General features: G+C 42.3%; 5 protein-coding genes across 5 annotated transcripts; 1 reads left to right on the top strand and 4 right to left on the bottom strand.

Moving 5' to 3' along the window:
• Positions 1–39,478: 39,478 nt before the first annotated feature.
• LOC141238556 (nuclear factor 7, brain-like) lies at positions 39,479–42,331 on the bottom strand. The gene has a single exon (XM_073668456.1). It carries the CDS (start codon positions 42,121–42,123, stop codon positions 40,534–40,536), a length of 1,590 nt encoding a protein of 529 aa, XP_073524557.1. The 5' UTR covers positions 42,124–42,331; the 3' UTR covers positions 39,479–40,533.
• A 13,329-nt stretch (positions 42,332–55,660) lies between these two features.
• LOC141238548 (uncharacterized) lies at positions 55,661–57,982 on the bottom strand. The gene is made up of 5 exons (XM_073668445.1): positions 57,563–57,982; positions 57,020–57,121; positions 56,660–56,764; positions 56,363–56,416; positions 55,661–55,812 (listed from the first exon to the last, which is right to left on the bottom strand). Exons 1-5 carry the CDS (start codon positions 57,861–57,863, stop codon positions 55,661–55,663), a joined length of 714 nt encoding a protein of 237 aa, XP_073524546.1. The 5' UTR covers positions 57,864–57,982.
• A 3,449-nt stretch (positions 57,983–61,431) lies between these two features.
• On the bottom strand, positions 61,432–78,957 carry LOC141238554 (transmembrane protein 220-like). Its single transcript, XM_073668453.1, has 6 exons — positions 78,755–78,957; positions 78,360–78,389; positions 73,743–73,803; positions 73,539–73,653; positions 73,400–73,459; positions 61,432–61,874 (listed from the first exon to the last, which is right to left on the bottom strand). Exons 1-6 carry the CDS (start codon positions 78,851–78,853, stop codon positions 61,742–61,744), a joined length of 498 nt encoding a protein of 165 aa, XP_073524554.1. The 5' UTR covers positions 78,854–78,957; the 3' UTR covers positions 61,432–61,741.
• Positions 78,958–79,330: 373 nt separating this feature from the next.
• LOC141238553 (manganese-dependent ADP-ribose/CDP-alcohol diphosphatase-like) lies at positions 79,331–86,713 on the top strand. Its single transcript, XM_073668452.1, has 4 exons — positions 79,331–79,452; positions 84,003–84,599; positions 85,499–85,615; positions 85,789–86,713. Exons 1-4 carry the CDS (start codon positions 79,446–79,448, stop codon positions 86,082–86,084), a joined length of 1,017 nt encoding a protein of 338 aa, XP_073524553.1. The 5' UTR covers positions 79,331–79,445; the 3' UTR covers positions 86,085–86,713.
• Positions 86,714–88,988: 2,275 nt separating this feature from the next.
• Positions 88,989–91,704, bottom strand: LOC141238557 (uncharacterized). The gene has a single exon (XM_073668457.1). It carries the CDS (start codon positions 91,702–91,704, stop codon positions 89,050–89,052), a length of 2,655 nt encoding a protein of 884 aa, XP_073524558.1. The 3' UTR covers positions 88,989–89,049.
• Positions 91,705–144,179: the final 52,475 nt, after the last annotated feature.

The raw sequence follows: 144,179 nt of genomic DNA, 5'->3' as shown, positions 1-144,179 counted from the left end.
ACCTCAGATACCAGGATCACCAAACACATCCCAGGATTATAATACACTGCGGGGAGTACACCATGTCACTTTCCACCCCAGATACCAGGATCACCAAACACATCCCAGGATTATATTGCACTGCGGGGAGTGCACCATGTCACTTTCCACCTCAGATACCAGGATCACCAAACACATCCCAGGATTATAATACACTGCGGGTAGTACACCATGTCACTTTCCACCTCAGATACCAGGATCACCAAACACATCCCAGAATTATATTGCACTGCGGGGAGTACACCATGTCACTTTCCACCCCAGATACCAGGATCACCAAACACATCCCAGGATTATATTGCACTGCGGGGAGTGCGACATGTCACTTTCCACCTTAGATACCAGGATCACCAAACACATCCCAGGATTATATTGCACTGCGGGGAGTGCACCATGTCACTTTCCACCTCAGATACCAGGATCACCAAACACATTTCAGGATTATATTGCACTGCGGGGAGCGCGCTATGTCACTTTCCACCTCAGATACCAGGATCACCAAACACATCCCTGGATTATATTTCACTGCGGGGAGTGCACCATGTCACTTTCCACCTCAGATACCATGATCACCAAACACATCCCAGGATTATATTGCACTGCGGGGAGTGCACCATGTCACTTTCCATCTCAGATACCTGGATCACCAAACACATCCCAGGATTATATTGCACTGCGGGGAGTGCACCATGTCACTTTCCACCTCAGATATCACGATCACCAAACACATCCCTGGATTATATTGCGCTGCGGGGAGTACACCATGTCACTTTCCACCTCAGATACCAGGATCGCCAAACACATCCCAGGATTATATTGCACTGCGGGGAGTGAACCATGTCACTTTCCACCTCAGATACCAGGATCACCAAACACATCCCAGAATTATATTGCACTGCGGGGAGTGCACCACGTCACTTTCCACCTCAGATACCAGGATCACCAAGACATTTCATGATTATATTGCACTGCGGGGAGTGCACCATGTCACTTTCCACCTCAGATACCAGGATCACCAAAACATTTCAGGATTATATCGAACTGCGGGGAGTACACCATGTCACTTTCCACCTCAGACACCTGGATCACCAAACACATCCCAGGATTATATTGAGCTGCGGGGAGTGCGCCATGTCACTTTCTACCTCAGATACCAGGATCACCAAACACATCCCAGAAATATATTGAGCTGCGGGGAGTGCACCATGTCACTTTCCACCTCAGATACCAGGATCACCAAACACATTCCAGGATTATATTGCACTGCGGGGAGTGCACCATGTCACTTTCCATCTCAGATACCAGGATCACCAAACACATCCCAGGATTATATTGCACTGCGGGGAGTACGCCATGTCACTGTCCACCTCAGATACCAGGATCACCAAAACATTTCAGGATTATATTGCTGTGCAGGGAGTGCGCCATGTCACTTTCCACCTCAGATACCAGGATCACCAAACACATCCCAGGATTATATTGCACTGCGGGGAGTGCGCCATGTCACTTTCCTCCTCAGACACCAGGATCACCAAACACATCCCAGGACTATATTGCACTGCGGGGAGTACGCCATGTCACTTTCCACCTCAGATACCAGGATCACGAAACACATCCCAGGATTATAATACACTGCGGGGAGTACACCATGTCACTTTCCACCTCAGAAACCAGGATCACGAAACACATCCCAGGATTATAATACACTGCGGGGAGTACACCATGTCACTTTCCACCTCAGATACCAGGATCACCAAACACATCCCAGGATTATAATACACTGCGGGGAGTACACCATGTCACTTTCCACCTCAGATACCAGGATCACCAAACACATCCCAGGATTATATTGCACTGCGGGGAGTACACCATGTCACTTTCCACCTCAGATACCAGGATCACCAAACACATCCCAGGATTATATTGCACTGCGGGGAGTGCACCATGTCACTTTCCACCTCAGATACCAGGATCACCAAACACATCCCAGGATTATATTGCACTGCGGGGAGTGCACCATGTCACTTTCCACCTCAGATACCTGGATCACCAAACACATCCCAGGATTATATTGCACTGCGAGGAGTGTGCCATGCCACTTTCCACCTCAGATACCAGGATCACAAAACACAACCCAGGATTATATTGCACTGCGGGGAGTGCACCATGTCACTTTCCACCTCAGATACCAGGATCACCAAACACATCCCTGGATTATATTGCGCTGTGGGGAGTGCGCCATGTCACTTTCCACCTCAGATACCAGGATCACCAAACACATCCCAGGATTATATTGCACTGCGGGGAGTGCACCATTTCACTTTCCACCTCAGATACCAGGACCACCAAACACATCCCAGGATTATATTGCACTGCGGGGAGTGCACCATGTCACTTTCCACCTCAGATACCAGGACCACCAAATACATCCCAGGATTATATTGCACTGCGAGGAGTGCACCATATCACTTTCCACCTCAGATACCAGGATCACCAAACACATCCCAGGACTATATTGCACTGCGGGGAGTGCACCATGTCATTTTCCACCTCAGATACCAGGACCACCAAACACATCCCAGGATTATATTGCACTGCGAGGAGTGCACCATGTCACTTTCCAACTCAGATACCAGGATCACCAAACACATCCCTGGATTATATTGCACTGCGGGGAGTACGCCATGTCACTTTCCACCTCAGATACCAGGATCACCAAACACATCCCAGGATTATATTGCACTGTGGGGAGTACGCCATGTCACTTTCCACCTCAGATACCAGGATCACCAAACACATCCCAGGATTATATTGCACTGCGGGGAGTGAACCATGTCACTTTCCACCACAGATACCAGGATCACCAAACACATCCCAGGATTATATTGCACTGCGGGGAGTACGCCATGTCGCTTTCCACCTCAGATACCAGGATCACCAAACACATCCCTGGATTATATTGCACTGCGGGTAGTGCACCATGTCACTTTCCACCTCAGATACCAGGATCACCAAACACATCCCAGGATTATATTGCACTGCGGGGAGTGCGCCATGTCACTTTCCACCTCAGATACCAGGATCACCAAACACATCCCAGGATTATAATACACCGCGGGGAGTACACCATGTCACTTTCCACCTCAGATACCAGGATCACCAAACACATCCCAGGATTATATTGCACTGCTGGGAGTGCACCATGTCACTTTCCACCTCAGATATCAGGATCACCAAACACATTTCAGGATTATATTGCACTGCGGGGAGTGCGCTATGTCACTTTCCACCTCAGATACCAGGATCACCAAACACATCCCAGGATTATATTTCACTGCAGGGAGTGCACCATGTCACGTTCCACCTCAGATACCAGGATCACCAAACAAATCCCAGGATTATAATACACTGCGGGGAGTACACCATGTCACTTTCCACCTCAGATACCAGGATCACCAAACACATACCAGGATTATATTGCACTGCGGGGAGTGCACCATGTCACTTTCCACCTCAGATACCAGGATCACCAAACACATCCCTGGATTATATTGCACTGCGGGGAGTGCGCCATGTCACTTTCCACCTCAGATACCAGGATCACCAAACACATCCCAGGATTATAATACACTGCGGGGAGTACACCATGTCACTTTCCACCCCAGATACCAGGATCACCAAACACATCCCAGGATTATATTGCACTGCGGGGAGTGCACCATGTCACTTTCCACCTCAGATACCAGGATCACCAAACACATCCCAGGATTATAATACACTGCGGGGAGTACACCATGTCACTTTCCACCCCAGATACCAGGATCACCAAACACATCCCAGGATTATATTGCACTGCGGGGAGTGCACCATGTCACTTTCCACCTCAGATACCAGGATCACCAAACACATCCCTGGATTATATTGCACTGCGGGGAGTACACCATGTCACTTTCCACCTCAGAAACCAGGATCACGAAACACATCCCAGGATTATAATACACTGCGGGGAGTACACCATGTCACTTTCCACCTCAGATACCAGGATCACCAAACACATCCCAGGATTATAATACACTGCGGGGAGTACACCATGTCACTTTCCACCTCAGATACCAGAATCACCAAACACATACCAGGATTATATTGCACTGCGGGGAGTGCACCATGTCACTTTCCACCTCAGATACTAGGATCACCAAACACATCCCTGGATTATATTGCACTGCGGGGAGTGCGCCATGTCACTTTCCACCTCAGATACCAGGATCACCAAACACATCCCAGGATTATAATACACTGCGGGGAGTACACCATGTCACTTTCCACCCCAGATACCAGGATCACCAAACACATCCCAGGATTATATTGCACTGCGGGGAGTGCACCATGTCACTTTCCACCTCAGATACCAGGATCACCAAACACATCCCAGGATTATAATACACTGCGGGTAGTACACCATGTCACTTTCCACCTCAGATACCAGGATCACCAAACACATCCCAGAATTATATTGCACTGCGGGGAGTACACCATGTCACTTTCCACCCCAGATACCAGGATCACCAAACACATCCCAGGATTATATTGCACTGCGGGGAGTGCGACATGTCACTTTCCACCTTAGATACCAGGATCACCAAACACATCCCAGGATTATATTGCACTGCGGGGAGTGCACCATGTCACTTTCCACCTCAGATACCAGGATCACCAAACACATTTCAGGATTATATTGCACTGCGGGGAGCGCGCTATGTCACTTTCCACCTCAGATACCAGGATCACCAAACACATCCCTGGATTATATTTCACTGCGGGGAGTGCACCATGTCACTTTCCACCTCAGATACCATGATCACCAAACACATCCCAGGATTATATTGCACTGCGGGGAGTGCACCATGTCACTTTCCATCTCAGATACCTGGATCACCAAACACATCCCAGGATTATATTGCACTGCGGGGAGTGCACCATGTCACTTTCCACCTCAGATACCACGATCACCAAACACATCCCTGGATTATATTGCGCTGCGGGGAGTACACCATGTCACTTTCCACCTCAGATACCAGGATCGCCAAACACATCCCAGGATTATATTGCACTGCGGGGAGTGAACCATGTCACTTTCCACCTCAGATACCAGGATCACCAAACACATCCCAGAATTATATTGCACTGCGGGGAGTGCACCACGTCACTTTCCACCTCAGATACCAGGATCACCAAGACATTTCATGATTATATTGCACTGCGGGGAGTGCACCATGTCACTTTCCACCTCAGATACCAGGATCACCAAACACATCCCAGAAATATATTGAGCTGCGGGGAGTGCACCATGTCACTTTCCACCTCAGATACCAGGATCACCAAACACATTCCAGGATTATATTGCACTGCGGGGAGTGCACCATGTCACTTTCCATCTCAGATACCAGGATCACCAAACACATCCCAGGATTATATTGCACTGCGGGGAGTACGCCATGTCACTGTCCACCTCAGATACCAGGATCACCAAAACATTTCAGGATTATATTGCTGTGCAGGGAGTGCGCCATGTCACTTTCCACCTCAGATACCAGGATCACCAAACACATCCCAGGATTATATTGCACTGCGGGGAGTGCGCCATGTCACTTTCCTCCTCAGACACCAGGATCACCAAACACATCCCAGGACTATATTGCACTGCGGGGAGTACGCCATGTCACTTTCCACCTCAGATACCAGGATCACGAAACACATCCCAGGATTATAATACACTGCGGGGAGTACACCATGTCACTTTCCACCTCAGAAACCAGGATCACGAAACACATCCCAGGATTATAATACACTGCGGGGAGTACACCATGTCACTTTCCACCTCAGATACCAGGATCACCAAACACATCCCAGGATTATAATACACTGCGGGGAGTACACCATGTCACTTTCCACCTCAGATACCAGGATCACCAAACACATCCCAGGATTATATTGCACTGCGGGGAGTACACCATGTCACTTTCCACCTCAGATACCAGGATCACCAAACACATCCCAGGATTATATTGCACTGCGGGGAGTGCACCATGTCACTTTCCACCTCAGATACCAGGATCACCAAACACATCCCAGGATTATATTGCACTGCGGGGAGTGCACCATGTCACTTTCCACCTCAGATACCAGGATCACCAAACACATCCCAGGATTATATTGCACTGCGGGGAGTGCACCATTTCACTTTCCACCTCAGATACCAGGACCACCAAACACATCCCAGGATTATATTGCACTGCGGGGAGTGCACCATGTCACTTTCCACCTCAGATACCAGGACCACCAAATACATCCCAGGATTATATTGCACTGCGAGGAGTGCACCATATCACTTTCCACATCAGATACCAGGATCACCAAACACATCCCAGGACTATATTGCACTGCGGGGAGTGCACCATGTCATTTTCCACCTCAGATACCAGGACCACCAAACACATCCCAGGATTATATTGCACTGCGAGGAGTGCACCATGTCACTTTCCAACTCAGATACCAGGATCACCAAACACATCCCTGGATTATATTGCACTGCGGGGAGTACGCCATGTCACTTTCCACCTCAGATACCAGGATCACCAAACACATCCCAGGATTATATTGCACTGTGGGGAGTACGCCATGTCACTTTCCACCTCAGATACCAGGATCACCAAACACATCCCAGGATTATATTGCACTGCGGGGAGTGAACCATGTCACTTTCCACCACAGATACCAGGATCACCAAACACATCCCAGGATTATATTGCACTGCGGGGAGTACGCCATGTCGCTTTCCACCTCAGATACCAGGATCACCAAACAAATCCCTGGATTATATTGCACTGCGGGTAGTGCACCATGTCACTTTCCACCTCAGATACCAGGATCACCAAACACATCCCAGGATTATATTGCACTGCGGGGAGTGCGCCATGTCACTTTCCACCTCAGATACCAGGATCACCAAACACATCCCAGGATTATAATACACCGCGGGGAGTACACCATGTCACTTTCCACCTCAGATACCAGGATCACCAAACACATCCCAGGATTATATTGCACTGCTGGGAGTGCACCATGTCACTTTCCACCTCAGATATCAGGATCACCAAACACATTTCAGGATTATATTGCACTGCGGGGAGTGCGCTATGTAACTTTCCACCTCAGATACCAGGATCACCAAACACATCCCAGGATTATATTTCACTGCAGGGAGTGCACCATGTCACTTTCCACCTCAGATACCAGGATCACCAAACAAATCCCAGGATTATAATACACTGCGGGGAGTACACCATGTCACTTTCCACCTCAGATACCAGGATCACCAAACACATACCAGGATTATATTGCACTATGGGGAGTGCACCATGTCACTTTCCACCTCAGATACCAGGATCACAAAACACATCCCAGGATTATATTGCACTGCGGGGAGTGCGCCATGTCACTTTCCACCTCAGATACCAGGATCACCAAACACATCCCAGGATTATATTGCACTGCGGGGAGTACACCATGTCACTTTCCACCTCAGATACCAGGATCACCAAACACATCCCAGGATTATATTGCACTGCGGGGAGTACACCATGTCACTTTCCACCTCAGATACCAGGATCACCAAACACATCCCAGGATTATATTGCACTGCGGGGAGTACGCCATGTCACTTTCCACCTCAGATACCAGGATCACCAAACACATCCCAGGATTATATTGCACTGCGGGGAGTGCACCATGTCACTTTCCACCACAGATACCAGGATCACCAAACACATCCCTGGATTATATTGCACTGCGGGGAGTGCACCATGTCACTTTCCACCTCAGATACCAGGATCACCAAACACATCCCAGGATTATATTGCACTGAGGGGAGTGCGCCATGTCACTTTCCACCTCAGATACCAGGATCACCAAACACATCCCAGGATTATAATACACTGCGGGGAGTACACCATGTCACTTTCCACCTCAGATACCAGGATCACCAAACACATCCCAGGATTATATTGCACTGCGGGGAGTGCGCCATGTCACTTTCCACCTCAGATACCAGGATCACCAAACACCTCCCAGGATTATATTGCACTGCGGGGAGTGCACCATGTCACTTTCCAACTCAGATACCAGGATCACCAAACACATCCCAGGATTATATTGCACTGCGGGGAGTACGCCATGTCACTTTCCACGTCAGATACCAGGATCACCAAACACATCCCAGGATTATATTGCACTGCGGGGAGTACACCATGTCACTTTCCACCTCAGATACCAGGATCACCAAACACCTACCAGGATTATATTGCACTGCGGGGAGTACGCCATGTCACTTTCCACCTCAGATACCAGAATCACCAAACACATACCAGGATTATATTGCACTGCGGGGAGTGCACCATGTCACTTTCCACCTCAGATACCAGGATCACCAAACACATCCCTGGATTATATTGCACTGCGGGGAGTACGCCATGTCACTTTCCACCTCAGATACCAGGATCACCAAACACATCCCAGGATTATAATGCACTGCGGGGAGTACACCATGTCACTTTCCACCCCAGATACCAGGATCACCAAACACATCCCAGGATTATATTGCACTGCGGGGAGTGCACCATGTCACTTTCCACCTCAGATACCAGGATCACCAAACACATCCCAGGATTATAATACACTGCGGGGAGTACACCATGTCACTTTCCACCTCAGATACCAGGATCACCAAACACATCCCAGAATTATATTGCACTGCGGGGAGTACACCATGTCACTTTCCACCCCAGATACCAGGATCACCAAACACATCCCAGGATTATATTGCACTGCGGGGAGTGCGACATGTCACTTTCCACCTCAGATACCAGGATCACCAAACACATCCCAGGATTATATTGCACTGCGGGGAGTGCACCATGTCACTTTCCACCTCAGATACCAGGATCACCAAGCACATTTCAGGATTATATTGCACTGCGGGGAGTGCGCTATGTCACTTTCCACCTCAGATACCAGGATCACCAAACACATCCCTGGATTATATTTCACTGTGGGGAGTGCACCATGTCACTTTCCACCTCAGATACCAGGACCACCAAACACATCCCAGGATTATATTTCACTGCAGGGAGTGCACCATGTCACTTTCCACCTCAGATACCAGGATCACCAAACACATCCCTGGATTATATTGCACTGCGGGGAGTACACCATGTCACTTTCCACCTCAGATACCAGGATCACCAAACACATACCAGGGTTATATTTCACTGCAGGGAGTGCACCATGTCACTTTCCACCTCAGATACCAGGATCACCAAACAAATCCCAGGATTATAATACACTGCGGGTAGTACACCATTTCACTTTCCACCTCAGATACCAGGATCACCAAACACATACCAGGATTATATTGCACTATGGGGAGTGCACCATGTCACTTTCCACCTCAGATACCAGGATCACAAAACACATCCCAGGATTATATTGCACTGCGGGGAGTGCGCCATGTCACTTTCCACCTCAGATACCAGGATCACCAAACACATCCCAGGACTATATTGCACTGCGGGGAGTACACCATGTCACTTTCCACCTCAGATACCAGGATCACCAAACACATCCCAGGATTATATTGCACTGCGGGAATACACCATGTCACTTTCCACCTCAGATACCAGGATCACAAAACACATCCCAGGATTATATTGCACTGCGGGGAGTACGCCATGTCACTTTCCACCTCAGATACCAGGATCACCAAACACATCCCAGGATTATATTGCACTGCGGGGAGTGCACCATGTCACTTTCCACCTCAGATACCAGGATCACCAAACACATCCCAGGATTATATTGCACTGCGGGGAGTGCGCCATGTCACTTTCCACCTCAGATACCAGGATCACCAAACACATCCCAGGATTATAATACACTGCGGGGAGTACACCATGTCACTTTCCACCTCAGATACCAGGATCACCAAACACATCCCAGGATTATATTGCACTGCTGGGAGTGCACCATGTCACTTTCCACCTCAGATACCAGGATCACCAAACACATTTCAGGATTATATTGCACTGCGGGGAGTGCGCCATGTCACTTTCCACCTCAGATACCAGGATCACCAAACACATTTCAGGATTATATTGCACTGCGGGGAGTGCACCATGTCACTTTCCACCTCAGATACCAGGATCACCAAACACATCCCAGGATTATATTGCACTGCGGGGAGTACGCCATATCACTTTCCACCTCAGATACCAGGATCACCAAACACATCCCAGGATTATATTGCACTGCGGGGAGTACACCATGTCACTTTCCACCTCAGATACCAGGATCACCAAAAACCTCCCAGGATTATATTGCACTGCGGGGAGTACGCCGTGTCACTTTCCACCTCAGATACCAGGATCACCAAACACATCCCAGGATTATAATACACTGCGGGGAGTACACCATGTCACTTTCCACCTCAGATACCAGGATCACCAAACACATCCCAGGATTATAATACACTGCGGTGAGTATGCCATGTCACTTTCCACCTCAGATACCAGAATCACCAAACACATACCAGGATTATATTTCACTGCGGGGAGTGCACCATGTCACTTTCCACCTCAGATACCAGGATCACCAAACACATCCCTGGATTATATTGCACTGCGGGGAGTACACCATGTCACTTTCCACCTCAGAAACCAGGATCACGAAACACATCCCAGGATTATAATACACTGCGGGGAGTACACCATGTCACTTTCCACCTCAGATACCAGGATCACCAAACACATCCCAGGATTATAATACACTGCGGGGAGTACACCATGTCACTTTCCACCTCAGATACCAGGATCACCAAACACATACCAGGATTATATTTCACTGCGGGGAGTGCGCCATGTCACTTTCCACCTCAGATACCAGGATCACCAAACACATCCCTGGATTATATTGCACTGCGGGGAGTACACCATGTCACTTTCCACCTCAGAAACCAGGATCACGAAACACATCCCAGGATTATAATACACTGCGGGGAGTACACCATGTCACTTTCCACCTCAGATACCAGGATCACCAAACACATCCCAGGATTATAATACACTGCGGGGAGTACACCATGTCACTTTCCACCTCAGATACCAGAATCACCAAACACATACCAGGATTATGTTGCACTGCGGGGAGTGCACCATGTCACTTTCCACCTCAGATACCAGGATCACCAAACACATCCCTGGATTATATTGCACTGCGGGGAGTGCGCCATGTCACTTTCCACCTCAGATACCAGGATCACCAAACACATCCCAGGATTATAATACACTGCGGGGAGTACACCATGTCACTTTCCACCCCAGATACCAGGATCACCAAACACATCCCAGGATTATATTGCACTGCGGGGAGTGCACCATGTCACTTTCCACCTCAGATACCAGGATCACCAAACACATCCCAGGATTATAATACACTGCGGGGAGTACACCATGTCACTTTCCACCTCAGATACCAGGATCACCAAACACATCCCAGAATTATATTGCACTGCGGGGAGTACACCATGTCACTTTCCACCCCAGATACCAGGATCACCAAACACATCCCAGGATTATATTGCACTGCGGGGAGTGCGACATGTCACTTTCCACCTCAGATACCAGGATCACCAAACACATCCCAGGATTATATTGCACTGCGGGGAGTGCACCATGTCACTTTCCACCTCAGATACCAGGATCACCAAACACATCCCAGGATTATAATACACTGCGGGGAGTACACCATGTCACTTTCCACCTCAGATACCAGGATCACCAAACACATCCCAGAATTATATTGCACTGCGGGGAGTACACCATGTCACTTTCCACCTCAGACACCTGGATCACCAAACACATCCCAGGATTATATTGCACTGCGGGGAGTGCGACATGTCACTTTCCACCTCAGATACCAGGATCACCAAACACATCCCAGGATTATATTGCACTGCGGGGAGTGCACCATGTCACTTTCCACCTCAGATACCAGGATCACCAAGCACATTTCAGGATTATATTGCACTGCGGGGAGTGCGCTATGTCACTTTCCACCTCAGATACCAGGATCACCAAACACATCCCTGGATTATATTTCACTGTGGGGAGTGCACCATGTCACTTTCCACCTCAGATACCAGGATCACCAAACACATCCCAGGATTATAATACACTGCGGGGAGTGCACCATGTCACTTTCCACCTCAGATACCAGGATCACCAAACACATTTCAGGATTATATTGCACTGCGGGGAGCGCGCTATGTCACTTTCCACCTCAGATACCAGGATCACCAAACACATCCCTGGATTATATTTCACTGCGGGGAGTGCACCATGTCACTTTCCACCTCAGATACCATGATCACCAAACACATCGCAGGATTATATTGCACTGCGGGGAGTGCACCATGTCACTTTCCATCTCAGATACCTGGATCACCAAACACATCCCAGGATTATATTACACTGCGGGGAGTGCACCATGTCACTTTCCACCTCAGATACCAGGATCACCAAACACATCCCTGGATTATATTGCGCTGCGGGGAGTGCGCCATGTCACTTTCCACCTCAGATACCAGGATCGCCAAACACATCCCAGGATTATATTGCACTGCGGGGAGTGCACCATGTCACTTTCCACCTCAGATACCAGGATCACCAAACACATCCCAGAATTATATTGCACTGCGGGGAGTGCACCACGTCACTTTCCACCTCAGATACCAGGATCACCAAGACATTTCATGATTATATTGCACTGCGGGGAGTGCACCATGTCACTTTCCACCTCAGATACCAGGATCACCAAAACATTTCAGGATTATATTGAACTGCGGGGAGTACACCATGTCACTTTCCACCTCAGACACCTGGATCACCAAACACATCCCAGGATTATATTGAGCTGCGGGGAGTGCGCCATGTCACTTTCTACCTCAGATACCAGGATCACCAAACACATCCCAGAAATATATTGAGCTGCGGGGAGTGCACCATGTCACTTTCCACCTCAGATACCAGGATCACCAAACACATTCCAGGATTATATTGCACTGCGGGGAGTGCACCATGTCACTTTCCATCTCATACCAGGATCACCAAACACATCCCAGGATTATATTGCACTGCGGGGAGTACGCCATGTCACTGTCCACCTCAGATACCAGGATCACCAAAACATTTCAGGATTATATTGCTGTGCAGGGAGTGCGCCATGTCACTTTCCACCTCAGATACCAGGATCACCAAACACATCCCAGGATTATATTGCACTGCGGGGAGTGCGCCATGTCACTTTCCTCCTCAGACACCAGGATCACGAAACACATCCCAGGACTATATTGCACTGCGGGGAGTACGCCGTGTCACTTTCGACCTCAGATACCAGGATCACCAAACACATCCCAGGATTATAATACACTGCGGGGAGTACACCATGTCACTTTCCACCTCAGATACCAGGATCACCAAACACATCCCAGGATTATATTGCACTGCGGGGAGTACACCATGTCACTTTCCACCTCAGATACCAGGATCACCAAACACATCCCAGGATTATATTGCACTGCGGGGAGTGCACCATGTCACTTTCCACCTCAGATACCAGGATCACCAAACACATCCCAGGATTATATTGCACTGCGGGGAGTGCACCATGTCACTTTCCACCTCAGATACCAGGATCACCAAACACATCCCAGGATTATGTTGCACTGCGAGGAGTGTGCCATGTCACTTTCCACCTCAGATACCAGGATCACAAAACACAACCCAGGATTATATTGCACTGCGGGGAGTGCACCATGTCACTTTCCACCTCAGATACCAGGATCACCAAACACATCCCTGGATTATATTGCGCTGTGGGGAGTGCGCCATGTCACTTTCCACCTCAGATACCAGGATCACCAAACACATCCCAGGATTATATTGCACTGCGGGGAGTGCACCATGTCACTTTCCACCTCAGATACCAGGACCACCAAACACATCCCAGGATTATATTGCACTGCGGGGAGTGCACCATGTCACTTTCCACCTCAGATACCAGGACCACCAAATACATCCCAGGATTATATTGCACTGCGAGGAGTGCACCATATCACTTTCCACCTCAGATACCAGGATCACCAAACACATCCCAGGACTATATTGCACTGCGGGGAGTGCACCATGTCATTTTCCACCTCAGATACCAGGACCACCAAACACATCCCAGGATTATATTGCCCTGCGAGGAGTGCACCATGTCACTTTCCAACTCAGATACCAGGATCACCAAACACATCCCTGGATTATATTGCACTGCGGGGAGTACGCCATGTCACTTTCCACCTCAGATACCAGGATCACCAAACACATCCCAGGATTATATTGCACTGTGGGGAGTACGCCATGTCACTTTCCACCTCAGATACCAGGATCACCAAACACATCCCAGGATTATATTGCACTGCGGGGAGTGAACCATGTCACTTTCCACCACAGATACCAGGATCACCAAACACATCCCAGGATTATATTGCACTGCGGGGAGTACGCCATGTCGCTTTCCACCTCAGATACCAGGATCACCAAACACATCCCTGGATTATATTGCACTGCGGAGAGTGCACCATGTCACTTTCCACCTCAGATACCAGGATCACCAAACACATCCCAGGATTATATTGCACTGCGGGGAGTGCGCCATGTCACTTTCCACCTCAGATACCAGGATCACCAAACACATCCCAGGATCATAATACACTGCGGGGAGTACACCATGTCACTTTCCACCTCAGATACCAGGATCACCAAACACATCCCAGGATTATATTGCACTGCTGGGAGTGCACCATGTCACTTTCCACCTCAGATATCAGGATCACCAAACACATTTCAGGATTATATTGCACTGCGGGGAGTGCGCTATGTCACTTTCCACCTCAGATACCAGGATCACCAAACACATCCCAGGATTATATTTCACTGCAGGGAGTGCACCATGTCACTTTCCACCTCAGATACCAGGACCACCAAACAAATCCCAGGATTATAATACACTGCGGGGAGTACACCATGTCACTTTCCACCTCAGATACAAGGATCACCAAACACATACCAGGATTATATTGCACTATGGGGAGTGCACCATGTCACTTTCCACCTCAGATACCAGGATCACAAAACACATCCCAGGATTATATTGCACTGCGGGGAGTGCGCCATGTCACTTTCCACCTCAGATACCAGGATCACCAAACACATCCCAGGATTATATTGCACTGCGGGGAGTACACCATGTCACTTTCCACCTCAGATACCAGGATCACCAAACACATCCCAGGATTATATTGCACTGCGGGGAGTACACCATGTCACTTTCCACCTCAGATACCAGGATCACCAAACACATCCCAGGATTATATTGCACTGCGGGGAGTACGCCATGTCACTTTCCACCTCAGATACCAGGATCACCAAACACATCCCAGGATTATATTGCACTGCGGGGAGTGCACCATGTCACTTTCCACCACAGATACCAGGATCACCAAACACATCCCAGGATTATATTGCACTGCGGGGAGTACGCCATGTCGCTTTCCACCTCAGATACCAGGATCACCAAACACATCCCTGGATTATATTGCACTGCGGGGAGTGCACCATGTCACTTTCCACCTCAGATACCAGGATCACCAAACACATCCCAGGATTATATTGCACTGCGGGGAGTGCGCCATGTCACTTTCCACCTCAGATACCAGGATCACCAAACACATCCCAGGATTATAATACACTGCGGGGAGTACACCATGTCACTTTCCACCTCAGATACCAGGATCACCAAACACCTCCCAAGATTATATTGCACTGCTGGGAGTGCACCATGTCACTTTCCACCTCAGATACCAGGATCACCAAACACATTTCAGGATTATATTGCACTGCGGGGAGTACGCCATGTCACTTTCCACGTCAGATACCAGGATCACCAAACACATCCCAGGATTATATTGCACTGCGGGGAGTACACCATGTCACTTTCCACCTCAGATACCAGGATCACCAAACACCTACCAGGATTATATTGCACTGCGGGGAGTACGCCGTGTCACTTTCCACCTCAGATACCAGGATCACCAAACACATCCCAGGATTATAATACACTGCGGGGAGTACACCATGTCACTTTCCACCTCAGATACCAGGATCACCAAACACATCCCAGGATTATAATACACTGCGGGGAGTACACCATGTCACTTTCCACCTCAGATTCCAGGATCACCAAACACATCCCAGGATTATATTTCACTGCGGGGAGTGTGCCATGTGACTTTCCACCTCAGATACCAGGATCACCAAACACATCCCTGGATTATATTGCACTGCGGGGAGTACACCATGTCACTTTCCACCTCAGATACCAGGATCACGAAACACATCCCAGGATTATAATACACTGCGGGGAGTACACCATGTCACTTTCCACCTCAGATACCAGGATCACCAAACACATCCCAGGATTATAATACACTGCGGGGAGTACACCATGTCACTTTCCACCTCAGATTCCAGGATCACCAAAAACATCCCAGGATTATAATACACTGCGGGGAGTACACCATGTCACTTTCCACCTCAGATTCCAGGATCAGCAAACACATCCCAGGATTATATTACACTGCGGGTAGTGCGCCATGTCACTTTCCACCTCAGATACCAGGACCACCAAACACATCCCAGTATTATATTGCACTGCGGGGAGTGCACCATGTCACTTTCCACCTCAGATACCAGGATCACCAAACACATCCCAGGATTATATTGCACTGCGGGGAGTGCACCATGTCACTTTCCACCTCATACCAGGATCACCAAACACATCCCTGGATTATATTTCACTGCGGTGAGTGCGCCATGTCACTTTCCACCTCAGATACCAGGATCACCAAACACATCCCTGGATTATATTGCACTGCGGGGAGTACACCATGTCACTTTCCACCTCAGATACCAGGATCACGAAACACATCCCAGGATTATAATACACTGCGGGGAGTACAACATGTCACTTTCCACCTCAGGTACCAGGATCACCAAACACATCCCAGGATTATAATACACTGCGGGGAGTACACCATGTCACTTTCCACCTCAGATACCAGGATCACCAAACACATCCCAGGATTATAATACACTGCGGGGAGTACGCCATGTCACTTTCCACCTCAGATACCAGGACCACCAAACACATCCCAGGATTATATTACACTGCGGGGAGTGCGCCATGTCACTTTCCACCTCAGATACCAGGATCACCAAACACATCCCAGGATTATATTGCACTGCGGGGAGTGCACCATGTCACTTTCCACCTCATACCAGGATCACCAAACACATCCCTGGATTATATTTCACTGCGGGGAGTGCGCCATGTCACTTTCCACCTCAGATACCAGGATCACAAAACACATCCCTGGATTATATTGCACTGCGGGGAGTACGCCATGTCACTTTCCACCCCAGATACCAGGATCACCAAACACATCCCAGGATTATATTGCACTGCGGGGAGTACGCCATGTCACTTTCCACCTCAGATACCAGGATCACCAAACACATCCCAGGATTATATTGCACTGCGGGGAGTACGCCATGTCACTTTCCACCTCAGATACCAGGACCACCAAACACATCCCAGGATTATATTGCACTGCGGGGAGTACGCCATGTCACTTTCCACCTCAGATACCAGGATCACCAAACACATCCCAGGATTATATTGCACTGCGGGGAGTGAACCATGTCACTGTCCACCCCAGATACCAGGATCACCAAACACATCCCAGGATTATATTGCACTGCGGGGAGTACGCCATGTCACTTTCCACCTCAGATACCAGGATCACCAAGCACATCCCAGGATTATATTGCACTGCGGGGAGTGCGCCATGTCACTTTCCACCCCAGATACCAGGATCACCAAACACATCCCAGGATTATATTACACTGCGGGGAGTGCACCATGTCACTTTCCACCTCAGATACCAGGATCACCAAACACATCCCAAGATTATATTGCACTGCGGGGAGTGTACCATGTCACTTTCCACCTCAGATAACAGGATCACCAAACACATCCCAGGATTATATTGCACTGCGGGGAGTGCACCATGTCACTTTCCACCTCAGATACCAGGACCACCAAACACATCCCAGGATTATATTGCACTGTGGGGAGTGCGCCATGTCACTTTCCACCTCAGATACCAGGACCACCAAACACATCCCAGGATTATATTGCACTGCGGTGAGTGCACCATGTCACTTTCCACCTCAGACACCTGGATCACCAAACACATCCCAGGATTAAATTTCACTGCGGGGAGTGCGACATGTCACTTTCCACCTCAGATACCAGGATCACCAAACACATCCCAGGATTATATCGCACTGCGGGGAGTACGCCATGTCACTTTCCACCTCAGATACCAGGACCACCAAACACATCCCAGGATTATATTGCACTGCGGGGAGTACGCCATGTCACTTTCCACCCCAGATACCAGGATCACCAAACACATCCCAGGATTATATTGCACTGCGGGGAGTACACCATGTCACTTTCCACCTCAGATACCAGGATCACCAAACACATCCCAGGATTATATTGCACTGCGGGGAGTACGCCATGTCACTTTCCACCTCAGATACAAGGATCACCAAACACATCCCAGGATTATATTGCACTGCGGGGAGTACACCATGTCACTTTCCACCTCAGATACCAGGATCACCAAACACATCCCAGGATTATGTCGCACTGCGGGGAGTACGCCATGTCACTTTCCACCTCAGATACCAGGACCACCAAACACATCCCAGGATTATATTGCACTGCGGGGAGTACGCCATGTCACTTTCCACCCCAGATACCAGGATCACCAAACACATCCCAGGATTATATTGCACTGCGGGGAGTACGCCATGTCACTTTCCACCTCATACCAGGATCACCAAACACATCCCAGGATTATATTGCACTGCGGGGAGTACGCCATGTCACTTTCCACCTCAGATTCCAGGATCACCAAACACATCCCAGGATTATATTGCACTGCGGGGAGTACACCATGTCACTTTCCACCTCAGATACCAGGACCACCAAACACATCCCAGGATTATATTGCACTGCGGGTAGTACGCCATGTCACTTTCCACCCCAGATACCAGGATCACCAAACACATCCCAGGATTATATTGCACTGCGGGGAGTGCACCATGTCACTTTCCACCTCAGATACCAGGATCACAAAACACATCCCAGGATTATAATACACTGCGGGGAGTACACCATGTCACTTTCCACCTCAGATACCAGGATCATCAAACACATCCCAGGATTATATTGCACTGCGGGGAGTGCACCATGTCACTTTCCACCTCATACCAGGATCACCAAACACATCCCTGGATTATATTTCACTGCGGGGAGTACACCATGTCACTTTCCACCTCAGATACCAGGATCACGAAACACATCCCAGGATTATAATACACTGCGGGGAGTACACCATGTCACTTTCCACCTCAGATACCAGGATCACCAAACACATCCCAGGATTATAATACACTGCGGCGAGTACACCATGTCACTTTCCACCTCAGATACCAGGATCACCAAACACATCCCAGGATTATAATACACTGCGGGGAGTACGCCATGTCACTTTGCACCTCATATTCCAGGATCACCAAACACATCCCTGGATTATATTGCACTGCGGGGAGTACGCCATGTCACTTTCCACCCCAGATACCAGGATCACCAAACACATCCCAGGATTATATTGCACTGCGGGGAGTACGCCATGTCACTTTCCACCTCAGATACCAGGATCACCAAACACATCCCAGGATTATATTGCACTGCGGGGAGTACGCCATGTCACTTTCCACCTCAGATACTAGGACCACCAAACACATCCCAGGATTATATTGCACTGCGGGGAGTACGCCATGTCACTTTCCACCTCAGATACCAGGATCACCAAACACATCCCAGGATTATATTGCACTGCGGGGAGTGCACCATGTCACTGTCCACCCCAGATACCAGGATCACCAAACACATCCCAGGATTATATTGCACTGCGGCGAGTACGCCATGTCACTTTCCACCTCAGATACCAGGATCACCAAGCACATCCCAGGATTATATTGCACTGCGGGGAGTGCGCCATGTCACTTTCCACCCCAGATACCACGATCACCAAACACATCCCAGGATTATATTACACTGCGGGGAGTGCACCATGTCACTTTCCACCTCAGATACCAGGATCACCAAACACATCCCAGGATTATATTACACTGCGGGGAGTGCACCATGTCACTTTCCACCTCAGATACCAGGACCACCAAACACATCCCAGGATTATATTGCACTGTGGGGAGTGCGCCATGTCACTTTCCACCTCAGATACCAGGACCACCAAACACATCCCAGGATTATATTGCACTGCGGTGAGTGCACCATGTCACTTTCCACCTCAGATACCTGGATCACCAAACACATCCCTGGATTATATTGCACTGCGGGGAGTGCACCATGTCACTTTCCACCTCAGATACCAGGATCACCAAACACATCCCAGGATTATATCTCACTGCGGGGAGTGCGACATGTCACTTTCCACCTCAGATACCAGGATCACCAAACACATCCCAGGATTATATCGCACTGCGGGGAGTACGCCATGTCACTTTCCACCTCAGATACCAGGACCACCAAACACATCCCAGGATTATATTGCACTGCGGGGAGTATGCCATGTCACTTTCCACCTCAGATACCAGGATCACCAAACACATCCCAGGATTATATTGCACTGCGGGGAGTACGCCATGTCACTTTCCACCTCAGATACAAGGATCACCAAACACATCCCAGGATTATATTGCACTGCGGGGAGTACACCATGTCACTTTCCACCTCAGATACAAGGATCACCAAACACATCCCAGGATTATATTGCACTGCGGGGAGTACACCATGTCACTTTCCACCTCAGATACCAGGATCACCAAACACATCCCAGGATTATATCGCACTGCGGGGAGTACGCCATGTCACTTTCCACCTCAGATACCAGGACCACCAAACACATCCCAGGATTATATTGCACTGCGGGGAGTACGCCATGTCACTTTCCACCCCAGATACCAGGATCACCAAACACATCCCAGGATTATATCTCACTGCGGGGAGTGCGACATGTCACTTTCCACCTCAGATACCAGGATCACCAAACACATCCCAGGATTATATCGCACTGCGGGGAGTACGCCATGTCACTTTCCACCTCAGATACCAGGACCACCAAACACATCCCAGGATTATATTGCACTGCGGGGAGTATGCCATGTCACTTTCCACCTCAGATACCAGGATCACCAAACACATCCCAGGATTATATTGCACTGCGGGGAGTACGCCATGTCACTTTCCACCTCAGATACCAGGATCACCAAACACATCCCAGGATTATATTGCACTGCGGGGAGTACGCCATGTCACTTTCCACCTCAGATACAAGGATCACCAAACACATCCCAGGATTATATTGCACTGAGGGGAGTACACCATGTCACTTTCCACCTCAGATACCAGGATCACCAAACACATCCCAGGATTATATCGCACTGCGGGGAGTACGCCATGTCACTTTCCACCTCAGATACCAGGACCACCAAACACATCCCAGGATTATATTGCACTGCGGGGAGTACGCCATGTCACTTTCCACCCCAGATACCAGGATCACCAAACACATCCCAGGATTATATTGCACTGCGGGGAGTACGCCATGTCACTTTCCACCTCAGATACCAGGATCACCAAACACATCCCAGGATTATATTGCACTGCGGGGAGTACGCCATGTCACTTTGCACCTCAGATTCCAGGATCACCAAACACATCCCAGGATTATATTGCACTGCGGGGAGTACACCATGTCACTTTCCACCTCAGATACCAGGACCACCAAACACATCCCAGGATTATATTGCACTGCGGGGAGTACGCCATGTCACTTTCCACCCCAGATACCAGGATCACCAAACACATCCCAGGATTATATTGCACTGCGGGGAGTACGCCATGTCACTTTCCACCCCAGATACCAGGATCACCAAACACATCCCAGTATTATATTGCACTGCGGGGAGTACGCCATGTCACTTTCCACCTCAGATACCAGGATCACCAAACACATCCCAGGATTATATTGCACTGCGGGGAGTACGCCATGTCACTTTCCACCTCAGATACCAGGATCACCAAACACATCCCAGGATTATATTGCACTGCGGGGAGTGCGTCATGTCACTTTCCACCCCAGATACCAGGATCACCAAACACATCCCAGGATTATATTACACTGCGGGGAGTGCGCCATGTCACTTTCCACCTCAGATACCAGGATCACCAAACACATCCCAGGATTATATTGCACTGCGGGGAGTACACCATGTCACTTTCCACCTCAGATACCAGGATCACCAAACACATTCCAGGATTATATTGCACTGCGGGGAGTACGCCATGTCACTTTCTACCTCAGATACCAGGATCACCAAACACATCCCAGGATTATATTGCACTGCGGGGAGTGCGCCATGTCACTTTCCTCCTCAGATACCAGGATCACCAAACACATCCCAGGATTATATTGTACTGCGGGGAGTACACCATGTCACTTTCCACCTCAGATACCAGGATCACCAAACACATTCCAGGATTATATTGCACTGCGGGGAGTACGCCATGTCACTTTCTACCTCAGATACCAGGATCACCAAACACATCCCAGGATTATATTGCACTGCGGGGAGTGCGCCATGTCACTTTCCTCCTCAGATACCAGGATCACCAAACACATCCCAGGATTATATTGTACTGCGGGGAGTACACCATGTCACTTTCCACCTCAGATACCAGGATCACCAAACACATTCCAGGATTATATTGCACTGCGGGGAGTACGCCATGTCACTTTCTACCTCAGATACCAGGATCACCAAACACATCCCAGGATTATATTGCACTGCGGGGAGTGCACCATGTCACTTTCCACCTCAGATACCAGGATCACCAAACACATCCCTGGATTATATTGCACTACGGGGAGTACGCCATGTCGCTTTCCACCTCAGATACCAGGATCACCAAACACATCCCTGGATTATATTGCACTGCGGGGAGTGCACCATGTCACTTTCCACCTCAGATACCAGGATCACCAAACACATCCCAGGATTATATTGCACTGCGGGAAGTGCGCCATGTCACTTTCCACCTCAGATACCAGGATCACCAAACACATCCCAGGATTATAATACACTGCGGGGAGTACACCATGTCACTTTCCACCTCAGATACCAGGATCACCAAACACATCCCAGGATTATATTGCACTGCGGGGAGTGCACCATGTCACTTTCCACCTCAGATACCAGGATCACCAAACACATTTCAGGATTATATTGCACTGCGGGGAGTGCGCCATGTCACTTTCCACCTCAGATACCAGGATCACCAAACACCTCCCAGGATTATATTGCACTGCGGGGAGTACGCCATGTCACTTTCCACCTCAGATACCAGGATCACCAAACACATCCCAGGATTATATTGCACTGCGGGGAGTACACCATGTCACTTACCACCTCAGATACCAGGATCACCAAACACCTCCCAGGATTATATTGCACTGCGGGGAGTACGCCGTGTCACTTTCCACCTCAGATACCAGGATCACCAAACACATCTCAGGATTATAATACACTGCGGGGAGTACACCATGTCACTTTCCACCTCAGATACCAGGATCACCAAACACATCCCAGGATTATAATACACTGCGGGGAGTACACCATGTCACATTCCACCTCAGATTCCAGGATCACCAAACACATCCCAGGATTATATTTCACTGCAGGGAGTGCGCCATGTCACTTTCCACCTCAGATACCAGGATCACCAAACACATCCCTGGATTATATTGCACTGCGGGGAGTACACCATGTCACTTTCCACCTCAGATACCAGGATCACGAAACACATCCCAGGATTATAATACACTGCGGGGAGTACACCATGTCACTTTCCACCTCAGATACCAGGATCACCAAACACATCCCAGGATTATAATACACTGCGGGGAGAACACCATGTCACTTTCCACCTCAGATTCCAGGATCACCAAACACATCCCAGGATTATAATACACTGCGGGGAGTACACCATGTCACTTTCCACCTCAGATTCCAGGATCACCAAACACATCCCAGGATTATATTACACTGCGGGGAGTACGCCATGTCACTTTCCACCTCAGATACCAGGACCACCAAACACATCCCAGGATTATATTGCACTGCGGGGAGTGCACCATGTCACTTTCCACCTCAGATACCAGGATCACCAAACACATCCCAGGATTATATTGCACTGCGGGGAGTGCGCCATGTCACTTTCCACCTCAGATACCAGGATCACCAAACACATCCCTGGATTATATTGCACTGCGGGGAGTACACCATGTCACTTTCCACCTCAGATACGAGGATCACGAAACACATCCCAGGATTATAATTCACTGCGGGCAGTACACCATGTCACTTTCCACCTCAGATACCAGGATCACCAAACACATCCCAGGATTATATTGCACTGCGGGGAGTGCACCATGTCACTTTCCACCCCAGATACCAGGATCACCAAACACATCCCAGTATTATATTGCACTGCGGGGAGTACGCCATGTCACTTTCCACCTCAGATACCAGGATCACCAAACACATCCCAGGATTATATTGCACTGCGGGGAGTGCGCCATGTCACTTTCCACCCCAGATACCAGGATCACCAAACACATCCCAGGATTATATTACACTGCGGGGAGTGCACCATGTCACTTTCCACCTCAGATACCAGGATCACCAAACACATCCCAGGATTATATTGCACTGCGGGGAGTGCACCATGTCACTTTCCACCTCAGATACCAGGATCACCAAACACATCCCAGGATTATATTGCACTGCGGGGAGTGCACCATGTCACTTTCCACCTCAGATACCAGGATCACCAAACACATCCCAGGATTATATTGCACTGCGGGGAGTGCGCTATGTCACTTTCCACCTCAGATACCAGGATCACCAAACACATCCCAGGATTATATTGCACTGCGGGGAGTGCACCATGTCACTTTCCACCCCAGCTACCAGGATCACCAAACACATCCCAGGATTATATTGCACTGCGGGGAGTGCACCATGTCACTTTCCACCTCAGATACCAGGACCACCAAACACATCCCAGGATTATATTACACTGCGGGGAGTGCACCATGTCACTTTCCACCTCAGATACCAGGATCACCAAACACATCCCAGGATTATATCGCACTGCGGGGAGTACGCCATGTCACTTTCCACCTCAGATACCAAGACCACCAAACACATCCAGGGATTATATTGCACTGCGGGGAGTACGCCATGTCACTTTCCACCCCAGATACCAGGATCACCAAACACATCCCAGGATTATATTGCACTGCGGGGAGTGCGTCATGTCACTTTCCACCCCAGATACCAGGATCACCAAACACATCCCAGGATTATATTACACTGCGGGGAGTGCGCCATGTCACTTTCCACCTCAGATACCAGGATCACCAAACACATCCCAGGATTATATTGCACTGCGGGGAGTGCACCATGTCACTTTCCACCTCAGATACCAGGATCACCAAACACATCCCAGGATTATATTGCACTGCGGGGAGTGCGCCATGTCACTTTCTACCTCAGATACAGGATCACCAAACACATTCCAGGATTATATTGCACTGCGGGGAGTGCACCATGTCACTTTCTACCTCAGATACCAGGATCACCAAACACATCCCAGGATTATATTGCACTGCGGGGAGTGCGCCATGTCACTTTCCTCCTCAGATACCAGGATCACCAAACACATCCCAGGATTATATTGCACTACGGGGAGTACGCCATGTCGCTTTCCACCTCAGATACCAGGATCACCAAACACATCCCTGGATTATATTGCACTGCGGGGAGTGCACCATGTCACTTTCCACCTCAGATACCAGGATCACCAAACACATCCCAGGATTATATTGCACTGCGGGAAGTGCGCCATGTCACTTTCCACCTCAGATACCAGGATCACCAAACACATCCCAGGATTATAATACACTGCGGGGAGTACACCATGTCACTTTCCACCTCAGATACCAGGATCACCAAACACATCCCAGGATTATATTGCACTGCGGGGAGTGCACCATGTCACTTTCCACCTCAGATACCAGGATCACCAAACACATTTCAGGATTATATTGCACTGCGGGGAGTGCGCCATGTCACTTTCCACCTCAGATACCAGGATCACCAAACACCTCCCAGGATTATATTGCACTGCGGGGAGTACACCATGTCACTTACCACCTCAGATACCAGGATCACCAAACACCTCCCAGGATTATATTGCACTGCGGGGAGTACGCCGTGTCACTTTCCACCTCAGATACCAGGATCACCAAACACATCCCAGGATTATAATACACTGTGGGGAGTACACCATGTCACTTTCCACCTCAGATACCAGGATCACCAAACACATCCCAGGATTATAATACACTGCGGGGAGTACACCATGTCACATTCCACCTCAGATTCCAGGATCACCAAACACATCCCAGGATTATATTTCACTGCAGGGAGTGCGCCATGTCACTTTCCACCTCAGATACCAGGATCACCAAACACATCCCTGGATTATATTGCACTGCGGGGAGTACACCATGTCACTTTCCACCTCAGATACCAGGATCACGAAACACATCCCAGGATTATAATACACTGCGGGGAGTACACCATGTCACTTTCCACCTCAGATACCAGGATCACCAAACACATCCCAGGATTATAATACACTGCGGGGAGTACACCATGTCACTTTCCACCTCAGATTCCAGGATCACCAAACACATCCCAGGATTATAATACACTGCGGGGAGTACACCATGTCACTTTCCACCTCAGATTCCAGGATCACCAAACACATCCCAGGATTATATTACACTGCGGGGAGTACGCCATGTCACTTTCCACCTGAGATACCAGGACCACCAAACACATCCCAGGATTATATTGCACTGCGGGGAGTGCACCATGTCACTTTCCACCTCAGATACCAGGATCACCAAACACATCCCAGGATTATATTGCACTGCGGGGAGTGCGCCATGTCACTTTCCACCTCAGATACCAGGATCACCAAACACATCCCTGGATTATATTGCACTGCGGGGAGTACACCATGTCACTTTCCACCTCAGATACCAGGATCACGAAACACATCCCAGGATTATAATTCACTGCGGGGAGTACACCATGTCACTTTCCACCTTAGATACCAGGATCACCAAACACATCCCAGGATTATATTGCACTGCGGGGAGTGCACCATGTCACTTTCCACCCCAGATACCAGGATCACCAAACACATCCCAGGATTATATTGCACTGCGGAGAGTACGCCATGTCACTTTCCACCTCAGATACCAGGATCACCAAACACATCCCAGGATTATATTGCACTGCGGGGAGTGCGCCATGTCACTTTCCACCCCAGATACCAGGATCACCAAACACATCCCAGGATTATATTGCACTGCGGGGAGTACACCATGTCACTTTCCACCCCAGATACCAGGATCACCAAACACATCCCAGGATTATATTGCACTGCGGGGAGTGCACCATGTCACTTTCCACCTCAGATACCAGGACCACCAAACACATCCCAGGATTATATTACACTGCGGGGAGTGCACCATGTCACTTTCCACCTCAGATACCAGGATCACCAAACACATCCCAGGATTATATTACACTGCGGGGAGTGCACCATGTCACTTTCCACCTCAGATACCAGGACCACCAAACACATCCCAGGATTATATTGCACTGTGGGGAGTGCGCCATGTCACTTTCCACCTCAGATACCAGGACCACCAAACACATCCCAGGATTATATTGCACTGCGGTGAGTGCACCATGTCACTTTCCACCTCAGACACCTGGATCACCAAACACATCCCAGGATTATATTTCACTGCGGGGAGTGCGACATGTCACTTTCCACCTCAGATACCAGGATCACCAAACACATCCCAGGATTATATTGCACTGCGGGGAGTACGCCATGTCACTTTCCACCTCAGATACCAGGATCACCAAACACATCCCAGGATTATATTGCACTGCGGGGAGTACGCCATGTCACTTTCCACCTCAGATACCAGGATCACCAAACACATCCCAGGATTATATTGTACTGCGGGGAGTGCACCATGTCACTTTCCACCCCAGATACCAGGATCACCAAACACATCCCAGGATTATATTGCACTGCGGGGAGTACGCCATGTCACTTTCCACCTCAGATACCAGGATCACCAAACACATCCCAGGATTATATTACACTGCGGGGAGTACGCCATGTCACTTTCCACCTTACATACCAGGATCACCAAACACATCCCAGGATTATATTGCAGTGCGGGGAGTACGCTATGTCACTTTCCACCTCAGATACCAGGATCACCAAACACATCCCAGGATTATATTGCACTGCGGGGAGTACGCCATGTCACTTTCCACCTCAGATACCAGGATCACCAAACACATCCCAGGATTATATTACACTGCGGGGAGTACGCCATGTCACTTTCCACCTTAGATACCAGGATCACCAAACACATCCCAGGATTATATTGCACTGCGGGGAGTACGCCATGTCACTTTCCACCTCAGATACCAGGATCACCAAACACATCCCAGGATTATATTACACTACGGGGAGTACACCATGTCACTTTCCACCTCAGATACCAGGATCACCAAACACATCCCAGGATTATATTGCACTGTGGGGAGTGCACCATGTCACTTTCCACCTCAGATACCAGGATCACCAAACACATCCCAGGATTATATTGCACTGCGGGGAGTGCGCCATGTCACTTTCCACCCCAGATACCAGGATCACCAAACACATCCCAGGATTATATTACACTGCGGGGATTGCACCATGTCACTTTCCACCTCAGATACCAGGATCACCAAACACATCCCAGGATTATATTGTACTGCGGGGAGTACGCCATGTCACTTTCCACCTCAGATACCAGGATCACCAAACACATCCCAGGATTATATTGCACTGCGGGGAGTGCACCATGTCACTTTCCACCTCAGATACCAGGATCACCAAACACATCCCAGGATTATATTGCACTGCGGGGAGTACACCATGTCACTTTCCACCCCAGATACCAGGATCACCAAACACATCCCAGGATTATATTGCACTGCGGGGAGTACGCCATGTCACTTTCCACCTCAGATACCAGGATCACCAAACACATCCCAGGATTATATTACACTGCGGGGAGTACGCCATGTCACTTTCCACCTCATATACCAGGATCACCAAACACATCCCAGGATTATATTACACTACGGGGAGTACACCATGTCACTTTCCACCTCATATACCAGGATCACCAAACACATCCCAGGATTATATTGCACTGTGGGGAGTGCACCATGTCACTTTCCACCTCAGATACCAGGATCACCAGAATCAGCGCCATCAGCCGTCTTCGGTTTACACATCTCAGTATCACTTTGTCACCAACAAGTCTCTACCCTGTGATTCTAAACTTTATCCCCCTCTCTTCTTTTACAAACGCCCAGAAGGGGAGGAGACATCTGATATATATGAGCAGATCCTGCCCACATTTACAGCAGTCATAAAGCGACCATTGTGACTTGGGAGAATTTGTTATTTGTTTTCTCATCTGATTCTTGGGACATAACAATTTCTTCTCTTTTGTTACTGCGTTTTCTTTGCTCTTTCTTTTGCCCGTTCCCTAGCATCTCGGCAGGGAGAAGGTTCTTGTGCTGGATTCTCATGGTTGGACATTGGTGCTATCAGTAATAATGTTTCTTCATACTGTTCTGTATTCTTGTCGTTCGATATTGATTTCTCTTTAGGCCTCATTTTACTCACTTGGTTTATACCCCAGAAGCTTTTGCCGTCATGAACGCAAGTGAAGGGCCATAATGTGAGGACAGCCTGGCCTTCCTTGGATTGTGTTGAGGATGGAAATATCACAAATCTCTGTATTTTTAATGTTTATTATGCTTATGTAATTAAAACTCCTTTTTATGGGGTATATGGGCTGTTATGTCTTCAGTCAATGTAGACCGTAACCAAGGGGGATTACTGGGCAAGTAGCACTGACAGGGAGGGTGAGGACACCTGGGACTGGGATGCCAAACTACTGGACACCTGGAACTTGGATACCAAACTAGTGGACACCTGGGAGGCCAAACTACTGGACACCTGGGACTGGGACACCAAACAACTGGACACCTGTAACTGGGACACCAAACAACTGGACACCTGGGACACCAAACTACTGGACACCAGGAACTGGGACACCAAACTAGTGGACACCTGGGAGGCCAAACTACTGGACACCTGGAACTTGGACACCAAACTAGTGGACATGTGGGACGCCAAACTACTGGACACCTGGGACTGGGACACTAAACAACTGGACACCTGGAACTGGGACACCAAACAACTGGACACCTGGGACGCCAAACTACTGGACACCTGGAACTGGGACACCAAACTAGTGGACACCTGGGACAGGGACGCCAAACTACTGGACACCTGGGATTTGGACACCAAAATACTGGACACGTGGGGCTCTGGCATCAAACACTGAACACTAAGAACTTGAACATCAAACCACCTAACACAAAGAACTATGGCATCAGACAAGCGTCAGTAGATACCTCAGTGAATAGAGAAGGTAAGCACTGGACACCAATGACTAAAGTTACTTGAACTATGGACTCAGACACTGGACGTGGCATAAAAATTGGGCCCCATGAATTGGATTGATCAAAACCTTAACACCAGGGACTAAGGAAGCAACCAACTTGGCACCTGATCTCCACAGTATGGGCCAGTAAACCACTACAAGATATCAAGGTTTCAGGCTGCTGACCATCCACCTGCAAAACTGCATTGTCAGTGTCTGCCAGGAGCACGGAACATGAAAAAGCCAAGGTAGAGACTTCTTCAGATAGGACAATACTTATTGTCCCTCAGTATCTCATCGAATGCAGATTCTAGAACATGTGGGATACAGAGAATTGGTTTTGTTTGTGTAATTATTTGTGTGGCGCCCTGCTGCGCATTAGTGCCACAGATCACAGAGGGGTGCATGGACGGACTTCTCCACAAGAGGCCCTCATAGCATTCACACACCTCCACCTTCCACCTCAGACCAGCAGAGGGAGCCAGTTAGGGATATATAAAGGGAAGGTGGAGCTAGACAGCTCAGTCTGGAGTCTACAGTTTGTGAGAAGGTCAGGCTGTGAGAAGGTCAGTCTGTTGAGAGGAGCTCCTGCAGAAGCTAGCCTGCAGTGGAGCTCAGTCAGTTCAGTCCAGACTCAGAGAGCTCGAGTTAGTGAGCCTAGGACGTGCCGACGCCAAAAGAGCGGTGAAGAGTAGCGAGGCCGACTGTCTGTGTGAAGCCTAGTGAGGGCCCTGAGCATGGCCGAAGGCGAGTGGAGTAAGTAAGCAACAAAAAGGGGGCAGAGGAGCTTAACCAGCTCACCCCAGAGCATATACCGGACACCGGGTCCGCGTCTGCAGGGATCCCTTACAACCAGCAGAAACAACCGGAACCCCTGGCGAACTATATGTCCCAGGAACACCAAAAGCTGACTGTTATACCAGGGTCAGGAGTCACGGAGGCCCAAGAGACCAGGGAGTGTGATCTCCAACAGAAGGCCCTACCACCAGGTCAGCAGGTGTAAGACAGAGACCAAGTTAGGCCTATCTCCAGGCAGGTCAGAAACTTATCAAGGAAAGGCAAGGAACAGGAGGCCCCACACCCGCTCACTGGGGAGAGTCCTGATATGCACCCTTCACCCTGAAGCACCCTGGACCGTGCCAGAAACACCACCAGTAAAGGTACTGAAGTGAACTCCGGCGTGCGTGCCTGTTCTTCTATTCTTCCTCTGACCCGGCTGGGTCCCCTCCGTCCTGCATCCCTACACTTACGCTGCCCTGAGGCCCCGCTCCACCTGTGGGGAGCCGCACCAACTAAGCTGCCTGAACACCGGCCTCAGAGGACTGTCGCAGCGCTGGTGATCCTCACCAGACACCACAGGTGGCGTCACGAACATTCCCTATCCCATATAACTTATTTTAAGAGTGACCCCAGGGTACGGGCCCGGGAGACGACCACCGCGACATCCCCCAAGATCAGGCAACAACAAGGCCCGGGCGCCGAGTCGTCCCCATACCCTGGGCGCGTCATTTGCATTTCCCTTTACTATGCAAAATCATTGAAAAAGGGAACAGAAATAATGAGTGGTGGAATTACTAGAAGGAACTGAGTCTGGGACCCTAGAGGCCAGTCTGGCCCAAAACTATGAATTAAGGTAATAGAAACTATTCTATTTTGTGGTAGACTGAGTTGGCCATCTTTTCTCTGGACGTTAGTCTGATCTCTGGGTTTACATACATGTTTCAATGCTAAGCGAAGGAGGACGATGTAGAGATGGAGCTCCCATTGCGCTGCACCACCCTTTGGTGATGTGTTTATCATAAAGAAAGGGTTCCTCCACCAGTAAGAACCAAAGCCAATTGATTTATAACGAGTGGTATTATTTCAGCCCATGAATACTTTATATAATGTACAAATCTTCATTGCGGACAAAGGGAAATTTATACCACAAAAAAAAGCAGAGGAAAACATCTAGCGGTTCCATGTGAGGACTCTAAGCAGTAGACCATCATCTCAAAGTAGACAGGTCACCTATTTATGGTATAGTCTATGGTCACGTGGACTTTACTAGTTATATTGTGAAGCTTGTGATGTTTAGGGGTTCTCATGAATATACTCAGGCTCATGATGGCGGTGGATTAACCCATGACTGGTCACATAGAAGTTTGATGAAGGTTTGACTGCTGGGACCTTCACTAATGAAGAGACTCCAGTAATCAGAAGAGCATAGGTCAGTTATCTCTGGTCCTTTTGGGACACAGAAAGGTCTGAGAGGGAATACTCAGCCGATGTAGTCAACTCCCAAGAGCCATGACTTGGACCTCATTGTCAGTGAAGGTCCTAGCGTTAACACCCCCCCCCCGTGCACAAGATACACTCACCATCCTCTTTAACCTGACATCTTTGGCCAACCTGTAGGATTTCCACCACGCCATCCCTCTTAGTTTATTATTTTGACAACAGCATTTTTTCATACATAAAAGGCAGCATGGATGGGCTCGGTGAAGGCGTACTAAGTACTGTTTATCGACATACATGCAAAATCCCCAAGAATTAGTAGGATAGACACCCTTTCCTATCGAGACTTGGATAGCTCAGTCCTACCATCCAGCTGCCTAATCCATTGGCCTTCTAACACCAGAAATGTTGTCCCGAGGAAAAGCTTCTGGTGCTCAACACCTGGAAGTTCTTGAACCTTTGAGGTCTATGGGGACGTTCCTGGCTAATGTTGGTCCAGGAAGCAATTTTCAAGTTTTCAGAAACCTTGACATCATTGGTTGCTGTGTTCTCATCTAGCAACAGATCTGAAGATTCGGGGACCTTCGTACATCATTCGTAATCTCAGCCATTCCAGTATTCACCAGCATCACCACCGGGCTCTCCTCGAGGTTTCCTAGAACACGTACCTGGTCATCAACTGGGTCACCAATGTCAAGTGATGGCAATGTTTCTTCCTGTAGGAGTCTCACCGGGTCGGTCAATTTCACATATCTTCTCAAAGTCGGACATCCTCTTGGAAAGTTCATCCTTCTTTTCTTCCAGCTCGTGAATCAGATCAGAAACTGAGTGTAGTAATTGATGTTCTTGTCTGGATATTTCCTTCTGGATTCTCTTCTCGAGTTCTCCCAGTTGCCTCCTGATGTTGCTAAACAAGTTTATGATTCTTCTTTTACCACCGATGCTTTTGCCAGCATGGCTCCCCTCTCATCTTCCAGGTACTTTTGCCAGCATGGCTCCCCTCTCATCTTCCAGGTACTTTTGCCAGCATGGCTCCCCTCTCATCTTCCAGGTACTTTTGCCAGCATGGCTCCCCTCTCATCTTCCAGGTAGTGAAGTTCTTTGTGAACTTCCTCTCTCCTGAACTGTCCAGGACACCGCTCAGTTCCTTTTTCCTTTTCCCGTAGGCCTCATCTATGTGCTCTACATGATGTCTATCATCCAGTTTACAATGCCCACAGATGAAGGCAGCTTCCTTGGCTCAGTAATATTCCAAGATCTTCTTATGGATGGAGCATTTTCTGGTGTCCAAGGCCATGGAGGGTTCAATTAACACATGTTCCTTTGCTTCACTGTGGACTTTTTAGGTGGTCTTCACATAGATGAGCTTCACAAAGCAGGCAAGACTTCACGGCAGGCACCGGAGAAAGGATTCAGCAGGTAAAGATGGAGCTTGGCTCTTTGTTTTGGAGGTCAACAGAGGACAATGTGTCTGCTAAGTTTCGCAGGCTCCAGTTTGAGTTCAGCTCCGGTTGCACAATGGGCACTTGTATTCTTCTTTACCCTGTTGCTCGAATGTCTTGGTGATACAGACCCGGCAGTAGCTGTGCCCACATATCAGTGTCATGGACTCCTTACAGATGGAGGAGTATAGTTCGGCTCTCACATCGGCGGACGCCATGGCTGAAATGAGGAACAAGGAAGAAAACTGAATTTTTTTTTTTTACAATTTAACCCATTTACTGCTGATTGTGAACTATTTTTTTTTATGCCTTGTGCTTACCGACGCACCATGTAGATGGAAACAGACGTAAGAAATATGCGGCATATTTCATAAATGACCTAGGGATGTTCTATAAGCGTAAACCCTAAATCTTCTACCCAGGTCAAAAAATGAAAAAAAAAGCTCAACATCAAAGCCTTCTGCTTTCTCAGGAAAGTTTTCTGACATGTTTAGTGGTGTAGCTTGGCTTGCCAGCCTATAGGGCAATGCAAGTATTTTACACCCCATATCCAAGGGGACCATTAGCGTTCCCCAAATCCCTTCCACTAGTCTAGTATTGAATCAGTTATCCCCCAACACATCAGATATTACTGATGTAATTATGGTTTGCGCTTTGATATCTTTTTCAGCTTTTTTGCATAAATCTAATTTAAAATTTTACAACTGAAGTTATAATTTTTTATATTGTTTTTATTACATTTGGGGTGTTTTTATGCAACTATATTAATACCTTATCCCTATCCGTAATCCTCAGCCTAGCACTCGCCCTAACCCAAGTCCTCACACTAGCCCTACCATAGTCTTCACACTAATTTCAACCCAAGCCCTAACCATAGCTCTATCCCTAGCCATAACACTAGCCCTAACTCTTGCCTCAACACTAGTCCTAACCCTAGTCGTAACCCTAGCTTCAACACTAGCCCTAACCCTAGCTTCAACACTAGATCTAACCCTAGCTCTAACTCTAACCCTAGCCTCAACACTAGCCCTAACCCTAGCTTCAACACTAGCCCTAACCCTAGCTTCAACACTAGTCCTAACCCTAGCTCTAACTCTAACCCTAGCCTCAACACTAGCCCTAACCCTAGCTTCAACACTAGTCCTAACCCTAGCTCTAACTCTAACCCTAGCCTCAACACTAGCCCTAACCCTAGCCTCAACATTAGTCCTAACCCTAGCTCTAACCCTAGCCTCAACACTAGCCCTAACTCTAGCTTCAACACTAGACCTAACCCTAGCTCTAACTCTAGCTCTAACCCTAGCCTCAACACTAGCCCTAACCCTAGCCTCAACATTAGTCCTAACCCTAGCTCTAACCTTAGCCATAACCCTAGCTTCAACACTAGCCCTAACCCTAGCTTCAACACTAGTCCTAACCCTAGCTCTAACTCTAACCCTAGCCTCAACACTAGCCCTAACCCTAGCCTCAACACTAGCCCTAACCCCAGCTTCAACAATAGCCCTAAACCTAGCCTCAACCCTAGCCCTAACACTAGCTTCTACACTAGCCCTAACCCTAGCTTCAACACTAGACCTAACCCTAGCTCTAACTCTAGATCTAACCCTAGCCTCAACACTAGCCCTAACCCTAGCCTCAACATTAGTCCTAACCCTAGCTCTAACCCTACCCATAACCCTAGCTTCAACACTAGCCCTAACCATAGCTTCAACACTAGTCCTAACCCTAGCTCTAACTCTAGCTCTAACCCTAGCCTCAACACTAGCCCTAACCCTAGCCTCAACACTAGCCCTAACCCCAGCTTCAACAATAGCCCTAAACCTAGCCTCAACCCTCGCTCTAACCCTAGCCTCAACACTAGCCCTAACACTAGCACTAATCCTAGCTTCAGCACTAGCCCTAACTCTAGGTCTAACCCTAGCCGTAACCCTAGCTTCAACAATAGCCCTAACCCTGGCCTCAACCCTAGCCTTCACACTAGCCTCACCCCTAGCCCTAGTCCTCACTTATTTTTAACCTTAGCTTTACCCTAGCCTTCACACTAACATCAACCATAGCTCGATCCCTAGCTCTCACCCTTTTCCCAGTTAGGGTTAGAAAAAGTGTGTAAAAATTGAAAATGTAATATGTTAGTATTTTGGGGTTTTGTACAGGGGATACGTTTTACATTTAGAACAGCTCCCTCTGCTGTTCACTGTATGTCTTCTCACAAAATTACTAATGACAGGAGAGTCAGAAAGCTACAAAAGAGCCCAGTGCAGCCCATGGGCAGTACATGGGTCCATACGGTCTCTCAGCCTCTGGCATTTCAGTTGCTGCCTATGCAGAGCAAAGCAGTCAATGTGGGCTTCTGTGCTCTGCATAGGCAGAGACTGAGATGATAAAACTCACTTCATTATACTGAGAGCTTTGTCATCTTGGTCGCTTAGACCAACAGACGACCATGGAAAAGAAGCTGCGAATAATGTTCAAAGAAAATGGTACGGAGAGCTCGTCCTTTAGTTTTTCAGTTTGTAAAGTTAATTTTTACCATGTAACCTGGGATTGTGCTAGAAAAGATGATTAACGTGAGCTTTGATTCACTGGATGTAGATTGTAGAGGAACAGTAGGTATTGTATACCCAGAGATTAGACATAAGCTTATAATGCAAGGTACAAAGGTGATAAAGCTGCCGGATGGACAACCATCTGGCTAACAACTATCTCTTCAGGTGGTTCTGTGTTCTCCATGAGACTCCTCTAGATCCTGCTATCCTCTCCAGACTCTGCTAACCCCTCCAGCCTCCCCCGTATCCTACAGAATGCTATGTCCCCTCCAGACTCCCCCGTATCCTACAGAATGCTATGTCCCCTCCAGACTCCATCCCGTCCACACTCCTCCATCCCCTCTAGACTCCTCTGTCTCCTCTAGATCCTGCTATCCTCTCCAGACTCCCCTGTATCCTACAGAATGCTATGTCCCCTCCAGACTCCATCCTTTCCTGACTCCTACATCCCATCAAGACTCCTCCGTCCCCTCTAGACTCTTCTGTCTCCTCCAGACTCCTCCATCCTCCTTTCTTCCAGACTCCTCCAGACTCTTCTTTCCACTCCAACCCCCCTCTGTTTGCTACAGACCCATCTGTCCCTTCCAGACCCCTCTGTCCTCTCCAAGACCCCTCTGTCCTCTCCCAGACTCCTATGTCTCCTCCAATTTCCCCTGTCCTCCTCCAGACTCGCCTGTCCCCTTCAGACTTCTTTGTCCCTTCCAGACCCATCTGTCCTCCTCCAGTCTCCTCCTTCCTTTTCCAGGCTCCCCTGTCCCCTAAAGACTCCTATGTCCCCTCCAGGCTCCCCTGTCCCCTAAAGACTCCTATGTCTTCTCCAGTCTCCCCTGTCCTCCTCCAGATTCCTGTGTCCAGTCCCAGAGCCCCCACGGTCTTCACCAGAACCTTTTGTACCTTCTAGACCCCTCCTCTCTGTCCCTTAAAGATTGTCTTCTCCAGTCTCCCTGGTCCTCTCCATACTTCTGTCTACACTAAACTCCTCTGCTTCTGTCAGTCTCCATCGTCCCCTCAAGACTCCTATGTCTTCTCCAGTCTCCCCTGTCCTCCTCCAGATTCCTGTGTCCAGTCCCAGAGCCCCCACGGTCTTTACCAGAACCCTCTGTACCTTCTAGACCCCTCCTCTCTGTCCTTTAAAGATTGTCTTCTCCAGTCTCCCTGGTCCTCTCCATACTTCTGTCTACACTAGACTCCTCTGCTTCTGTCAGTCTCCATCGTCCCCTCAAGACTCCTATGTCTTCTCCAGCCTCCCCTGTCCTCCTCCAGATTCCTGTGTCCAGTCCCAGAGCCCCCACGGTCTTCACCAGAACCTTCTGTACCTTCTAGACCCCTCCTCTCTGTCCCTTAAAGATTGTCTTCTCCAGTCTCCCTGGTCCTCTCCATACTTCTGTCTACACTAGACTCCTCTGCTTCTGTCAGTCTCCATCGTCCCCTCAAGACTCCCATGTTATCTCCAGACTCCTCTGTCCCATGAAGACTCCTCTTTCCTTCTCCAGACTCCTTTGTCACCTCCAGACTCCTCTTTCCTCCTCCAGACTACCCTGTCCTATCAAGACTCCTGGGTCCGTCCAGACTCTGCTTTCCTCCTCCAGACTCCGCTTTTCTCCTCCAGACTCCTCTGTCCTATCAAGACTCCTTTGTCCCCTCCAGACTCCTCTTTCCTCCTCAATACTCCTCTTTCCTCCTCAATACTCCTCTTTCCTCCTCCAGACTCCGTTGACAGCGGCTTATTTCCTGGAGAACAATAAGATAGGCAGTTGGAAATGTAATATCTTGGAGGAGTCAGGACACATCGGCCTGTCAGCTGATCCCGATACCAGCCGGTTTGGCCAACGTTTCTCTAATGTGTACGGCGAATCCTTAACCTCATCCATGGAAAAAAAATAAAACCCCTCAACCCCGATGTCCTCACGTTAGTCAGTTCCCTAATAAACCCGCACACCTGCAATAGCTACTGGCTCAACGTCCATTCAGCCGACATCCATTTTTGTGTGGATTTAATAGAGAAAAATATAAATCACGACATTTTTTTATACAAATCCCTGTAAATAATCTGATCGCTGTGTTGTGCGGGTCGTTACGATTACAGGGACACCAAACATGTCCGCGTTATTTGCCGATTTGTGATGTTTATTATTATTATTTTTTTTTTTTTTAAAAAAGTGCATTAACAATTACATTATTTAATTGTTTTTCATTATTTTTTAGTAATTTTATAGGTAGAAAAACAATCTTTTATTCTCCATTTATCAGTATAATCTGCGTGTGCAGCCAGAGCCTACAATACAGATCAAGTACACAAAATTCTCCCAGAGCCTATGGCTCAATTGCCTTAGCTCCTGCCTGTAATGTTGAAGGTTGTGGGTTCGAGTACCAGCAAGACTCACAAAAAAAGAAAAAAATGACATTTTTGTAATTGCTTTTTATTATTTTTAGAAGTATTATAGGAACCCCAAAAAAAAAAATCAGACTTTTTTTTTTCACCTCTAGTATACAGGGAACATAGAAATACACTGTTATGTACAATGTATCTCTAGGTACCAGTATAATTTGCTTCTGGGTTCACTGCCTGCAATACAGCCCAAGATTACCAAATTCTCCTATCTACATCATTATGGGCTGCGAACACCCGATCACAAGAGAAGAAGTGATTATTATCATTTAATTTATGTTGGTACAGAGAGATGTGCCCCCCCCACATCCCGAGGAGGAGGAGCAATGATCAAAAATTACATAATTTACCCAAAGAACTGTCTCTCGGCTTTATACACAACCCATTAGGTTCTTTACCCTCTGTGCCGCCCTTAACCAGGCTCCTTTATAGTTATCTACTCATATTTGAGGCCACTTGAAATACAACAATAAGTAATTGTATAATATTAGAGCAGAAAAAAAAAAACTATAACTAAAGTTTCTGATTTCCAAAAAATCTCCAGGGGTTGCTGGATTGTTCTTTTCTTTTATACCCTTCATGAATTTAGGAGTTCTAGGCGGTTCATACATAATAGTAAATCGCAAAATCCACAACTACATAAGTAAGACAATCCCCGAGTCCACCCAGCCTTATTCACACCCGTCATTGGTTCTTTGTGCCGATGTTCTCACGAGAATAACCCAACCCCGTGAGATTCGACAGGTCAGAAGACATTGTGGCAACACAGACAATGTTCTCGCATTATTTTAGCTTTTCGTAGTGTGCTATTCTCACCCTACAGTCTTCTTGGTTTTTACCCCCAGGTACCCAAAACGCAGCATGGAGGGGCTCGGAGAATGTGGCGGTGAAGGTGTACAAGTGTCTCTCCAAGTTATTCATTTCACAGAAGGATAACTGCCCGGCCTCGTAATCCAGATTGATCTTCAGTCGGTGGCTGGAAATATTGTGCGGTAATATGACTGTCTGTTTACCATCATGCCTCATAATAAACTTATTATTAAACCCCCATAGACCCCAGGACTTATTATTGACCCCAATGACTGAGGAGTTCCCTTTTCTCTCTATGCTGGGATAACACATCCCAACCGCCCAACCTCCGGATTTACTGATTTCCACCTCCCAATGATGTCGTCCCGAAGAAAAATTCTCAATGCTTAACACTTGAAAGCACTGGAACCGATGTGGAGTTTCTGGACGATTCTGGCTTTCTTCTGACCAGGAGACGGTCTTCAAGTCGTCCGATAATTGTAGATTATTAGCTGCCGTGTCTATGTCCAGCAATAAGTCTGTAGATTCCCGCCAGTCATTGACTCCATATGCAACGTCCATCACATTAGATAAACCTACATGCAGCATCTGTGAGATCAGATCCTCATCCAGCTCGCCCACGACGTACGGCTCTTTATCATACTCATTCTGGTCCTCGTCAACACCACAAACGTACGTTTCTTCTGATTCCTGTAGAATTATTAGCGGGTCAATGACGTTACAAAGCTGCCCAACATGGTCCATCTTACTGTACAGCTCATCCTTCTCAATTTCCAGATGTCTGCTCAGATCCGAGACTGACAAGGACACTTGTTCTACTTGTCTGGAGGTCTCGCTCAGGACCTCGTTGGTCAGAACTTCCAGCTGTTCCACCATGTCTTCTCGCATGGACCTGACTCTTCTGATGACACCTGCTGCCTTAGCCTGAATCTTTTTGTCATGCCAGTTCAGGCTCTGAATCTTTATCTCAGCCTTTTCCCTCTTGGAAGACAATTTATCACGGATTTTTGCGAGCGTCTCCTTTTTAGTCTTTGTCGCACTGTCCAGTGACTCAACGTGGTGACCAAGGAGCTCACAATCTCGCTTGCACAACTCACAGAGACATAGAGAGTCCTCGGAGCAGAAATACTCCAGGAGCTTCTTGTGAGCAGAACATTTTCTGCTCTCTGGAGATGTTTTCAGCTCGGAGAAGACATGTTTTGGTGACTTACTGTGGAATCGGAGATGATGGTCACAGAGGAAAGCCTCGCAGTGCTGGCAACAAATAACAGCGGCTACTTTGGACGGTAGACAGTAGGCACAGAAGTTGTCTTCTAGCTGCAAAGAGTGGAAACGTTGGGCAATATTCGTCAAAGCCAAATTCTTCCTCAGTGTGGGACGTTCTGGTAGATGTTCTCTGCATTCAGGGCACTTGTAGATCCCGGTTCTGTCCTGACCATCCAAGAAATTATCTATACAACTCTGGCAAAAGTTGTGTCCACAACTTAAGGTGACGGGATCTCTAAAGATGCTCAGGCAGATGGAGCAATTTAGCTCTTCCCTCAGATCAGCAGACGCCATCATGAAGAGTAGAAGGAAACAAACTGAAGAAATTCTTCTTCTTCTTCAAAACTATATCCAACCCTCTCGGAGATGACACCACTGGAATTTGCATAATTGATAAGTCCGAGAATGTTTCCCGGTTTTACAAGGAAACTTTACGACAAGAGATTACTGATAATTCTGTTTTCTTCTGGACTGAAACTGTAAAGACAGAAGGAAGCCATTGGCACATCTTGAACTTTGGGCCCGAGGTGTAAAGCGATGACGCTTGGAATAAACTAATAAGAGTGTGGGAGGAGGCACCGCGATCAATATTTCAATATTGTAGTCAGATTTTGGTGTCACTCCAGGGGTGGTGATAACTACAGGCATCTGGGGCACAAGCCCCTGCATTGGCCGATCGCCAGTTTCTTCTGTATTCGCGTAAGCAGGAGGAAAGATGGTGGAGCAGAGAGCCATTGACTCCCTGCTCCACGTGGTACGCTTGTATATCAAAGTCAAACCAAGAACTGGGCCTCCGGTGGCCCGGGACAGGTGAAAGGCCCGGCTCATTGTGGGAGTAGGGTTTGGCGAGTATACATTGTTTTTTTCGTTGTCAAGGGCCACTAATAATAGGGGGATAGTGAGGAACAAAGGAACATCACTACTACTATAGTGTAGAGCACAATTACTGTGGGGGCGCAAATTGGGGCTCTAATGAGTAGGAATGCCTAAACGGGGGCATTACTACTAAGTGGGGGACTAAGAGGGCCACTATTTTTTTTAGTTGGGGGACTATTACTGTATAGTGGATGTAAGGCAGCGCTAGTCATCATAATGGGGGATACTCGCTGCACCGGGTCAATTAAGGCACATAAGCAATGTCCTTCCGATATTTCTCAATGCAGTTTATTATTTCATCATAAACCGCTAATCACACAGTCCATCTTAGTATACGCCCGGCATGTTTACACCTATCACCTCCGGGAGCTTCTCAAGTGGCAGACCGGCATATTACACACATCACAATTCGGGAGCCTTTCCAGCGACAGATACGTCCACTTGACTCCCGTTATAGCCCTCAGCTAGGCAACAACATAAATGTCCATATAACGCAGCGTTTTACCTTTAGCGGGTTTTGGCTGCTACAGTCCGTTTATTCCGCCACCACTGTGGCTTTGCGGCTTTCCCAGGTGGGGGTCTCTAGCCGTTGTCCCCTCGTAGGCTACTGGTATGTCTTCCACACTTGACATCCAGCCTGCGCCTTTCAGGGTTCTTCACCAAGCCGGCTCTCCCTCAAAGGCCACTGACATCCACGCACAGGATCCAGGCTCGGCCTTTCAGGCTGCCAGGCCTCACGCCTCACACCGAACACAGGCCTCACGCCTCACACCGAACACACCTGTCTCAAATTACCAGGGTTTATATATCCTGTGCACACACACACACACATACTGACAGGACCTTGCTGTTGTCACAGTCATGTGATCAGTCAGCTGTGTGTATAGGTCCTGTGTGCTGTCCCAGTCATGTGTACAGACCTTTACTGTGCATACAGGACCTGTATGATAAAGGAAGGGGGGGGATCTCCGCAAAGCAGAGAAAAAGGATGGTCACACTAGTTCATATGTAAAAAAATATTACTTTATTAGAAAAATATATATCACATCATGTACATATACATACGAAACATGTCCTGGAAAACAGAGTGCTAAGACCAAGACATATAAATTAAAAAGGCCATGATCACAAAAAAATAATAAAATTTGTGGCGCACCCGCGGCAAATGGTAGGCTAACATACTGCAAGTGCTAGTAGGGACGAAAAAATATATATATATATCAATATTCAAACGACTCAAAATTAGGGAATATTCCATCCCCATGTTACATCTGCATCCCTATATGGCATCTAGGATACCCAATAAACTGAATATAATCACTCCCAACATACATATATAAATGGTACCATTAATTAGTGTCCAAATATTGGGGAAAGGTATACCTGGATCGTTGCTCAGCCACCAATTGAACCGCAGGTAAGCGTCACCCCAACGCACGTTTCGGTAAGAAACCTTCTTCAAGGGGTGATCATATCTACCAGCCACCCACTATTTATACCCCTATGTCCAAAAATGTAATGTGCATGTGCTTTGCCGGCGTGCGGAAGTAAAGCACGCGACCCGCCCCCCCAGCTGCCATGGAGACACATGACCTGAGCACGTCATATGATCAGGAAGTCCTGACTCCCCATGAGTGTCGCCAGGTAACTACGGAGACGCGTCACCTGATCGTAACACGTGATCCGGAAGTCCCGCCTCCGTCGTCAAGGACGCTGTAAGCACTGTCTATCCAGCCGTGGAATGACGCGGACACACCGCCGCCACCGAAACGCACAACGGCGTCGGCATCCAAAGGATGCCAAGGGCCGATGCGCGCGTCAGGGAGGCGGAGGGACCGCGTACCAGCTGGACAGCCCAAGTGTGCGTCAATGCCATACATACAGTGCTGTACTAGAACCTACAGAGGCCAATGCATATAAATATAGAAAAAGTGGCATTGTCATATGCACATGGCCTTCTATAAATCGAGTGTAGGAAAAGGGGGGAGGGAAAAAGGGGAAAGGGGAGGAGAAACAGGAAGAGAAAAAGAGAAGAAGAAGAGGGAACGGGTTCCACAACTCTATTATCCACACATTGTACATATGATGTATCTATCAAGATGTCCCAGGTTACACTATACTGAAGGAAATAAAATTCCATATATGTACACAATGGACTCACCAATGGTGATAGTCATATGTGGACATATTCACATGAATGCACATACATTATTAACCATCATCATATTGTATATTGTCGTATGCAGCTCCATTTCTTCTTCATATCTTTACTCCACCAGGACACCATCCCAAATCCCTTGGTCGGTGCTCACCGAAAATCAGTATATAGTGTATTTGATAGCAGTCAATCAGTAAAGATAAGTAAGCCAAAGTAAGAGGTATCGATCTAATAGGGGTAAATACATATGAAGTTAAAAACTGGAAAGACAACAATAAAAACATATACATATTGGTCATGGAAGATGCATCAGGCATCACATGCAGGTATGAGACTACAAAAATGGGACAAAACTAATATTTTCATTCAACCCCTTGGGTTGCAGGGTTTTCAGCGCCCAAATCCACTTAGACTCTAACTGGGCTAATCTCTGTGTGACACGGCCACCACGGATACCAACAACTATATTATCGATACCCTTTATTCTTAATCCCGTGGCGTCACATCCATGGTATAGCTTAAAATGGCGTGGGATGGTTTTGAGCGTGGATACGTCGTTATGGCCACGTGCCGCCTCAATGCCCAACACATGCTCTCTTGCCCGTGTTTTGCCTGCGGTTCAATTGGTGGCTGAGCAACGATCCAGGTATACCTTTCCCCAATATTTGGACACTAATTAATGGTACCATTTATATATGTATGTTGGGAGTGATTATATTCAGTTTATTGGGTATCCTAGATGCCATATAGGGATGCAGATCTAACATGGGGATGGAATATTCCCTAATTTTGAGTCGTTTGAATATTGATATATATATATATTTTTTCGTCCCTACTAGCACTTGCAGTATGTTAGCCTACCATTTGCCGCGGGTGCGCCACAAATTTTATTATTTTTTGTGATCATGGCCTTTTTAATTTATATGTCTTGGTCTTAGCACTCTGTTTTCCAGGACATGTTTCGTATGTATATGTACATGATGTGATATATATTTTTCTAATAAAGTAATATTTTTTTACATATGAACTAGTGTGACCATCCTTTTTCTCTGCTTTGCGGAGATCCCCCCCTTTCTTATATCCACTAGATGGTCTGTTCTGAGGATTTAATCATATATACAATAACATGGGTCCATTGGGACTTGATATATTTCATCCTTGTTTATTGTGGTGGTGTTTCAGTCTCTCATTGTAGGACCTGTATGATGTCACAGTCATGTGACCAGTCAGCTGAGGGAAAGGTATATGGTCAGGTAAAACACATCCTAGACCATTACCGTAATGCAAGCACGTCGCTGCATTACATATCCCCCCCCTCTGTTCAAACTTGTGGGGTTGAACACATAATATACACAATCACCTCATATCCCACAGCTCATACTGAGACCATGTACTTGTCAATTGCGCTGTTCAGCCCCTGGAATATTAGTCAATGACATTAGCCCATTCCTTAGGGACCTACCATTTGTCACTGTCACTGACCGTCGGGTCACCTTTCCGGGTCGTAACCTTGTCAGAGCTCCCCCGCTCCCAGCGGTCAGTCATAATCTTGTCAGACCTCCCCCGCTCCCAGCGGTCAGTCATACAGCGGTGTGACTCACATGCCCTGGTATCTAAGGTCCGGTTCGACTCCGTACTGTCCCGTCCTCTATGGGGTCGTTTGTATGGGCTGCTCAAACCTGAGTTACTGGAGGTCTCACTACCTCTAAACCCACACCCACTACTCTCAGGACATCTTGAAAGGTCCCTAACTCCAGCTGTAGCTGTTCTGTTATTTAGGGGGCCCTTTCTCTGTCGAGTCTCACTATTTCTAGACGGCTTCCATCTTCTGCTGCTCAGATGATGCTGTCTTTCCACTCGCAATCTAGCGAGATTCAATTGTTCTACCTCCTGCAGGTAGGTCACTCAGTAATCAATCAGCATGCGTATATATTCTAGGCTTTCTTCTGTTCCTACAGCGGAGAATGACACCATGCCGTCTTCATCTGGTATCCAGTCCTGATGATCACGTGGACTGCTTACTTTCACCACACCAGACTTCTTGACCATCATCTGCATGGCTCGACCATTTCTCCCAACGAGCTTCCTCACCAGAACATGAGGCACCCGGATGACCTCTTCGCGCAGACTGTGAGCTTTTCTCCTCAACTCCAGTTGTCTAACGGCTTGTTCCGTCTTCAACCGGAGAAACCGCTTCGTGCGAATACATCGCCAGTGCATATCACTTAGGATCGCCACCCTCTTCACTGTGACTTCGGTCGTGGACAGGACCACCAGCTGTTTAGCTTCGGAGGTCGAGTACACCTTACAGGCTCCCACAGCCTTCTTAAACTCCTCACGCACGGACTCACGGGTGCATTCTTCCCTCAAATCCTCGGGTACATCTATGAGGCATTTGTACCGAGACGTTTCGGACTCACCAGTAGTTTCCAGACGATCAACCAGCTCAGGGTTCAGGGACAACTGACTTTCAGCTTCTTCCCCCTGTATGCTTACCCTGAGCTGCCTCACCGCTACAAATTCACGAATTTTCGTCTTGACCACTTCCATCTCATACTTATCTTCTGTTACTCTGCTCTTAGCTCTCCTCAGGTCCACCTTCTCATGGTATAAGGGAGTGAGTGCAACGTGTTTGCCCTTTTCCTTCTCCAAGGAGGCCTCGCTCACCGAGTGATACTTTGTCAGGCGACTTTTGAGCCCGGAAACCTCTTCCTCTAGTTCCGTCACTCGCCTCTCAGCGGCCCGTCTCTGAAGCTCTTCCTGCTTCAACTGCTCTTTTAACAGTAGAGTTCTCTCAGACCTCTCTTGCTTCAAATGGGCCTGAAGCAATTCCTTGAGCTCCCTGATCTCGGCTCTTACTTCCACCGAATCATCCAAGCTCGCATCACTCGAGGAGGTATCTGCTTCACACCTCCCATCACCAGCGGCCAACTCCTGGCCCTGGTCTGTGGCTTCTCCGATGGACTCCTCCATCTTTTTCCGCTCAGCTTCCATCTTGCTGACTGTTTCTTTAAGGCACGTCTCCGCCCTCTGGGGAGTTTCACAGGACATCTGCAGCTCCTTCACCTGAGCTTCCAGACCTAGGGTCTTTCCACGGAGATCATCATTCTCCTCACGGGTCTCTTGCAGAGTGGTCTCAACCACTTGGCGCACTTGCTCTGCACCCGCCTTATCCTCCTCTAGTTTTTCTTTTACCTTGAGGAGATCCTCATAATCTCTCTTAAGTTGTTGCAGTTCCATACCGAACTTTTCATCGCACTCCTTCTTGGAGTCACACAGCTCCTGGTGGAACTGTTCGCGCAATCGTTCTAGGTTTTGTTCACGCCCAGCAACTTCATGCTGCAGCGCCTCTTTGAGGGCAGACAGCTCTAACTGTACCAGGGAGAAGCGATCTTTCACCTCGCATAACTCATCTTCACACACCGCTTTGTCAATCTGTAATTGAGAAACCTCCTCCTTGATTTTGCGGCGGTCCTCCTTAATTCTGTAGAACATTTCCTTCCAATGGTTAATTTCCGCGTTGCTTCCCTCCGTGTCTCGCTGCCAGTTCCTCATAACGTATATTTTCTGCCGTTCAGACTCCAGGATCCGTTGGTCTGAGGACACGTTCCCCAGGTTTTCACATAACTGCTGCACGTCACTCTGACCCTGCTGGCCGATAGGCTCCAGCTCTTGGTCATGACTGGCCGCCTCCTCTTTCAGGGCTGTCGGATCCTGACCCGTCAGTCTCAGTACCGTACCGGAGGTTGCTACTGGCAATGTCATCTCCTCTTCTACCTCTAAAGGAGGATCCACACTTGAAGCATAGGCGCACAGTACTATATTCTCTTTATTTTCATTTTCAGGGAGTACTACCGGAGCAACCTTTTTGTGGCCCTTGCGTCGTCGACGACGAGAGGGGGACTCTCTCCCCTCGTCTAGCCCCTCCTGGAAAAAATATTCGTGAGCCCCGCCGAGCCACCGGAAGCCAAGTTTGAGTGCGACGATAATCTTCGCAACCCCGCCGAGTTGCAGCCAGATGCTTTTAATTTCGTGAGCCCCGCCGAGCCACAGCAAACCAGGTTTGAGCGCGACGCCAATCTTCGCAACCCCGCCGAGTTGCAGCCAGATGCTTTTAATTTCGTGAGCCCCGCCGAGCCACAGCAAACCAGGTTTGAGCGCGACGCCAATCTTCGCAACCCCGCCGAGTTGCAGCAAACAACCGAATTTGAGTGCGACGACAATCTTCGCAACCCCGCCGAGTTGCAGCCAGATGCTTTAATCCACACTCGTCCTGTGCCGTTGCCCCTAGCAACCAGACTGCAGCTGCCCGCATTCTCGAACCATATGTAAGGCAGCGCTAGTCATCATAATGGGGGATACTCGCTGCACCGGGTCAATTAAGGCACATAAGCAATGTCCTTCCGATATTTCACAATGCAGTTTATTATTTCGTCATAAACCGCTAATCACACAGTCCATCTTAGTATACGCCCGGCATGTTTACACCTATCACCTCCGGGAGCTTCTCAAGTGGCAGACCGGCATATTACACACATCACAATTCGGGAGCCTTTCCAGCGACAGATACGTCCACTTGACTCCCGTTATAGCCCTCAGCTAGGCAACAACATAAATGTCCATATAACGCAGCGTTTTACCTTTAGCGGGTTTTGGCTGCTACAGTCCGTTTATTCCGCCACCACTGTGGCTTTGCGGCTTTCCCAGGTGGGGGTCTCTAGCCGTCGTCCCCTCGTAGGCTACTGGTATGTCTTCCACACGTGACATCCAGCCTGCGCCTTTCAGGGTTCTTCACCAAGCCGGCTCTCCCTCAAAGGCCACTGACATCCACGCACAGGATCCAGGCTCGGCCTTTCAGGCTGCCAGGCTTCACTCTCGGCCTCCCTAGGCCTCCCACACACACGGAGCACAGGCCTCATGCCTCATACCGAACACGCCTGTCTCAAATTACCAGGGTTTATATATCCTGTGCACACACACACACATACTGACAGCACCTTGCTGATGTCACAGTCATGTGATCAGTCAGCTGTGTGTATAGGTCCTGTGTGCTGTCCCAGTCATGTGTACAGACCTTTACTGTGCATACAGGACCTGTATGATGTCACAGTCATGTGACCAGTCAGCTGAGGGAAAGGTATATGGTCAGGTAAAACACATGCTAGACCATTACCGTAATGCAAGCACGTCGCTGCATTACATGGACAAAAAGATGGGATTATAACCCAGTAGAAGCCTAGAGGGGGGCTACTATGTTGGTCTCTGACCCTTGGCGGTGGTCATATCTGACCCTTGTATAGTCCTCTTAGAAGCAGTGGGTCTTCTGCCTCTGATCTTAGCAATAGAGGAGACTTGGTGGGAAATTGTTTTGGCGTCATCCATGTTGAAGCGTGTATATCACTACATGGGCACGGTAGCGTATATTGTGATGTCATTTTCTGTGAACTCTTAACCCGAAACTTTCTTATCTTCTATCTTCAGCTCCGGGAAATATTAGAGACAAGGTCTAGTAAAAGGAGGAAAAAAACATGTGAACTCTGCACAAAGCAGGTTACATGGATTCACGTGAGGCTTCCTGTAATTCTACCGATTCTGGCCATAACTGATAAAAGTTACCAAGAAAAAGAGAAACAAGAAGAGGCAACTTCTCCGAGCATTCAAGGGAAGGGGCAGAACACGGGCGGCCATAAACGCCATCAGGCATATGAGACACGTGGAGATCAGGGGTGGGGAATGTATCTGGCCTGTGAGATCTACCAACCCGAACCAACAGAAGTGAAAATGGTGAACCTAGCAAGAGAGGCCGGGCAGCCGCCACCACCACCACTGAGCAGGAGAGGCCGGGCAGCCGCCACCACCACCACTGAGCAGGAGAGGCCGGGCAGCCGCCACCACCACCACTGAGCAGGAGAGGCCGGGCAGCCGCCACCACCACCACTGAGCAGGAGAGGCCGGGCAGCCGCCACCACCACCGAGCAGGAGAGGCCGGGCAGCCGCCACCACCACCGAGCAGGAGAGGCCGGGCAGCCGCCACCACCACCGAGCAGGAGAGGCCGGGCAGCCGCCACCACCACCGAGCAGGAGAGGCCGGGCAGCCGCCACCACCCCTGAGCAGTAGAGGCCGGGCAGCCGCCACCACCACTGAGCAGGAGAGGCCAGGCAGCTGCCACCACCACCACCGAGTAGGGGAGGCCGGGCAGCCGCCACCATAACCGAGCAGGAGAGGCCGGGCAGCCGCCACCACCACAGAGCAGGAGAGGCCAGGCAGCTGCCACCACCACCACCGAGTAGGAGAGGCCGGGCAGCCGCCACCATAACCGAGCAGGAGAGGCCGGGCAGCCGCCACCACCACAGAGCAGGAGAGGCCGGACAGCCGCCACTACCGAGCAGGAGAGGCCGGGCAGCCGCCACCACCACCGAGCAGGAGAGGCCGGGCAGCCGCCACCACCACCGAGCAGGAGAGGCCGGGCAGCCGCCACCACCACCGAGCAGGAGAGGCCGGGCAGCCGCCACCACCACCGAGCAGTAGAGGCCGGGCAGCCGCCACCACCACCGAGCAGTAGAGGCCGGGCAGCCGCCACCACCACCACCGAGCAGGAGAGGCCGGGCAGCCGCCACCACCACCGAGCAGTAGAGGCCGGGCAGCCGCCACCACCACCGAGCAGTAGAGGCCGGGCAGCCGCCACCACCACCACTGAGCAGGAGAGGCCGGGCAGCCGCCACCACCACTAAGCAGGAGAGGCCAGGCAGCTGCCACCACCACCACCGAGTAGGAGAGGCCGGGCAGCCGCCACCATAACCGAGCAGGAGAGGCCGGGCAGCCGCCACCACCACAGAGCAGGAGAGGCCGGACAGCCGCCACTACCGAGCAGGAGAGGCCGGGCAGCCGCCACCACCACCGAGCAGGAGAGGCCAGGCAGCTGCCACCACCACCACCGAGTAGGAGAGGCCGGGCAGCCGCCACCATAACCGAGCAGGAGAGGCCGGGCAGCTGCCACCACCACAGAGCAGGAGAGGCCGGGCAGCCGCCACCACCACCACCGAGCAGGAGAGGCCGGGCAGCCGCCACCACCACCACCGAGCAGGAGAGGCCGGGCAGCCGACACCACCACCGAGCAGGAGAGGCCGGGCAGCCGACGCCACCACCACCGAGCAGGAGAGGCCGGCCAGCCGACACCACCACCGAGCAGGAGAGGCCGGCCAGCCGACACCACCACCGAGCAGGAGAGGCTGGGCAGCCGACACCACCACCGAGCAGGAGAGGCCGGCCAGCCGCCACCACCACCGAGCAGGAGAGGCCGGGCAGCCGCCACCACCACCGAGCAGGAGAGGCCGAGCAGCCGCCGCCACCACCACTGAGCAGGAGAGGCCGGGCAGCCGCCACCACCACTAAGCAGGAGAGGCCAGGCAGCTGCCACCACCACCACCGAGTAGGGGAGGCCGGGCAGCCGCCACCATAACCGAGCAGGAGAGGCCGGGCAGCCGCCACCACCACAGAGCAGGAGAGGCCGGACAGCCGCCACTACCGAGCAGGAGAGGCCGGGCAGCCGCCACCACCACCGAGCAGGAGAGGCCAGGCAGCTGCCACCACCACCACCGAGTAGGAGAGGCCGGGCAGCCGCCACCATAACCGAGCAGGAGAGGCCGGGCAGCCGCCACCACCACAGAGCAGGAGAGGCCGGACAGCCGCCACTACCGAGCAGGAGAGGCCGGGCAGCCGCCACCACCACCGAGCAGGAGAGGCCAGGCAGCTGCCACCACCACCACCGAGTAGGAGAGGCCGGGCAGCCGCCACCATAACCGAGCAGGAGAGGCCGGGCAGCTGCCACCACCACAGAGCAGGAGAGGCCGGGCAGCCGCCACCACCACCACCGAGCAGGAGAGGCCGGGCAGCCGCCACCACCACCACCGAGCAGGAGAGGCCGGGCAGCCGACACCACCACCAAGCAGGAGAGGCCGGGCAGCCGACACCACCACCGAGCAGGAGAGGCCGGCCAGCCGACACCACCACCGAGCAGGAGAGGCCGGGCAGCCGACACCACCACCGAGCAGGAGAGGCCGGCCAGCCGCCACCACCACCGAGCAGGAGAGGCCGGGCAGCCGCCACCACCACCGAGCAGGAGAGGCCGGGCAGCCGCCACCGCCACCGAGCAGGAGAGGCCGGGCAGCCGCCACCGCCACCGAGCAGGAGAGGCCGGGCAGCCGACACCACCACCGAGCAGGAGAGGCCGGGCAGCCGACACCACCACCGAGCAGGAGAGGCCGGGCAGCCGACACCACCACCGAGCAGGAGAGGCCGGGCAGCCGACACCACCACCGAGCAGGAGAGGCCGGGCAGCCGACACCACCACCGAGCAGGAGAGGCCGGGCAGCCGACACCACCACCGAGCAGGAGAGGCCAGGCAGCCGACACCACCACCGAGCAGGAGAGGCCGGGCAGCCGACACCACCACCGAGCAGGAGAGGCCAGGCAGCCACCACCACCACCGAGCAGGAGAGGCCAGGCAGCCGACACCACCACCGAGCAGGAGAAGCCGGGCAGCCGCCACCACCACCGAGCAGGAGAGGCCGGGCAGCCGCCACCACCACCGAGCAGGAGAGGCCAGGCAGCCGACACCACCACCGAGCAGGAGAGGCCAGGCAGCCGACACCACCACCGAGCAGGAGAGGCCGGGCAGCCGACACCACCACCGAGCAGGAGAGGCCAGGCAGCCACCACCACCACCGAGCAGGAGAGGCCAGGCAGCCGACACCACCACCGAGCAGGAGAAGCCGGGCAGCCGCCACCACCACCGAGCAGGAGAGGCCGGGCAGCCGCCACCACCACCACCGAGCAGGAGAGGCCGGCCAGCCGACACCACCACCGAGCAGGAGAGGCCGGGCAGCCGACACCACCACCGAGCTGGAGAGGCCGGGCAGCCGACACCACCACCGAGCAGGAGAGGCCGGCCAGCCAACACCACCACCGAGCAGGAGAGGCCAGGCAGCTGACACCACCACCGAGCAGGAGAGACCGGGCAGCTACCACCACCACCACCGAGCAGGAGAGGCCGGGCAGCCGCCACCACCACCGAGCAGGAGAGGCCGGGCAGCCGACACCACCACCGAGCAGGAGAGGCCGGGCAGCCGACACCACCACCGAGCAGGAGAGGCCAGGCAGCCGACACCACCACCGAGCAGGAGAAGCCGGGCAGCCGCCACCACCACCGAGCAGGAGAGGCCGGGCAGCCGCCACCACCACCACCGAGCAGGAGAGGCCGGCCAGCCGACACCACCACCGAGCAGGAGAGGCCGGGCAGCCGACACCACCACAGAGCAGGAGAGGCCGGGCAGCCGACACCACCACCACCGAGCAGGAGAGGCCGGGCAGCCGCCACCACCACCACCGAGCAGGAGAGGCCGGGCAGCCGCCACCACCACCACCGAGCAGGAGAGGCCGGGCAGCCGCCACCACCACCACCGAGCAGGAGAGGCCGGGCAGCCGACACCACCACCGAGCAGGAGAGGCCGGGCAGCCGACACCACCACCAAGCAGGAGAGGCCGGGCAGCCGACACCACCACCAAGCAGGAGAGGCCGGGCAGCCGCCACCACCACCGAGCAGGAGAGGCCGGCCAGCCGACACCACCACCGAGCAGGAGAGGCTGGGCAGCCGACACCACCACCGAGCAGGAGAGGCCGGCCAGCCGCCACCACCACCGAGCAGGAGAGGCCGGGCAGCCGCCACCGCCACCACCACCGAGCAGGAGAGGCCGAGCAGCCGCCGCCACCACCACTGAGCAGGAGAGGCCGGGCAGCCGCCACCACCACTAAGCAGGAGAGGCCAGGCAGCTGCCACCACCACCACCGAGTAGGGGAGGCCGGCCAGCCGACACCACCACCGAGCAGGAGAGGCCGGGCAGCCGACACCACCACCGAGCAGGAGAGGCCGGGCAGCCGACACCACCACCGAGCAGGAGAGGCCGGCCAGCCAACACCACCACCGAGCAGGAGAGGCCAGGCAGCTGACACCACCACCGAGCAGGAGAGACCGGGCAGCTACCACCACCACCACCGAGCAGGAGAGGCCGGGCAGCCGCCACCACCACCGAGCAGGAGAGGCCGGGCAGCCGACACCACCACCGAGCAGGAGAGGCCGGGCAGCCGACACCACCACCGAGCAGGAGAGGCCAGGCAGCCGACACCACCACCGAGCAGGAGAAGCCGGGCAGCCGCCACCACCACCGAGCAGGAGAGGCCGGGCAGCCGCCACCACCACCACCGAGCAGGAGAGGCCGGCCAGCCGACACCACCACCGAGCAGGAGAGGCCGGGCAGCCGACACCACCACAGAGCAGGAGAGGCCGGGCAGCCGACACCACCACCGAGCAGGAGAGGCCAGGCAGCCACCACCACCACCGAGCAGGAGAGGCCAGGCAGCCGACACCACCACCGAGCAGGAGAAGCCGGGCAGCCGCCACCACCACCGAGCAGGAGAGGCCGGGCAGCCGCCACCACCACCACCGAGCAGGAGAGGCCGGCCAGCCGACACCACCACCGAGCAGGAGAGGCCGGGCAGCCGACACCACCACCGAGCAGGAGAGGCCGGGCAGCCGACACCACCACCGAGCAGGAGAGGCCGGGCAGCCGACACCACCACCGAGCAGGAGAGGCCGGGCAGCCGACACCACCACCGAGCAGGAGAGGCCGGGCAGCCGACACCACCACCGAGCAGGAGAGGCCGGCCAGCCAACACCACCACCGAGCAGGAGAGGCCAGGCAGCCGCCACCACCACCGAGCAGGAGAGGCCTGGTAGCCGTCATCATAGAGCAGGAGAGGCCTGGTAGCTGCCATCATGGAGCAGGAGAGGCCGGGCAGCCGCCATCATCGAGCAGGTGAGGCCGGGCAGCCGCCACCACCGAGCAGGAGAGGCCGGGCAGCCGCCATCACTGAAGAGAGTCATTAGCTGCGGGTCTCAAGACAGAGGAGAACAAACTACAAGGAAAACGATCCAACATGGAGCATCCCCACCCCAGAATAGGAAATGAAAATCTACAGATTCAACCACCAATACCAGTCTAACCATATAAATATGGACATTGCTACCGGCAGTGTTCACATCTAGAAACACATCGGACAGTTCTCGGACGTAGAACCATAAGTCAGCGCTTGTCATAATGTGAGACAATCATGGGTAACATCTGAGATCAGACCTATGCCCACACCACCTGCACCGGGGACTAGTACACCGTAGCTCTCACTTTTCTCCTTCTTTCTGTATTGGTACTACTGATACTATGGCTACTGCGTGCGCCACTGCCAGTACTATGGCTGGTACTGTGTGCGCCACTGCCAGTACTATGGCTGGTACTGTGTGCGCCACTGCCAGTACTATGGCTGGTACTGTGTGCGCCACTGCCAGTACTATGGCTGGTACTGTGTGCGCCACTGCCAGTACTATGGCTGGTACTGTGTGCGCCACTGCCAGTACTATGGCTGGTACTGTGTGCGCCACTGCCAGTACTATGGCTGGTACTGTGTGCGCCACTGCCAGTACTATGGCTGGTACTGTGTGTGCTACTGCAGGTACTATGGCTGGTACTGTGTGCACTACTGCCGGTACTATGGCCGATACTATGTGCGCTACTGTAGGTACTGTGTACGCTACTGCCGGTACTATGGCTGGTACTGTGTGCGCTACTGCCAGTACTATGGCTGGTACTGTGTGCGCTACTGCCAGTACTATGGCCGATACTATGTGCGCTACTGCAGGTACTATGGCCGATACTATGTGCGCTACTGCAGGTACTGTGTACGCTACTGCCGGTACTATGGCTGGTACTGTGTGCGCTACTGCCAGTACTATGGCCGGTACTGTGTACGCTACTGCCGGTACTATGGCTGGTACTGTGTGCGCTACTGCCAGTACTATGGCCGGTACTGTGTACGCTACTGCCGGTACTATGGCCGATACTATGTGCGCTACCGCTGGTACTGTGTACGCTACAGCCGGTACTATGGCTGGTACTGTGTACGCTACTGCCGGTACTATGGCTGGTACTGTGTGCGCTACTGCCAGTACTATGGCCGGTACTGTGTACGCTACTGCCGGTACTATGGCCGATACTATGTGCGCTACCGCTGGTACTGTGTACGCTACTGCCGGTACTATGGCTGGTACTGTGTGCGCTAGTGCCAGTACTATAGCCAGTACTAAGGCTAGCATTGTGTGTGCTACTGCTGGGACTGTGTGCACTACTGCCAGTACTATGGCTGGTACTGTCTGTGTATTATTGCAAGTACTATGGCTAGCATTATAATAATAATAGCATTATGCGCGCTACTGCTGGTACTGTGAGTTTGCACTACTGCCAGAACTATGGCTAGCATTGTGTTCGCTACTGCCAGTACTATGGCTTGTACTGTGTGTGCTACTGCTGATACTACGTGTGTGCTGTTGTGTGCGCTACTGCCAGTACTATGGCTGGTACTGTATATGCTACTGCAGGTACTATGGCTGGTACTGTGTGTGCTACTGCCAGTAATATGGCTGGTACTGTGTCTGCTACTGCCAGTACTATGGCTTGTACTGTGTGTGCTACTGCTGGTACTATGGCTTGTACTGTGTGTGCTACTGCCAGTACTATGGCTGGTACTGTGTGTGTGCCACTGCCAGTACTATGGCTTGTACTGTATATGCTACTGCAGGTACTATGGCTGGTACTGTGTGTGCTACTGCCGGTACTATGGCTGGTACTGTGTCTGCTACTGCCAGTACTATGGCTTGTACTGTGTGTGCTACTGCTGGTACTGTGTGCGCTACTGCCGGTACTATGGCTGGAGCTGTGTGTGCTACTACTGGTACTGTGTGTGCTACTGCCATTACTATGGCTGGTACTGTGTGCGCTACTGCCGGTACTATGGCTGGTACTGTACTGTATATGTATTACTGCCAGTACTATGGCTAGCATTATGGATGCTACTGCTGGTACTGTGTGCACTACTGCCAGTACTATGGCTAGCATTGTGTGTGCTTTTGCTGGTACTGTGTATGTATTACTGCAAGTACTATGGCTGGTGCTGTGTGTGTATTACTGCAAGTACTATGGCTGGTACTGTATGTGTATTACTGAAAGTACTATGGCTAGCATTATGTGCGCTACTGCTGGTACTGTGAGTTTGCACCACTACTGCCAGTACTATGGCTGGTACTGTGTGCGCTACTGCCGGTACTATGGCTGGTACTGTGTGTGTTACTGCCATTACTATGGCTGGTACTGTGTGCACTACTGCTGGTACTATGGCTGGTACTGTACTGCATGTGTATTACTGCCAGAGCTATGGCTAGCATTATGAGTGCTACTGCTGTTACTGTGTGCGCTACTGCCGGTACTATGGCTGGTACTGTGTGTGTTACTGCCATTACTATGGCTGGTACTGTGTGCACTACTGCCGGTACTATGGCGGGTACTGTACTGTATGTGTATTACTGCCAGTACTATGGCTAGCATTATGAGTGCTACTGCTGGTACTGTGTGCACTACTGCCAGTACTATGGCTAGCATTGTGTGTGCTTTTGCTGGTACTGTGTATGTATTACTGAAAGTACTATGGCTGGTGCTGTGTGTGTATTACTGCAAGTACTATGGCTGGTACTGTATGTGTATTACTGAAAGTACTATGGCTAGCATTATGTGCGCTACTGCTGGTACTGTGAGTTTGCACCACTACTGCCAGTACTATGGCTGGTACTGTGTGCGCTACTGCCGGTACTATGGCTGGTACTGTGTGTGTTACTGCCATTACTATGGCTGGTACTGTGTGCACTACTGCCGGTACTATGGCTGGTACTGTACTGTATGTGTATTACTGCCAGAGCTATGGCTAGCATTATGAGTGCTACTGCTGGTACTGTGTGGCTACTGCCGGTACTATGGCTGGTACTGTGTGTGTTACTGCCAGTACTATGGCTGGTACTGTGTGCACTACTGCCGGTACTATGGCGGGTACTGTACTATATGTGTATTACTGCCAGTACTATGGCTAGCATTATGAGTGCTACTGCTGGTACTGTGTGCACTACTGCCAGTACTATAGCTAGCATTGTGTGTGCTTTTGCTGGTACTGTGTATGTATTACTGCAAGTACTATGGCTGTTACTGTGTGCGCTACTGCCGGTACTATGGCTGGTACTGTGTGTGTTACTGCCATTACTATGGCTGGTACTGTGTGTGTTACTGCCATTACTATGGCTGGTACTGTGTGCACTACTGCCGGTACTATGGCGGGTACTGTACTGTATGTGTATTACTGCCAGTACTATGGCTAGCATTATGAGTGCTACTGCTGGTACTGTGTGCGCTACTGCCAGTACTATGGCTAGCATTGTGTGTGCTTTTGCTGGTACTGTGTATGTATTACTGCAAGTACTATGGCTGTTACTGTGTGTGTATTACTGCAAATACTATGACTGGTACTGTATGTGTATTACTGCCAGTACTATGGCTAGCATTGTGTGTGCTTTTGCTGGTACTGTGTATGTATTACTGCAAGTACTATGGCTGGTGCTGTGTGTGTATTACTGCAAATACTATGACTGGTACTGTATGTGTATTACTGAAAGTACTATGGCTAGCATTATGTGTGCTACTGCTGGTACTGTGTGTGCTACTGCCATTACTATGGCTGGTACTGTGTGCACTACTGCCGGTACTATAGCTGGTACTGTACTGTATGTGTATTACTGCCAGTACTATGGCTAGCATTATGAGTGCTACTGCTGGTACTGTGCGCGCTACTGCCAGTACTATGGCTAGCATTGTGTGTGCTTTTGCTGGTACTGTGTATGTATTACTGCAAGTACTATGGCTGGTACTGTGTGTGTGTATTACTGCAAATACTATGGCTGGTACTGTGTGTGTATTACTGAAAGTACTATGGCTGGTACTGTGTGTGTATTACTGAAAGTACTATGGCTAGCATTATGTGTGCTACTGCTGGTACTATGGCTTGTACTGTGTGCTACCGTGTGCACTACTGCCAGTACTATGGCTGGTATTGTGTGTGTGCTACTGCCAGTACTATGGCTAGCATTGTGTGTGCTTTTGCTGGTACTGTGTATGTATTACTGCAAATACTATGGCTGGTACTGTGTGTGTATTACTGCAAGTACTATGGCTGGTACTGTGTGTGTATTATTGCAAGTACTATGGCTTATACTGTGTGTGTATTACTGCAAATACTATGGCTGGTACTGTGTGTGTATTATTGCAAGTACTATGGCTTATACTGTGTGTGTATTACTGCAAGTACTATGGCTGGTACTGTATGTGTATTACTGCAAGTACTATGGCTAGCATTATGTGCGCTACTGCTGGTACTGTGAGTAGCACCACTACTGCCAGTACTATGGCTGGTACTGTGTGTGCGCTACTGCTGGTACTGTGTGCGCTACTGCCGGTACTATGACTGGTACTGTGTGCGCTACTGCCGGTACTATGGCTGGTACTGTGTGTGTTACTGCTGGTACTGTGTGCGCTACTGCCGGTACTATGACTGGTACTGTGTGCGCTACTGCCGGTACTATGGCTGGTACTGTGTTTGTTACTGCTGGTACTGTGTGCGCTACTGCCGGTACTATGACTGGTACTGTGTGCGCTACTGCCGGTACTATGGCTTGTACTGTGTGTGCTTCTGCTGGTACTGTGTGCGCTACTGCCAGTACTATGGCTCGTACTGTGTGCGCTTCCGCTGGTACTGTGTGTGCTTCTGCTGGTCCTGTGTGTGCTTCTGCTGGTCCTGTGTGTGCTTCTGCTGGTCCTGTGTGTGCTTCTGCTGGTCCTGTGTGTGCTTCTGCTGGTCCTGTGTGTGCTTCTGCTGGTCCTGTGTGTGCTTCTGCTGGTCCTGTGTGTGCTTCTGCTGGTCCTGTGTGTGCTTCTGCTGGTCCTGTGTGTGCTTCTGCTGGTACTGTGTGTGCTTCTGCTGGTACTGTGTGTGCTTCTGCTGGTACTGTGTGTGCTTCTGCTTGTACTGCGTGTGCTTCTGCTGGTACTGTGTGCGCTACTGCCGGTACTGTGTGCGCTACTGCCGGTACTATGGCTCGTACTGTGTGCGCTTCCGCTGGTCCTGTGTGTGCTTCTGCTGGTCCTGTGTGTGCTTCTGCTGGTCCTGTGTGTGCTTCTGCTGGTCCTGTGTGTGCTTCTGCTGGTCCTGTGTGTGCTTCTGCTGGTCCTGTGTGTGCTTCTGCTGGTCCTGTGTGTGCTTCTGCTGGTCCTGTGTGTGCTTCTGCTTGTACTGCGTGTGCTTCTGCTGGTCCTGTGTGTGCTTCTGCTGGTCCTGTGTGTGCTTCTGCTGGTCCTGTGTGTGCTTCTGCTGGTCCTGTGTGTGCTTCTGCTTGTACTGAGTGTGCTTCTGCTGGTACTGTGTGTGCCTAACTCCGCCCCTTCCTCCTGAACTTCCTGCTGCACTGTCACAGGGATTAGAGGAGAAGAAAAAATGGCTGTCTCCTGAGAGAAGTAAACGACCCATAACCTGCCGTGATAAGGAACAAAACAGGAGCAAGAAAGATAAATCCACGACTGTATGTTCAGTCAATTCTTTTATCCTTTGGTTGGATTACTGGTTACTGCGCCTTTAAGAAATGGACATAACAGCAATAAACGCGTATCTTCTGCTTCGGCTCCTTGTAGAGTAACCGAACCCGCCATAAACCGCCACATGGTCCCAGAAATGTGCTGACGGGTGGGAGCCCGTCCCAAAGTGTCCTCATCACAAGAGACGTATGGAGGGAGGACCAAAGACATCAGGTGCAAAGTCAGGACTCATGAATGGTCACACTGTCACCGGAGACTCCATGCTAAGGCTAGCTCCATCAACAGACGCATGAAAACCGCCACTCCGCATCTCATAGGACCGTCTTACAGTGTTGAGGCCAAGATGTCCTTATCTCCTTGTCAACGTAGATGTAGATCCAAACCAGGAACGGAAAAACCGAGACCGAGACGGCCACAAGTAATCTCAATCCACCGACCGCGGCTCTGGAAGGACCAGCAAAAATTATTATACACAGGGGGCAGTATTATAGGAGTTATATTCTTGTACATAGGAGCAGTATTATAGTAGTTATATTCTTGTACATAGGAGCAGTATTATAGTAGTTATATTCTTGTACATAGGAGCAGTATTATAGTAGTTATATTCTTGTACATAAGGAGCAGTATTATAGTAGTTATATTCTTGTACATAGGGAGCAGTATTATAGTAGTTATATTCTTGTACATAGGGAGCAGTATTATAGTAGTTATATTCTTGTACATAGGGAGCAGTATTATAGGAGTTATATTCTTGTACATAGGAGCAGTATTATAGTAGTTATATTCTTGTACATAGGGAGCAGTAATAGAGTAGTTATATTCTTGTACATAGGGAGCAGTATTATAGTAGTTATATTCTTGTACATAGGAGCAGTATTATAGCAGTTATATTCTTGTAGATAGGAGCAGTATTATAGTAGTTATATTCTTGTACATAGGGGGCAGTATTATAGTAGTTATATTCTTGTACTTAGGAGCAGTATTATAGTAGTTATATTCTTGTACATAGGGAGCAGTATTATAGGAGTTATATTCTTGTACATAGGAGCAGTATTATAGTAGTTTTATTCTTGTACATAGGGGGCAGTATTATAGTTTTTATATTCTTGTACATAGGGGCAGTATTATAGTAGTTATATTCTTGTACATAGGAGCAGTATTATAGTAGTTATATTCTTGTACATAGGGGGCAGTATTATAGTTTTTATATTCTTGTACATAGGGGCAGTATTATAGTAGTTATATTCTTGTACATAGGAGCAGTATTATAGTAGTTATATTCTTGTACATAGGGGCAGTATTATAGCAGTTATATTCTTGTACATAGGGACAGTATTATAGTAGTTATATTCTTGTACATAGGGAGCAGTATTATAGGAGTTATATTCTTGTACATAGGAGCAGTATTATAATAGATATATTCTTGCACATAAGGAGCAGTATTATAGGAGTTATATTCTTGTACATAGGAGCAGTATTATAGTAGATATATTCTTGTACATAGGGAGCAGTATTATAGGAGTTATATTCTTGTACATAGGAGCAGTATTATAGTAGTTATATTCTTGTACATAGGGGGCAGTATTATAGTAGTTATATTCTTGTACATAGGGGCAGTATTACAGTAGTTATATTCTTGTACATAGGGGCAGTATTACAGTAGTTATATTCTTGTACATAGGGGGCAGTATTATAGTAGTTATATTCTTGTACATAGGGGGCAGTATTATAGTAGTTATATTCTTGTACATAGGAAGCAGTATTATAGTAGTTATATTCTTGTACATAGGAGCAGTATTATAGTAGTTATATTCTTGTACATAGGGGACAGTATTATAGTACTTATATTCTTGTACATAGGGGGCAGTATTACAGTAGTTATATTCTTGTACATAGGGGCAGTATTACAGTAGTTATATTCTTGTACATAGGGGGCAGTATTATAGTAGTTATATTCTTGTACATAGGGGGCAGTATTATAGTAGTTATATTCTTGTACATAGGAAGCAGTATTATAGTAGTTATATTCTTGTACATAGGGGACAGTATTATAGTAGTTATATTCCTGTACATAGGAGCAGTATTATAGTAGTTATATTCTTGTACATAGGGGCAGTATTATAGTAGTTATATTCTTGCACATAGGGAGCAGTATTATAGTAGTTATATTCTTGTACATAGGGGGCAGTATTATAGTAGTTATATTCTTGTACATAGGAGCAGTATTATAGTAGTTATATTCTTGTACATAGGGGGCAGTATTATAGTAGTTATATTCTTGTACATAGGGGGCAGTATTATAGTAGTTATATTCTTCTACATAGGAGCAGTATTATAGTAGTTATATTCTTGTACATAGGGGGCAGTATTATAGTAGTTATATTCTTGTACATAGGAGCAGTATTATAGCAGTTATATTCTTGTACATAGGAGCAGTATTATAGCAGTTATATTCTTGTACATAGGGGGCAGTATTATAGTAGTTATATTCTTGTATATAGGAGCAGTATTATAGTAGATATATTCTTGTACATAGGGGGCAGTATTATAGTAGTTATATTCTTGTACATAGGAGCAGTATTATAGTAGTTATATTCTTGTACATAGGGGGCAGTATTATAGTAGTTATATTCTTGTATATAGGAGCAGTATTATAGTAGATATATTCTTGTACATAGGGGGCAGTATTATAGTAGTTATATTCTTGTACATAGGAGCAGTATTATAGTAGTTATATTCTTGTACATAGGGGGCAGTATTATAGTAGTTATATTCTTGTACACAGGAGCAGTATTATAGTAGTTATATTCTTGTACATAGGAGCAGTATTATAGTAGTTATATTCTTGTATATAGGGGCAGTATTATAGTAGTTATATTCTTGTACATAGGGAGCAGTATTATAGTAGTTATATTCTTGTACATAGGGGGCAGTATTATAGTAGTTATATTCTTGTACATAGGAGCAGTATTATAGCAGTTATATTCTTGTACATAGGAGCAGTATTATAGTAGTTATATTCTTGTACATAGGGGGCAGTATTATAGTAGTTATATTCTTGTATATAGGAGCAGTATTATAGTAGATATATTCTTGTACATAGGGGGCAGTATTATAGTAGTTATATTCTTGTACATAGGAGCAGTATTATAGTAGTTATATTCTTGTACATAGGGGGCAGTATTATAGTAGTTATATTCTTGTACATAGGAGCAGTATTATAGTAGTTATATTCTTGTACATAGGGGGCAGTATTATAGTAGTTATATTCTTGTACATAGGGGGCAGTATTATAGTAGTTATATTCTTGTACATAGGAGCAGTATTATAGTAGTTATATTCTTGTACATAGGGGGCAGTATTATAGTAGTTATATTCTTGTACATAGGGGGCAGTATTATAGTAGTTATATTCTTGTACATAGGAGCAGTATTATAGTAGTTATATTCTTGTACATAGGAGCAGTATTATAGTAGTTATATTCTTGTACATAGGGAGCAGTATTATAGGAGTTATATTCTTGTACATAGGAGCAGTATTATAGTAGTTTTATTCTTGTACATAGGGGGCAGTATTATAGTAGTTATATTCTTGTATATAGGAGCAGTATTATAGTAGATATATTCTTGTACATAGGGGGCAGTATTATAGTAGTTATATTCTTGTACATAGGAGCAGTATTATAGTAGTTATATTCTTGTACATAGGGGGCAGTATTATAGTAGTTATATTCTTGTATATAGGAGCAGTATTATAGTAGATATATTCTTGTACATAGGGGGCAGTATTATAGTAGTTATATTCTTGTACATAGGAGCAGTATTATAGTAGTTATATTCTTGTACATAGGGGGCAGTATTATAGTAGTTATATTCTTGTACACAGGAGCAGTATTATAGTAGTTATATTCTTGTACATAGGAGCAGTATTATAGTAGTTATATTCTTGTATATAGGGGCAGTATTATAGTAGTTATATTCTTGTACATAGGGAGCAGTATTATAGTAGTTATATTCTTGTACATAGGGGGCAGTATTATAGTAGTTATATTCTTGTACATAGGAGCAGTATTATAGCAGTTATATTCTTGTACATAGGAGCAGTATTATAGTAGTTATATTCTTGTACATAGGGGGCAGTATTATAGTAGTTATATTCTTGTATATAGGAGCAGTATTATAGTAGATATATTCTTGTACATAGGGGGCAGTATTATAGTAGTTATATTCTTGTACATAGGAGCAGTATTATAGTAGTTATATTCTTGTACATAGGGGGCAGTATTATAGTAGTTATATTCTTGTACATAGGAGCAGTATTATAGTAGTTATATTCTTGTACATAGGGGGCAGTATTATAGTAGTTATATTCTTGTACATAGGGGGCAGTATTATAGTAGTTATATTCTTGTACATAGGAGCAGTATTATAGTAGTTATATTCTTGTACATAGGGGGCAGTATTATAGTAGTTATATTCTTGTACATAGGAGCAGTATTATAGTAGTTATATTCTTGTACATAGGGGCAGTATTATAGTAGTTATATTCTTGTACATAGGGGCAGTATTATAGTAGATATATTCTTGTACATAGGGGGCAGTATTATAGTAGTTATATTCTTGTACATAGGAGCAGTATTATAGTAGTTATATTCTTGTACATAGGAGCAGTATTATAGTAGTTATATTCTTGTACATAGGGAGCAGTATTATAGGAGTTATATTCTTGTACATAGGAGCAGTATTATAGTAGTTTTATTCTTGTACATAGGGGGCAGTATTATAGTAGTTATATTCTTGTACATAGGAGCAGTATTATAGTAGTTATATTCTTGTACATAGGGAGCAGTATTACAGGAGTTATATTCTTGTACATAGGAGCAGTATTATAGTAGTTATATTCTTGTACATAGGGGGCAGTATTATAGTAGTTATATTCTTGTACATAGGAGCAGTATTATAGTAGTTATATTCTTGTACATAGGAGCAGTATTATAGCAGTTATATTCTTGTAGATAGGAGCAGTATTAAAGTAGTTATATTCTTGTACATAGGGGGCAGTATTATAGTAGTTATATTCTTGTACATAGGGAGCAGTATTATAGGAGTTATATTCTTGTACATAGGAGCAGTATTATAGTAGTTATATTCTTGTACATAGGGAGCAGTATTATAGGAGTTATATTCTTGTACATAGGAGCAGTATTATAGTAGTTATATTCTTGTACATAGGGAGCAGTATTATAGGAGTTATATTCTTGTACATAGGAGCAGTATTATAGTAGTTATATTCTTGTACATAGGGAGCAGTATTATAGGAGTTATATTCTTGTACATAGGAGCAGTATTATAGTAGTTTTATTCTTGTACATAGGGGGCAGTATTATAGTTTTTATATTCTTGTACATAGGGGCAGTATTATAGTAGTTATATTCTTGTACATAGGAGCAGTATTATAGTAGTTATATTCTTGTACATAGGGGCAGTATTATAGCAGTTATATTCTTGTACATAGGGACAGTATTATAGTAGTTATATTCTTGTACATAGGAGCAGTATTATAGTAGTTATATTCTTGTACATAGGGGCAGTATTATAGCAGTTATATTCTTGTACATAGGGACAGTATTATAGTAGTTATATTCTTGTACATAGGGAGCAATATTATAGGAGTTATATTCTTGTACATAGGAGCAGTATTATAATAGATATATTCTTGTACATAAGGAGCAGTATTATAGGAGTTATATTCTTGTACATAGGAGCAGTATTATAGTAGTTATATTCTTGTACATAGGGGGCAGTATTATAGTAGTCATATTCTTGTATATAGGGGGCAGTATTATAGTAGTTATATTCTTGTACATAGGGGACAGTATTATAGTAGTTATATTCTTGTACATAGGGGGCAGTATTATAGTAGTTATATTCTTGTACACAGGAGCAGTATTATAGTAGTTATATTCTTGTACATAGGAGCAGTATTATAGTAATTATATTCCTGTACATAGGGGCAGTATTATAGTAGTTATATTCTTGTATATAGGGGGCAGTATTATAGTAGTTATATTCTTGTACATAGGGGGCAGTATTATAGTAGTTATATTCTTGTACATAGGAGCAGTATTATAGTATATTCTTGTACATAGGGGCAGTATTATAGTTGTGTTATTCTTCTATATAGGAGCAGTATTATAGTAGTTATATTCCTGTACATAGGAGCAGTATTATAGTAGTTATATTCCTGTACATAGGAGCAGTATTATAGTAGTTATATTCTTGTACATAGGAGCAGTATTATAGTAGTTATATTCTTGTACATAGGGGGCAGTATTATAGTAGTTATATTGTTGTATATAGGGGGCAGTATTATAGTAGTTCTATTCTTGTACATAGGGGGCAGTATTATAGTAGTTATATTCTTGTACATAGGGGGCAGTATTATAGTAGTTATCTTCTTGTACATAGGGGGCAGTATTATAGTAGTTATCTTCTTGTACATAGGAGCAGTATTATAGTAGTTATCTTCTTGTACATAGGAGCAGTATTATAGTAGTTATATTCTTGTACATAGGGGGCAGTATTATAGTAGTTATATTCTTGTACATAGGAGCAGTATTATAGTAGTTATATTCTTGTACATAGGAGCAGTATTATAGTAGTTATATTCTTGTACATAGGGACAGTATTATAGTAGTTATATTCTTGTACATAGGAGCAGTATTATAGTAGTTATATTCTTGTACATAGGGGGCAGTATTATAGCAGTTATATTCTTGTACATAGGGGGCAGTATTATAGTAGTTATATTCTTGTACATAGGAGCAGTATTATAGTATATTCTTGTACATAGGGGCAGTATTATAGTAGTTATATTCTTGTACATAGGGAGCAGTATTATAGTAGTTATATTCTTGTACATAGGAGCAGTATTATAGTATATTCTTGTACATAGGGGCAGTATTATAGTAGTTATATTCTTGTACATAGGAGCAGTATTATAGTAGTTATATTCCTTTACATAGGAGCAGTATTATAGTAGTTATATTCCTGTACATAGGAGCAGTATTATAGTAGTTATATTCTTGTACATAGGAGCAGTATTATAGTAGTTATATTCTTGTACATAGAGGGCAGTATTATAGTAGTTATATTCTTGTACATAGGGGCAGTATTATAGTAGTTATATTCTTGTACATAGGAGCAGTATTATAGTAGTTATATTCCTGTACACAGGGGGCGGTATTATATATTATAGTAGTTATATTCTCGTACATAGGGGCAGTATTATAGTAGTTATATTCTTGTACATAGGAGCAGTATTATAGTAGTTATATTCTTGTACATAGGGGCAGTATTATAGTAGTTATATTCTTGTACATAGGGGGCAGTATTATAGCAGTTATATTCTTGTACATAGGGGGCAGTATTATAGCAGTTATATTCTTGTACATAGGGGGCAGTATTATAGCAGTTATATTCTTGTACATAGGAGCAGTATTATAGTAGTTATATTCTTGTACATAGGGGCAGTATTATAGTAGTTATATTCTTGTACATAGGGGCAGTATTATAGTAGTTATATTCTTGTACATAGGGGCAGTATTATAGTAGTTATATCCCTGTACAAAGGGGGCAGTATTATAGTAGTTATATTCTTGTACATAGGAGCAGTATTATAGTAGTTATATTCCTGTACATAGGGGGCAGTATTATAGTAGTTATATTCTTGTACATAGGAGGCAGTATTATAGTAGTTATATTCTTGTACATAGGAGGCAGTATTATAGTAGTTATATTCTTGTACATAGGGGGCAGTATTATAGTAGTTATATTCTTGTACATAGGAGCAGTATTATAGTAGTTATATTCTTGTACATAGGAGCAGTATTATAGTAGTTATATTCTTGTATATAGGGAGCAGTATTATAGTAGTTATATTCTTGTACATACGAGCAGTATTATAGTAGTTATATTCTTGTACATAGGAACAGTATTATAGTAGTTATATTCTTGTACATAGGGGCAGTATTATAGTAGTTATATTCTTGTACATAGGGGGCAGTATTATAGTAGTTATATTCTTGTACATAGGAGGCAGTATTATAGTAGTTATATTCTTGTACATAGGAGGCAGTATTATAGTAGTTATATTCTTGTACATAGGGGGCAGTATTATAGTAGTTATATTCTTGTACATAGGAGCAGTATTATAGTAGTTATATTCTTGTACATAGGAGCAGTATTATAGTAGTTATATTCTTGTACATAGGGGCAGTATTATAGTAGTTATATTCTTGTACATAGGGGCAGTATTATAGTAGTTATATTCTTGTACATAGGGGCAGAATTATAGTAGTTATATTCTTGTACATAGGGGCAGTATTATAGTAGTTATATTCTTGTACATAGGAGCAGTATTATAGTAGGTATATTCTTGTACATAGGGGGCGCAGTATTATAGTAGTTATATTCCTGTACATAGGAGCAGTATTATAGTAGTTATATTCTTGTATATAGGAGTAGTATTATAGTAGTTATATTCTTGTACATAGGGGGCAGTATTATAGTAGTTATATTCCTGTACATAGGGGCAGTATTATAGTAGTTATATTCTTGTATATAGGGGCAGTATTATAGTAGTTATATTCTTGTACATAGGGGCAGTATTATAGTAGTTATATTGTACACAGGGGGCAGTATTATAGTAGTTATATTCTTCTATATAGGAGCAGTGTTATAGTAGTTATATTCCTGTACATAGGGGGCAGTATTATAGCAGTTATATTCTTGTACATAGGAGCAGTATTATAGTAGTTATATTCCTGTACATAGGAGCAGTATTATAGTAGTTATATTCTTGTACATAGGGGGCAGTATTATAGTAGTTATATTCTTGTATATAGGGGCAGTATTATAGTAGTTATATTCTTGTACATAGGGAGCAGTATTATAGTAGTTATATTTTTGTACATAGGGGGAAGTATTATAGTAGTTATATTCTTGTACATAGGGGCAGTATTATAGTAGTTATATTCTTGTACATAGGGAGCAGTATTATAGTAGTTATATTCTTGTACATAGGGGGCAGTATTATAGTAGTTATATTCTTGTACATAGGAGCAGTATTATAGTAGTTATATTCTTGTACATAGAGGGCAGTATTATAGTAGTTATATTCTTGTACATAGGGGCAGTATTATAGTAGTTATATTCTTGTACATAGGAGCAGTATTATAGTAGTTATATTCCTGTACACAGGGGGCGGTATTATATATTATAGTAGTTATATTCTTGTACATAGGGGCAGTATTATAGTAGTTATATTCTTGTACATAGGGGCAGTATTATAGTAGTTATATTCTTGTACATAGGGGCAGTATTATAGTAGTTATATTCTTGTACATAGGGAGCAGTATTATAGTAATATTCTTGTACATAGGGAGCAGTATTATAGTAGTTATATTCTTGTACATAGGGGGCAGTATTATAGTAGTTATATTCTTGTACACAGGAGCAGTATTATAGTAGTTATATCCTTGTACATAGGAGCAGTATTATAGTAGTTATATTCCTGTACATAGGGGCAGTATTATAGTAGTTATATTCTTGTATATAGGGGGCAGTATTATAGTAGTTATATTCTTGTACATAGGGGGCAGTATTATAGTAGTTATATTCTTGTACATAGGGGCAGTATTATAGTAGTTATATTCTTGTACATAGGAGCAGTATTATAGTAGTTATCTTCTTGTACATAGGAGCAGTATTATAGTAGTTATATTCTTGTATATAGGGGGCAGTATTATAGTAGTTATATTCTTGTACATAGGGGGCAGTATTATAGTAGTTATATTCTTGTATATAGGGGGCAGTATTATAGTAGTTATATTCTTGTACATAGGGGGCAGTATTATAGTAGTTATATTCTTGTATATAGGGGGCAGTATTATAGTAGTTATATTCTTGTACATAGGGGGCAGTATTATAGTAGTTATATTCTTGTACATAGGAGCAGTATTATAGTAGTTATCTTCTTGTACATAGGAGCAGTATTATAGTAGTTATATTCTTGTACATAGGAGCAGTATTATAGTAGTTATATTCTTGTACATAGGGGGCAGTATTATAGTAGTTATATTCTTGTACATAGGGACAGTATTATAGTAGTTATATTCTTGTACATAGGAGCAGTATTATAGTAGTTATATTCTTGTATATAGGGAGCAGTATTATAGTAGTTATATTCTTGTACATAGGAGCAGTATTATAGTATATTCTTGTACATAGGGGCAGTATTATAGTTGTGTTATTCTTCTATATAGGAGCAGTATTATAGTAGTTATATTCCTGTACATAGGAGCAGTATTATAGTAGTTATATTCCTGTACATAGGAGCAGTATTATAGTAGTTATATTCTTGTACATAGGAGCAGTATTATAGTAGTTATATTCTTGTATATAGGGGGCAGTATTATAGTAGTTATATTCTTGTACATAGGGGGCAGTATTATAGTATATTCTTGTACATAGGGGCAGTATTATAGTAGTTATCTTCTTGTACATAGGAGCAGTATTATAGTATATTCTTGTACATAGGGGCAGTATTATAGTAGTTATCTTCTTGTACATAGGAGCAGTATTATAGTAGTTATATTCTTGTATATAGGGAGCAGTATTATAGTAGTTACATTCTTGTACATAGTGAGCAGTATTTTAGTAGTTATATTCTTGTACATAGGAGCAGTATTATAGTAGTTATATTCTTGTACATAGAGGGCAGTATTCTAGTAGTTATATTCTTGTACATAGGAGCAGTATTATAGTAGTTATATTCTTGTACATAGGAGCAGTATTATAGTATATTCTTGTACATAGGGGCAGTATTATAGTAGTTATCTTCTTGTACATAGGGAGCAGTATTATAGTAGTTATATTCTTGTACATAGGGAGCAGTATTTTAGTAGTTATATTTTTGTACATAGGGGGAAGTATTATAGTAGTTATATTGTTGTACATAGGAGCAGTATTATAGTAGTTATATTCTTGTACATAGAGGGCAGTATTATAGTAGTTATATTCTTGTACATAGGGGCAGTATTATAGTAGTTATATTCTTGTACATAGGAGCAGTATTATAGTAGTTATATTCCTGTACACAGGGGGCGGTATTATATATTATAGTAGTTATATTCTTGTACATAGGGGCAGTATTATAGTAGTTATATTCTTGTACATAGGAGCAGTATTATAGTAGTTATATTCTTGTACATAGGGGCAGTATTATAGTAGTTATATTCCTGTACACAGGGGGCGGTATTATATATTATAGTAGTTATATTCTCGTACATAGGGGCAGTATTATAGTAGTTATATTCTTGTACATAGGGGCAGTATTATAGTAGTTATATTCTTGTACATAGGAGCAGTATTATAGTAGTTATATTCCTGTACACAGGGGGCGGTATTATATATTATAGTAGTTATATTCTCGTACATAGGGGCAGTATTATAGTAGTTATATTCTTGTACATAGGAGCAGTATTATAGTAGTTATATTCCTGTACACAGGGGGCGGTATTATATATTATAGTAGTTATATTCTCGTACATAGGGGCAGTATTATAGTAGTTATATTCTTGTACATAGGAGCAGTATTATAGTAGTTATATTCTTGTACATAGGGGCAGTATTATAGTAGTTATATTCTTGTACATAGGAGCAGTATTATAGCAGTTATATTCTTGTACATAGGAGCAGTATTATAGTAGTTATATTCTTGTACATAGGGGCAGTATTATAGTAGTTATATTCTTGTACATAGGGGCAGTATTATAGTAGTTATATTCTTGTACACAGGGGGCGGTATTATATATTATAGCAGTTATATTCTTGCACATAAGGGCGGTATTATTTATTATAGTAGTTATATACTTTTATACAGAGGACATGTCTGATTTGCAGCGGTACCTGGCAGAATTCTTACAGAGGAGCATCCACCCTGCGATGATCACTAATCCTGACAGTTCCCTGGGAGATAATTTGTGAACAGTCAGCGTTGCCTTCATCATGGATGTGACGTGCCGCCATCTTTTTGTGTTGTTCTTACCTCCCTTCCTCCTCATGTAATATGTTTCTTATATTACCGGACAGCAGCAGATAAGAAGCTCCGATCATACAGCCGGCGCCATGTAGTGCGGACAGCGTCCTCCAGATGATGTGACCTATGAGGTGACATATAATGGACGCCGGTGAAGTATAGGATACCGGAGGCGGCGGTGAGCAGGACGCGGTGTTATCCCCGAGGACTCACCCGTTATATCTGGATTTATGCTGAGGAGGAATACCAGGGCGGCGGGGATTACATAGATTACCTGCAGACGACACAGAATGAGGAGAACACCCCAAAAATACCATAAGAAACCCTCAGCTGCTGTACAGCTGGGTGACACAACATGGCCGCCACCGCTCCATATAGGAAGCACCATGGCGATATCTTCTCTACGTACATATAAGAGAGCGACATGGAGAGTGGGGCCGTCAGTCCCCAGAATACTACTGCAATGAGGAGATGGTGGCCGGCCTGATGTAAGCCGCAGGAGCCGACCCCGCAGAACATCGTGCAGAGGCCAAAACTGTGAGGCATCCATTATGCTTCATTTACCCAGAATCTGGGGGTTCAGGACACAGGAAGAGCAGCCATAGTGCCCATACACCTCAGGACAGAGAGTGGTCGGCCGACGACTGCTGCAGCCATGCACATCTCCAGACAAGCCCATGCACATCTCCAGACAAGCCCATGCACATCTCCAGACAAGCCCATGCACATCTCCAGACAAGCCCATGCACATCTCCTGACAAGCCCATGCACATCTCCTGACAAGCCCAGACTCCTCCGTCCCTCCTCCTCCTCCCACCAGACTCCTCCGTCCCTCCTCCTCCTCCCACCAGACTCCTCCGTCCCTCCTCCTCCTCCCACCAGACTCCTCCGTCCCTCCTCCCACCAGACTCCTCCGTCCCTCCTCCCACCAGACTCCTCCGTCCCTCCTCCCACCAGACTCCTCCGTCCCTCCTCCCACCAGACTCCTCCGTCCCTCCTCCCACCAGACTCCTCCGTCCCTCCTCCTCCTCCCACCAGACTCCTCCGTCCCTCCTCCTCCTCCCACCAGACTCCTCCGTCCCTCCTCCTCCTCCCACCAGACTCCTCCGTCCCTCCTCCTCCTCCCACCAGACTCCTCCGTCCCTCCTCCTCCTCCCACCAGACTCCTCCGTCCCTCCTCCTCCTCCCACCAGACTCCTCCGTCCCTCCTCCTCCTCCCACCAGACTCCTCCGTCCCTCCTCCTCCTCCCTCCAGACTCCTCCGTCCCTCCTCCTCCTCCCTCCAGACTCCTCCGTCCCTCCTCCTCCCTCCAGACTCCTCCCTCCAGACTCCTCCCTCCAGACTCCTCCCTCCAGACTCCTCCCTCCAGACTCCTCCCTCCAGACTCCTCCTCCTCCCTCCAGACTCCTCCGTCCCTCCTCCTCCCCCCTCCAGACTCCTCCGTCCCTCCTCCTCCCCCCTCCAGACTCCTCCGTCCCTCCTCCTCCCCCCTCCAGACTCCTCCGTCCCTCCTCCTCCCCCCTCCAGACTCCTCCGTCCCTCCTCCTCCCCCCTCCAGACTCCTCCGTCCCTCCTCCTCCCTCCAGACTCCTCCATCCCTCCTCCTCCCCCCTCCAGACTCCTCCGTCCCTCCTCCTCCTCGCTCCAGACTCCTCCGTCCCTCCTCCTCCTCCCTCCAGACTCCTCCGTCCCTGCTCCTCCTCGCTCCAGACTCCTCCGTCCCTCCAGACTCCTCCCTCCAGACTCCTCCGTCCCTCCTCTTCCGTCCCTCCTCCTCCTCCCTCCAGACTCCTCCGTCCCTCCTCCTCCTCCCTCCAGACTCCTCAGGCCCTCCTCCTCCTCCTCCCACCAGACTCCTCCGTCCCTCCTCCTCCTCCCCCCACCAGACTCCTCCGTCCCTCCTCCTCCTCCCCCCACCAGACTCCTCCGTCCCTCCTCCTCCTCCCACCAGACTCCTCCGTCCCTCCTCCTCCTCCCACCAGACTCCTCTGTCCCTCCTCCTCCTCCCTCCAGACTCCTCCGTCCCTCCAGACTCCCTACAGACTCCTCCTCCGTCCCTCCTCCTCCTCCGTCCCTCCTCCTCCCTCCCGACTCCTCCGTCCCTCCTCCTCCTCCGTCCCTCCTCCTCCCTCCAGACTCCTCCGTCCCTCCAGACTCCTCCGTCCCTCCAGACTCCTCCGTCCCTCCTCCTCCTCCCACCAGACTCCTCCGTCCCTCCTCCTCCTCCCACCAGACTCCTCTGTCCCTCCTCCTCCTCCCTCCAGACTCCTCCGTCCCTCCAGACTCCTCCTCCGTCCCTCCTCCTCCTCCGTCCCTCCTCCTCCCTCCCTCCAGACTCCTCCGTCCCTCCTCCTCCTCCGTCCCTCCTCCGTCCCTCCAGAGTCCTCCGTCCCTCCAGACTCCTCCGTCCCTCCAGACTCCTCCGTCCCTCCTCCTCCTCCCTCCAGACTCCTCCGTCCCTCCTCCTCCCTCCAGACTCCTCCGTCCCTCCTCCTCCCTCCAGACTCCTCCGTCCCTCCTCCTCCCTCCAGACTCCTCCTCCCTCCAGACTCCTCCGTCCCTCCTCCTCCTCCCTCCAGACTCCTCCGTCCCTCCAGACTCCTCCGTCCCTCCAGACTCCTCCGTCCCTCCTCCTCCTCCCTCCAGACTCCTCCGTCCCTCCAGACTCCTCCGTCCCTCCAGACTCCTCCCTCCAGACTCCTCCGTCCCTCCTCCTCCTCCCTCCAGACTCCTCCGTCCCTCCAGACTCCTCCGTCCCTCCTCCTCCTCCCTCCAGACTCCCTCCAGACTCCTCCTCCGTCCCTCCTCCTCCGTCCCTCCTCCTCCCTCCCTCCAGACTCCTCCGTCCCTCCTCCTCCTCCGTCCCTCCTCCGTCCCTCCAGAGTCCTCCGTCCCTCCAGACTCCTCCGTCCCTCCAGACTCCTCCGTCCCTCCTCCTCCTCCCTCCAGACTCCTCCGTCCCTCCTCCTCCCTCCAGACTCCTCCGTCCCTCCTCCTCCCTCCAGACTCCTCCTCCCTCCAGACTCCTCCTCCCTCCAGACTCCTCCGTCCCTCCTCCTCCTCCCTCCAGACTCCTCCGTCCCTCCTCCTCCTCCCTCCAGACTCCTCCGTCCCTCCTCCTCCTCCCTCCAGACTCCTCCGTCCCTCCAGACTCCTCCGTCCCTCCTCCTCCTCCCTCCAGACTCCTCCGTCCCTCCAGACTCCTCCGTCCCTCCAGACTCCTCCGTCCCTCCAGACTCCTCCCTCCAGACTCCTCCGTCCCTCCTCCTCCTCCCTCCAGACTCCTCCGTCCCTCCAGACTCCTCCGTCCCTCCTCCTCCTCCCTCCAGACTCCTCCGTCCCTCCAGACTCCTCCGTCCCTCCTCCCACCAGACTCCTCCGTCCCTCCTCCTCCTCCTCCCACCAGACTCCTCCGTCCCTCCTCCTCCTCCTCCCACCAGACTCCTCCGTCCCTCCTCCTCCTCCTCCCACCAGACTCCTCCGTCCCTCCTCCTCCTCCTCCCACCAGACTCCTCCGTCCCTCCTCCTCCTCCTCCCACCAGACTCCTCCGTCCCTCCTCCTCCTCCCACCAGACTCCTCCGTCACTCCTCCTCCTCCCACCAGACTCCTCCGTCACTCCTCCTCCTCCCACCAGACTCCTCCGTCCCTCCTCCTCCTCCCACCAGACTCCTCCGTCCCTCCTCCTCCTCCCACCAGACTCCTCCGTCCCTCCTCCTCCTCCCACCAGACTCCTCCGTCCCTCCTCCTCCTCCCACCAGACTCCTCCGTCCCTCCTCCTCCTCCCACCAGACTCCTCTGTCCCTCCTCCTCCCTCCCTCCAGACTCCTCCGTCCCTCCTCCTCCCTCCCTCCAGACTCCTCCGTCCCTCCTCCTCCTCCGTCCCTCCTCCTCCCTGCAGACTCCTCCCTCCCTCCAGACTCCTCCCTCCTCCTCCCTCCTCCCTCCCTCCTCCTCCCTCCTCCCTCCCTCCCTCCTCCCTCCTCCTCCCTCCTCCCTCCCTCCCTCCTCCTCCCTCCCTCCTCCTCCTCCTCCTCCTCCTCCTCCCTCCCTCCTCCTCCTCCCTCCAGACTCCTCCTCCTCCCTCCAGACTCCTCCTCCTCCCTCCAGACTCCTCCTCCTCCCTCCAGACTCCTCCTCCTCCCTCCAGACTCCTCCCTCCAGACTCCTCCGTCCCTCCTCCTCCCTCCAGACTCCTCCGTCCCTCCTCCTCCCTCCAGACTCCTCCGTCCCTCCTCCTCCGTCCCTCCTCCTCCTCCGTCCCTCCTCCTCCGTCCCTCCTCCTCCTCCGTCCCTCCTCCTCCGTCCCTCCTCCTCCTCCGTCCCTCCAGACTCCTCCCTCCCTCCAGACTCCTCCCTCCCTCCTCCTCCTCCCTCCAGACTCCTCCTCCTCCCTCCAGACTCCTCCTCCTCCCTCCAGACTCCTCCCTCCCTCCAGACTCCTCCCTCCCTCCTCCTCCTCCCTCCAGACTCCTCCTCCTCCCTCCAGACTCCTCCTCCTCCCTCCAGACTCCTCCTCCTCCCTCCAGACTCCTCCGTCCCTCGTCCTCCCTCCAGACTCCTCCTCCCTCCAGACTCCTCCGTCCCTCCTCCTCCCTCCAGACTCCTCGGTCCCTCCTCCTCCTCCTCCCTCCAGACTCCTCGGTCCCTCCTCCTCCTCCCTCCAGACTCCTCGGTCCCTCCTCCTCCTCCTCCCTCCAGACTCCTCCGTCCCTCCTCCTCCTCCCTCCAGACTCCTCTGTCCCCCTCCCTCCTGTGGAGCAGGAGTTAACCCTTTGTGTCTGTGTGGCAGTGACGGTGTCAGGGGCTCGCACTTCGCTCAGTTACTCACAATCCAGATCTCGGCGTCGGGATCATTGATCTGTAAGAAAACAGAACATGAAAATGGGAGAAAACTGCTTCCAGCATTGTATCAGCATCATTGCATAAATCTTCTGTGCTGCTGGGACCCTGCTCCTTCCACCCTCTGTCACCTCCCATAGATCAGCACACTCCTCTCCTGAAATACTCTGTGCTGCTGGGGAATCTGCTCATCCCACTATGTAATTCTCAGCCTGTGACCTCCCATAGATCAGCACACTCCTCTCCTGAAATACTCTGTGCTGCTGGGGAATCTGCTCCTCCCACTATGTAATTCTCAGCCTGTGACCTCCCATAGATCAGCACACTCCTCTCCTGAAATCCTCTGTGCTGCTGTGCCCCCAGAAGGCGCAGGGTTACACTTACTTGCACATAAGCCGCCAGAGTGAAGAATGCAGCCATGCAGCCATTGCAGAGTCTCCATAGCGCCTGCTGGTACTGGGGGCTGGGGGCCGCTCCCTCCATGCTCTGGGGGTCTCTCTCAGTCCTCTGTGTGGACCCTGGGACACTTCCTGTTGTTGGGAGAGCTCCGCCCACATCTTAACCCTTCCCTGACTGCTTCTTATTTGCTACAATGTATCAGTTTCACAGAATTTCCATGGGCCTCGTGACGTCATCACATTTTAAAATGATGTCATAAAAACTTGGAATTTTTTAATAAAACTTTTTGGAGCTGGAATTTTTCACTTTTTTTTTTTTTGCATCAGGTCACAGAAGCCTGGAAGCAACTGGAACAAACCCTCAGCTGTGCAGGTCCCGCACCTATTCACTGGAGGCGAGCCAGTAGATTAATACAGATGGGTGGCTGATAACAGAGAGCACCAGCTCCCATATAGCCATGCCTAATGTTACACATTTTGCATTGGAGCCCAGGAGCTTCAGGTCTCTGGCCCTGCTGGCACACACTGGTATGGCGGGTAAGGCAGTGCCAGCCCTGAAGGGTGGGGTGTCGTGTGTGGGCGGGATCGTGTGGGGGTGGGCTGTGACAAGGAAGCATTTCCCTGTGTGAACAGATCCTTCTCTGCAATGCAGCCTGCACCCCCTGCTGTCAGGCAACATGCCAGGTAAGAGCAGCCCTTGTGCCCCTGGGCAAGATTAACCCCCACAATGCTGCACACGTCCCCTCCGTATTGCTGTAGCTTTACATGCGAGTCCGTCTCTGCACTATGCAGCGTTACTGTCCATTGAAAGGGTTAATATTTAGTGCCGTGCCACAGGATCTGTCCCGGATCAAGCTGCCGGGGTCCGGGATTAAACTGCCGGGGTCAGGATCATACTGCCGGGGCCGGGATCGAACTGCCGGGGCCGATATCATACTGCCGGGGCCAATATCATACTGCCGGGGCCGGGATCGAACTGCCGGGGCCGATATCATACTGCCGGGGCCAATATCATACTGCCGGGGCCGGGATCAAACTGCCGGGGCCGGGATCAAACTGCCGGGGCCGGGATCAAACTGCCGGGGCCGGGATCAAACTGCCGGGATCGGGATCAAACTGCCCAGATCGGGATCAAACTGCCCAGATCGGGATCAAAACTGCCGGGGCCGGGATCAAAACTGCCGGGGCCGGGATCAAAACTGCCGGGGCCGGGATCAAAACTGCCGGGGCCGGGATCAAACTGCCGGGGCCGGGATCAAACTGCCGGGGTCGGGATCAAACTGCCGGGGTCGGGATCAAACTGCCGGGGTCGGGATCAAACTGCCGTGACCGGGATCAAACTGCCGGGGCCGGGATCAAACTGCCGAGGTCGGGATCAAACTGCCGAGGTCGGGATCAAACTGCCGGGGCCGGGATCAAACTGCCGAGGTCGGGATCAAACTGCCGAGGTCAATATCATACTGCCGGGGCCAATATCATACTGCCGGGGCCGAGATCAAACTGCCGGGGCCGGGATCAAACTTCCGGGGTCGGGATCAAACTTCCGGGGTCGGGATCAAACTGCCCAGATCGGGATCAAACTGCCGTGACCGGGATCAAACTGCCGGGGCCGGGATCAAACTGCCGGGGCCGGGATCAAACTGCCGGGGCCGGGATCAAACTGCCGAGGTCGGGATCAAACTGCCGGGGCCGGGATCAAACTGCCGAGGTCGGGATCAAACTGCCGGGGCCGGGATCAAACTGCCGGGGTCGGGATCAAACTGCCGAGGTCGGGATCAAACTGCCGAGGTCGGGATCAAACTGCCGAGGTCGGGATCGAACTGCCGGGGCCGGGATCGAACTGCCGGGGCCAATATCATACTGCCGGGGCCAATATCATACTGCCGGGGCCGGGATCAAACTGCCGGGGCCGGGATCAAACTGCCGGGGCCGGGATCAAACTTCCGGGGTCGGGATCAAACTGCCGAGGTCGGGATCAAACTGCCCAGGTCGGGATCAAACTGCCCAGATCGGGATCAAACTGCCCAGATCGGGATCAAACTGCCCAGATCGGGATCAAACTGCCGTGACCGGGATCAAACTGCCGGGGCCGGGATCAAATTGCCGAGGTCGGGATCGAACTGCCGGGGCCGGGATCGAACTGCCGAGGTCGGGATCGAACTGCCGGGGACAATATCATACTGCCGGGGCCGGGATCAAACTGCCGGGGCCGGGATCAAACTGCCGGGGCCGGGATCAAACTTCCGGGGCCTGGATCAAACTGCCGGGGCCGGGATCAAACTGCCGGGGCCGGGATCAAACTGCCGGGGCCGGGATCAAACTGCCGGGGCCGGGATCAAACTGCCGGGGCCGGGATCAAACTGCCGAGGTCGGGATCAAACTGCCGGGGCCGGGATCAAACTGCCGGGGCCGGGATCAAACTGCCGGGGCCGGGATCAAACTGCCGGGGCCGGGATCAAACTGCCGGGGCCGGGATCAAACTGCCGGGGCCGGGATCAAACTGCCGGGGCCGGGATCAAACTGCCGGGGCCGGGATCAAACTGCCGAGGCCGGGATCAAACTGCCGAGGCCGGGATCAAACTGCCGAGGCCGGGATCAAACTGCCGGGGTCGGGATCAAACTGCCGGGGTCGGGATCAAACTGCCGGGGTCGGGATCAAACTGCCGGGGTCGGGATCAAACTGCCGAGGTCGGGATCAAACTGCCGAGGTCGGGATCAAACTGCCGGGGCCGGGATCAAACTGCCGGGGCCGGGATCAAACTGCCGGGGCCGGGATCAAACTGCCGAGGTTGGGATCAAACTGCCGGGGCCGGGATCAAACGGCCGGGATCAAACTGCCGAGGTCGGGATCAAACTGCCGAGGTCGGGATCAAACTGCCGAGGTCGGGATCAAACGGCCGGGATCAAACTGCCGAGGTCGGGATCAAACTGCCGAGGTCGGGATCAAACTGCCGAGGTCGGGATCAAACTGCCGGGGCCGGGATCAAACTGCCAAGGTCGGGATCAAACTGCCGGGGCCGGGATCAAACTGCCGGGGCCGGGATCAAACTGCCGGGGCCGGGATCAAACTGCCGAGGTCGGGATCAAACTGCCGAGGCAGGGATCAAACTGCCGAGGTCGGGATCAAACTGCCGGGGCCGGGATCAAACTGCCGAGGTCGGGATCAAACTGCCGGGGTCGGGATCAAACTGCCGGGGTCGGGATCAAACTGCCGGGGTCGGGATCAAACTGCCGTGACCGGGATCAAACTGCCGGGGCCGGGATCAAACTGCCGGGGCCGGGATCAAACTGCCGAGGTCGGGATCAAACTGCCGAGGTCAATATCATACTGCCGGGGCCAATATCATACTGCCGGGGCCGAGATCAAACTGCCGGGGCCGGGATCAAACTTCCGGGGTCGGGATCAAACTTCCGGGGTCGGGATCAAACTGCCCAGATCGGGATCAAACTGCCGTGACCGGGATCAAACTGCCGGGGCCGGGATCAAACTGCCGGGGCCGGGATCAAACTGCCGGGGCCGGGATCAAACTGCCGAGGTCGGGATCAAACTGCCGGGGCCGGGATCAAACTGCCGAGGTCGGGATCAAACTGCCGGGGCCGGGATCAAACTGCCGGGGTCGGGATCAAACTGCCGAGGTCGGGATCAAACTGCCGAGGTCGGGATCGAACTGCCGAGGTCGGGATCGAACTGCCGGGGCCGGGATCGAACTGCCGGGGCCAATATCATACTGCCGGGGCCAATATCATACTGCCGGGGCCGGGATCAAACTGCCGGGGCCGGGATCAAACTGCCGGGGCCGGGATCAAACTGCCGGGGCCGGGATCAAACTTCCGGGGTCGGGATCAAACGGCCGGGATCAAACTGCCGAGGTCGGGATCAAACTGCCGAGGTCGGGATCAAACTGCCGAGGTCGGGATCAAACGGCCGGGATCAAACTGCCGAGGTCGGGATCAAACTGCCGAGGTCGGGATCAAACTGCCGAGGTCGGGATCAAACTGCCGGGGCCGGGATCAAACTGCCAAGGTCGGGATCAAACTGCCGGGGCCGGGATCAAACTGCCGGGGCCGGGATCAAACTGCCGAGGTCGGGATCAAACTGCCGAGGCAGGGATCAAACTGCCGAGGCAGGGATCAAACTGCCGGGGCCGGGATCAAACTGCCGAGGTCGGGATCAAACTGCCGAGGTCGGGATCAAACTGCCGAGGTCGGGATCAAACTGCCGGGGCCGGGATCAAACTGCCGAGGCAGGAATCAAACTGCTGGAATGCTGGAATATGAGAATGGTGGGCAGGTGGGTGACTACTGGCATGTGACATGGTGGGCACGTGGGTAGCTGCTGGCATGTGACAATGGTGGGCATGTAGGTGACTGCTGGCATGTGACATGGTGTGCACGTGGGTGACTGCTGGCATGTGACATGGTGGGCAGTTGGGTGACTGCTGGCGTGTGACATGGTGGGCAAGTGGGTGACTGCTGGAATATGAGAATGGTGGACACGTGGGTGACTGCTGGAATGTGAGAATGGTGGGAACGTGGGTGACTGCTGGCATGTGAGAATGGTGGGCAGGTGGGTGACTGCTGGCATGTGACATGGTGGGCACATGGGTGACTGCTGGCATGTGACAATGGTGGGCCCGTGGGTGACTACTGGCATGTGACGTGGGCACGTGGGTGACTGCTGGCATGTGACATGGTGGGCACGTGGGTGACTGCTGGCATGTGACAATGGTGGGCACGTGGGTGACTGCTGGCATGTCATATGGTGGGCAGGTGGGTGACTGCTGGCATGTGACATGGTGGGCAGGTGGGTGACTGCTGGCATGTGACATGGTGGGTGACTACTGGCATGTGACATGGTGGGCATGTGGGTGACTGTTGGCATGTGACAATGGTGGGCACGTGGGTGACTGCTGGCATGTGAGAATGGTGGGTAGGTGGGTGACTGCTGGCATGTGACATGGTGGGCAGGTGGGTGACTGCTGGCATGCGACATGGTGGGCACACGGGTGACTGTGGGCAGTAATATGTGACAGTGTGGGAGCCCTGACACTGATTTGGCAGCTGGACCCAGCATCTAGCTGATGGCATAGGGACTAATGAGAATCCACACGTGCCATCGAGCGTTGCGATGAGTTTGGGTCTCACCCACCAGTGGGTCCTATCATCATAGAACGTCAGTCATCGATCCATTTAGTTGAATAATGATTGAAGCCTCTCTGAATATTGTATTTCAGGAGCTGAGACCCCCGTGGATGAAGACATGGAGGACCCCTTGTTTACATTTGGCGTCATAGCTGACATCCAGTACGCCGACATAGATGATGGCTACAACTACGTCAAGACCAGGATGAGATACTACAGGAATAGTCTATGGTTGCTTCAAGGAGCCATGCGAGAGTGGGCCTCCGAGACCGTCACCCCTCAGTTCATCCTCCAGCTTGGGGACCTCATCGATGGCTACAATGTCACGCACAAGTCCTCAGAGACATCACTGAAGAAAGTCCTGATGGAGATTGAAAATCTGAAGATCCCCGTCCATCATATCTGGGGGAACCATGAGTTCTACAACTTCAGCAGGCAGCAGTTAATGGAATCTATTTTGAACAGCTCCAGACTCCCCGGGACATCAACAAGGTTTACTGCAGATGGTGGAGACTCCATGGACTCGTTTTACGCCTATCACTTCAGTCCTTACCCCAAGTTTCGACTCCTTTTAATTGATTCTTATGACTTTAGCGTGATTGGAAGAGATCCATCCAGTGACAAGCACGTCAAGTCCTTGAAGTTCCTGAGACAGAAGAATCCGAATGAGGATAAGAACAGTCCAAAAGGTATCAGAGGGAAACATCATGTGGGGGACATACCATAACTGGCATTCCTCAAGGTGCCCCCATACATCTTCAATAGCTGTTGACCCTGTCGTCTCAGCCCTCATACACATGCACACTCTGTTTAGCTGAATGAGGAGAGTAGAATAAGTCAATTTCACCAACGTCCAACGGCATCTTATCTTCCCTATGAGCAAAAGGATCACGTGTAGAAATTTAGCATGACCAGGTCTTTCGACAGTCAAGAGGCTACCAAAGACTTGGCCCAAGTTACGAGGTTAAACTAACTTTGCCCTAATGTGAATGAGCACCTTAAAGGGGTATTCCAGTTTAGAAAGCTATTAATGATCATCAACCCTCACAGATCACTAGCATAGACTGGATTACCCCTTTAAAACCTCACCTGGAGGCATCAAAGTCAACTTCTGAGGAACATCATCTTCTGAGGAACGTCAACTACTGTGGAACGTCAACTACTGAGGAACGTCAACTACTGAGGAACGTCAACTACTGAGGAACGTCAACTGCCGAGGAACGTCAACTGCCGAGGAACGTCAACTGCCGAGGAACGTCAACTGCCGAGGAACGTCAACTACCGAGGAACGTCAACTAGCGAAGAACGTCAACTACTGCGGAACGTCAACTACCGCGGAACGTCAACTACCGCGGAACGTCAACTACCGAGGAACGTCAACTACCGAGGAACGTCAACTACCGAGGAACGTCAACTACCGAGGAACGTCAACTACCGAGGAACAGCTACACGGTTGTAACACAACTTTTGGGTCTTGTCTTAAATATTTGAGCCTAATGTCAGAAATGGGCAGGGCTGTGACAACTTCTCAGTATTTTTCGTGGAGGTGTCATTGCCATTACTTTTGATATTTTTTTTTGCGTTTTAGATCTTGCCGAAACTCGGTTTGTCCAGTTTAATGGCGGGATCAGCGTCTCTCAGCTCGGCTGGATTACTGAGGTTCTCGAAGAATCAGATAAAAACAATGAAAAAGTGATAGTGGCAGGTAGGTCACCTTCTGTGGAGACATTACATGTGTGTCTGTGTGATGCCTCCAGAGGGTGTTGTGTTACATGAGCTCGTTGCCATCTGGTGACCTGTCCTCTGTTGGCTTGTTGACTTTGATCTGATGGACTTCTTATAATGCTCATGGTATAACAAATGTCTTCTCCTATACAGGTCACCTCCCAGTCCACCCCAGCTCCACAGACCCAGTATGTCTGACCTGGAACTATCTGGAGGTCCTAGACCTTCTACAGTCTCACCCCTGTGTGGTGGCCTATTTTGCTGGGCACGATCACGATGGTGGATACTACCAGGACCAGTGCGGAATCCACCACTTAACCTTTAATGGCATCATCGAAACCCCCCCTGACAGCCAGGCTTTTGGCACCATGTATATATATGAGGACAGGATGGTCCTGAGGGGCCGCGGCCTCATCCCCGACAGAACGCTGCTCTACCGGAAAAGTTAGTGGACGAGGGAAGAACCTGGTGACAACCCGCCTGGAAGATGGAGGAACATACAGATCACATGATGAACTATAGTGATGGCGAGACCTTGAAATCTTCGATCTGATGATTTATTATCGAAAAAGCCACTTTTTCCTTATTATGTAAATGTGTTGTTAAGATCTACGAGCCGGACATAGATCTCCCCAAGAATCTGCCTCTAGAGCTTATTTTCTGTGAACAGCGGCATTACTATTGTGAGTCATGTAGATCAGGAGAGCAGACTGTCAGTCATTACATGTCTCACACTGGTAACGCCCCCTTTTATCAAATAAGCCCTGGAAGCAGATTCTCTGAGAGATCTATGTCCGGCCCATAGATCTTAACAGCTCATTTACATATTAAGAAAAATGTGGATTTCTGCGGCATTAAACATCAGATCGGAGATATCAAGGTGTCATTTTATTCACCTTTCTACGACCTACATGTTCATATAGAAGAGGAAGGAGGAGAAGAAGATCCCACTGACAGATCCCCTCCATAGAAGAAATATATATATACATATATGAAAACTATATACTGCTCACACGTGTCACACGAAGATGTGTAATATAAAGAGTAAGAGATAATATATCTCCAAATATAACACCTAGCAAGTTGTCATTCTTACCTACAGGGGGCAGTATTATAGCAGTTATATTCTTGTACATAGGGGGCAGTATTATAGTAGTTATATTCTTGTACATAGGGGGCAGTATTATAGCAGTTATATTCTTGTACATATGGGCAGTATTATAGCAGTTATATTCTTGTACATAGGGGGCAGTATTATAGTAGTTATATTCTTGTACATAGGGGGCAGTATTATAGCAGTTATATTCTTGTACATAGGGGGCAGTATTATAGTAGTTATATTCTTGTACATAGGGGGCAGTATTATAGTAGTTATATTCTTGTACATAGGGGGCAGTATTATAGTAGTTATATTCTTGTACATAGGGGGCAGTATTATAGCAGTTATATTCTTGTACATAGGGGGCAGTATTATAGTAGTTATATTCTTGTACATAGGGGCAGTATTATAGCAGTTATATTCTTGTACATAGGGGGCAGTATTATAGCAGTTATATTCTTGTACATAGGAGCAGTATTATAGTAGTTATATTCTTGTACATAGGAGCAGTATTATAGTAGTTATATTCTTGTACATCGGAGCAGTATTATAGTAGTTATATTCCTGTACATAGGAGCAGTATTATAGTAGTTATATTCTTGTACATAGGGGGCAGTATTATAGTAGTTATATTCTTGTACATAGGGGTAGTATTATAGTAGTTATATTCTTGTACATAGGGGTAGTATTATAGTAGTTATATTCTTGTACATAGGGGCAGTATTATAGTAGTTATATTCTTGTACATAGGGGCAGTATTATAGTAGTTATATTCTTGTACGTAGTAGCAGTATTATAGTAGTTATATTCTTGTACGTAGGAGCAGTATTATAGTAGTTATATTCTTGTACATAGGAGCAGTATTATAGTAGTTATATTCTTGTACATAGGGGGCAGTATTATAGTAGTTATATTCTTGTACATAGGGGGCAGTATTATAGTAGTTATATTCTTGTACATAGGAGCAGTATTATAGTAGTTATATTCTTGTACATAGGAGCAGTATTATAGTAGTTATATTCTTGTACATAGGGGGCAGTATTATAGTAGTTATATTCTTGTACATAGGGGGCAGTATTATAGTAGTTATATTCTTGTACATAGGAGCAGTATTATAGTAGTTATATTCTTGTACATAGGGGCAGTATTATAGTAGTTATATTCTTGTACATAGGGGCAGTATTATAGTAGTTATATTCTTGTACATAGGGGCAGTATTATAGTAGTTATATTCTGGTACATAGGAGCAGTATTATAGTAGTTATATTCTTGTACATAGGAGCAGTATTATAGTAGTTATATTCTGGTACATAGGGGCAGTATTATAGTAGTTATATTCTTGTACATAGGAGCAGTATTATAGTAGTTATATTCTTGTACATAGGAGCAGTATTATAGTAGTTATATTCTTGTACATAGGGGCAGTATTATAGTAGTTATATTCTTGTACATAGGAGCAGTATTATAGTAGTTATATTCTTGTACATAGGGGCAGTATTATAGTAGTTATATTCTTGTACATAGGAGCAGTATTATAGTAGTTATATTCTGGTACATAGGGGCAGTATTATAGTAGTTATATTCTTGTACATAGGGGCAGTATTATAGTAGTTATATTCTTGTACATAGGAGCAGTATTATAGTAGTTATATTCTTGTACATAGGTGGCAGTATTATAGTAGTTATATTCTTGTACATAGGAGCAGTATTATAGTAGTTATATTCTTGTACATAGGAGCAGTATTATAGTAGTTATATTCTTGTACATAGGAGCAGTATTATAGTAGTTATATTCTTGTACATAGGGGGCAGTATTATAGTAGTTATATTCTTGTACATAGGGGCAGTATTATAGTAGTTATATTCTTGTACATAGGAGCAGTATTATAGTAGTTATATTCTTGTACATAGGAGCAGTATTATAGTAGTTATATTCTTGTACATAGGGGGCAGTATTATAGTAGTTATATTCTTGTACATAGGGGGCAGTATTATAGTAGTTATATTCTTGTACATAGGGGCAATTTTTATTATAAAAACCAAACAAATACAATTAAAAATTAACAAAATTCCTGCAATAATACAAAACTAGATTCACTTGAATTGTACATACATTCGTTACATCTCTAGATTATACACATAAAGTCAATATAAAGAGTCCACACCTGTGGTTGGAAAAATGAAAAATAAACACTTTGTAAAAGAAACCATCATATTTCAGCACAGTTACACGTCCTTCCATAACTTTACACTTTTCTGACTCCTCCTGATTTCTCATGATTTTATCTGGGCTCGGACAATATCTGGGTGACAGCTCATAGATCTGAGTCGGAGTCATCCTGTCCACCACCGGTCTCCATACCAGTCTCTACCTGAGTGCCCACAGGTAAGGGCTTCCGCTTTGGCGGGGGACAGTCCTCTACATCCCTATCACACTCTGTGTCTATTTTTTTAAGTTCATCCTCAAAATCCCCGTTAGACAGAACATCAAACCTATTAGACACGACCATTACTCCTGCAGAACTCTGGACCTTCCTCCTGGCACTCTGGCCAGTGTCGCGCTCCTCCTCAGGTTTACGGGAAGTCTTGTCCTTTTTCTTCCTTTTACTCTGATTCTGGCTATTTCCTTCAGATACAGATGGTAATACTGAAGTAGCGCCTTCCTGTGACTGCTGCTCCTGAGGGACGACCTCCATGCTCCCCTGTGCCCCCTCTGAGCACGGCTGCTCTGGTGGTACCTGAGTGAACCCCTGGTGGACCTCTGACAATAAAGCCTCCTCCTCTTCCAGAACCTCTGCCCCCGCCACCAAATCCTCATCAGGAAAGTCCTTACAGATGTTGTGCCAGGCGTCTGGACAGTCCCGGTGAGGGTGGCCGATCTTACCACAGAGGTTGCACCTGATGTTCTGACAGTCTGCAGCTACATGGCCGACTTCCCCGCACAGGCTGCACTTCACCACTGTACAGGTATTCGCCAGGTGACCCGCCTTGCCACATTTGAAGCACTTTCGGGGCTGGCCGGGGTAGAAACATACACCCTTCTCCCTCCCAATAAAGAAGGAGTTGGGTAGGTGGGCAGTGATGTTATTACACTGGCGCAGCTTCACCAGGACCTTCCACCCACCCGTCCAGATACCATCGTTATCTCTGCTTCTGGTGAGGTCAGAGACGAGGTCGCAATGCCTCCGGAGCCACACCACAATGTCCTGCGGGGGAACAGACTCATTCCAGAAGATGACATTAACCGTAACCGTATCTGGCTTAGAGATGGGAATAAAGCTGAACTTACTCCAGCCCTCAGCGTCTCTGAACTTGGGGAAATTGGCCCAGAATCTGTCCAGATCAGACATGAGCTTAAAGCTGACATCATAGCCCTGCCTGTCTGGTAGATTAATTACCGCCCAGATGTTAACTGGCGCAAACCCCATCTGGTGGCACAGGAGCTCCCTGACCACAAACCTCCTGTCCGGCAGATCTTCCTTGGCACCTCTGTGCCTGAAACGCACGACGTTCCTCCGTTTAAACGCCTGGCCGGTATAATTAGCGCCAGAGGTAAAGGACGGAGCACCACGGCTCCAGGCATTACTGGGGGGAACTTGCGGGGTCACACTGGGCTGACTGACAGGGTGAGGGTCTGCTGCAGGGGGACCTTGTGTGCTTGGAATCAAAGGAGGAAAATCACAGACATTATCATGCACATTGTTATCATCAACATCAATGTCATTATCAGACTGCGCCATGTCCACCACAGATTCTGTGCTCCCTCCAGCCCCCGACCCCACAGATACAGTATGATTATCCCCAGCATGAGAGTCCTGCTGGGCACCACCAGAAACTAATGACACATGTCCACTGTCCGGCTGCTGTGCTGGGCATCCTGGGACTTGTGGTACCACCGTTGTACCCTGCACTCCATGCTCCTGCTTGGGACCTACCACAGGCTGTTGCGGCTCCTGGTGCAGTCCCTTTTGGAACAAGAAGCTTGCGGGTTGCAGCACTGGCCGCACCGGCTTCTGGGGCCCACCTGGGACAATGTCTGACTGCGAATCAGCAGAGTACGGCAGATTGAACATAAACGGTTTCTGGTTCCTGTAAGTCTCTGCCAGGGGCCCCATCCTCTCAAACACACAGTCTATGTCCTTCACCACATTTGCCAGCTCTATCCCCATTGAGTTCAGCTTCCGGTCATACACAGTGTGATCCCCGGGATCCTCAGCCTTTACTTTATATGCACAGTCTATTGATACCTGTATTAGCTGCTTCTGCTGCTGTAACACACGCAACCTCTCCACCAGTCCTGGGATGTCCTCTGCAATCTGTGGCCCAGGTGCACATGGAGTCTCCTGGGATCCTGCCTTCAGCGAGCTCTCTGGCTGCTTGGACTTAGATGTCTCCTTGGGTTTTACCACCGCTGGTTTCGTGGCTCCAGGCTCCACAGCACTATTACTGCTGCCACCTGACTGCGACCTCGTGCGTCCAGAGCCCGCCATGCTGGTCACCACGTGCTTCTGCTGCAGGTTCTCCTGGAGGGTCTGTCTCTCCAGAGATGTCCTCCTCTGCCGGCTTGGAGTGAGCTGCACACCTGAGGCTGGTGATGGGATCTGCCTCACCTCCTGGCCAACAAGCTGCTTTCCTCCATTCAGCTTCCCAGCAGTAGATTCCTTCTGGATCTTTCCTAATTGCACTTCACTCTGCTTGCCTTGGCTGGCCGACTGCTTTACTGCGACCTTCTTACATACGACCACGGCTTTTCCTTCTTCCTTTACTTTACTCACTTTCAAAACTCCATCTTTCTTGTTGCTGCTGTTACTTCCATTCGGAGCTTTCTTCTCCTCAGAAGTCACTTTGGGATTTGCATCCACATTAGAAAGAGCTTGGGAGTTTCCTCCCAGTGTAGGCCTGGAAGCCTGGGCCTTGCTTGGAGAGCTTACCCGCCCAGGGAGGCCCCTCCCCGGGCTTGCTCCAGACATCAGGAGAACCACTGACACACGTCCTCACAGCTAGGAGGCAGTATTATAGTAGTTATATTCTTGTACATAGGGGCAGTATTATAGTAGTTATATTCTTGTACATAGGAGCAGTATTATAGTAGTTATATTCTTGTACATAGGGAGCAGTATTATAGTAGTTATATTCTTGTACATAGGAGCAGTATTATAGTAGTTATATTCTTGTATATAGGTGGCAGTATTATAGTAGTTATATTCTTGTACATAGGGGCAGTATTATAGTAGTTATATTCTTGTACATAGGAGCAGTATTATAGTAGTTATATTCTTGTACATAAGGGCAGTATTATAGCAGTTATATTCTTGTACATAGGGGCAGTATTATAGTAGTTATATTCTTGTACATAGGGAGCAGTATTATAGTAGTTATATTCTTGTACATAGGGGCAGTATTATAGTAGTTATATTCTTGTACATAGGAGCAGTATTATAGTAGTTATATTCTTGTACATAGGGGGCAGTATTATAGTAGTTATATTCTTGTACATAGGGGGCAGTATTATAGTAGTTATATTCTTGTACATAGGAGCAGTATTATAGTAGTTATATTCTTGTACATAGGGGCAGTATTATAGCAGTTATATTCTTATACATAGGGAGCAGTATTATACTAGTTATATTCTTGTACATAGGAGCAGTATTATAGTAGTTATATTCTTGTACATATGGGCAGTATTATAGTAGTTATATTCTTGTACATATGGGCAGTATTATAGCAGTTATATTCTTGTGCATAGGGTCAGTAATATAGTAGTTATATTCTTGTACATAGGGGGCAGTATTATAGTAGTTATATTCTTGTACATAGAAGCAGTATTATAGTAGTTATATTCTTGTACATAGGGGGCAGTATTATAGTAGTTATATTCTTGTACATAGGAGCAGTATTATAGTAGTTATATTCTTGTATATAGGGGGCAGTATTATAGTAGTTATATTCTTGTACATAGGGGCAGTATTATAGTAGTTATATTCTTGTACATAGGAGCAGTATTATAGTAGTTATATTCTTGTACATAGGGGCAGTATTATAGCAGTTATATTCTTGTACATAGGGGCAGTATTATAGTAGTTATATTCTTGTACATAGGGAGCAGTATTATAGTAGTTATATTCTTGTACATAGGGGCAGTATTATTGTAGTTATATTCTTGTACATAGGAGCAGTATTATAGTAGTTATATTCCTGTACATAGGGGGCAGTATTATAGTATTTATATTCTTGTACATAGGGGGCAGTATTATAGTAATTATATTTTTGTATATAGGGGCAGTATTATAGTAGTTATACTCTTGTACATAGGGAGCAGTATTATAGTAGTTATATTCTTGTACATAGGGGGCAGTATTATAGTAGTTATATTCTTGTACATAGGGCCAGTATTATAGCAGTTATATTCTTGTACATAGGGGGCAGTATTATAGTAATTATATTTTTGTATATAGGGGCAGTATTATAGTAGTTATATTCTTGTACATAGGGAGCAGTATTATAGTAGTTATATTCTTGTACATAGGGCCAGTATTATAGCAGTTATATTCTTGTACATAGGGGGCAGTATTCTAGTAGTTATATTCTAGTACATAGGAGGCAGTATTATAGTAGTTATATTCTTGTACATAGGGGGCAGTATTATAGTAGTTATATTCTTGTACATAGGGGCAGTATTATAGTAATTATATTCTTGTACATAGGGCCAGTATTATAGCAGTTATATTCTTATACATAGGGAGCAGTATTATAGTAGTTATATTCTTGTACATATGGGCAGTATTATAGTAGTTATATTCTTGTACATATGGGCAGTATTATAGCAGTTATATTCTTGTGCATAGGGTCAGTAATATAGTAGTTATATTCTTGTACATAGGGGGCAGTATTATAGTAGTTATATTCTTGTACATAGAAGCAGTATTATAGTAGTTATATTCTTGTACATAGGGGGCAGTATTATAGTAGTTATATTCTTGTACATAGGAGCAGTATTATAGTAGTTATATTCTTGTATATAGGGGGCAGTATTATAGTAGTTATATTCTTGTACATAGGGGCAGTATTATAGTAGTTATATTCTTGTACATAGGAGCAGTATTATAGTAGTTATATTCTTGTACATAGGGGCAGTATTATAGCAGTTATATTCTTGTACATAGGGGCAGTATTATAGTAGTTATATTCTTGTACATAGGGAGCAGTATTATAGTAGTTATATTCTTGTACATAGGGGCAGTATTATAGTAGTTATATTCTTGTACATAGGAGCAGTATTATAATAGTTATATTCTTGTACATAGGGAGCAGTATTATAGTAGTTATATTCTTGTACATAGGGAGCAGTATTATAGTAGTTATATTCTTGTACATAGGAGCAGTATTATAGTAGTTATATTCTTGTACATAGGGGGCAGTATTATAGTAGTTATATTCTTGTACATAGAAGCAGTATTATAGTAGTTATATTCTTGTACATAGGGGCAGTATTATAGTAGTTATTTTCTTGTACATAGGAGCAGTATTATAGTAGTTATATTCTTGTACATAGAAGCAGTATTATAGTAGTTATATTCTTGTACATAGGAGCAGTATTATAGTAGTTATATTCTTGTACATAGGAGCAGTATTATAGTAGTTATGTTCTTGTACATAGGAGCAGTATTATAGTAGTAATATTCTTGTATATAGAAGCAGTATTATAATAGTTATATTCTTGTACATAGGGGCAGTATTATAGTAGTTATATTCTTGTACATAGGGGGCAGTATTATAGTAGTTATATTCTTGTACATAGAAGCAGTATTATAGTAGTTATATTCTTGTACATAGGAGCAGTATTATAGTAGTTATATTCTTGTACATAGGAGCAGTATTATAGTAGTTATATTCTTGTACATAGGAGCAGTATTATAGTAGTTATGTTCTTGTACATAGGAGCAGTATTATAGTAGTAATATTCTTGTATATAGAAGCAGTATTATAATAGTTATATTCTTGTACATAGGGAGCAGTATTCTAGTAGTTATATTCTTGTACATAGGGGCAGTATTATAGTAGTTATATTCTTGTACATAGGGGCAGTATTATAGCAGTTATATTCTTGTACATAGGGGCAGTATTATAGCAGTTATATTCTTGTACATAGAAGCAGTATTATAGTAGTTATATTCTTGTACATAGGGGGCAGTATTATAGTAGTTATATTCTTGTACATAGGGGCAGTATTATAGTAGTTATATTCCTGTACATAGGGGGCAGTATTATAGTAGTTATATCCTTGTACATAGAGGCAGTATTATAGTAGTTATATTCTTGTACATAGGGGGCAGTATTATAGTAGTTATATTCTTGTACATAGGGGCAGTATTATAGTAGTTATATTCTTGTACATAGGAGCAGTATTATAATAGTTATATTCTTGTACATAGTGAGCAGTATTATAGTAGTTATATTCTTGTACATAGGGATCAGTATTATAGTAGTTATATTCTTGTACATAGGGGGCAGTATTATAGTAGTTATATTCTTGTACATAGAAGCAGTATTATAGTAGTTATATTCTTGTACATAGGGGGCAGTAGTATAGTAGTTATATTCTTGTACATAGGAGCAGTATTATAGTAGTTATATTCTTGTACATAGGAGCAGTATTATAGTAGTTATATTCTTGTACATAGGAGCAGTATTATAGTAGTTATATTCTTGTATATAGGAAGCAGTATTATAGTAGTTATATTCTTGTACATAGGGGCAGTATTATAGCAGTTATATTCTTGTACATAGGGGCAGTATTATAGTAGTTATATTCTTGCACATAGGAGCAGTATTATAGTAGTTATATTCTTGTACATAGGGGGCAGTATTATAGTAGTAATATTCTTGTACATAGGAGCAGTATTATAGTAGTTATATTCTTGTACATAGGGAGCAGTATTATAGTAGTTATATTCTTGTACATAGGGTCAGTATTATAGTAGTTATATTCTTGTACATAGGATCAGTATTATAGTAGTTATATTCTTGTACATAGGGGCAGTATTATAGCAGTTATATTCTTGTACATAGGGGCAGTATTATAGTAGTTATATTCTGTACATAGGGGGCAATATTATAGTAGTTATATTCTTGTACATAGGATCAGTATTATAGTAGTTATATTCTTGTACATAGGGGCAGTATTATAGCAGTTATATTCTTGTACATAGGGGCAGTATTATAGTAGTTATATTCTGTACATAGGGGCAGTATTATAGTAGTTATATTCTTGTACATAGGAGCAGTATTATAGTAGTTATAGTCTTGTATATAGGAAGCAGTATTATAGTAGTTATATTCTTGTACATAGGGAGCAGTATTATAGTAGTTATATTCTTGTACATAGGGAGCAGTATTATAGTAGTTATATTCTTGTACATAGGAGCAGTATTATAGTAGTTATAGTCTTGTATATAGGAAGCAGTATTATAGTAGTTATATTCTTGTACATAGGAGCAGTATTATAATAGTTATAGTCTTGTACATAGGGGGCAGTATTATAGTAGTTATATTCTTGTACATAGGGGCAGTATTATAGCAGTTATATTCTTGTACATAGGGGCAGTATTATAGCAGTTATATTCTTGTACATAGGGGCAGTATTATAGTAGTTATATTCTTGTACATAGGAGCAGTATTATAGTAGTTATATTCTTGTACATAGAAGCAGTATTATAGTAGTTATATTCTTGTACATAGAAGCAGTATAATAGTAGTTATATTCTTGTACATAGGAGCAGTATTATAGTAGTTATATTCTTGTACATAGGAGCAGTATTATAGTAGTTATATTCTTGTACATAGGGAGCAGTATTATAGTAGTTATATTCTTGTACATAGGAGCAGTATTATAGTAGTTATAGTCTTGTATATAGGAAGCAGTATTATAGTAGTTATATTCTTGTACATAGGAGCAGTATTATAGTAGTTATAGTCTTGTACATAGGGGGCAGTATTATAGTAGTTATATTCTTGTACATAGGGGCAGTATTATAGCAGTTATATTCTTGTACATAGGGGCAGTATTATAGTAGTTATATTCTTGTACATAGAAGCAGTATTATAGTAGTTATATTCTTGTACATAGGGGGCAGTATTATACTAGTTATATTCTTGTACATAGGAGCAGTATTATAGTAGTTATATTCTTGTACATAGGGGGCAGTATTATAGTAGTTATATTCTTGTACATAGAAGCAGTATTATAGTAGTTATATTCTTGTACATAGGGGGCAGTATTATAGTAGTTATATTCTTGTACATAGGAGCAGTATTATAGTAGTTATATTCTGGTACATAGGGGGCAGTATTATAGTAGTTATATTCTTGTACATAGGGGCAGTATTATAGTAGTTATATTCTTGTACAAAGGAGCAGTATTATAGTAGTTATATTCTTGTACATAGGGGGCAGTATTATAGTAGTTATATTCTTGTACATAGGGGGCAGTATTATAGTAGTTATATTCTTGTACATAGGAGCAGTATTATAGTAGTTATATTCTTGTACATAGGGGCAGTATTATAGCAGTTATATTCTTGTACATAGGGGCAGTATTATAGTAGTTATATTCTTGTACATAGGAGCAGTATTATAGTAGTTATATTCTTGTACATAGGGGCAGTATTATAGTAGTTATATTCTTGTACATAGAAGCAGTATAATAGTAGTTATATTCTTGTACATAGGAGCAGTATTATAGTAGTTATATTCTTGTACATAGGAGCAGTATTATAGTAGTTATATTCTTGTACATAGGGAGCAGTATTATAGTAGTTATATTCTTGTACATAGGGAGCAGTATTATAGTAGTTATATTCTTGTACATAGGAGCAGTATTATAGTAGTTATAGTCTTGTATATAGGAAGCAGTATTATAGTAGTTATATTCTTGTACATAGGAGCAGTATTATAGTAGTTATAGTCTTGTACATAGGGGGCAGTATTATAGTAGTTATATTCTTGTACATAGGGGCAGTATTATAGCAGTTATATTCTTGTACATAGGGGCAGTATTATAGCAGTTATATTCTTGTACATTGGGGGCAGTATTATAGTAGTTATATTCTTGTACATAGGAGCAGTATTATAGTAGTTATATTCTTGTACATAGGGGGCAGTATTATAGTAGTTATATTCTTGTACATAGAAGCAGTATTATAGTAGTTATATTCATGTACATAGGGGGCAGTATTATAATAGTTATATTCTTGTACATAGGAGCAGTATTATAGTAGTTATATTCTTGTATATAGGGGGCAGTATTATAGTAGTTATATTCTTGTACATAGGGGCAGTATTATAGTAGTTATATTCTTGTACATAGGGGCAGTATTATAGCAGTTATATTCTTGTACATAGGGGCAGTATTATAGTAGTTATATTCTTGTACATAGGGAGCAGTATTATAGTAGTTATATTCTTGTACATAGGGGCAGTATTATAGTAGTTATATTCTTGTACATAGGAGCAGTATTATAGTAGTTATATTCTTGTACATAGGGGGCAGTATTATAGTAGTTATATTCTTGTACATAGGGAGCAGTATTATAGTAGTTATATTCTTGTACATAGGGGCAGTATTATAGCAGTTATATTCTTGTACATAGGGGCAGTATTATAGTAGTTATATTCTTGTACATAGGAGCAGTATTATAGTAGTTATATTCTTGTACATAGGGGGCAGTATTATAGTAGTTATATTCTTGTACATAGGGAGCAGTATTATAGTAGTTATATTCTTGTACATAGGGGCAGTATTATAGTAGTTATATTCTTTTACATAGGGAGCAGTATTATAGTAGTTATATTCTTGTACATAGGGGCAGTATTATAGTAGTTATATTCTTGTACATAGGGGCAGTATTATAGTAGTTATATTCTTGTACATAGGAGCAGTATTATAGTAGTTATATTCTTGTACATAGGGGCAGTATTATAGTAGTTATATTCTTGTACATAGGGGCAGTATTATAGTAGTTATATTCTTGTACATAGGGAGCAGTATTATAGTAGTTATATTCTTGTACATAGGAGCAGTATTATAGTAGTTATATTCTTGTACATAGGAGCAGTATTATAGTAGTTATATTCTTGTACATAGGTGCAGTATTATAGTAGTTATATTCTTGTACATAGGGAGCAGTATTATAGTAGTTATATTCTTGTACATAGGGGGCAGTATTATAGTAGTTATATTCTTGTACATAGGGGCAGTATTATAGTATTTATATTCTTGTACATAGTAGCAGTATTATAGTAGTTATATTCTTGTACATAGGAGCAGTATTATAGTAGTTATATTCTTGTACATAGGTGCAGTATTATAGTAGTTATATTCTTGTACATAGGGAGCAGTATTATAGTAGTTATATTCTTGTACATAGGGGGCAGTATTATAGTAGTTATATTCTTGTACATAGGGAGCAGTATTATAGTAGTTATATTCTTGTACATAGGGGACAGTATTATAGTAGTTATATTCTTGTACATAGGGGACAGTATTATAGTAGTTATATTCTTGTACATAGGAGCAGTATTATAGTAGTTATATTCCTGTACATAGGAGCAGTATTATAATAGTTATATTCTTGTACATAGGGAGCAGTATTCTAGTAGTTATATTCTTGTACATAGGGGCAGTATTATAGTAGTTATATTCTTGTACATAGGGAGCAGTATTATAGCAGTTATATTCTTGTACATAGGGGCAGTATTATAGCAGTTATATTCTTGTACATAGGGGCAGTATTATAGTAGTTATATTCTTGTACATAGGGGCAGTATTATAGTAGTTATATTCTTGTACATAGGAGCAGTATTATAGTAGTTATATTCTTGTACATAGGGGGCATTATTATAGTAGTTATATTCTTGTACATAGGGGGCAGTATTATAGTAGTTATATTCCTGTACATAGGGGGCAGTATTATAGTAGTTATATCCTTGTACATAGAGGCAGTATTATAGTAGTTATATTCTTGTACATAGGGGGCAGTATTATAGTAGTTATATTCTTGTACATAGGGGCAGTATTATAGTAGTTATATTCTTGTACATAGGAGCAGTATTATAATAGTTATATTCTTGTACATAGGGAGCAGTATTATAGTAGTTATATTCTTGTACATAGGGATCAGTATTATAGTAGTTATATTCTTGTACATAGGGGGCAGTATTATAGTAGTTATATTCTTGTACATAGAAGCAGTATTATAGTAGTTATATTCTTGTACATAGGGGGCAGTATTATAGTAGTTATATTCTTGTACATAGGAGCAGTATTATAGTATTTATATTCTTGTACATAGGAGCAGTATTATAGTAGTTATATTCTTGTACATAGGAGCAGTATTATAGTAGTTATATTCCTGTATATAGGAGCAGTATTATAATAGTTATATTCTTGTACATAGGGGCAGTATTATAGTAGTTATATTCTTGTACATAGGGGGCAGTATTATAGTAGTTATATTCTTGTATATAGGAAGCAGTATTATAGTAGTTATATTATTGTACATAGGGAGCAGTATTCTAGTAGTTATATTCTTGTACATAGGGGCAGTATTATAGTAGTTATATTCTTGTACATAGGGGCAGTATTATAGCAGTTATATTCTTGTACATAGGGGCAGTATTATAGTAGTTATATTCTTGCACATAGGAGCAGTATTATAGTAGTTATATTCTTGTACATAGGGAGCAGTATTATAGTAGTTATATTCTTGTACATAGGGAGCAGTATTATAGTAGTTATATTCTTGTACATAGGAGCAGTATTATAGTAGTTATATTCTTGTACATAGGTGCAGTATTATAGTAGTTATATTCTTGTACATAGAAGCAGTATAATAGTAGTTATATTCTTGTACATAGGAGCAGTATTATAGTAGTTATATTCTTGTACATAGGAGCAGTATTATAATAGTTATATTCTTGTACATAGGGAGCAGTATTCTAGTAGTTATATTCTTGTACATAGGGGCAGTATTATAGTAGTTATATTCTTGTACATAGGGGCAGTATTATAGCAGTTATATTCTTGTACATAGGGGCAGTATTATAGTAGTTATATTCTTGTACATAGGAGCAGTATTATAGTAGTTATATTCTTGTACATAGGGGGCAGTATTATAGTAGTTATATTCTTGTACATAGGGGGCAGTATTATAGTAGTTATATTCTTGTACATAGGGGGCAGTATTATAGTAGTTATATTCTTGTACATAGAAGCAGTATTATAGTAGTTATATTCTTGTACATAGGGGGCAGTATTATAGTAGTTATATTCTTGTACATAGGAGCTGTATTATAGTAGTTATATTCTTGTATATAGGGGGCAGTATTATAGTAGTTATATTCTTGTACATAGGGGCAGTATTATAGTAGTTATATTCTTGTACATAGGAGCAGTATTATAGTAGTTATATTCTTGTACATAGGGGCAGTATTATAGCAGTTATATTCTTGTACATAGGGGCAGTATTATAGTAGTTATATTCTTGTACATAGGGAGTAGTATTATAGTAGTTATATTCTTGTACATAGGGGCAGTATTATAGTAGTTATATTCTTGTACATAGGAGCAGTATTATAGTAGTTATATTCTTGTACATAGGGGCAGTATTATAGCAGTTATATTCTTGTACATAGGGGCAGTATTATAGTAGTTATATTCTTGTACATAGGGAGCAGTATTATAGTAGTTATATTCTTGTACATAGGAGCAGTATTATAGTAGTTATATTCTTGTACATAGGGGGCAGTATTATAGTAGTTATATTCTTGTACATAGGGAGCAGTATTATAGTAGTTATATTCTTGTACATAGGGGCAGTATTATAGCAGTTATATTCTTGTACATAGGGGCAGTATTATAGTAGTTATATTCTTGTACATAGGAGCAGTATTATAGTAGTTATATTCTTGTACATAGGGGGCAGTATTATAGTAGTTATATTCTTGTACATAGGGAGCAGTATTATAGTAGTTATATTCTTGTACATAGGGGCAGTATTATAGTAGTTATATTCTTGTACATAGGGAGCAGTATTATAGTAGTTATATTCTTGTACATAGGGGCAGTATTATAGTAGTTATATTCTTGTACATAGGGGCAGTATTATAGTAGTTATATTCTTGTACATAGGAGCAGTATTATAGTAGTTATATTCTTGTACATAGGGAGCAGTATTATAGTAGTTATATTCTTGTACATAGGGAGCAGTATTATAGTAGTTATATTCTTGTACATAGGGGCAGTATTATAGCAGTTATATTCTTGTACATAGGGGCAGTATTATAGTAGTTATATTCTTGTACATAGGAGCAGTATTATAGTAGTTATATTCTTGTACATAGGAGCAGTATTATAGTAGTTATATTCTTGTACATAGGAGCAGTATTATAGTAGTTATATTCTTGTACATAGGTGCAGTATTATAGTAGTTATATTCTTGTACATAGGGAGCAGTATTATAGTAGTTATATTCTTGTACATAGGGGGCAGTATTATAGTAGTTATATTCTTGTACATAGGGGGCAGTATTATAGTATTTATATTCTTGTACATAGTAGCAGTATTATAGTAGTTATATTCTTGTACATAGGAGCAGTATTATAGTAGTTATATTCTTGTACATAGGTGCAGTATTATAGTAGTTATATTCTTGTACATAGGGAACAGTATTATAGTAGTTATATTCTTGTACATAGGGGGCAGTATTATAGTAGTTATATTCTTGTACATAGGGAGCAGTATTATAGTAGTTATATTCTTGTACATAGGGGACAGTATTATAGTAGTTATATTCTTGTACATAGGGGACAGTATTATAGTAGTTATATTCTTGTACATAGGAGCAGTATTACAGTAGTTATATTCTTGTACCCATGGGCAGTATTATAGTAGTTATATTCCTGTACATAGGAGCAGTATTATAGTAGTTATATTCTTGTACATAGGGAGCAGTATTCTAGTAGTTATATTCTTGTACATAGGGAGCAGTATTCTAGTAGTTATATTCTTGTACATAGGGGCAGTATTATAGTAGTTATATTCTTGTACATAGGGAGCAGTATTATAGCAGTTATATTCTTGTGCATAGGGGCAGTATTATAGTAGTTATATTCTTGTACATAGGGAGCAGTATTATAGTAGTTATATTCTTGTACATAGGGAGCAGTATTATAGTAGTTATATTCTTGTACATAGGGGCAGTATTATAGTAGTTATATTCTTGTACATAGGGAGCAGTATTATAGTAGTTATATTCTTGTACATAGGGGCAGTATTATAGTAGTTATATTCTTGTACATAGGGAGCAGTATTATAGTAGTTATATTCTTGTACATAGGGGCAGTATTATAGTAGTTATATTCTTGTACATAGGGGCAGTATTATAGTAGTTATATTCTTGTACATAGGAGCAGTATTATAGTAGTTATATTCTTGTATATAGGGGGCAGTATTATAGCAGTTATATTCTTGTACATAGGGAGCAGTATTATAGTAGTTATATTCTTGTACATAGGGAGCAGTATTATAGTAGTTATATTCTTGTACATAGGGAGCAGTATTATAGTAGTTATATTCTTGTACATAGGGAGCAGTATTATAGTAGTTATATTCTTGTACATAGGAGCAGTATTATAGTAGTTATATTCTTGTATATAGGGGGCAGTATTATAGCAGTTATATTCTTGTACATAGGGAGCAGTATTATAGTAGTTATATTCTTGTACATAGGGAGCAGTATTATAGTAGTTATATTCTTGTACATAGGGGCAGTATTATAGTAGTTATATTCTTGTACATAGGGAGCAGTATTATAGTAGTTATATTCTTGTACATAGGGGCAGTATTATAGTAGTTATATTCTTGTACATAGGGGCAGTATTATAGTAGTTATATTCTTGTACATAGGAGCAGTATTATAGTAGTTATATTCTTGTACATAGGGAGCAGTATTATAGTAGTTATATTCTTGTACATAGGGAGCAGTATTATAGTAGTTATATTCTTGTACATAGGGAGCAGTATTCTAGTAGTTATATTCTTGTACATAGGGGCAGTATTATAGTAGTTATAATCTTGTACATAGGGAGCAGTATTATAGCAGTTATATTCTTGTACATAGGGGCAGTATTATAGCAGTTATATTCTTGTACATAGGGGCAGTATTATAGTAGTTATATTCTTGTACATAGGGGCAGTATTATAGGTGTTATATTCTTGTACATAGGAGCAGTATTATAGTAGTTATATTCTTGTACATAGGGGGCAGTATTATAGTAGTTATATTCTTGTACATAGGGGCAGTATTATAGTAGTTATATTCTTGTACATAGGAGCAGTATTATAGTAGTTATATTCTTGTACATAGGGGCAGTATTATAGTAGTTATATTCTTGTACATAGGACCAGTATTATAGTAGTTATATTCTTGTATATAGGGGCAGTATTATAGTAGCTATATTCTTGTACATAGGAGCAGTATTATAGTAGTTATATTCTTGTACATAGGAGCAGTATTATAGTAGTTATATTCTTGTACATAGGGGGCAGTATTATAGTAGTTATATTCTTGTACATAGGGGGCAGTATTATAGTAGTTATATTCTTGTACATAGCAGCAGTATTATAGTAGTTATATTCTTGTATATAGGGGGCAGTATTATAGTAGTTATATTCTTGTACATAGGGGCAGTATTATAGTAGTTATATTCTTGTACATATGAGCAGTATTATAGTAGTTATATTCTTGTACATAGGGGCAGTATTATAGTAGTTATATTCTTGTACATAGGAGCAGTATTATAGTAGTTATATTCTTGTACATAGGGGTAGGATTATAGTAGTTATATTCTTCTACATAGGGAGCAGTATTATAGTAGTTATATTCTTGTACATAGGGAGCAGTATTATAGTAGTTATATTCTTGTACATAGGGGCAGTATTATAGCAGTTATATTCTTGTACATTGGGGCAGTATTACAGTAGTTATATTCTTGTACATAGGAGCAGTATTATAGTAGTTATATTCTTGTACATTGGGGGCAGTATTATAGTAGTTATATTCTTGTACATAGGGAGCAGTATTATAGTAGTTATATTCTTGTACATAGGGGCAGTATTATAGTAGTTATATTCTTGTACATAGGGAGCAGTATTATAGTAGTTATATTCTTGTACATAGGGAGCAGTATTATAGTAGTTATATTCTTGTACATAGGGGCAGTATTATAGCAGTTATATTCTTGTACATAGGGGCAGTATTATAGTAGTTATATTATTGTACCTAGGAGCAGTATTATAGTGGTTATATTCTTGTACATAGGAGCAGTATTATAGTAGTTATATTCTTGTACATAGGGGGCAGTATTATAGTAGTTATATTCTTGTACATAGGGAGCAGTATTATAGTAGTTATATTCTTGTACATAGGGGCAGTATTATAGTAGTTATATTCTTGTACATAGGGAGCAGTATTATAGTAGTTATATTCTTGTACATAGGGTCAGTATTATAGTAGTTATATTCTTGTACATAGGGGCAGTATTATAGCAATTATATTCTTGTACATAGGGGCAGTATTATAGTAGTTATATTCTTGTACATATGGGAAGTATTATAGTAGTTATATTCTTGTACATAGGGTCAGTATTATAGTAGTTATATTCTTGTACATAGGGGGCAGTATTATAGTAATTATATTTTTGTATATAGGGGCAGTATTATAGTAGTTATATTCTTGTACATAGGGGCAGTATTATAGTAGTTATATTCTTGTACATAGGGGCAGTATTATAGTAGTTATATTCTTGTACATAGGGGCAGTATTATAGTAGTTATATTCTTGTACATAGGGGCAGTATTATAGTAGTTATATTCTTGTACATAGGAGCAGTATTATAGTAGTTATATTCTTGTACATAGGAGCAGTATTATAGTAGTTATATTCCTGTACATAGGGGGCAGTATTATAGTAGTTATATTCTTGTACATAGGGGCAGTATTATAGTAGTTATATTCTTGTACATAGGAGCAGTATTATAGTAGTTATATTCTTGTACATAGGAGCAGTATTATAGTATTTATATTCTTGAACATAGGGGGCAGTATTATAGTAATTATATTTTTGTATATAGGGGCAGTATTATAGTAGTTATACTCTTGTACATAGGGAGCAGTATTATAGTAGTTATATTCTTGTACATAGGGGGCAGTATTATAGTAGTTATATTCTTGTACATAGGGAGCAGTATTATAGTAGTTATATTCTTGTACATAGGGGGCAGTATTATAGTAATTATATATTTGTATATAGTGGCAGTATTATAGTAGTTATACTCTTGTACATAGGGAGCAGTATTATAGTAGTTATATTCTTGTACATAGGGGCAGTATTATAATAGTTATATTCTTGTACATAGGGCCAGTATTATAGCAGTTATATTCTTGTACATAGGGAGCAGTATTATAGTAGTTATATTCTTGTACATAGGGCCAGTATTATAGCAGTTATATTCTTGTACATAGGAGCAGTATTATAGTAATTATATTTTTATATATAGGGGCAGTATTATAGTAGTTATATTCTTGTACATAGGGGCAGTATTATAGTAGTTATATTCTTGTACATAGGGCCAGTATTATAGCAGTTATATTTTTATACATAGGGTGCAGTATTATAATAGTTATATTCTTGTACATAGGAGCAGTATTATAGTAGTTATATTCTTGTACATATGGGCAGTATTATAGCAGTTATATTCTTGTACATATGGGCAGTATTATAGTAGTTATATTCTTGTACATATGGGCAGTATTATAGCAGTTATATTCTTGTGCATAGGGTCAGTAATATAGTAGTTATATTCTTGTACATAGGGGGCAGTATTATAGTAGTTATATTCTTGTACATATGGGCAGTATTATAGCAGTTATATTCTTGTACATATGGGCAGTATTATAGTAGTTATATTCTTGTGCATAGGGTCAGTATTATAGTAGTTATATTCTTGTACATAGGGGGCAGTATTATAGTAGTTATATTCTTGTACATAGGGGGCAGTATTATAGTAGTTATATTCTTGTACATAGGGGCAGTATTATAGCAGTTATATTCTTGTACATATGGGCAGTATTATAGTAGTTATATTCTTGTACATAGGAGCAGTATTATAGTAGTTATATTCCTGTACATAGGGGCAGTATTATAGTAGCTATATTGTTGAACATAGGGGGCAGTATTATAGCAGTTATATTCTTGTACATATGGGCAGTATTATAGTAGTTATATTGTTGAACATAGGGGGCAGTATTATAGCAGTTATATTCTTGTACATAGGGGCAGTATTATAGTAGTTATATTCCTGTACATAGGGGCAGTATTATAGTAGCTATATTGTTGAACATAGGGGGCAGTATTATAGCAGTTATATTCTTGTACATATGGGCAGTATTATAGTAGTTATATTCTTGTACATAGGGGCAGTATTATAGTAGTTATATTCTTGTACATAGGGGCAGTATTATAGTAGTTATATTCTTGTACATAGAGGGCAGTATTATAGTAGTTATATTCTTGTACATAGGGGGCAGTATTATAGTAGTTATATTCTTGTACATAGGGGGCAGTATTATAGTAGTTATATTCTTGTACATAGGAGCAGTATTATAGTAATTATATTTTTGTACATAGGGGCAGTATTATAGTAGTTATATTCTTGTACATAGGGGCAGTATTATAGTAGTTATATTCTTGTACATAGGGGGCAGTATTATAGTAGTTATATTCTTGTACATAGGAGCAGTATTATAGTAGTTATATTCTTGTATATAGGAAGCAGTATTATAGTAGTTATATTCTTGTACATAGGAGCAGTATTATAGTAGTTATATTCTTGTACATAGGGGCAGTATTATAGCAGTTATATTCTTGTACATATGGGCAGTATTATAGTAGTTATATTCTTGTACATAGGAGCAGTATTATAGTAGTTATATTCCTGTACATAGGGGGCATTATTATAGCAGTTATATTCTTGTACATATGGGCAGTATTATAGTAGTTATATTCTTGTACATAGGGGCAGTATTATAGTAGTTATATTCTTGTACATAGGGGCAGTATTATAGCAGTTATATTCTTGTACATAGGGAGCAGTATTATAGTAGTTATATTCTTGTACATAGGAGCAGTATAATAGTAGTTATATTCTTGTACATAGGGCCAGTATTATAGTAGTTATATTCTTGTACATAGGAGCAGTATTATAGTAGTTATATTCTTGTATATAGGGGGCAGTATTATAGTAGTTATATTCCTGTACATAGGGGGCAGTATTATAGTAGTTATATTCTTGTACATAGGGGCAGTATTATAGTAGTTATATTCTTGTACATAGGGCCAGTATTATAGCAGTTATATTTTTGTACATAGGGAGCAGTATTATAGCAGTTATATTCTTGTACATAGGGAGCAGTATTATAGTAGTTATATTCTTGTACATAGGAGCAGTATTATAGTAATTATATTTTTGTATATATGGGCAGTATTATAGTAGTTATATGCTTGTACATAGGGGCAGTATTATAGTAGTTATATTCTTGTACATAGGAGCAATATTATAGTAGTTATATTCTTGTACATAGGGGGCAGTATTATAGTAATTATATTTTTGTATATAGGGGCAGTATTATAGTAGTTATATTCTTGTACATAGGGGCAGTATTATAGTAGTTATATTCTTGTACATAGGGGGCAGTATTATAGTAGTTATATTCTTGTACATAGGAGCAGTATTATAGTAGTTATATTCTTGTACATATGGGCACTATTATAGCAGTTATATTCTTGTGCATAGGGGACAGAATTATAGTAGTTATATTCTTGTACATATGGGCAGTATTATAGTAGTTATATTCTTGTACATAGGGGGCAGTATTATAGTAGTTATTTTCTTGTACATAGGGGCAGTATTATAGTAGTTATATTCTTGTACATAGGAGCAGTATTATAGTAATTATATTTTTGTACATAGGGGCAGTATTATAGTAGTTATATTCTTGTACATAGGGGCAGTATCATAGTAGTTATATTCTTGTACATAGGGGGCAGTATCATAGTAGTTATATTCTTGTACATAGGGGGCAGTATTATAGTAGTTATATTCTTGTACATAGGGGGCAGTATTATAGTAGTTATATTCTTGTACATAGGGGGCAGTATTATAGTAGTTATATTCTTGTACATAGGAGCAGTATTATAGTAATTATATTTTTGTACATAGGGGCAGTATTATAGTAGTTATATTCTTGTACATAGGGGCAGTATTATAGTAGTTATATTCTTGTACATAGGGGGCAGTATTATAGTAGTTATATTCTTGTACATAGGAGCAGTATTATAGTAGTTATATTCTTGTATATAGGAAGCAGTATTATAGTAGTTATATTCTTGTACATAGGAGCAGTATTATAGTAGTTATATTCTTGTACATAGGGGCAGTATTATAGCAGTTATATTCTTGTACATATGGGCAGTATTATAGTAGTTATATTCTTGTACATAGGAGCAGTATTATAGTAGTTATATTCCTGTACATAGGGGGCAGTATTATAGTAGTTATATTCTTGTACATATGGGAAGTATTATAGTAGTTATATTCTTGTACATAGGGGCAGTATTATAGTAGTTATATTCTTGTACATAGGAGCAGTATTATAGTAGTTATATTCTTGTATATAGGAAGCAGTATTATAGTAGTTATATTCTTGTACATAGGAGCAGTATTATAGTAGTTATATTCTTGTATATAGGGGGCAGTATTATAGTAATTAGAAACTTGTACATAGGGGGCAGTATTATAGTAGTTATATTCCTGTACATAGGAGCAGTATTATAGTAGGTATATTCTTGTACATAGGGGCAGTATTATAGTAGTTATATTCTTGTACATAGGGAGCAGTATTATAGTAGTTATATTCTTGTAGATAGGGAGCAGTATTATAGTAGTTATATTCTTGTACATAGGGGCAGTATTATAGTAGTTATATTCTTGTACATAGGGAGCAGTATTATAGTAGTTATATTCTTGTACATAGGGAGCAGTATTATAGTAGTTATATTCTTGTACATAGGGGCAGTATTATAGTAGTTATATTCTTGTACATAGGAGCAGTATTATAGTAGTTATATTCTTGTATATAGGAAGCAGTATTATAGTAGTTATATTCTTGTACATAGGAGCAGTATTATAGTAGTTATATTCTTGTATATAGGGGGCAGTATTATAGTAGTTAGAAACTTGTACATAGGGGGCAGTATTATAGTAGTTATATTCTTGTACATAGGAGCAGTATTATAGTAGTTATATTCTTGTACATAGGTGCAGTATTATAGTAGTTATATTCTTGTACATAGGGCCAGTATTATAGCAGTTATATTCTTGTACATAGGGAGCAGTATTTTAGTAGTTATATTCTTGTACATAGGAGCAGTATTATAGTAGTTATATTCTTGTACATAGAGGGCAGTATTATAGTAGTTATATTCCTGTACATAGGAGCAGTATTATAGTAGGTATATTCTTGTACATAGGGGCAGTATTATAGTAGGTATATTCTTGTACATAGGAGCAGTATTATAGTAGTTATATTCTTGTACATAGAGGGCAGTATTATAGTAGTTATATTCTTGTACATAGGAGCAGTATTATAGTAGTTATATTCTTGTACATAGGGGCAGTATTATAGTAGTTATATTCTTGTACATAGGGGCAGTATTATAGTAGTTATATTCTTGTACATAGGGGCAGTATTATAGTAGTTATATTCTTGTACATAGGAGCAGTATTATAGTAGTTATATTCTTGTACATAGGGGCAGTATTATAGTAGTTATAGTCTTGTACATAGGGGCAGTATTATAGTAGTTATATTCTTGTACATAGGGGCAGTATTATAGTAGTTATATTCTTGTACATAGGGCCAGTATTATAGCAGTTATATTCTTGTACATAGGGAGCAGTATTATAGTAGTTATATTCTTGTACATAGGGGGCAGTATTATAGTAGTTATATTCCTGTACATAGGAGCAGTATTATAGTAGTTATATTCTTGTACATAGGAGTAGTATTATAGTATTTATATTCTTGTACATAGGGGGCAGTATTATAGTAGTTATATTCTTGTATATAGGGGCAGTATTATAGTAGTTATATTCTTGTACATAGGAGCAGTATTATAGTAGTTATATTCTTGTACATAGGAGTAGTATTATAATAGTTATATTCCTGTACATGGGAGCAGTATTATAGTAGTTATATTCTTGTACATAGGAGCAGTATTATAGTAGTTATATTCTTGTACATAGGGGCAGTATTATAGTAGTTATATTCTTGTACATAGGAGCAGTATTATAGTAGTTATATTCTTGTATATAGGGAGCAGTATTATAGTAGTTATATTCTTGTACATAGGGGGCAGTATTATAGTAATTATATTCTTGCACATAGGGAGCAGTATTATAGTAGTTATATTCTTGTACATAGGGGGCAGTATTATAGCAGTTATATTCTTGTATATAGGAGCAGTATTATAGTAGTTATATTCTTGTATATAGGAGCAGTATTATAGTAGTTATATTCTTGTACATAGGGGGCAGTATTATAGTAGTTATATTCTTATATATAGGAGCAGTATTATAGTAGTTATATTCTTGTACATAGGAGCAGTATTATAGTACTTATATTCTTGTACATAGGGGGCAGTATTATAGTAGTTATATTCTTGTACATAGGAGCAGTATTATAGTAGTTATATTCTTGTACATAGGAGCAGTATTATAGTAGTTATATTCTTGTACATAGGGGGCAGTATTATAGTAGTTATATTCTTGTACATAGGGAGCAGTATTATAGTAGTTATATTCTTGTACATAGGGGGCAGTATTATAGTAGTTATATTCTTGTACATAGGGGGCAGTATTATAGTAGTTATATTCTTGTACATAGGAGCAGTATTATAGTAGTTGTATTCTTGTACATAGGGAGCAGTATTATAGTAGTTATATTCTTGTACATAGGAGCAGTATTATAGTAGTTATATTCTTGTACATAGGGGGCAGTATTATAGTAGTTATATTCCTGTACATAGGAGCAGTATTATAGTAGTTATATTCTTGTACATAGGGGGCAGTATTATAGTAGTTATATTCCTGTACATAGGAGCAGTATTATAGTAGTTATATTCTTGTACATAGGGGCAGTATTATAGTAGTTATATTCTTGTAGATAGGGAGCAGTATTATAGTAGTTATATTCTTGTACATAGGGGCAGTATTATAGTAGTTATATTCTTGTACATAGGGAGCAGTATTATAGTAGTTATATTCTTGTACATAGGGAGCAGTATTATAGTAGTTATATTCTTGTACATAGGGGCAGTATTATAGTAGTTATATTCTTGTACATAGGAGCAGTATTATAGTAGTTATATTCTTGTATATAGGAAGCAGTATTATAGTAGTTATATTCTTGTACATAGGAGCAGTATTATAGTAGTTATATTCTTGTATATAGGGGGCAGTATTATAGTAGTTAGAAACTTGTACATAGGGGGCAGTATTATAGTAGTTATATTCTTGTACATAGGAGCAGTATTATAGTAGTTATATTCTTGTACATAGGTGCAGTATTATAGTAGTTATATTCTTGTACATAGGGCCAGTATTATAGCAGTTATATTCTTGTACATAGGGAGCAGTATTTTAGTAGTTATATTCTTGTACATAGGAGCAGTATTATAGTAGTTATATTCTTGTACATAGAGGGCAGTATTATAGTAGTTATATTCCTGTACATAGGAGCAGTATTATAGTAGGTATATTCTTGTACATAGGGGCAGTATTATAGTAGGTATATTCTTGTACATAGGAGCAGTATTATAGTAGTTATATTCTTGTACATAGAGGGCAGTATTATAGTAGTTATATTCTTGTACATAGGAGCAGTATTATAGTAGTTATATTCTTGTACATAGGGGCAGTATTATAGTAGTTATATTCTTGTACATAGGGGCAGTATTATAGTAGTTATATTCTTGTACATAGGGGCAGTATTATAGTAGTTATATTCTTGTACATAGGAGCAGTATTATAGTAGTTATATTCTTGTACATAGGGGCAGTATTATAGTAGTTATAGTCTTGTACATAGGGGCAGTATTATAGTAGTTATATTCTTGTACATAGGGGCAGTATTATAGTAGTTATATTCTTGTACATAGGGCCAGTATTATAGCAGTTATATTCTTGTACATAGGGAGCAGTATTATAGTAGTTATATTCTTGTACATAGGGGGCAGTATTATAGTAGTTATATTCCTGTACATAGGAGCAGTATTATAGTAGTTATATTCTTGTACATAGGAGTAGTATTATAGTATTTATATTCTTGTACATAGGGGGCAGTATTATAGTAGTTATATTCTTGTATATAGGGGCAGTATTATAGTAGTTATATTCTTGTACATAGGAGCAGTATTATAGTAGTTATATTCTTGTACATAGGAGTAGTATTATAGTAGTTATATTCTTGTACATAGGGGGCAGTATTATAGTAGTTATATTCTTGTACATAGGGAGCAGTATTATAGTAGTTATATTCTTGTACATAGGAGCAGTATTATAGTAGTTATATTCTTGTACATAGGGGGCAGTATTATAGCAGTTATATTCTTGTACATAGGGAGCAGTATTATAGTAGTTATATTCTTGTTTATAGGAGCAGTATTATAGTAGTTATATTCTTGTACATAGGAGCAGTATTATAGTAGTTATATTCTTGTACATAGGGGGCAGTATTATAGTTGTTATATTCTTGTACATAGGGGGCAGTATTATAGTATATTCTTGTACATAGGGACAGTATTATAGTAGTTATATTCTTGAACATAGGGGGCAGTATTATAGTAGTTATATTCTTGTACATAGGGACAGTATTATAGTAGTTATATTCTTGCACATAGGGAGCAGTATTACAGTAGTTATATTCTTGTACATAGGGTGCAGTATTATAGTTGTTATATTCTTGTACATAGGGGGCAGTATTATAGTAGTTATATTCTTGTACATAGGTGGCAGTATTATAGTAGTTATATTCTTGTACATAGGAGCAGTATTATAGTAGTTATATTCTTGTACATAGGGGGCAGTATTATAGTAGTTATATTCCTGTACATAGGAGCAGTATTATAGTAGTTATATTCTTGTACATAGGGGGCAGTATTATAGTAGTTATATTCCTGTACATAGGAGCATTATTATAGTAGTTATATTCTTGTACATAGGGGCAGTATTATAGTAGTTATATTCTTGTACATAGGGCGCAGTATTATAGTAGTTATATTCTTGTATATAGGAGCAGTATTATAGTAGTTATATTCTTGTTCCTAGGAGCAGTATTATAGTAGTTGTATTCTTGTACATAGGGGCAGTATTATAGTAGTTATATTCTTGTACATAGGGGGCAGTATTATAGTAGTTATATTCTTGTATATAGGGAGCAGTATTATAGTAGTTATATTCTTGTACATAGGGGGCAGTATTATAGTAGTTATATTCTTGTATATAGGGCGCAGTATTATAGTAGTTATATTCTTGTATATAGGGAGCAGTATTTTAGTAGTTATATTCTTGTACCTAGGAGCAGTATTATAATAGTTATATTCCTGTACATGGGAGCAGTATTATAGTAGTTATATTCTTGTACATAGGAGCAGTATTATAGTAGTTATATTCTTGTACATAGGGGCAGTATTATAGTAGTTATATTCTTGTACATAGGAGCAGTATTATAGTAGTTATATTCTTGTATATAGGGAGCAGTATTATAGTAGTTATATTCTTGTACATAGGGGGCAGTATTATAGTAATTATATTCTTGCACATAGGGAGCAGTATTATAGTAGTTATATTCTTGTACATAGGGGGCAGTATTATAGCAGTTATATTCTTGTATATAGGAGCAGTATTATAGTAGTTATATTCTTGTATATAGGAGCAGTATTATAGTAGTTATATTCTTGTACATAGGGGGCAGTATTATAGTAGTTATATTCTTATATATAGGAGCAGTATTATAGTAGTTATATTCTTGTACATAGGAGCAGTATTATAGTACTTATATTCTTGTACATAGGGGGCAGTATTATAGTAGTTATATTCTTGTACATAGGAGCAGTATTATAGTAGTTATATTCTTGTACATAGGAGCAGTATTATAGTAGTTATATTCTTGTACATAGGGAGCAGTATTATAGTAGTTATATTCTTGTACATAGGGGGCAGTATTATAGTAGTTATATTCTTGTACATAGGGAGCAGTATTATAGTAGTTATATTCTTGTACATAGGGGGCAGTATTATAGTAGTTATATTCTTGTACATAGGGGGCAGTATTATAGTAGTTATATTCTTGTACATAGGAGCAGTATTATAGTAGTTGTATTCTTGTACATAGGGAGCAGTATTATAGTAGTTATATTCTTGTACATAGGAGCAGTATTATAGTAGTTATATTCTTGTACATAGGGGGCAGTATTATAGTAGTTATATTCCTGTACATAGGAGCAGTATTATAGTAGTTATATTCTTGTACATAGGGGGCAGTATTATAGTAGTTATATTCCTGTACATAGGAGCAGTATTATAGTAGTTATATTCTTGTACATAGGGGCAGTATTATAGTAGTTATATTCTTGTACATTGGGGGCAGTATTATAGTAGTTATATTCTTGTATATAGGAGCAGTATTATAGTAGTTATATTCTTGTACATAGGGGGCAGTATTATAGTAGTTATATTCTTGTATATAGGAGCAGTATTATAGTAGTTATATTCTTGTACCTAGGAGCAGTATTATAGTAGTTATATTCTTGTACCTAGGAGCAGTATTATAGTAGTTATATTCTTGTGCATAGGGGGCAGTATTATAGTAGTTATATTCTTGTGCATAGGGGGCAGTATTATAGTAGTTATATTCTTGTACATAGGGAGAAGTATTATAGTAGTTATATTCTTGTACATAGGAGCAGTATTATAGTAGTTGTATTCTTGTACATAGGGGCAGTATTATAGTAGTTATATTCTTGTACATAGGGGGCAGTATTATAGTAGTTATATTCTTGTGCATAGGGGGCAGTATTATAGTAGTTATATTCTTGTACATAGGGGGCAGTATTATAGTAGTTATATTCTTGTATATAGGGAGCAGTAGTATAGTAGTTATTTTCTTGTACATAGGGGGCAGTATTATAGTAGTTATATTCTTGTATATAGGGCGCAGTATTATAGTAGTTATATTCTTGTATATAGGGAGCAGTATTATAGTAGTTATATTCTTGTGCATAGGGGGCAGTATTATAGTAGTTGTATTCTTGTACATAGGGGCAGTATTATAGTAGTTATATTCTTGTACTTAGGGGGCAGTATTATAGTAGTTATATTCTTGTGCATAGGGGGCAGTATTATAGTAGTTGTATTCTTGTACATAGGGGCAGTATTATAGTAGTTATATTCTTGTACATAGGGGGCAGTATTATAGTAGTTATATTCTCGTATATAGGGAGCAGTATTATAGTAGTTATGTTCTTGTACATAGTGGGCAGTATTATAGTAGTTATATTCTTGTATATAGCAGGCAGTATTATAGTAGTTATATTCTTGTATATAGGGAGCAGTATTTTAGTAGTTATATTCTTGTACCTAGGAGCAGTATTATAGTAGTTATATTCCTGTACATGGGAGCAGTATTATAGCAGTTATATTCTTGTACATAGGAGCAGTATTATAGTAGTTATATTCTTGTACATAGGAGCAGTATTATAGTAGTTATATTCTTGTATATAGGGGGCAGTATTATAGTAGTTATATTCCTGTACATAGGAGCAGTATTATAGTAGTTATATTCTTGTACATAGGGGCAGTATTATAGTAGTTATATTCTTGTACATTGGGGGCAGTATTATAGTAGTTATATTCTTGTATATAGGAGCAGTATTATAGTAGTTATATTCTTGTACATAGGGGGCAGTATTATAGTAGTTATATTCTTGTATATAGGAGCAGTATTATAGTAGTTATATTCTTGTACCTAGGAGCAGTATTATAGTAGTTATATTCTTGTACCTAGGAGCAGTATTATAGTAGTTATATTCTTGTGCATAGGGGGCAGTATTATAGTAGTTATATTCTTGTGCATAGGGGGCAGTATTATAGTAGTTATATTCTTGTACATAGGGAGAAGTATTATAGTAGTTATATTCTTGTACATAGGAGCAGTATTATAGTAGTTGTATTCTTGTACATAGGGGCAGTATTATAGTAGTTATATTCTTGTACATAGGGGGCAGTATTATAGTAGTTATATTCTTGTGCATAGGGGGCAGTATTATAGTAGTTATATTCTTGTACATAGGGGGCAGTATTATAGTAGTTATATTCTTGTATATAGGGAGCAGTAGTATAGTAGTTATTTTCTTGTACATAGGGGGCAGTATTATAGTAGTTATATTCTTGTATATAGGGCGCAGTATTATAGTAGTTATATTCTTGTATATAGGGAGCAGTATTATAGTAGTTATATTCTTGTGCATAGGGGGCAGTATTATAGTAGTTGTATTCTTGTACATAGGGGCAGTATTATAGTAGTTATATTCTTGTACTTAGGGGGCAGTATTATAGTAGTTATATTCTTGTGCATAGGGGGCAGTATTATAGTAGTTGTATTCTTGTACATAGGGGCAGTATTATAGTAGTTATATTCTTGTACATAGGGGGCAGTATTATAGTAGTTATATTCTCGTATATAGGGAGCAGTATTATAGTAGTTATGTTCTTGTACATAGTGGGCAGTATTATAGTAGTTATATTCTTGTATATAGCAGGCAGTATTATAGTAGTTATATTCTTGTATATAGGGAGCAGTATTTTAGTAGTTATATTCTTGTACCTAGGAGCAGTATTATAGTAGTTATATTCCTGTACATGGGAGCAGTATTATAGCAGTTATATTCTTGTACATAGGAGCAGTATTATAGTAGTTATATTCTTGTACATAGGAGCAGTATTATAGTAGTTATATTCTTGTATATAGGGAGCAGTATTATAGTAGTTATATTCTTGTACATAGGGGGCAGTATTATAGTAGTTATATTCTTGTATATAGGGCGCAGTATTATAGTAGTTATATTCTTGTATATAGGGTGCAGTATTATAGTAGTTATATTCTTGTACCTAGGAGCAGTATTATAGTAGTTATATTCTTGTGCATAGGGGGCAGTATTATAGTAGTTATATTCTTGTATATATTGCGCAGTATTATAGTAGTTATATTCTTGTACCTAGGAGCAGTATTATAGTAGTTATATTCTTGTGCATAGGGGGCAGTATTATAGTAGTTGTATTCTTGTACATAGGGGCAGTATTATAGTAGTTATATTCTTGTACATAGGGGGCAGTATTATAGTAGTTATATTCTTGTGCATAGGGGGCAGTATTATAGTAGTTGTATTCTTGTACATAGGGGCAGTATTATAGTAGTTATATTCTTGTACATAGGGGGCAGTATTATAGTAGTTATATTCTTGTATATAGGGCGCAGTATTATAGTAGTTATATTCTTGTATATAGGGTGCAGTATTATAGTAGTTATATTCTTGTACCTAGGAGCAGTATTATAGTAGTTATATTCTTGTGCATAGGGGGCAGTATTATAGTAGTTATATTCTTGTATATATTGCGCAGTATTATAGTAGTTATATTCTTGTACCTAGGAGCAGTATTATAGTAGTTATATTCTTGTGCATAGGGGGCAGTATTATATTAGTTGTATTCTTGTACATAGGGGCAGTATTATAGTAGTTATATTCTTGTACATAGGGGGCAGTATTATAGTAGTTATATTCTTGTACATAGGAGCAGTATTATAGTAGTTGTATTCTTGTACATAGGGGCAGTATTATAGTAGTTATATTCTTGTACATAGGGGGCAGTATTATAGTAGTTATATTCTTGTATATAGGGAGCAGTATTATAGTAGTTATGTTCTTGTACATAGGGGGCAGTATTATAGTAGTTATATTCTTGTATATAGGGCGCAGTATTATAGTAGTTATATTCTTGTATATAGGGAGCAGTATTTTAGTAGTTATATTCTTGTACCTAGGAGCAGTATTATAGTAGTTATATTCCTGTACATGGGAGCAGTATTATAGTAGTTATATTCTTGTACATAGGAGCAGTATTATAGTAGTTATATTCTTGTACATAGGAGCAGTATTATAGTAGTTATATTCTTGTATATAGGGAGCAGTATTATAGTAGTTATATTCTTGTACATAGGGGCAGTATTATAGTAGTTATATTCTTGTACATAGGGGCAGTATTATAGTAGTTATATTCTTGTACATAGGGGCAGTATTATAGTAGTTATATTCTTGTATATAGGGAGCAGTATTATAGTAGTTATATTCTTGTACATAGGGGGCAGTATTATAGTAATTATATTCTTGCACATAGGGAGCAGTATTATAGTAGTTATATTCTTGTACATAGGGGGCAGTATTATAGTAGTTATATTCTTGTACATAGGGACAGTATTATAGTAGTTATATTCTTGCACATAGGGAGCAGTATTATAGTAGTTATATTCTTGTGCATAGGAGCAGTATTATATTAGTTATATTCTTGTACATAGGGGCAGTATCATAGTAGTTATATTCTTGTACATAGGGGGCAGTATTATAGTAGTTATATTCTTGTACATAGGGGGCAGTATTATAGTAGTTATATTCTTGTATATAGAAGCAGTATTATAGTAGTTATATTCTTGTACATAGGAGCAGTATTATAGTAGTTATATTCTTGTACATAGGAGCAGTATTATAGTAGTTATATTCTTGTACATAGGGGGCAGTATTATAGTAGTTATATTCTTGTACATAGGGAGCAGTATTATAGTAGTTATATTCTTGTACATAGGGGGCAGTATTATAGTAGTTATATTCTTGTACATAGGGGGCAGTATTATAGTAGTTATATTCTTGTATATAGGAGCAGTATTATAGTAGTTATATTCTTGTACATAGGGAACAGTATTATAGTAGTTATATTCTTGTACATAGGGGCAGTATTATAGTAGTTATATTCTTGTACATAGGAGCAGTATTATAGTAGTTATATTCTTGTACATAGGGGGCAGTATTATAGTAGTTATATTCTTGTACATAGGGGCAGTATTATAGTAGTTATATTCTTGTACATAGGGAGCAGTATTATAGTAGTTATATTCTTGTACATAGGGGGCAGTATTATAGTAGTTATATTCTTGTACCTAGGAGCAGTATTATAGTAGTTATATTCTTGTGCATAGGGGGCAGTATTATAGTAGTTATATTCTTGTATATAGGGCGCAGTATTATAGTAGTTATATTCTTGTACCTAGGAGCAGTATTATAGTAGTTATATTCTTGTGCATAGGGGGCAGTATTATAGTAGTTGTATTCTTGTACATAGGGGCAGTATTATAGTAGTTATATTCTTGTACATAGGGGGCAGTATTATAGTAGTTATATTCTTGTGCATAGGGGGCAGTATTATAGTAGTTGTATTCTTGTACATAGGGGCAGTATTATAGTAGTTATATTCTTGTACATAGGGGGCAGTATTATAGTAGTTATATTCTTGTATATAGGGAGCAGTATTATAGTAGTTATGTTCTTGTACATAGGGGGCAGTATTATAGTAGTTATATTCTTGTATATAGGGCGCAGTATTATAGTAGTTATATTCTTGTATATAGGGAGCAGTATTTTAGTAGTTATATTCTTGTACCTAGGAGCAGTATTATAGTAGTTATATTCCTGTACATGGGAGCAGTATTATAGTAGTTATATTCTTGTACATAGGAGCAGTATTATAGTAGTTATATTCTTGTACATAGGAGCAGTATTATAGTAGTTATATTCTTGTATATAGGGAGCAGTATTATAGTAGTTATATTCTTGTACATAGGGGGCAGTATTATAGTAATTATATTCTTGCACATAGGGAGCAGTATTATAGTAGTTATATTCTTGTACATAGGGGGCAGTATTATAGTAGTTATATTCTTGTACATAGGGACAGTATTATAGTAGTTATATTCTTGCACATAGGGAGCAGTATTATAGTAGTTATATTCTTGTGCATAGGAGCAGTATTATATTAGTTATATTCTTGTACATAGGGGGCAGTATTATAGTAGTTATATTCTTGTATATAGAAGCAGTATTATAGTAGTTATATTCTTGTACATAGGAGCAGTATTATAGTAGTTATATTCTTGTACATAGGGGGCAGTATTATAGTAGTTATATTCTTGTACATAGGAGCAGTATTATAGGAGTTATATTCTTGGACATAGGGGGCAGTATTATAGTAGTTATATTCTTGTACATAGGGAGCAGTATTATAGTAGTTATATTCTTGTACATAGGGGGCAGTATTATAGTAGTTATATTCTTGTACATAGGGGGCAGTATTATAGTAGTTATATTCTTGTATATAGGAGCAGTATTATAGTAGGTATATTCTTGTACATAGGGAACAGTATTATAGTAGTTATATTCTTGTACATAGGGGCAGTATTATAGTAGTTATATTCTTGTACATAGGAGCAGTATTATAGTAGTTATATTCTTGTACATAGGGGGCAGTATTATAGTAGTTATATTCTTGTACATAGGGGCAGTATTATAGTAGTTATATTCTTGTACATAGGGAGCAGTATTATAGTAGTTATATTCTTGTACATAGGGGGCAGTATTATAGTAGTTATATTCTTGTACATAGGAGCAGTATTATAGTAGTTATATTCTTGTACATAGGAGCAGTATTATAGTAGTTATATTCTTGTATATAGGGGGCAGTATTATAGTAGTTAGAAACTTGTACATAGGGGGCAGTATTATAGTAGTTATATTCCTGTACATAGGAGCAGTATTATAGTAGGTATATTCTTGTACATAGGGGCAGTATTATAGTAGTTATATTCTTGTACATAGGGAGCAGTATTATAGTAGTTATATTCTTGTACATAGGGGCAGTATTATAGTACTTATATTCTTGTATATAGGGGGCAGTATTATAGTAGTTATATTCTTGTACATAGGGTGCAGTATTATAGTAGTTATATTCCTGTACATAGGAGCAGTATTATAGTAGTTATATTCTTGTACATAGGGGGCAGTATTATAGTAGTTATATTCTTGTACATAGGGGGCAGTATTATAGTAGTTATATTCCTGTACATAGGAGCAGTATTATAGTAGTTATATTCTTGTACATAGGAGTAGTATTATAGTATTTATATTCTTGTACATAGGGGGCAGTATTATAGTAGTTATATTCTTGTACATAGGAGCAGTATTATAGTAGTTATATGCTTGTACATAGGAGTAGTATTATAGTAGTTATATTCTTGTACATAGGGGGCAGTATTATAGTAGTTATATTCTTGTACATAGGAGCAGTATTATAGTAGTTATATTCTTGTATACAGGAAGCAGTATTATAGTAGTTATATTCTTGTACATAGGAGCAGTATTATAGTAGTTATATTCTTGTATATAGGGGGCAGTATTATAGTAGTTAGAAACTTGTACATAGGGGGCAGTATTATAGTAGTTATATTCTTGTACATAGGAGCAGTATTATAGTAGTTATATTCTTGTACATATGTGCAGTATTATAGTAGTTATATTCTTGTACATAGGGCCAGTATTATAGCAGTTATATTCTTGTACATAGGGAGCAGTATTATAGTAGTTATATTCTTGTACATAGAGGGCAGTATTATAGTAGTTATATTCCTGTACATAGGAGCAGTATTATAGTAGGTATATTCTTGTACATAGGGGCAGTATTATAGTAGGTATATTCTTGTACATAGGAGCAGTATTATAGTAGTTATATTCTTGTACATAGGGGCAGTATTATAGTAGGTATATTCTTGTACATAGGAGCAGTATTATAGTAGTTATATTCTTGTACATAGAGGGCAGTATTATAGTAGTTATATTCTTGTACATAGGAGCAGTATTATAGTAGTTATATTCTTGTACATAGGGGCAGTATTATAGTAGTTATATTCTTGTACATAGGGGCAGTATTATAGTAGTTATATTCTTGTACATAGAGGGCAGTATTATAGTAGTTATATTCCTGTACATAGGAGCAGTATTATAGTAGTTATATTCTTGTACATAGGAGCAGTATTATAGTAGTTATATTCTTGTACATAGAGGGCAGTATTATAGTAGTTATATTCCTGTACATAGGAGCAGTATTTTAGTAGTTATATTCTTGTACATAGAGGGCAGTATTATAGTAGTTATATTCCTGTACATAGGAGCAGTATTTTAGTAGTTATATTCTTGTACATAGGAGCAGTATTATAGTAGTTATATTCTTGTATATAGGGCGCAGTATTATAGTAGTTATATTCTTGTATATAGGGAGCAGTATTTTAGTAGTTATATTCTTGTACCTAGGAGCAGTATTATAGTAGTTATATTCCTGTACATGGGAGCAGTATTATAGTAGTTATATTCTTGTACATAGGGACAGTATTATAGTAGTTATATTCTTGTACATAGGGGCAGTATTATAGCAGTTATATTCTTGTACATATGGGCAGTATTATAGTAGTTATATTCTTGTACATAGGAGCAGTATTATAGTAGTTATATTCCTGTACATAGGGGCAGTATTATAGTAGCTATATTGTTGAACATAGGGGGCAGTATTATAGCAGTTATATTCTTGTACATATGGGCAGTATTATAGTAGTTATATTGTTGAACATAGGGGGCAGTATTATAGCAGTTATATTCTTGTACATAGGGGCAGTATTATAGTAGTTATATTCCTGTACATAGGGGCAGTATTATAGTAGCTATATTGTTGAACATAGGGGGCAGTATTATAGCAGTTATATTCTTGTACATATGGGCAGTATTATAGTAGTTATATTCTTGTACATAGGGGCAGTATTATAGTAGTTATATTCTTGTACATAGGGGCAGTATTATAGCAGTTATATTCTTGTACATAGGGAGCAGTATTATAGTAGTTATATTCTTGTACATAGGAGCAGTATAATAGTAGTTATATTCTTGTACATAGGGCCAGTATTATAGTAGTTATATTCTTGTACATAGGAGCAGTATTATAGTAGTTATATTCTTGTATATAGGGGGCAGTATTATAGTAGTTATATTCCTGTACATAGGGGGCAGTATTATAGTAGTTATATTCTTGTACATAGGGGCAGTATTATAGTAGTTATATTCTTGTACATAGGGCCAGTATTATAGCAGTTCTATTTTTGTACATAGGGAGCAGTATTATAGCAGTTATATTCTTGTACATAGGGAGCAGTATTATAGTAGTTATATTCTTGTACATAGGAGCAGTATTATAGTAATTATATTTTTGTATATATGGGCAGTATTATAGTAGTTATATGCTTGTACATAGGGGCAGTATTATAGTAGTTATATTCTTGTACATAGGAGCAATATTATAGTAGTTATATTCTTGTACATAGGGAGCAGTATTATAGTAGTTATATTCTTGTACATAGGAGTAGTATTATAGTAATTATATTTTTGTATATAGGGGCAGTATTATAGTAGTTATATTCTTGTACATAGGGGCAGTATTATAGTAGTTATATTCTTGTACATAGGGGGCAGTATTATAGTAGTTATATTCTTGTACATAGGAGCAGTATTATAGTAGTTATATTCTTGTACATATGGGCACTATTATAGCAGTTATATTCTTGTGCATAGGGGACAGAATTATAGTAGTTATATTCTTGTACATATGGGCAGTATTATAGTAGTTATATTCTTGTACATAGGGGGCAGTATTATAGTAGTTATTTTCTTGTACATAGGGGCAGTATTATAGTAGTTATATTCTTGTACATAGGAGCAGTATTATAGTAATTATATTTTTGTACATAGGGACAGTATTATAGTAGTTATATTCTTGTACATAGGGGCAGTATCATAGTAGTTATATTCTTGTACATAGGGGGCAGTATCATAGTAGTTATATTCTTGTACATAGGGGGCAGTATTATAGTAGTTATATTCTTGTACATAGGGGGCAGTATTATAGTAGTTATATTCTTGTACATAGGGGGCAGTATTATAGTAGTTATATTCTTGTACATAGGAGCAGTATTATAGTAATTATATTTTTGTACATAGGGGCAGTATTATAGTAGTTATATTCTTGTACATAGGGGCAGTATTATAGTAGTTATATTCTTGTACATAGGGGGCAGTATTATAGTAGTTATATTCTTGTACATAGGAGCAGTATTATAGTACTTATATTCTTGTATATAGGAAGCAGTATTATAGTAGTTATATTCTTGTACATAGGAGCAGTATTATAGTAGTTATATTCTTGTACATAGGGGCAGTATTATAGCAGTTATATTCTTGTACATATGGGCAGTATTATAGTAGTTATATTCTTGTACATAGGAGCAGTATTATAGTAGTTATATTCCTGTACATAGGGGGCAGTATTATAGTAGTTATATTCTTGTACATATGGGAAGTATTATAGTAGTTATATTCTTGTACATAGGGGCAGTATTATAGTAGTTATATTCTTGTACATAGGAGCAGTATTATAGTAGTTATATTCTTGTATATAGGAAGCAGTATTATAGTAGTTATATTCTTGTACATAGGAGCAGTATTATAGTAGTTATATTCTTGTATATAGGGGGCAGTATTATAGTAATTAGAAACTTGTACATAGGGGGCAGTATTATAGTAGTTATATTCCTGTACATAGGAGCAGTATTATAGTAGGTATATTCTTGTACATAGGGGCAGTATTATAGTAGTTATATTCTTGTACATAGGGAGCAGTATTATAGTAGTTATATTCTTGTAGATAGGGAACAGTATTATAGTAGTTATATTCTTGTACATAGGGGCAGTATTATAGTAGTTATATTCTTGTACATAGGGAGCAGTATTATAGTAGTTATATTCTTGTACATAGGGAGCAGTATTATAGTAGTTATATTCTTATACATAGGGGCAGTATTATAGTAGTTATATTCTTGTACATAGGAGCAGTATTATAGTAGTTATATTCTTGTATATAGGAAGCAGTATTATAGTAGTTATATTCTTGTACATAGGAGCAGTATTATAGTAGTTATATTCTTGTATATAGGGGGCAGTATTATAGTAGTTAGAAACTTGTACATAGGGGGCAGTATTATAGTAGTTATATTCTTGTACATAGGAGCAGTATTATAGTAGTTATATTCTTGTACATAGGTGCAGTATTATAGTAGTTATATTCTTGTACATAGGGCCAGTATTATAGCAGTTATATTCTTGTACATAGGGAGCAGTATTTTAGTAGTTATATTCTTGTACATAGGAGCAGTATTATAGTAGTTATATTCTTGTACATAGAGGGCAGTATTATAGTAGTTATATTCCTGTACATAGGAGCAGTATTATAGTAGGTATATTCTTGTACATAGGGGCAGTATTATAGTAGGTATATTCTTGTACATAGGAGCAGTATTATAGTAGTTATATTCTTGTACATAGAGGGCAGTATTATAGTAGTTATATTCTTGTACATAGAGGGCAGTATTATAGTAGTTATATTCTTGTACATAGGAGCAGTATTATAGTAGTTATATTCTTGTACATAGGGGCAGTATTATAGTAGTTATATTCTTGTACATAGGGGCAGTATTATAGTAGTTATATTCTTGTACATAGGGGCAGTATTATAGTAGTTATATTCTTGTACATAGGAGCAGTATTATAGTAGTTATATTCTTGTACATAGGGGCAGTATTATAGTAGTTATAGTCTTGTACATAGGGGCAGTATTATAGTAGTTATATTCTTGTACATAGGGGCAGTATTATAGTAGTTATATTCTTGTACATAGGGCCAGTATTATAGCAGTTATATTCTTGTACATAGGGAGCAGTATTATAGTAGTTATATTCTTGTACATAGGGGGCAGTATTATAGTAGTTATATTCCTGTACATAGGAGCAGTATTATAGTAGTTATATTCTTGTACATAGGAGTAGTATTATAGTATTTATATTCTTGTACATAGGGGGCAGTATTATAGTAGTTATATTCTTGTATATAGGGGCAGTATTATAGTAGTTATATTCTTGTACATAGGAGCAGTATTATAGTAGTTATATTCTTGTACATAGGAGTAGTATTGTAGTAGTTATATTCTTGTACATAGGGGGCAGTATTATAGTAGTTATATTCTTGTACATAGGGAGCAGTATTATAGTAGTTATATTCTTGTACATAGGAGCAGTATTATAGTAGTTATATTCTTGTACATAGGGGGCAGTATTATAGCAGTTATATTCTTGTACATAGGGGGCAGTATTATAGTAGTTATATTCTTGTTTATAGGAGCAGTATTATAGTAGTTATATTCTTGTACATAGGAGCAGTATTATAGTAGTTATATTCTTGTACATAGGGGGCAGTATTATAGTTGTTATATTCTTGTACATAGGGGGCAGTATTATAGTATATTCTTGTACATAGGGAGCAGTATTATAGTAGTTATATTCTTGCACATAGGGGGCAGTATTATAGTAGTTATATTCTTGTACATAGGGACAGTATTATAGTAGTTATATTCTTGCACATAGGGAGCAGTATTACAGTAGTTATATTCTTGTACATAGGGTGCAGTATTATAGTTGTTATATTCTTGTACATAGGGGGCAGTATTATAGTAGTTATATTCTTGTACATAGGTGGCAGTATTATAGTAGTTATATTCTTGTACATAGGAGCAGTATTATAGTAGTTATATTCTTGTACATAGGGGGCAGTATTATAGTAGTTATATTCCTGTACATAGGAGCAGTATTATAGTAGTTATATTCTTGTACATAGGGGGCAGTATTATAGTAGTTATATTCCTGTACATAGGAGCAGTATTATAGTAGTTATATTCTTGTACATAGGGGCAGTATTATAGTAGTTATATTCTTGTACATAGGGCGCAGTATTATAGTAGTTATATTCTTGTATATAGGAGCAGTATTATAGTAGTTATATTCTTGTTCCTAGGAGCAGTATTATAGTAGTTGTATTCTTGTACATAGGGGCAGTATTATAGTAGTTATATTCTTGTACATAGGGGGCAGTATTATAGTAGTTATATTCTTGTATATAGGGAGCAGTATTATAGTAGTTATATTCTTGTACATAGGGGGCAGTATTATAGTAGTTATATTCTTTTATATAGGGCGCAGTATTATAGTAGTTATATTCTTGTATATAGGGAGCAGTATTTTAGTAGTTATATTCTTGTACCTAGGAGCAGTATTATAATAGTTATATTCCTGTACATGGGAGCAGTATTATAGTAGTTATATTCTTGTACATAGGAGCAGTATTATAGTAGTTATATTCTTGTACATAGGGGCAGTATTATAGTAGTTATATTCTTGTACATAGGCGCAGTATTATAGTAGTTATATTCTTGTATATAGGGAGCAGTATTATAGTAGTTATATTCTTGTACATAGGGGGCAGTATTATAGTAATTATATTCTTGCACATAGGGAGCAGTATTATAGTAGTTATATTCTTGTACATAGGGGGCAGTATTATAGCAGTTATATTCTTGTATATAGGAGCAGTATTATAGTAGTTATATTCTTGTATATAGGAGCAGTATTATAGTAGTTATATTCTTGTACATAAGGGGCAGTATTATAGTAGTTATATTCTTGTATATAGGAGCAGTATTATAGTAGTTATATTCTTGTACATAGGAGCAGTATTATAGTACTTATATTCTTGTACATAGGGGGCAGTATTATAGTAGTTATACTCTTGTACATAGGGAGCAGTATTATAGTAGTTATATTCTTGTACATAGGGGGCAGTATTATAGTAGTTATATTCTTGTACATAGGGAGCAGTATTATAGTAGTTATATTCTTGTACATAGGGGGCAGTATTATAGTAATTATATATTTGTATATAGGGGCAGTATTATAGTAGTTATACTCTTGTACATAGGGAGCAGTATTATAGTAGTTATATTCTTGTACATAGGGGCAGTATTATAATAGTTATATTCTTGTACATAGGGCCAGTATTATAGCAGTTATATTCTTGTACATAGGGAGCAGTATTATAGTAGTTATATTCTTGTACATAGGGCCAGTATTATAGCAGTTATATTCTTGTACATAGGAGCAGTATTATAGTAATTATATTTTTATATATAGGGGCAGTATTATAGTAGTTATATTCTTGTACATAGGGGCAGTATTATAGTAGTTATATTCTTGTACATAGGGCCAGTATTATAGCAGTTATATTTTTATACATAGGGTGCAGTATTATGATAGTTATATTCTTGTACATAGGAGCAGTATTATAGTAGTTATATTCTTGTACATATGGGCAGTATTATAGCAGTTATATTCTTGTACATATGGGCAGTATTATAGTAGTTATATTCTTGTACATATGGGCAGTATTATAGCAGTTATATTCTTGTGCGTAGGGTCAGTAATATAGTAGTTATATTCTTGTACATAGGGGGCAGTATTATAGTAGTTATATTCTTGTACATATGGGCAGTATTATAGCAGTTATATTCTTGTACATATGGGCAGTATTATAGTAGTTATATTCTTGTGCATAGGGTCAGTATTATAGTAGTTATATTCTTGTACATAGGGGGCAGTATTATAGTAGTTATATTCTTGTACATAGGGGGCAGTATTATAGTAGTTATATTCTTGTACATAGGGGCAGTATTATAGCAGTTATATTCTTGTACATATGGGCAGTATTATAGTAGTTATATTCTTGTACATAGGAGCAGTATTATAGTAGTTATATTCCTGTACATAGGGGCAGTATTATAGTAGCTATATTGTTGAACATAGGGGGCAGTATTATAGCAGTTATATTCTTGTACATATGGGCAGTATTATAGTAGTTATATTGTTGAACATAGGGGGCAGTATTATAGCAGTTATATTCTTGTACATAGGGGCAGTATTATAGTAGTTATATTCCTGTACATAGGGGCAGTATTATAGTAGCTATATTGTTGAACATAGGGGGCAGTATTATAGCAGTTATATTCTTGTACATATGGGCAGTATTATAGTAGTTATATTCTTGTACATAGGGGCAGTATTATAGTAGTTATATTCTTGTACATAGGGGCAGTATTATAGCAGTTATATTCTTGTACATAGGGAGCAGTATTATAGTAGTTATATTCTTGTACATAGTAGCAGTATAATAGTAGTTATATTCTTGTACATAGGGGCAGTATTATAGCAGTTATATTCTTGTACATAGGGAGCAGTATTATAGTAGTTATATTCTTGTACCTAGGAGCAGTATTATAGTAGTTATATTCTTGTACATAGGAGCAGTATTATAGTAGTTATATTCTTGTATATAGGGGGCAGTATTATAGTAGTTATATTCCTGTACATAGGGGGCAGTATTATAGTAGTTATATTCTTGTACATAGGGGCAGTATTATAGTAGTTATATTCTTGTACATAGGGCCAGTATTATCGCAGTTCTATTTTTGTACATAGGGAGCAGTATTATAGCAGTTATATTCTTGTACATAGGGAGCAGTATTATAGTAGTTATATTCTTGTACATAGGAGCAGTATTATAGTAATTATATTTTTGTATATATGGGCAGTATTATAGTAGTTATATGCTTGTACATAGGGGCAGTATTATAGTAGTTATATTCTTGTACATAGGAGCAATATTATAGTAGTTATATTCTTGTACATAGGGAGCAGTGTTATAGTAGTTATATTCTTGTACATAGGAGTAGTATTATAGTAATTATATTTTTGTATATAGGGGCAGTATTATAGTAGTTATATTCTTGTACATAGGGACAGTATTATAGTAGTTATATTCTTGTACATAGGGGGCAGTATTATAGTAGTTATATTCTTGTACATAGGAGCAGTATTATAGTAGTTATATTCTTGTACATATGGGCACTATTATAGCAGTTATATTCTTGTGCATAGGGGACAGAATTATAGTAGTTATATTCTTGTACATAGGGGGCAGTATTATAGTAGTTATATTCTTGTACATAGGGGGCAGTATTATAGTAGTTATATTCTTGTACATAGGGGGCAGTATTATAGTAGTTATATTCTTGTACATAGGAGCAGTATTATAGTAATTATATTTTTGTACATAGGGGCAGTATTATAGTAGTTATATTCTTGTACATAGGGGCAGTATTATAGTAGTTATATTCTTGTACATAGGGGGCAGTATTATAGTAGTTATATTCTTGTACATAGGAGCAGTATTATAGTAGTTATATTCTTGTATATAGGAAGCAGTATTATAGTAGTTATATTCTTGTACATAGGAGCAGTATTATAGTAGTTATATTCTTGTACATAGGGGCAGTATTATAGCAGTTATATTCTTGTACATATGGGCAGTATTATAGTAGTTATATTCTTGTACATAGGAGCAGTATTATAGTAGTTATATTCCTGTACATAGGGGGCAGTATTATAGCAGTTATATTCTTGTACATATGGGCAGTATTATAGTAGTTATATTCTTGTACATAGGGGCAGTATTATAGTAGTTATATTCTTGTACATAGGGGCAGTATTATAGCAGTTATATTCTTGTACATAGGGAGCAGTATTATAGTAGTTATATTCTTGTACATAGGAGCAGTATAATAGTAGTTATATTCCTGTACATAGGGCCAGTATTATAGTAGTTATATTCTTGTACATAGGAGCAGTATTATAGTAGTTATATTCTTGTATATAGGGGGCAGTATTATAGTAGTTATATTCCTGTACATAGGGGGCAGTATTATAGTAGTTATATTCTTGTACATAGGGGCAGTATTATAGTAGTTATATTCTTGTACATAGGGCCAGTATTATAGCAGTTCTATTTTTGTACATAGGGAGCAGTATTATAGCAGTTATATTCTTGTACATAGGGAGCAGTATTATAGTAGTTATATTCTTGTACATAGGAGCAGTATTATAGTAATTATATTTTTGTATATATGGGCAGTATTATAGTAGTTATATTCTTGTACATAGGAGCAGTATTATAGTAGTTATATTCTTGTACATAGGAGCAATATTATAGTAGTTATATTCTTGTACATAGGGGGCAGTATTATAGTAATTATATTTTTGTATATAGGGGCAGTATTATAGTAGTTATATTCTTGTACATAGGGGCAGTATTATAGTAGTTATATTCTTGTACATAGGGGGCAGTATTATAGTAGTTATATTCTTGTACATAGGAGCAGTATTATAGTAGTTATATTCTTGTACATATGGGCACTATTATAGCAGTTATATTCTTGTGCATAGGGGACAGAATTATAGTAGTTATATTCTTGTACATATGGGCAGTATTATAGTAGTTATATTCTTGTACATAGGGGGCAGTATTATAGTAGTTATTTTCTTGTACATAGGGGCAGTATTATAGTAGTTATATTCTTGTACATAGGAGCAGTATTATAGTAATTATATTTTTGTACATAGGGGCAGTATTATAGTAGTTATATTCTTGTACATAGGGGCAGTATCATAGTAGTTATATTCTTGTACATAGGGGGCAGTATCATAGTAGTTATATTCTTGTACATAGGGGGCAGTATTATAGTAGTTATATTCTTGTACATAGGGGGCAGTATTATAGTAGTTATATTCTTGTACATAGGGGGCAGTATTATAGTAGTTATATTCTTGTACATAGGAGCAGTATTATAGTAATTATATTTTTGTACATAGGGGCAGTATTATAGTAGTTATATTCTTGTACATAGGGGCAGTATTATAGTAGTTATATTCTTGTACATAGGGGGCAGTATTATAGTAGTTATATTCTTGTACATAGGAGCAGTATTATAGTAGTTATATTCTTGTATATAGGAAGCAGTATTATAGTAGTTATATTCTTGTACATAGGAGCAGTATTATAGTAGTTATATTCTTGTACATAGGGGCAGTATTATAGCAGTTATATTCTTGTACATATGGGCAGTATTATAGTAGTTATATTCTTGTACATAGGAGCAGTATTATAGTAGTTATATTCCTGTACATAGGGGGCAGTATTATAGTAGTTATATTCTTGTACATATGGGAAGTATTATAGTAGTTATATTCTTGTACATAGGGGCAGTATTATAGTAGTTATATTCTTGTACATAGGAGCAGTATTATAGTAGTTATATTCTTGTATATAGGAAGCAGTATTATAGTAGTTATATTCTTGTACATAGGAGCAGTATTATAGTAGTTATATTCTTGTATATAGGGGGCAGTATTATAGTAATTAGAAACTTGTACATAGGGGGCAGTATTATAGTAGTTATATTCCTGTACATAGGAGCAGTATTATAGTAGGTATATTCTTGTACATAGGGGCAGTATTATAGTAGTTATATTCTTGTACATAGGGAGCAGTATTATAGTAGTTATATTCTTGTAGATAGGGAGCAGTATTATAGTAGTTATATTCTTGTATATAGGGGGCAGTATTATAGTAGTTATATTCCTGTACATAGGGGGCAGTATTATAGTAGTTATATTCTTGTACATAGGGGCAGTATTATAGTAGTTATATTCTTGTACATAGGGCCAGTATTATCGCAGTTCTATTTTTGTACATAGGGAGCAGTATTATAGCAGTTATATTCTTGTACATAGGGAGCAGTATTATAGTAGTTATATTCTTGTACATAGGAGCAGTATTATAGTAATTATATTTTTGTATATATGGGCAGTATTATAGTAGTTATATGCTTGTACATAGGGGCAGTATTATAGTAGTTATATTCTTGTACATAGGAGCAATATTATAGTAGTTATATTCTTGTACATAGGGAGCAGTGTTATAGTAGTTATATTCTTGTACATAGGAGTAGTATTATAGTAATTATATTTTTGTATATAGGGGCAGTATTATAGTAGTTATATTCTTGTACATAGGGGCAGTATTATAGTAGTTATATTCTTGTACATAGGGGGCAGTATTATAGTAGTTATATTCTTGTACATAGGAGCAGTATTATAGTAGTTATATTCTTGTACATATGGGCACTATTATAGCAGTTATATTCTTGTGCATAGGGGACAGAATTATAGTAGTTATATTCTTGTACATAGGGGGCAGTATTATAGTAGTTATATTCTTGTACATAGGGGGCAGTATTATAGTAGTTATATTCTTGTACATAGGGGGCAGTATTATAGTAGTTATATTCTTGTACATAGGAGCAGTATTATAGTAATTATATTTTTGTACATAGGGGCAGTATTATAGTAGTTATATTCTTGTACATAGGGGCAGTATTATAGTAGTTATATTCTTGTACATAGGGGGCAGTATTATAGTAGTTATATTCTTGTACATAGGAGCAGTATTATAGTAGTTATATTCTTGTATATAGGAAGCAGTATTATAGTAGTTATATTCTTGTACATAGGAGCAGTATTATAGTAGTTATATTCTTGTACATAGGGGCAGTATTATAGCAGTTATATTCTTGTACATATGGGCAGTATTATAGTAGTTATATTCTTGTACATAGGAGCAGTATTATAGTAGTTATATTCCTGTACATAGGGGGCAGTATTATAGCAGTTATATTCTTGTACATATGGGCAGTATTATAGTAGTTATATTCTTGTACATAGGGGCAGTATTATAGTAGTTATATTCTTGTACATAGGGGCAGTATTATAGCAGTTATATTCTTGTACATAGGGAGCAGTATTATAGTAGTTATATTCTTGTACATAGGAGCAGTATAATAGTAGTTATATTCCTGTACATAGGGCCAGTATTATAGTAGTTATATTCTTGTACATAGGAGCAGTATTATAGTAGTTATATTCTTGTATATAGGGGGCAGTATTATAGTAGTTATATTCCTGTACATAGGGGGCAGTATTATAGTAGTTATATTCTTGTACATAGGGGCAGTATTATAGTAGTTATATTCTTGTACATAGGGCCAGTATTATAGCAGTTCTATTTTTGTACATAGGGAGCAGTATTATAGCAGTTATATTCTTGTACATAGGGAGCAGTATTATAGTAGTTATATTCTTGTACATAGGAGCAGTATTATAGTAATTATATTTTTGTATATATGGGCAGTATTATAGTAGTTATATTCTTGTACATAGGAGCAGTATTATAGTAGTTATATTCTTGTACATAGGAGCAATATTATAGTAGTTATATTCTTGTACATAGGGGGCAGTATTATAGTAATTATATTTTTGTATATAGGGGCAGTATTATAGTAGTTATATTCTTGTACATAGGGGCAGTATTATAGTAGTTATATTCTTGTACATAGGGGGCAGTATTATAGTAGTTATATTCTTGTACATAGGAGCAGTATTATAGTAGTTATATTCTTGTACATATGGGCACTATTATAGCAGTTATATTCTTGTGCATAGGGGACAGAATTATAGTAGTTATATTCTTGTACATATGGGCAGTATTATAGTAGTTATATTCTTGTACATAGGGGGCAGTATTATAGTAGTTATTTTCTTGTACATAGGGGCAGTATTATAGTAGTTATATTCTTGTACATAGGAGCAGTATTATAGTAATTATATTTTTGTACATAGGGGCAGTATTATAGTAGTTATATTCTTGTACATAGGGGCAGTATCATAGTAGTTATATTCTTGTACATAGGGGGCAGTATCATAGTAGTTATATTCTTGTACATAGGGGGCAGTATTATAGTAGTTATATTCTTGTACATAGGGGGCAGTATTATAGTAGTTATATTCTTGTACATAGGGGGCAGTATTATAGTAGTTATATTCTTGTACATAGGAGCAGTATTATAGTAATTATATTTTTGTACATAGGGGCAGTATTATAGTAGTTATATTCTTGTACATAGGGGCAGTATTATAGTAGTTATATTCTTGTACATAGGGGGCAGTATTATAGTAGTTATATTCTTGTACATAGGAGCAGTATTATAGTAGTTATATTCTTGTATATAGGAAGCAGTATTATAGTAGTTATATTCTTGTACATAGGAGCAGTATTATAGTAGTTATATTCTTGTACATAGGGGCAGTATTATAGCAGTTATATTCTTGTACATATGGGCAGTATTATAGTAGTTATATTCTTGTACATAGGAGCAGTATTATAGTAGTTATATTCCTGTACATAGGGGGCAGTATTATAGTAGTTATATTCTTGTACATATGGGAAGTATTATAGTAGTTATATTCTTGTACATAGGGGCAGTATTATAGTAGTTATATTCTTGTACATAGGAGCAGTATTATAGTAGTTATATTCTTGTATATAGGAAGCAGTATTATAGTAGTTATATTCTTGTACATAGGAGCAGTATTATAGTAGTTATATTCTTGTATATAGGGGGCAGTATTATAGTAATTAGAAACTTGTACATAGGGGGCAGTATTATAGTAGTTATATTCCTGTACATAGGAGCAGTATTATAGTAGGTATATTCTTGTACATAGGGGCAGTATTATAGTAGTTATATTCTTGTACATAGGGAGCAGTATTATAGTAGTTATATTCTTGTAGATAGGGAGCAGTATTATAGTAGTTATATTCTTGTACATAGGGGCAGTATTATAGTAGTTATATTCTTGTACATAGGGAGCAGTATTATAGTAGTTATATTCTTGTACATAGGGAGCAGTATTATAGTAGTTATATTCTTGTACATAGGGGCAGTATTATAGTAGTTATATTCTTGTACATAGGAGCAGTATTATAGTAGTTATATTCTTGTATATAGGAAGCAGTATTATAGTAGTTATATTCTTGTACATAGAAGCAGTATTATAGTAGTTATATTCTTGTATATAGGGGGCAGTATTATAGTAGTTAGAAACTTGTACATAGGGGGCAGTATTATAGTAGTTATATTCTTGTACATAGGAGCAGTATTATAGTAGTTATATTCTTGTACATAGGTGCAGTATTATAGTAGTTATATTCTTGTACATAGGGCCAGTATTATAGCAGTTATATTCTTGTACATAGGGAGCAGTATTTTAGTAGTTATATTCTTGTACATAGGAGCAGTATTATAGTAGTTATATTCTTGTACATAGAGGGCAGTATTATAGTAGTTATATTCCTGTACATAGGAGCAGTATTATAGTAGGTATATTCTTGTACATAGGGGCAGTATTATAGTAGGTATATTCTTGTACATAGGAGCAGTATTATAGTAGTTATATTCTTGTACATAGAGGGCAGTATTATAGTAGTTATATTCTTGTACATAGGAGCAGTATTATAGTAGTTATATTCTTGTACATAGGGGCAGTATTATAGTAGTTATATTCTTGTACATAGGGGCAGTATTATAGTAGTTATATTCTTGTACATAGGGGCAGTATTATAGTAGTTATATTCTTGTACATAGGAGCAGTATTATAGTAGTTATATTCTTGTACATAGGGGCAGTATTATAGTAGTTATAGTCTTGTACATAGGGGCAGTATTATAGTAGTTATATTCTTGTACATAGGGGCAGTATTATAGTAGTTATATTCTTGTACATAGGGCCAGTATTATAGCAGTTATATTCTTGTACATAGGGAGCAGTATTATAGTAGTTATATTCTTGTACATAGGGGGCAGTATTATAGTAGTTATATTCCTGTACATAGGAGCAGTATTATAGTAGTTATATTCTTGTACATAGGAGTAGTATTATAGTATTTATATTCTTGTACATAGGGGGCAGTATTATAGTAGTTATATTCTTGTATATAGGGGCAGTATTATAGTAGTTATATTCTTGTACATAGGAGCAGTATTATAGTAGTTATATTCTTGTACATAGGAGTAGTATTATAGTAGTTATATTCTTGTACATAGGGGGCAGTATTATAGTAGTTATATTCTTGTACATAGGGAGCAGTATTATAGTAGTTATATTCTTGTACATAGGAGCAGTATTATAGTAGTTATATTCTTGTACATAGGGGGCAGTATTATAGCAGTTATATTCTTGTACATAGGGGGCAGTATTATAGTAGTTATATTCTTGTTTATAGGAGCAGTATTATAGTAGTTATATTCTTGTACATAGGAGCAGTATTATAGTAGTTATATTCTTGTACATAGGGGGCAGTATTATAGTTGTTATATTCTTGTACATAGGGGGCAGTATTATAGTATATTCTTGTACATAGGGACAGTATTATAGTAGTTATATTCTTGCACATAGGGGGCAGTATTATAGTAGTTATATTCTTGTACATAGGGACAGTATTATAGTAGTTATATTCTTGCACATAGGGAGCAGTATTACAGTAGTTATATTCTTGTACATAGGGTGCAGTATTATAGTTGTTATATTCTTGTACATAGGGGGCAGTATTATAGTAGTTATATTCTTGTACATAGGTGGCAGTATTATAGTAGTTATATTCTTGTACATAGGAGCAGTATTATAGTAGTTATATTCTTGTACATAGGGGGCAGTATTATAGTAGTTATATTCCTGTACATAGGAGCAGTATTATAGTAGTTATATTCTTGTACATAGGGGGCAGTATTATAGTAGTTATATTCCTGTACATAGGAGCATTATTATAGTAGTTATATTCTTGTACATAGGGGCAGTATTATAGTAGTTATATTCTTGTACATAGGGCGCAGTATTATAGTAGTTATATTCTTGTATATAGGAGCAGTATTATAGTAGTTATATTCTTGTTCCTAGGAGCAGTATTATAGTAGTTGTATTCTTGTACATAGGGGCAGTATTATAGTAGTTATATTCTTGTACATAGGGGGCAGTATTATAGTAGTTATATTCTTGTATATAGGGAGCAGTATTATAGTAGTTATATTCTTGTACATAGGGGGCAGTATTATAGTAGTTATATTCTTGTATATAGGGCGCAGTATTATAGTAGTTATATTCTTGTATATAGGGAGCAGTATTTTAGTAGTTATATTCTTGTACCTAGGAGCAGTATTATAATAGTTATATTCCTGAACATGGGAGCAGTATTATAGTAGTTATATTCTTGTACATAGGAGCAGTATTATAGTAGTTATATTCTTGTACATAGGGGCAGTATTATAGTAGTTATATTCTTGTACATAGGAGCAGTATTATAGTAGTTATATTCTTGTATATAGGGAGCAGTATTATAGTAGTTATATTCTTGTACATAGGGGGCAGTATTATAGTAATTATATTCTTGCACATAGGGAGCAGTATTATAGTAGTTATATTCTTGTACATAGGGGGCAGTATTATAGCAGTTATATTCTTGTATATAGGAGCAGTATTATAGTAGTTATATTCTTGTATATAGGAGCAGTATTATAGTAGTTATATTCTTGTACATAGGGGGCAGTATTATAGTAGTTATATTCTTATATATAGGAGCAGTATTATAGTAGTTATATTCTTGTACATAGGAGCAGTATTATAGTACTTATATTCTTGTACATAGGGGGCAGTATTATAGTAGTTATATTCTTGTACATAGGAGCAGTATTATAGTAGTTATATTCTTGTACATAGGAGCAGTATTATAGTAGTTATATTCTTGTACATAGGGGGCAGTATTATAGTAGTTATATTCTTGTACATAGGGAGCAGTATTATAGTAGTTATATTCTTGTACATAGGGGGCAGTATTATAGTAGTTATATTCTTGTACATAGGGGGCAGTATTATAGTAGTTATATTCTTGTACATAGGGAGCAGTATTATAGTAGTTATATTCTTGTACATAGGAGCAGTATTATAGTAGTTGTATTCTTGTACATAGGGAGCAGTATTATAGTAGTTATATTCTTGTACATAGGAGCAGTATTATAGTAGTTATATTCTTGTACATAGGGGGCAGTATTATAGTAGTTATATTCCTGTACATAGGAGCAGTATTATAGTAGTTATATTCTTGTACATAGGGGGCAGTATTATAGTAGTTATATTCCTGTACATAGGAGCAGTATTATAGTAGTTATATTCTTGTACATAGGGGCAGTATTATAGTAGTTATATTCTTGTACATTGGGGGCAGTATTATAGTAGTTATATTCTTGTATATAGGAGCAGTATTATAGTAGTTATATTCTTGTACATAGGGGGCAGTATTATAGTAGTTATATTCTTGTATATAGGAGCAGTATTATAGTAGTTATATTCTTGTACCTAGGAGCAGTATTATAGTAGTTATATTCTTGTACCTAGGAGCAGTATTATAGTAGTTATATTCTTGTGCATAGGGGGCAGTATTATAGTAGTTATATTCTTGTGCATAGGGGGCAGTATTATAGTAGTTATATTCTTGTACATAGGGAGAAGTATTATAGTAGTTATATTCTTGTACATAGGAGCAGTATTATAGTAGTTGTATTCTTGTACATAGGGGCAGTATTATAGTAGTTATATTCTTGTACATAGGGGGCAGTATTATAGTAGTTATATTCTTGTGCATAGGGGGCAGTATTATAGTAGTTATATTCTTGTACATAGGGGGCAGTATTATAGTAGTTATATTCTTGTATATAGGGAGCAGTAGTATAGTAGTTATTTTCTTGTACATAGGGGGCAGTATTATAGTAGTTATATTCTTGTATATAGGGCGCAGTATTATAGTAGTTATATTCTTGTATATAGGGAGCAGTATTATAGTAGTTATATTCTTGTGCATAGGGGGCAGTATTATAGTAGTTGTATTCTTGTACATAGGGGCAGTATTATAGTAGTTATATTCTTGTACATAGGGGGCAGTATTATAGTAGTTATATTCTTGTGCATAGGGGGCAGTATTATAGTAGTTGTATTCTTGTACATAGGGGCAGTATTATAGTAGTTATATTCTTGTACATAGGGGGCAGTATTATAGTAGTTATATTCTCGTATATAGGGAGCAGTATTATAGTAGTTATGTTCTTGTACATAGGGGGCAGTATTATAGTAGTTATATTCTTGTATATAGGAGGCAGTATTATAGTAGTTATATTCTTGTATATAGGGAGCAGTATTTTAGTAGTTATATTCTTGTACCTAGGAGCAGTATTATAGTAGTTATATTCCTGTACATGGGAGCAGTATTATAGTAGTTATATTCTTGTACATAGGAGCAGTATTATAGTAGTTATATTCTTGTACATAGGAGCAGTATTATAGTAGTTATATTCTTGTATATAGGGAGCAGTATTATAGTAGTTATATTCTTGTACATAGGGGGCAGTATTATAGTAGTTATACTCTTGTATATAGGGCGCAGTATTATAGTAGTTATATTCTTGTATATAGGGTGCAGTATTATAGTAGTTATATTCTTGTACCTAGGAGCAGTATTATAGTAGTTATATTCTTGTGCATAGGGGGCAGTATTATAGTAGTTATATTCTTGTATATATTGCGCAGTATTATAGTAGTTATATTCTTGTACCTAGGAGCAGTATTATAGTAGTTATATTCTTGTGCATAGGGGGCAGTATTATAGTAGTTGTATTCTTGTACATAGGGGCAGTATTATAGTAGTTATATTCTTGTACATAGGGGGCAGTATTATAGTAGTTATATTCTTGTGCATAGGGGGCAGTATTATAGTAGTTGTATTCTTGTACATAGGGGCAGTATTATAGTAGTTATATTCTTGTACATAGGGGGCAGTATTATAGTAGTTATATTCTTGTATATAGGGAGCAGTATTATAGTAGTTATGTTCTTGTACATAGGGGGCAGTATTATAGTAGTTATATTCTTGTATATAGGGCGCAGTATTATAGTAGTTATATTCTTGTATATAGGGAGCAGTATTTTAGTAGTTATATTCTTGTACCTAGGAGCAGTATTATAGTAGTTATATTCCTGTACATGGGAGCAGTATTATAGTAGTTATATTCTTGTACATAGGAGCAGTATTATAGTAGTTATATTCTTGTACATAGGAGCAGTATTATAGTAGTTATATTCTTGTATATAGGGAGCAGTATTATAGTAGTTATATTCTTGTACATAGGGGCAGTATTATAGTAGTTATATTCTTGTACATAGGGGCAGTATTATAGTAGTTATATTCTTGTACATAGGGGCAGTATTATAGTAGTTATATTCTTGTATATAGGGAGCAGTATTATAGTAGTTATATTCTTGTACATAGGGGCAGTATTATAGTAATTATATTCTTGCACATAGGGAGCAGTATTATAGTAGTTATATTCTTGTACATAGGGGGCAGTATTATAGTAGTTATATTCTTGTACATAGGGACAGTATTATAGTAGTTATATTCTTGCACATAGGGAGCAGTATTATAGTAGTTATATTCTTGTGCATAGGAGCAGTATTATATTAGTTATATTCTTGTACATAGGGGGCAGTATTATAGTAGTTATATTCTTGTATATAGAAGCAGTATTATAGTAGTTATATTCTTGTACATAGGAGCAGTATTATAGTAGTTATATTCTTGTACATAGGAGCAGTATTATAGTAGTTATATTCTTGTACATAGGGGGCAGTATTATAGTAGTTATATTCTTGTACATAGGGAGCAGTATTATAGTAGTTATATTCTTGTACATAGGGGGCAGTATTATAGTAGTCATATTCTTGTACATAGGGGGCAGTATTATAGTAGTTATATTCTTGTATATAGGAGCAGTATTATAGTAGTTATATTCTTGTACATAGGGAACAGTATTATAGTAGTTATATTCTTGTACATAGGGGCAGTATTATAGTAGTTATATTCTTGTACATAGGAGCAGTATTATAGTAGTTATATTCTTGTACATAGGGGGCAGTATTATAGTAGTTATATTCTTGTACATAGGGGCAGTATTATAGTAGTTATATTCTTGTACATAGGGAGCAGTATTATAGTAGTTATATTCTTGTACATAGGGGGCAGTATTATAGTAGTTATATTCTTGTACCTAGGAGCAGTATTATAGTAGTTATATTCTTGTGCATAGGGGGCAGTATTATAGTAGTTATATTCTTGTATATAGGGCGCAGTATTATAGTAGTTATATTCTTGTACCTAGGAGCAGTATTATAGTAGTTATATTCTTGTGCATAGGGGGCAGTATTATAGTAGTTGTATTCTTGTACATAGGGGCAGTATTATAGTAGTTATATTCTTGTACATAGGGGGCAGTATTATAGTAGTTATATTCTTGTGCATAGGGGGCAGTATTATAGTAGTTGTATTCTTGTACATAGGGGCAGTATTATAGTAGTTATATTCTTGTACATAGGGGGCAGTATTATAGTAGTTATATTCTTGTATATAGGGAGCAGTATTATAGTAGTTATGTTCTTGTACATAGGGGGCAGTATTATAGTAGTTATATTCTTGTATATAGGGCGCAGTATTATAGTAGTTATATTCTTGTATATAGGGAGCAGTATTTTAGTAGTTATATTCTTGTACCTAGGAGCAGTATTATAGTAGTTATATTCCTGTACATGGGAGCAGTATTATAGTAGTTATATTCTTGTACATAGGAGCAGTATTATAGTAGTTATATTCTTGTACATAGGAGCAGTATTATAGTAGTTATATTCTTGTATATAGGGAGCAGTATTATAGTAGTTATATTCTTGTACATAGGGGGCAGTATTATAGTAATTATATTCTTGCACATAGGGAGCAGTATTATAGTAGTTATATTCTTGTACATAGGGGGCAGTATTATAGTAGTTATATTCTTGTACATAGGGACAGTATTATAGTAGTTATATTCTTGCACATAGGGAGCAGTATTATAGTAGTTATATTCTTGTGCATAGGAGCAGTATTATATTAGTTATATTCTTGTACATAGGGGGCAGTATTATAGTAGTTATATTCTTGTATATAGAAGCAGTATTATAGTAGTTATATTCTTGTACATAGGAGCAGTATTATAGTAGTTATATTCTTGTACATAGGGGGCAGTATTATAGTAGTTATATTCTTGTACATAGGAGCAGTATTATAGTAGTTATATTCTTGTACATAGGGGGCAGTATTATAGTAGTTATATTCTTGTACATAGGGAGCAGTATTATAGTAGTTATATTCTTGTACATAGGGGGCAGTATTATAGTAGTTATATTCTTGTACATAGGGGGCAGTATTATAGTAGTTATATTCTTGTATATAGGAGCAGTATTATAGTAGGTATATTCTTGTACATAGGGAACAGTATTATA

The sequence above is a fragment of the Phyllobates terribilis genome, unplaced genomic scaffold (assembly GCF_046119375.1).
Source record: "Phyllobates terribilis strain yellow unplaced genomic scaffold, ASM4611937v1 Scaffold_761__1_contigs__length_706479, whole genome shotgun sequence".
NCBI lineage: Eukaryota > Metazoa > Chordata > Amphibia > Anura > Dendrobatidae > Phyllobates > Phyllobates terribilis.
Note: the sequence above shows the minus strand (reverse complement) of the source record. Positions and strands in the feature narration are given on the sequence as shown.

Excerpts from the sequence above, each read along its gene's own strand:
- LOC141238556 (XM_073668456.1), bottom strand. The coding sequence starts at position 42,123 with ATGATGGCGTCTGCTGATCTGAGGGAAGAGCTAAATTGCTCCATCTGC.
- LOC141238548 (XM_073668445.1), bottom strand. The coding sequence starts at position 57,863 with ATGCTAGCCATAGTACTGGCAGTAGTGCACACAGTACCAGCAGTAGCA. Across the intron at positions 57,122-57,562 it reads TACCGGCAGTAGCACACACA|ACAGTACCAGCCATAGTACT; the intron begins GTACCAGCCATA and ends AATAATACACAG. Across the intron at positions 56,765-57,019 it reads TACTGGCACTAGCGCACACA|CTGGCAGTAGCGCACACAGT; the intron begins GTACCAGCCATA and ends CCGGCCATAGTA.
- LOC141238554 (XM_073668453.1), bottom strand. The coding sequence starts at position 78,853 with ATGGAGGGAGCGGCCCCCAGCCCCCAGTACCAGCAGGCGCTATGGAGA. Across the intron at positions 73,460-73,538 it reads TTACATGAGGAGGAAGGGAG|GGAACTGTCAGGATTAGTGA; the intron begins GTAAGAACAACA and ends ATTATCTCCCAG. Across the intron at positions 61,875-73,399 it reads CTCTGTAAGAATTCTGCCAG|AGCCGCGGTCGGTGGATTGA; the intron begins GTACCGCTGCAA and ends TGGTCCTTCCAG.
- LOC141238553 (XM_073668452.1), top strand. Across the intron at positions 84,600-85,498 it reads GGATAAGAACAGTCCAAAAG|ATCTTGCCGAAACTCGGTTT; the intron begins GTATCAGAGGGA and ends TTTGCGTTTTAG. Across the intron at positions 85,616-85,788 it reads TGAAAAAGTGATAGTGGCAG|GTCACCTCCCAGTCCACCCC; the intron begins GTAGGTCACCTT and ends TCTCCTATACAG.
- LOC141238557 (XM_073668457.1), bottom strand. The coding sequence starts at position 91,704 with ATGTCTGGAGCAAGCCCGGGGAGGGGCCTCCCTGGGCGGGTAAGCTCT.